Here is a 121,896-nt window from a genome sequence, read left to right on the forward strand (position 1 = left end):
AACTGTTGCCACTACGCTTTTGGGCAGTACACATTTATGTGGAATTAGGTTAAGGAAAAGAGTAATTTTTCAGCACAACCGTAGTGTCCAGTCAATGTTGTTAAGTCCGCTTTTTTTTCATCGTATTCAAAAACTGATATTTATTCAAATTGACTCAGAACAAGATAAATAAAATGTGTACTCACAGTTTATATCAGATGTTTTTGATGTTACGCTGTTGCGGATGACGATTCCAAATGATGAATTACGCAAATAAAAAAAATACACACAACAAACTGTTTGTTTTGCCCAAAATGAACACGTGGAAAGCAATGTTTTAGTTTTTTCAGCAGTTTTGTCAGTCACCGCAAGGTAGCGTATTCGAGCTCTGGAGTTGTGAATATATCGAAATTTCTATATATCAAATTTTTTTCCGACAATTTGCTACTTCGATATATGGAGGTCCGACTGTATAACTAAGAACATATAGACGCCCGAAATATCCATTTTGACGATTCCCGAGTTAATTACAACGAGTTTTCTCGTGACGTCTGTATGTACGTATGCATGTGTGTATGTACGTATGTGCGTCTGTATGTCGCATAACTCAAGAACGGTATGTCCTAGAAAGTAGAAATTTGGTACGTAGACTCCTAGTGGGGTTTAGTTGTGCACCTCATCTTTTGGTTGCATTCGGATGTTTCTAAAGGGGTCTTTTGCATATTTTTAAATGGAAATCATTATTAATTTTGATGCAAACTCAAGTGGTGTTATAATTTGGCGGAAACTTGGCGATATATCACCAGTTTTTTGGTCGCTAAGTTTTGTCGCCAACTTGGTGACAAATTTAGAGATTTTTTTTTTCTAAATCTGGTTTCAATTTGGCCATTGTTGATGATATTTAGAGAGTTAACAATTGAATCACATTAAAATTGCGAATAATGGGGAAATAATATTAAATTGGTGTGAAAGGAAGTCACGTGATGCACATATCAGCTCGTTTTTTTTTAAAATAGGCGTTCCTTGTAACGCCGAAACACGTGTCTGCAGTAATCTGCATTTTATGGTATTTGACGTTGTTATTTCTTACTTTACTTTTTATGCACAAAGGTATCTATTTAACTTAAAGGCATGTAGTTGGTGCAAACATTGAATATTGAAAATAGCATCTATGAAAGAATAAAACTAATGAAAGGTGCCGGGTGCTTTGAGGGCCAACCTCAGAACCTTTTACTCTAGCACACAGTAACAATCCTAATATGAGAGTCTACATCAATATAAGGGTTGTAAAGGGTTACGATCAAACCGTTAACTACCAGAAAGTGAATTCAGGCTCCATTAAGCGGTTAAGTTGAAAATCGTCTAACTGTTCTCACAACTGCGAAAGGTGCACGCGCATTAACGTTGGGAAAAAAACTTTTAGACATAAGGTTTTTAATTTCTATTTTTTAATGTTTAAATTTCAAGAACTTGATGGTTAATAAATTTTCTTTATCGGATACAAGACTTTATAAACACCCTGTATACTTTTTGAGCCTTATTGTTCTCATTTGACTGTTTTGATTTTTTATGATTTTATTTCCCCCCTCCTCCCTCTGCAGCACCACCGTCGACCGGCCCCTCCCGATGATGCTCCTCCAGCGAAAACCGTCTCCAGGTTGCGTCAATATCCTACACTTACACGCATACATACACACACGCATGCCTACACACACACATGCCTACACGCACACATGCCTACACACACACGAACGCCTACACACACACACACGCACGGGCATACACACACACACGCCTTCCACGCTTGTGATTGCAAAAAACATAATTTGAATTCAAGATGCCAAAAAAATTCAAATTTCCCCCCTTTTTTTTTTCAATATAAAGAATTTTCCTCTTGAGAATGGAATGACGTAGTTCTAGAACTCTTTCGTCTTTACAGATGAGGGAATACAGAAGGAAATTAAAACGGTTGACAAAACAAACGGGAAAAGAATTTTGTCGCCTTGACAAAACAAACTGATGCTCGTAATGTCCAATGACGTTTACGAAATCATTTTCAAATCTTTCAAATTAAACTGAAACAACTACTACCTTCGTTACTTTCTCGTAAAGATGTCAGTAGATTACCATTTTGCGAAACATAATAACCTCCCTTTGTTTTTAAGAAAGTAAGACAAACATTTTCTTGTAAACGCCATTTTTTAGTAATTTGTCTGTGTTTTTATGAATTCGTCGTCACGTTTTTAGTCAAACTCGTTTCGAAATTTCCAGTCCTGCTAAGTTATCTGCATAGGCCTTGCTGCAGGAAAGATCTCGCCCAATCCATTTTAATTTTATATTTATTCATTTATTTTAATTGATAGTTTTTTTTTCAACATGATTTCTTAACACTTTTGTATTGTTTGCGTCTAATTTATTGTTTTATACACTTTCGTGACAAATAGCAATAACTCAAATAAATCTATACTAATATTATAAAGAGAGAGGGTCGATTTTTGTGTGTTTATATGTTCGAGGTAATCTCCGGAACCACTGCATCTATTTGAAAATACAAAAAACAAACACAAGGCCGAATTTAGCTCCATGCCGCCCGAAGGCAAATTTGAAATCTGCCGTCCCCCCCCCCCAAAAAAAAAAGCAAAAATTCAAAAAAAAAACCCGCGCCCAAAAAAAAAAAAAAAAAAAGTGCTCCCGAAATTTTAACTGTCAAGCTTGTGAAGAAACGATGACGTTTCACATTCAGGAGTGCCCCGATGGAAGGTTACAGCAATCTCCCAAAAAACTCCTTATTCGGCAAATTTTGCTGACGATTCAGAAAATTTAGGGATTACATTGCAACACATTCTTTTTTTCTTTTTTTAAATTCTAAAAATTGTTTTTAAATGATACCTAACGTTCCTTCACATTAGATGTTATTTATACGTATGTATGATATGCGTATAAGCTCGTGTTTTATCATTCGGCACAGTTAGAATTTTCCTTCCCCCCAAAATTTTAGTTCGATGTTCCTCTGTTTATATTATTTAATTGTGTACATCGTTCACATGGCTTAAGTACTGCTCTTGGGTAGGCTATCAAGCGATTCACATAAGATCAATATAAATAATATTTACAATATGTATATTTATTTGCAATTATCAATTAATAGAGTATGTTTTTTTTTCCATGACCCTATAGTTTTATAAAACATGTTCTCTTTCATTCTTTGAGGTTTTAAAACATTTCCTTAAAGCGGCAACGCAGATGAATTACTGAAAAATGATATAGACTTGAGTTAGACCTACTATAAGTTAAAAAAAATAATGGTAGAAAATAAGGAAATAAAGAGCAACCGAGATTTTTCTCGAATGCTAAGCATGTTAATATGTTTCACATAAGACAGCATCTTTATTTTCAGAAAAAACCCCTAACTTCTTTGTTGTTTCTTTATTTGTTACCGTTTGCTCAATAAGACATTTGAATTTAGAAGAAAAAAACAGAAAAAAAACACGATTATATACATTCCGAATAAATTCTGTTACTTCTTTTAAAAAGTTACGTTAGTGCTCTTCTGATCAAAACTGTTTTGAAATCAAACCTAGCTTAATTATATCTATACCGCGGAATCTTTGATGTGTACTGAACTTTAATGTCTTGTGTGTTAACCATTTTATCAGTTGTCATCTTTATTTATAGCAGCATCTTTATCCTGTTTTTATTTTATTTTATTTTATTTTATTTATTATATCTACGAATCAAAGATTTGAATAATTTCCTCTGTTATTACGTTCACTCACTTGGGTTCGTACCACTCCTCACTGTTCAATGGTATTTCATTAATAAATTGTAGCTGTATTACTTTGCAAAGAGTCTAAAGTTTCCTCTTTTGAAAACTGACCCATTTGAAAAAAACATATCGTGTTTAAAAAAATTTTGATGACTTTTTTTTGTTCTTCGGTTTTTAATTTAGCAAGTTTCCTTTATTTAAAAGCATTCAGCCTTTTTGGCTCGTCACTCATTTTTATTTGCCTCCGAGACTTAATATTAATAGAAAACAATTTTTAAATATTAATAATGTAAAAAAGAAAATAAACGTCAATTACTTTTTGAGTAATTGTAAGTAGTATTATATTTAAGTAATCAGTACTAAATAAACTTAAGTATAGCACTAAAATCTTAGTCTAACTCCAATCTTCTTGCGACTTCTGGACAAACGCAACGACACTTTCTGAAGTTGACACCCTCTTTTCGTCTTCACTTACTTATACGCTGATCAATTATAGTGATTGAAAAACATTTGATTTTCATAAGCTGTGCGAAAGTAATCATTATTAAATGACAAGAAAAAATTGTATCTGTAAAAAATGAAAGAATGCTAATATTTTACTTTCAAGAATGAAAAATTAATTTAACAAATGTGTGGTTAAAGCAAACTTTGCCGCCCCTGAAAATTTTGCCGCCCTAGGCAGCTGCCTACTCTGCCTATTGGGAAAATTGGCCCTGAACATTAGACTGCTAAATCATAACCCTTCCTTTTGGCTTCGCCGTAGTGGGGTAAAATTAAAAAAAAAAATTCACACATTTTTTCTAATAAATTCGTGTTAAACTCAAATATGAGTATTGCCGTGGGAAGGTAAAGCGCAGTATCTGCAGAAATGAGGTTTTGAAATAGCCGAAGAAACGCGTTTTGGATTCCAAATTATTAGTAGGGAAATGTTAGAATTTGACGTTCGTGCTTAATTTTCAGCGGAAACCAAATACAGTAAAACCTGTAAAGTTGACCACCTTTGTAAGTTGACCACCTGTCTATGTTGACCGCTTTTGTCAGGAACGGAATGAGTCCTATCTTATATAATGAAGGAAAACCTCTGTAACTTGACCACCTCTCTATCTTGACCACCTGTCTATCTTGACCGCTGATGAATACCAAGTTTGGTTTGGAGTATTGCAAAAAACCCTTTGTAAGTTGACCACTTGGTTTATTTTTTTAAATTTTATGTAGCAAATTATTTTTTTATTATTATTTTTTTTTAAAGCTTTCCAAGAATATTTCTGATGCCAGACCAGCATTTTACCAACTAAATGAAACAGCACCATAACTAAACCTCCTTTTGAGTTTAACCACATGGGAAAACTACTAAGAACCCTTTTATTCTCCAAACTTGTTTTTCTTCTATTGTTAAGCGAAAAATTTGTAATTTTTGATTAGCTATAAATTTTTAGGAACTATTAATATAAAATGAGTAACTTTTCATAAACAATAAAGCTTTTTTTTTTTGATCAATTTACTGAAATTTTAAATTTGTACGACTCATTATACGTCATTCTGGGAAAATAATCTCTAAAAATATTTGAATAACATCTTAAATTATTGTTTCAAAGTAATGCTAAACAATGAAAGTGAGTTAAACAGAAAGAGTAGGTGTCAATTGCAAGAATTACAAAAGGTGTCATGGTGCAAGAATTCCAAAAAATAAAAATAAAAAATCATTACCCCCTTTATAAGTTGACCACCTGTCTAAGTTGACCACCAAAGTACTGCACCGCAAGTGGTCAACTTACACAGGTTTCACTGTAAGCAAGCTTGTACAATGAAAGCTAAAACACAATCGTCGACAAAAATAGAAAATGAAAATTTTTTCGATGCTATTCTTTACGTTCTCACTGTAGAATATTGCAACGAAGGGTTTTAAAGGGTGTTTTTTTTTTTAGAGGTATAGAACTTTAAGTCGGGAGCACTGTTTGATCTGTGGGCCATTTTGATAGTTGTCACTTGTTTTGTGTTTAGTTTGGGTTGCCATTTCATCATGAATAGACAACAGGACGGTGCAACACGCCACGCAGCGCGTGTCACAATTGATTGATTGAAAAAAACTTTCGGTGAACGAATAATTTCGCTTAATGGACCCGTGAATTGGCCTGTGAGATCATGCGATTTAACTACGCTGGACTATTTTTTGTGGAGCTGTGTGAAGTCTCAGGTCTACACCGATAAGCCACAGACGATTGACGCCTTGGACAAGAACATTCGCCACATATCACTCACATACGGCCCCCATTGCTGCAAAAAGTGATAGAAACTTGGACTTCCCGATTAGACGTTCTCCAAGCCAGCCGAAGTGGCCATATACCAGAAATCACATTTATATAAAAATGGCAAAGAATCATCTTTCGAATAAAGCCAAATTCAAAGCGATTTATATCATTTAACAGTGTATTAATTGAACCTAAAGTTCTATACCTCTAAAAAAAACACCCTTTAGAAAACAAAATCCTCAACTAAATTATGAAAACTTTCTGTCTCTAAAACTATAACTCAATAATTTATATCTATCAGTAGATCTTGGTTGTTCTTTTTTTAGAACTTCAGATCATGTCCTACGTAATAAAGTTTTTTTTTTTTTTTTTTTTGCAAATACATTACTTCTTGTACTTTGTACAAGGAAGTAAAAAGCGTTTAAAAACTCCTTTAAAAATTCCTTACAATTAAACTTAAATCTAATTTAAGCATTATTTCTCCCCTAAATTTTCACAAAATACGAGTATATTAAATTACACTAAGACAAAGTGAAATGCAATTATTCTTAAAGTTTAAAATACTCGTTACATTATAAAACAATAATATTCAAAAAACGTTTTACAAAAACTAGCAGTGCCCGCACGGCGATGCCCGTGCTAAGGATTTAAAGGAAGTTCGTTGAATTAAAAAAAATCCACACCCCCTCTCCCCCCCCCCCCTTTCTGATGTGAAATGATCATTTTTCTTCAACTAAAAAACTTTTTAACAAAAAAATTGAACCGCCGAAAAAACTGAAAAGCAAAAAATAATAAACCATTTTAATTAAACCTTAATAACTAAGTTCTTAAACTGATGTAAGTATAGATAAGTATATATTTTTGTAATAATTTAGAGTTTTTAATTAACCTTAATAACTCAGTTCTTAAATTAATGTAAGTATACCTAAGTAGTTTTGAGTCGGTGTCAAACAAGCAAATTAATTATTTTTGTAAAGCGTGAGGCGCAGCGGTGGCGTATGGCGACACGCCCCTTCGCCGGAAAATGCCGAGCGTTCACGAAGTCAAACCCGAACGTCGTCGAGTGGTCTCGAAGAAGCACGTGTCGAGTATTTGGCTGCTACTGAGCTTTTGCCTCATATACAACAGTCAAAATGTTTATATCATTGTTCATCATACTGAAGAAGGATTTCTCATCTTGTTAAAAGCTCAAATAAATGGTTTTGTGGGTCATAGTATTATTCAGCGTAAGTATGGCATAACAACTGTAGCCGTTAATTGCATACATGATCCTGAAGATTTTTCTCACTGGTTGTTTGCCTCTCTCGTGCGAGGTCCCAAAGGTTTTAAAGCTATAACAAGAGGTACTTTTCGTTGTATACGATCTACTAGTATTCATGATTTAATGATGGCGTGTGGAGGGAGCATTTTTTGAAACATTTATGTTTATCGCCGGACATTTCACATTACATTGCTAATTTTATTTGGTTATTTCTTTAAATTTAGGTAATTTAGGGATCTTTGTTTATTTATTGTTTGGCACTGACTCAAAAACTTAGGTATACTTACATTAATTTAAGAACTGAGTTATTAAGGTTAATTAAAAACTCTAAATTATTACAAAAATATATACTTAGGTATACTTACATCAGTTTAAGAACTTAGTTATTAAGGTTTAATTAAAATGGTTTATTATTTTTTGCTTTTCAGTTTTTTCGGCGGTTCAATTTTTTCGTTAAAAAGTTTTTATTTTATAATTTTTTGTGGCTATAAGCTACTAATGTGGCTAAAATCTGTATGCTTATATTTTTGATTACTTTTAAAATAGCTACCTACCTTACTTTAGCTATTAACATATATATATATATATATATATATATATATAATATTATTTTAACAATTATCTGTTGTGTTACATAAATAATTTTAAAAAAGCAGGCTTTATATACTAACATGGGTAGGCCTACAAAAAATGCTGCTCGGATGAGGAAAAGATGTTTAGAAGAATCTATTAATGAGAAAGAAAAAAGGTTGGTAGCAAACAGAAAGAGAATTACATTAACACGTTCACAGGAGAGTTTAGGTCAGCGCGAGGAAAGACTGTCGAGAATGAGAAGCTACAATAACGATAGTTTATTGCAAGAAGGTGATAAGCAGCGCGCTCGTCGTTTAGATATAAGAGAGCGACTTTCAAATGAGAGTGAAGAGCAACACGCTCATCGTTTAGATCTGATAAGAGAGCGACTTTCAAATGAGAGTGAAGAGCAACGCGCTCATCGTTTAGATCTGATAAGAGAGCGAGTTTAAAATGAAATTGAGGACGTCGTGTCTATACAATCCGTTCCATAGATGAGTGTCGTGAAATTGCTACCTATGGAAAGAAACCTCCAGATAATGTTGTCCCGAAAGATGTGAACAATTGTGGTGGACTTTTATCAGAAGTAAAACTTGCTGCCGAATCTCGTGTGATGTTGAAACGTAACATATCAGTATCTGACGGCCTCGTCAATGGTGCAATGGCTATTTTTAAAAAAATAAAATGGCCATCAATACGTAGGGATCAACTAGAGGAAGGAGAATTACCGGACTGCATATTAGTTAAGTTTGACGATGAAAGCATAGGAAGCAGACTAAAAGATAGCGATGGTTGTGTCGCCATACCTCCAGTGGTTGCAACTTTTCAAGGAACGAAAGGTTATGGTGACATTGAGCACAGGATGTTGCCAATAATTCTACGCTGGGCCGTCACGGTACACAAATTGCAAGGCACGACCCTTGATAAAGCTGTAATAGACCTCGGAAAGAAAGTGTTTGCTAAAGGACAGGCATATGTGGCACTGAGTAGAGTAAAAACACTTGAGGGTATTGCTTTATCTAATCTAGAGCCAAATAAGTTACTACACAAACCTCACGATGAACGAGCTTTAGCAGAAATGCAGAGACTGAGAGCTCTAAATCAAGAGACTGACAAATCTAAAGCTCATTCATCGTAAGTTGTTTTTTTTTTTTTTTTTTTTTTTTTTTTTTTTTTTTTTGTAATACACAACTCAGTCATAAAAAAATTGTGAGCGAACAATAAATCACTCCTAATATCTCACCTTTAGATAAGGAATTTTTCCAAATTTACATGGGACCAAATTCTAGGTATACTCTTTCCAATAAAAAAACAACTATCGAAATCAGACTATTCTGTAAAAGTCATGCGTCGTCTTACACGAAAAAAAGTAAAAAACCTTTGAGTGAACAATAACTTACCCCTGTTTTCCATCCTTTAGGATAGGAAATTTTTTTTCCAAATTTATATGGAAACAACTTCTGGGAAAATTCTTTCCAATGAAAAAAGAACTATCAAAATCGGACGAACCTGTGAAAAGTAATGCCTGGTTATACATGAAAAAAAAGAACTTATATATACGGGTCGACTTGAGAACCTCCTCCGTTTTTTCGTCGGTTAAAAAACTAATCCTAATTACAAATACCAGAGATTGAGAGGTCTACACTGCTGTGGGCAGGTCAAAGGCAGTAACTGCATTTTTTTTTTTTCATTTCTTTTTTTTTCTTTTCTTTTTTTTTTTTTTGCATTTTGTCATTTATTGTACGTTAGCTTTGTTGTACAAACTAACTTATTTGGTTTCCGCTGAAAAAAATATATAACTCCAACATTTTCTTATTGTTAATACTACTGAATCCAACACACATTTCTTCAAATATCTCGAAAACTCATTTCTGCAGATACTGCCGCTTACCTGCCCACGGCAGCACACACGAGAGACATACAGGTCTGAAGCTCATTCATTGTGAGCTTTTTTTTTTTGTAATACCCAACTCAGAATCAAAAAATCTTGGAGTGAACAACTAATCACCCCCTCTCCCCCCGCCCCCTTTGGGTAGGAATTTTTCCCTCAAACTCATAGGGGAATTACTTCAGGCTATACCCTTTCTAATAAAAAAAGAATATCAAAAATCGGACTATTCTGTAAAAAGTTATGTGTGGTCTTACATTAAAAATATATATATATATACGTGTCGACTTGAGAACCTCCTCCGTTTGTTCGTCGGATAAAAATAGTATGTCACCATCACTAAACTTCGCCCTATTTTTTCATACAAATCCTGAATATAAAAAATGTTTGACGACTGGCACTGAAAACTAACCCTAATCACATGTACCAGAGATTGAGAGGTCTACACTGCCGTGTGCAGGTAAAGGGCTATAACTGCAATTTTATCTTTTTTTTTTTTTTTGCATTTTATCATCATTGTTTGTACGTTAGCTTTGTTGTACAAACTAACTTATTTGGTTTCCGCTAAAAGAAATATAATTCCAACATTTCCCAGTTGATAGTACTGAATCCAGCGCACAATTCTTCAAATATCTCGAAAACTCATTTCTGCAGATACTGTCGTTTACCTGCTCAAGACAGTACACACGAGAGACATACAAGTCTGCATCTCATTCATCGTGAGTTTTTTTTTTTTTTTTTGTTATACCCAATTCAGCATCAAAAAATCTTAGAGTGAACTACTAATCGCCCCCCTTTCCCCACCCTTAGGGTAGGATTTTTTCCCTCAAATTTATATAGGAACAACTTCAGGCTATACCCTTTCCAATAAAAAAAAAAGAATATTTTAAATCGGACTATTCTGTAAAAAGTTATGTGTGGTCATATATAAAAAAATTTGTGAGTGAACAACAAATCTCCCCCTTTTCCCACCCTTAGGGTAGGAATTTTTTCTTCAAATTTATATGAGACCAACTTCAGGGTATAACCTTTCCAATAAAAAAAGAATTATCAAAATCGGACTATTTTGTAAAAAGTTATGTGTGGTCATACATTAAAAATCTGTGAGTGAACAACAAATCAACCCCCTTTTCCCACCCTTAGGGTAGGATTTTTTTTTCAAAATTTTTATGGGACCACCTTCGGGGTATACCCTTTCCAATAAAAAAAGAATTATCAAAATCAGACTGTTCTGTAAAAAGTTATGCGTGGTCATACATTAAAAAAAAATATATACGTGTCGAATTGAGAACCTCCTCCGTTTTTTCGTCGGTTAAAAATGCGTACACACCTTTTCAAGAAACCTATTAAAGTCTCTTTGGAGTTTAAAACTGTGCGCCAAAACACATAAACAGATTGACAATTGCTTTAAAACTCAAAATAATCCTTCAACTGTATAGTTCATCGCTTAACGCGCCAAGCAACCGCGCTATCGTAACCCTGCGCTTTAGGGAGTGAAGTGGTTTTTTTCTGCAATTTAAAATGTTTCGCCAAATAAACAGTACTATAGTAAAAATGTTATAAAGAACAATCACAGCAGAATAATACAACAAATCAAATTATTTACTTAGACTTGGATAAGTAACTATCTTCCACTATAAGAATAAAAACAAACGTTAAAGAAATAAGAAAAACAAAACTCAATAGAAAAGTCCTACAATAGTTTTACAGTTTCTACCTGAATATCGAAGAAAAAGAAAAACTTATCCCGCCATCTATTTAGAATTCATACAACTAAATTTACCCCACCATCTATTAGGAATTCATAAAAACAACAATTAATTAATTAACTAATCATTTAATTGGCAAACAATTAATTAATCATTTAATTGGCAATTATTTCGGTCAATCTCTTTTTTTTTAAATAGCCTTATAGCCTTCCTCAATAAATGGACTATTCAACACAACAAGAATTTTTCAATTCGAACCAGTAGTTCCTGAGATTAGCGCGTTCAAACAAATAAATTCTACAGCTTTATATTATTAGTATAGATGTACCAACACTAACATAAATAAATAAATAATTTAAAGAATGAGCAAACGTATTAATATGATTCTAGAAAAGCTGTAAAGTATCAGAATTCCGGATCAAACCAGTGGCATTTTCAAGGTTTTAGAAACAAGAATGTTAGTTTTACTTTCGTAGTTTGTGAATTATTTATAGCACTAGAAAATCGCTCGTCAAGATATGACAGGTGAAAATTGCTTCTACATTTGAACAAAGCAATTGCCTGTTTGGTGATATTTTGATGGGTGAAATTTTAACCCTAACTCCGGTGGATTAACACTAAACTCCAGTAGATAGCGTTCATTGCTGAACCCTTTTTCGTTTCTTCATTCCCCTGAAAGGACACAATCTTAGCAGTAAAACAGTTAAGTTACCGGATCCAGTTCAACCTTGTCACAATAAAGCCTTTCCTTTCATGTTAAACATTATCAAAACATATTATCAAATTATCATGACCTGGCACGAGTTTCTTTGTTGGTAACGTCAGGAGCGTTACTCGATCATTCGCTATTATATATATATATATATATATATATATATATATATATATATATGGGGATTATCTTGAAATGCAGTGAAACCTGTGTAAGTTGACCACTTGCGGTGCACTACTTTAATGGTCAACTTACAGAGGTTGATTTATATGATAAGGGATAATTCCGTGCCTGAAAAAAGCGGTCAACTTAGACAGGTGGTCAACTTACAAGGGTGGTCAACTTCACAGGTTTTACTGTACAGTAAAACCCGTGAAGTTGACCGCTTTTTTTCAGGCACGGAATTAGCCCTTTTCATATAAATCAACCTCATATGATGAGGGCTAATTCCGCCCTTATCATATGAGGTTGATTTATATGATAAGGGATAATTCCGTGCCTGAAAAAAGCGGTCAACTTAGACAGGTGGTCAACTTACAAGGGTGGTCAACTTCACAGGTTTTACTGTACAGTAAAACCCGTGAAGTTGACCGCTTTTTTTCAGGCACGGAATTAGCCCTTTTCATATAAATCAACCTCATATGATGAGGGCTAATTCCGCCCTTATCATATGAGGTTGATTTATATGATAAGGGCTAATTAGCTCTTATCATACAAACCAATCTCTGTAAGTTGACCACCTGATTAAGTTGACCACTAAAGTAGTGCACCGCAAGTGGTCAACTTACACAGGTTTCACTGTATTGGTTAAAAAGCGCTATTTTTGCTTTAACTTCCTAATATAACGGTTGAGATTTATGGGCCGACTTGAGTTGCATTTAAATAAAAAATTATTTATTTGGTCTTTTTTCATTATCTATTTATTTACTATTTAAAAAAAATCAAATTTTCTTTATCAAAACGTAGCGATCGCATTCTACTAACTAGATATAAGGCAATGTGACGCATGGGTAATGTCAGAAGTATCCCAGAAGTCTCTTATCTGTCAATCTCATGCAAACTGAAGCATAGAAAAGAAATTTGAACTATGTAAATGAGTAATCGTCTGCTTTTTACCGTGAAGGAATGTCATCACCTAAAGGTATGTGAAAAGATTAGTCGGGCAATCGAACGTTCGATTTAACCATTTTTCTTCAAGGAAATGTTTTCAAACGTTTTCGTGTGGAATACTTTCAGTTCAGAGTTTATGTAATAAAACTTGAAATTGTTTTAAAATAAATGCAGAAAATAAAATTTTAAAACTGAGCTAATAAATAAATAAATAAAGTTATATATTAAAAATAAATAAATAAAATTAAGAGTTGAATAAATAAATAAACAAATTACATTAAATTAACTTAAAACAATATATACACAAATAAATAAAATTTGTATTGACCTTGAAAATGAGCTGTAATAGCAAGTCAAGGTCAGTTGTGATAAAGGGAAGCGGAGGTTTAATGTTTCAACGATAGATCCATCCCTTTCTTTTGGATGAAAAGAGACATTTTTTGTAAATACATTGTGCCTAGGACTACACTCCCTAAAAGTAATTGGAAATGAAAAATTTGACTTTTTGACTGTTTGTTAGCGCATGAAATCACATTTCCTTTAACTAAGGACGGATACAAGGGAGGGGCGATGGGGGAGATCGCCCCTCCCTTGAGGGACCCTACGCCGGTAATTTTTCCGAACGAAGTCCTAAAACGAAAGTGTAGGCTGTCTTTGATGACGTAAAGGAAAGGAATGGGTTTTTAGAATCTCCCTTCTGCTGGAAACTTATCGGAATTGAAGTTTCAAAAAGTCAATCGTGTTTGTAATTTGTTTACGGTTTAAGAGATAACTGACTAATGCACTTTTCAAAATTTTTGATTCCTCCCCCTTTTGTCACTAAGTTTCACACCTTCACCATATCCCCCCCCCCCTTCCCTTTACCACATGTCACACTGTTTTCATTAACGTTCTTATCAAAAAAAAAAGGCTTGATTTCACATTCTCTCCAATGTGTGTCCCCCTTGTCATTTAAGTCCTCCCCCTTGTCACGAACGGTTACAATTTAATGCACCCCACCTTAAAGAGGGACTTCATTCGTAGTCAGCTCCTTGCAAATATACATTTCTCAATTCTTTTTTTAGGAATGCAAAATAAAAATATTTTTCTCCCTGGCATTGGTGCCAAAAATTTGACACCAATGGATAAAGTTCGCCAATTTCAGAATTATAGAAGTTTTCCTGCATGAAATGAAACCGTGTAACTCCTTCAATACGTAAAACTCCTTAAACACTGTACAAACAATATCCTTGGTAAAAGTAGGCATGACCTTTGCAGTTAAATATAAAATTTCCAACAGTCAAATGAACGAATTGTTGCGGCAACATATAATTGTTCATGCGAAAGCACTGGACGTCGTAATAATCCGCCAATTTTATCAAAAGTTTCCCCTTCAGATCTGTTTGTGGTGATAGCAAATGCAGGAATTATTGGGAGCTGTTTTCTTCCTTTTTTTTTTCCAGAAGGTGATTTTATTGAAACTGAAAGTCCTCCCTCACTTCGGAAAATGATTTATTTAAATGATAAAATAACGAAATCATAATCAAAATGAAAATATTTTAAAAGCCCGTAGTTACACAAAAAGCCTCAATAATAAAAATAAATGCAAGAATTTCATTTTTTTACGTTCAAGCGAGAAGTGGCAACACATAATATTATTCAACAATTTCTTCACGCTAACTATGCCGCGTGAAAAAGCATAAATAAAAATGAATTTTCACTAATTTTTAATTGCTTCTAGCTCCTTTTCTAGTTATCTTAGCGGATTTCCGTTTTTGAGCCGTTAAACGGAAGGGGGGGGGGGGGATAAACGTTTTTAGAAGTATTCTTTCGTGCTTTCCAACCATACCAAGCTCGAAGCACTAAAATGTATTTTTCGTGTAGAAAAAGCGGTTTAAAAAATGAATTAAAACTTAATATGTTTATGCTTCCAACAATGAAGAAGAGATAAAATTAAAAATTTTGAGTTTCGTAAACTAAAAAATGCTTATAACCTTTTTTTCTAGTGGATTTAGGTTATTGGGCCTTGGGTGCACTGACAATTTCTTCGTTAAGAGTATTTTTTAAAAACCTTTCCAACCATATCAAATTTGAAAAAAATGGACCATCCATTCGTTTAGAAAGAGCCATTTATTACGAAAATGCGTTTTTAAATAATATCTTCGTTAATAAGAGTTAGATTTCAAAAATTTTTATTGATGATACTAAAACTCGCCAATAGCTACTAAACAAAAAAAGAATGAAGGAAATCGTTTCGCAAACAGAGGAGAAATCGGTACCGAAGGAAAACGGCTTGCGTGTTAATGTATAAAGATATGCATTTTTCAACACTCAAATTTATGATTGAAAGCTAGATAATGATAAAACATTCTCTACATGACTTGATCCGCATTTTTCTTCGTTTGCGAAGTCTTTTTCTTAGAATAGTTGAAAACTACAGGAGTACTTAAATTGTCCTTTCTGACCCATAAAAGTTATTTTATCATTTTGAATACATTATGAAAAGTGTTAAGTATTTTTTAAAAAATTCTGTTATTTCAAATATTTTTCAGATGTAATAAGATATCAGTGTACGTAGCAAAAGTTTCACTTATAAAAAAAATTCAAAATCTCAAGAAAATAAAATAAAGCGATGCCTTTATTTTTAAAGCATTTCATTTCTAAAATAAATTTTCGACTCAGTTCTCTTAGTTTCTTTTTCGATTACACATTTAACCACATGGCATTTTTTTTAAATCCATTACTTTTTAAAGTAATTACGGATTGCTTTTCGTTCTCACTTGACCGTTTCAGGCGTCCGTCCGTCCAGCCTTTGATTTTTGTAGGGACTCCACCTCTGCCGTCCCCTCCCGATGCTGCTTCTCCAGCGAGCACCGTCTCCAAGTTGTGTCCATATCTTACACACACACACACACACACACACACACTCGTGATTGAATAAAACATAATTTGAATTCAGGATATCAAATTTCAATTATTTTTTTTTTTTTTACATTTTTTTTTCTTATACTAGAAAGTCGCCCGTCATGGTATGACGGGTGAAAATTTGCTTCTTCACTTGAACGTAGCAATTGCCTGTTTGGTGATATTTTGGGAGTTTAACCCCCTAACTCCAGTGGATTAATCCTTAACTCCAGTAGATAGCGGTAGTTATTGACCATATTTCTTCTTTCTCCTAAAAGGACAGTCTTACCAGTAAAGCAGTTAAGTCACCGGATCGAGTTCAGCATTGTCACAATAAAGAATTTCCCTGCATGTTAAACTCTACCAAATCATATTATCAAATTATCCAGCCGTGGTGCGAGTTTCATTGTTGAAACACGCGGTTACTCGATCATCGGCTATCTATACTAATAATATAAAGCAGTAGAGTTTGTTTGTTTGAACGCGCTAATCTCAGGAAGTACTGGTTCGAATTGAAAAATTCTTTTTGTGTTGAATAGTCGATTCATTGAGGAAGGCTATAGGCTATATAATAGTTTTAAATTCCAAAGAGCCTTTCATAGGTCTTTTGAAAAGGTGTGTACGCATTTTAGTTGAAGAAAAACGATCATCTCACATCAGAAAAGGGGGGGGGGGAGGGCGGGGGCGTGCATTTCTTTTGCTCAACTGACTCCCTTTAACATCTTTGCACGGGCATTCCCGTGCGGGTACTATTAGTTATTTATATGAGGATAGCTTATTTCATTTATTTATTTGATTTACTTAACATTTGGTTGTTTCTATAAAAGGTCTTATTCAAGCATTTACTAGCAATGAAAATGGCTTAAGTTTTATCTTTAAGCAAAGACAAAAGAAGTTTTTTGTAGTTCCGAAACATACTACAACGTGACTCTTCCGAAATGTGTCTTTTGATTGAAACCGCAATAGACACGGGAACTATCATAAACAATTTCATTTCACAATTTTTTATTCAAAGCTTTCTAACATTTACATACCCGATTAAGTCAGAACCATTTCCTGCTGATTTTTAGAATACCCTTCTGACTGAACTATTCCTCGACGCTGATGAAAAATACCTGTTGATGTGTGATTATTCAACATAAAAGCGTTGTAATCTTCTTTTGAGCTTTATGACCGGTTCAACTCTTGTCCCAATTACGTATAAAGTAGCAGCTTGTTTAGAATAATGTTTCAAAACAGGAAAAAAAGCCGACCGAATATCTGTTTATCTGTTTGATCGACAAGAGGGAATAAACAGGATTTCATTGAAGTTTTCAAAATGGTAGCTGTATATGACATCAACTGAACAGAAAAGTATTTAGTGAAACTGAACCGCTATTGTGGAAGAAAAATGGCAACGATTTCATAATTATATGAATGAGATAAGGTTCTAGACAGGGAAGAAGAGTTTTGAAATTGGTTTCATTTAGTTATTTAATGTTTTCCTTCCGCTAATTTCAAAAACTCGTTATTTTTCTCATTAAATCATCGTGCAAACCTGTTAGGGAAGAGGTACAGGCGTTTTAACGCAATAGTAAGTTTTTATTTTAACTGTCAAAGGCATTTCGTTTGCATTTTTCTTTTTAGGAAAAATGATATCCTTGACTCAAACGGTACGTTCAGGAACATTGTGGAAATGAAGACGATAAACATTTTGAAATTTTGCTATCAAATGTAACCAATCAATAATCTTCTACTGCTTTATGTACTGTATGGCAGTGTTTCTTAATCTTTTTTGACATGCGAACCCAAGAAACCTTTTGAAGAAATTTCTCAGATCGGTGAGAGTTTTTTTTTATTTATTTTTTTTTTTGCAAAAAACCCGGTTTTTCCTACTTTTAGCTGACAAGAAATTCCTCCCCCCCCCCCCCCCCCGTTTCTCAGTTTCAACCTTACCTTTGGACTTATTAAAGGGGCGGGGGAATTTCAGCCAAAAAACTGACTTTGCAGAGCGTCACAAATTTACTCAACAAAAAAAGTCGGACAGGTGAAGCGCCTCTCCCTCCCGCCACATTCCTTCTTTTTATTTTCTTATTTATTTTTTTCCGCTAAAAAATAAATACTACATTAGTGAAAAAATAAATTTCCGATTCATGCCCCACTATAGAAAAAAATAGCGGACTGGTGAGAGTTTTTTTAAACAAAATAGATGAATAAAACTTTACTTAATATTAAAGGAACTTTCACAATTTTTTTTAATGTAAAGATTGTAGATAGCTAATTATTGTACATTTGAGAAATTCGTTGACAATTTTAAAAACTAACCAAAAAATCTACTTAAAAAATATTACATAGGATAGTATTATTATTATTCAATTTCTGGAGATTTTTTTTTTTTAAATCTTGAAAGTACAAACATCTAAAGACCGGGCAAACTTTCTTCGGAGCCAGCCCGCCGGACCACCGGTCGAGAATCGTTGCTGTATGAAATCAAATCTTAAACGCAAGGGAGAACTCTCTTTTTTTAAAAATTAACACGTTCTTATTAGCTTCAGCTGTATGTATGTATGGGAGGGTGGGGCACAGTGAGACGTGGAGTGCAGTGAAACAAAGCTTTTTTTTGGATTTTTAATTATAATTTGTAAATAATGCTAGGTACCCATGGATCTGTAGCAAATTGACCTTGTGGATTCTGTAAGAATTTGGCGAACCCCTTGGTTACTAAGTAATAAGTAATAAGAAAAAAAAGAAAGAAAAAAGAAACGCGCGCGCACACACATAGACAATAAAATTTGGCAGAATTTTTTGTTTGATGCTGCTTTATAGATTATAACAAGAACGAAAACATAATTGCAAAATATAGAATTACACCATAACGCAACGAACTAAAATGATCGCTAAAAAATGAATACAAAACAAATTCACCAAAAAATAAAATTATTATTGTGTGTTGAGCCTCAAGCAACTTTGAAGAAATTTTGAAAATGGGATATTTGAAAAACAAAGAGGCTCAAAGTTTGGCTGAAATTTTTCTGACACAAGGGAACAATTATCTCTTTCACAAAATCATAAGTTAATTAAAGAATGATCTTTAAAATATCTTTTAGGAATTTTTCTCAGATTAACTAAATGAACTTTTTTCTTCCAGTAAAATGAGAAAGATCTCTAGGTTTCAGTCTTTTTGAAAAGGATTAAGAGCCTAGCTGTTTGATAAAGATATACTGCGTACATTAATCGTTTGATTGCTCAAAAATTTTCTTGTAATTATGCTATTAGCGCGGAGTAAAATGCGTATATTGAAAAATAATAGAAGTATCAATTTTTCAATGTATGCATTTACGTTAATTTTTACACAAAACGTAACTTTTTCCACTCAAATTTCATAAATTCCTTATTTACATATAGCGCAAATAGGTTGCATTGTTAAATTCCGTTGATTTTTTTTTTTTTATTGCGTAAACCTCACACTGCCAAACTTTCACCCACGAAAATTTTCTAAAGTAACCAATTTTTCACACTTCCGGTCGTATTTTTGATTTCCTAGCCATTCTTTCTCTTTTTCGACCCTAAAGTTCGAAGCAAATTTTAGTCTAAGTAGTCTGAAAATTATAGCAACAAACAACAGCGTGGTCTAAATTCTATACACTTTTGACTCAATACAAGCGATAGCTCTTCGTCCAACTCAAATGGTAAATAAACTAAATTGAGATGCTCGCATATGTGCTACATAATGTTTTCATCAAGTTAAAAAATATTTCAAACCAAAAGCTTCTGAGGAAAGGAACGCTTTCAAATTCTTTAATCTGACGACGTTGTATTCATAGTAGAGCTTTTTCAGCATGGCTTCAGGGCTCTCCTTCTCAAGAAAAGCGCTTTGGCATGTTAAAACTCCGCCATTACAACATATTTTTCGCGAACCCCATGAAAACCTCTCGCGAACCCCCAGGGGTTCGCGAACCACCGTTTGGGAACCGTGTAACGGAATCTTGCAACTCAAATTTCGCCCACTTTCTGCAATCGGATAATTTTGAAATTTGGTATGCGACCTTAGACCCGATGACAATGCGATATTCTATGATCAAATTAATTAATTAGCTATTAATTATTAGTTCATTCCAGCCTTAATCCATATTTTTGCATAAATCCATTAATATGAGGACGAAAAATGCTCTCAAAAGTTAAAATTAAACATCGAAATAAGCCCTTGGTTTTTCTGCATCATAAAAAATTTGTTCCAATGTTCCAAGGTAATTAGAATGTGAATTATAATTGTTTTTAACTAATTTCATGCCAAAATGTAGGTAAACCTTCAAACGAAAATTCATTGTTGATCACGGTCATTGTTGAACTATGATTTTATTAATGTGTATCTCAAATTTTTAAAGTAATACAAATATAATTTCCACTCACATACATATTGATGTCCTTGAAACAGAGGTATTTCCTGTTGTTATTGTTGCATATAAGTTCATAGGACAAAAATCTAGGTTTCTCTTTTAGCATTTCATCGAATAAGATTTGTCATTCTGTCGTGATCTTCATTAACACATGTTTCGTAGTGAACCAGACTATCTTTACCAATAATAAAGCTGAAAGTGTGGATGTCGGGATGTCTGGATGCCTGTTCCGCGCATAGCGCCTAGACCTTCGACCGATTTTCATGAAATTTGGCACAGAGTTAGTTCGTAGCATAGGGGAGAGCACCTCAAAGCGATTTTTCGAAAATTCGATTTTGTTCTTTTTCTATTCCAATTTTAAGAACATTTTACCGAACAAATTGTCATAACGTGGATGAATAAATTACCAAATTATCATTACATGGAACAGTAACATGGGCGAGCAAATGAACGTAGCAAATTGGCGAGAAATTTATCATCCATTATTTGGAAATATACAGGTGAACCAAATGACCTTTTAATTTTCTACTACGGGCAAAGCCGTGTGGGTACCGATAGTTGAAAATAAAGTTGAATGATTCACCAAGATAATAGTTAAATCTGGTAGGAATTTAGCTAAAACCATCACATTGATAATAAGTTTTACCAATTTTATGGTATTTTTAGAAATACATTACATTAGTGAAATGCACTAAAGTTCCATTACGATTAAAAATAATCCAACAAAGAGCTAGTTTGAGCCATTAAAAAGTAAAAACATCCACTAAATAAATATATTAACTTGTTAACGACAGTAAAAGTTCCTTTAAAATGTAAAATTAAAGCAAGAGGAGCAAAAATGGCAACAACAATTTCAGCAACGGCTGATATCTATATATATAAAAATGGACTTTGGTAAATTTGTTCCCTAAGATCTCAGAAACTACCCGGCAGATTTCGCTGAAACTTTCACCGTTTGTTCTTTTTGGTACTGGGGAGGTTTGTAGACCAGTTCGATAAAAATCCGATTGATAGTCCCTTTTTTATTCTAATTTGTCCAAATTTTCGCATAAATGCCCCAATATGACGGTTAAAAAATACGTGCACATATTAAAATTATGTGTCCATCGAAAGCGCTTATTTTTCTGCTGAAGATGGCATCTGCTAGAAAGTTCTAAGTTGGATGAAAAACGAGTTATGGGCTTTTTTTGTTCCATGTTCGAAGGCTTTCCTCAACCCAATTCATTATTTAGTGTATCATCTCAACTCCCAGTTCATAGTTAGAACTGTTGAATGTTTTTGTGTTTCGTCTGACTATTTGAGGCTTTTCTCAAGTCAAATCTTAAAGTAATGTTTTTCCCCCCAAGATTGGCTAATAATAACTATAGATTTGGTTGATTATTTTCCATTTAAACGGAACTTTAGTGTAATTAATGTGGTTTTTTAAAATTATTTGTGCTGATTGGATTTTCTAATCATTATCCAATCTAACGGCAGAAACCTCGCCAAAATTTTTGCAGGTTGATTTCAGTAGCGGATGCATTTAGCAGTTTTTTCAACTGTCACGGTTTTTGAAGTCAAAGACTACGTAATAATGTTTGTCGGCTTTCACCATGTAAACAAAATATCGTCAATCAAAAAATCTTTAAAAACTTTTTTTACTTTAAAATAATCCAGCAACTAAATTAGGCAAATCTAAACAGCACAAAAACTTCGATTAATGTGACTTTGTGCACAAATTCAAACCATCGTCAAGTTTTACTACTTATTTTGGAGACATTACGGATGAAATTGTTTAGCGCCATTTTATGGTGACCAAAAGTATCTTAGCATATCGACAATATCTCTTTAACAAAAATTAGTAACATACCGTTTTTCAAATTAAGGAGGGGGAGCATTATCCAAGGTGTCCCAAAACGATTCCCGCCAATTCGGTAATATTTTAAATCGCACCAAGAACCCACAATAATTGAAATTTTCCAAAATAACTAAAGCAAGTTTAAGGGAATCACGGGCGCGCGGCTACATTTTTTTAAACAGTTCGTTCTTCAATACAGTGGCGCAGCGACACAATTTTTCTGGGAGGGGTTTTCAAAATCGAAAATTGTTGCTTTCTTTCCCATTCATTTACAATGCGTAATTATTCAATATCAAAGAGTTTCTATAGATTAGTAATTATTCATTCAAAGTACTTGCTCAAAAACAATTAATAATTCGTATTGATATCACTATGAAGCGAAGAAAGTGAGGAAAAGCACAGAATATTAATCATTAGTTTTATTTTAATCTTATATTCATTGTTTGTGTTTTTTTTTTTAGTTTTCTGTGTGTTTTTTTTTTCTTTTTTTTTTTTCTTTTTTTTTTTTTCGCAAGATCATTTAAAACATCCTCTTCAGATACATTCATGTCTTTATGAATGTCAAATGCTAGCTAATAACGGTTTCGATCTTTTGATGAGAATTGGTAAAGAGCCTCAGAAAATCTAGTACGGTAGCTCTCTCTCTCTCTCTGTAGGCTTCCTCTCTCTAGATTTCCCTAAAAAGGATTTGTTCAGTGATGGACATGCTGAGGGACCATGAGCTTAATTGACACGATTTTAGCTATCTTATACCAGTGGGGACATAGGGTGCTCATCATGAAATATAACTTCTATATTTAAGAATTGAAAAGTAATTTCTGACTGCTTCCCAATCATTAAAAGCAGTAAGATATTTTGTTGAAACTTATTCCGCTTGGAAAAGCTCAAATACTCTGCTCTTTTCCCTTGACTTTAACGGAGGAAATGAATGTCCTTGTGTTCTGGGAGGGGTTTTAACCCCAAAACCCCTCCCGTGGCTGCGCCACTGCTTCAATATACATACAGAGAAGGTAAGACTCAATGTAAAAAAAAAAATAAGTATTAACTGATAAATCTTTTTAAAAATGTGAAGTTTAATTTCATATTTCGGAAATTCTTCAAATTTGTATACGCTTAAATTTCGTGTTTTCGTTTCTAAATAAATATTTTGCTCTTTTTACTTACTGCTATAATATATATATATATATATATATATATATATATATATATATATATATATATATATTCCGCCAATTTGGCTATTCCATCTTTGATAATTCACCGCAAAAACCCTTTTTTCTTTCTTTTTGCCTATAAAATATTATCATTTTGAAAGATACAGAATGGGGTCCTATCCGAAATTTTAAAAGTACTTTTTTCCGAAAGAGCATGCACAAACACATAGGAGCTGATTATTTTTTAAATAAGTCGACTAAGTTTAATATTTAAAATAAATTACTTTAATCGGTGCGTTTTCACTGTTTACGCTTCTACCGATGACATCACAAATGATGAAATGCCATTTACAGTGCAAAAATATTTAATTCGCATCTTTACTCAAGTGCATTGGCAACAATATGGTTGATAGCATGCGTAGAGCGCAATACTTAATTCGCTGCTTGATTATCATAACGTGGAAACGCGATAGACAGATGCGCCAAAGCATATCATTTTTGGCGTAAAGACCACGTTTTATTTTCAAAATCAGATATTTTAAAAATAATTAAAAATTAAGCGTTGGGAAAATGAAAGTTTTTCTCGCTCCATGTCATTATTATTATTATTATTATTATTAATATTTTGCACATTCTATCAATTTCAGTGACTAAAAGTAGTACTTTTGACTGAAGAAAACAACCCCATTAGGCTTGCTGAGAAAAAAAAAGTTTCATTTCACCACGCCCTCTTGCTGCAAGTGGCGCCAAAATTTAATCATCTCTATTTCCCATCGGGTTCCATTTGTATGCCGATTTTCTTTTGATTTCGTTCTTTGCTATTGAGTTACTATAATGGGTATCCCGACATACAAACACACGCACAAAGTGAAAAATACATTTTCCAAACATAGTCAAGATGCACTTCAGAACCATTAAAAATTTGTAACTTCATAAAAATTCGATAAATTTCACGAAATGAAGGATCTCTGTAAAACTTGTTTCTCCGCCAGTGCAGTATCAATGCAGGGCAGCTACGGTGATGGAGCACTGCGAAGGGTTACGCAGCCAAAACCAATTCCACTATCAGAAGGATTCCCAGTACCGAAAACAAATTTTTCAATTTAGGTAAGGGGATTTGGGGAAAAGTGAAATATTTAACATAACTTACCTTTTTTTTCAAAATGAACAAATCATAAATTTGTTTTGAAAATTATAGTACACAGCTAAAGAAAAATGTATTTTATAATAAAACTTGCATGGAAACGATTTTATTTTTTATTTTGGATGTAAATTTGTAGATTCAAAAACAGGTGGAAGTTGTTCACTTTTTTTTTCATGGGATAAAATGAAAAATAAAATATTTTTTCGAATGAAATATTTTCTATGCAATCATTGAAAATATTTTTGATTAAATGACTGGGTAACTAAAATATTGAATGAATAAATGAATATATAGTAAAATAACAAAGCGAATAGATAAGTAAATTGATTGACTGATGCATGAGAATTAATAAATGAGTGAGTAAAACAGTGAATAATTAACAAAAGAGGTGAATTAATGAATAAATGTAGGAATTTTTAAATGAAGGAATGTAAGAGAATTAATTAGTAACTGAATACATAAGTAAGTTTATACATAACTGAAAAGGTAAACGAAATGAGCTGCTTCACTTTGTCCTATCCACTTCGCCCCGCATGTATTTGGACTAATTGGACAAAGCATTTAAAAGAAAAATAAACTTAATATTAATTAAATGAACTTTATCATTTTATAATAACAGAAATAATTTTTGACTTACAACGAAATATCACAATGTGAGCTTCAACTCTTGAAAAATTGCTTGTATTATTAAATGCTTTGTTCTTCGGAGATCATACTTCCCTGACTGAAGCAGCTACATGTGTTACGATTAAAATATTGCCAGATAATAGGTGCTAAAAACAAAGTAAATGTTTCAACATCTCACTTTGCCCCGCTATTTCACTTTGCCCCACATTCCCCTACTTTCGTCTGTTCATCAAAAATGAGTCTATAAATGGTATGGTTTTTATGTAATTTCAAGTTGTTGTGCATAAAAAAAGTTCTTATTTCTTTATTGCAAAACTTGACATCCTAAAATCTCCTTTTAAGGTTAGGAATAAGAACATTACTAAACAAAAATACAAAACATGTTTGTCTTCATTTTCTCTACCAAAATTTTTTATTAAGATATTTTTTATGACTTTTTTTTTTGAATTTTAATTTGAAATTCCTTCCGTGAATAATTTATCAACTATAAATTGACCTCGTTGATGAAACAGGCGAAAATGGATCCATTACTTTTATTCAGGAAATTGTATTTTAACATTTAGCTTGAGTATTTTTTTAAGATTTTTTTTTAACAGAACCTATTTCGGTGTCGTTTTTCATCAATAGCTTTCTTTTCATGAATATACTTGAAGCAGTGAGAAAAAAGGGATGTATGTGGACATTTTCAAGTTTTGAGTAAAACGCATTTAAAGATAACATCCTGGTAGGCTTTCATTAATTTTTTTTTCTAAATCATGCTGTATAGCAGTTTCTATTAAGGCTACTAGTACCATCTCTTGCCCCAAGACAGAGGAGAGGTTCACCTACCATGTGTGCTGATTATCTTCAAGTTTTGAATTTTGCCACTTGCATTCCTTTGCTTCTCACTACCTCATTTGTTAGTTATTTTGTGGAAAACGGTGGAGATGAGGAGATGCTCCAAAACAAGAGTTGCCATAGCCATGCCTTCTTCAATGGGGTCGTTTTCAAAATTTCAAAAGTATTCTTTTCTGAAAGAGTATGCTTAAAAACATATAATCTGACCATTTTTTAAATAATTTCTTGAAGTTTAATATTTTTAAAAAAATACTTAAATCGCTGCTTTTTTATCGTTTGACGCTTCTGCCAATGACATCACAAATGATAAAACGCCATTCAATGTTGCCATTCACGGTCCAAAATATTTAATTCGCATCTTTACTCACGTGTATTGGCAACGATATGGTTGATAACAAGCGTAGAGCGCTATTATTATTCGCTTCTTGATTATCATGAAATTGCGGAAATTACCGTGGAAATGCGGTAGAAAGATGCGCCATAGTTCATCATTTGTGACATCATAAAGACCACGCCTCGCTTGAAGAATGAAACATTTAAAAAAAAAATTAAAAAATAACTGTTGGGAAAATGAACGTATTTTCTGAGTCCATGTTTTTTTTTTTTTTTTTTTGCTTATTCTATCAATTTCAGTGACAAAAAGTGCTACTTTTGACTGAAGAAAACAACCCCATTCTGAAATAGCGCAGTTAAAGGTGTTTGAAAACCTAAATAATTTATGAGTTTTCCAAATTTCAACAAAAAATATTTTAAGAAAATTGATACGCAACACGCACAAATTCTAGAACACACAATAATAGTTTGATTAAGGCATTATTTCTACCTTTACTGACAAGCAGTCAAATGATTGACTTTAAAATTGATAACTTTAATTGGTTTTACTTTAAAAAAAACATACAAAAATAGAAATAAAAAACATTTTTTGTTCTTAAAATGTATTGGTTTATTTAGAGGTACATGACATCTTGATAACATGGTTAAGATATGAAATATAAATGTAGTTGCTAAATATATTTCTATATCTTAAAAGGAATTCGGTGTTGTAAATATTTATGAATCTCAGACGTTTTCAACACAATTTAGTTCTTTTCAATTAGTTTTCACTTCTCTACATATTACAAAGAACGATTTCGTCCACGTATTCATATTTTCATTTTCTGTCGTGGGGATAACGAAAAATAAAAACTTTTCATTCAAGAAATTATTCTCAAAACTTCGAGAATAGAAGTTGTTTAGACAACCTTGGATGTCGACGTATGCTGCATGCATAATGCTGAATTCTCGAATTTTCATTTAAGTTTGCGCGGTTGAAAACAAACTAAAGAATTTTATTTTTTCTTTTAAATCACGCAGAGGTGTTTTATGTATTGTAAATAGAGCTTGGGTTATATGCAAATGTATATTAGTATATGCAATTGCTTATTTTTGATCTTTTTGGCGCTAGTCCATCTGAATACATGAAAACAGTAATTTTTTTAATCTTTAGCGTGATCATTCACTTTCATGTTCACCGACAACTCAAGTTTTATCGAAGCCAAAGAGTTGTCTATCGTATAGAATTTCCTTTTTATAAAATTACATACTCTTTAATTTTATACGAAACTTGAATACTTTTCAAGAAACAAAACTCATAAAATTCTAATATTTAAAGGTACAAAATTTTTTGAGATGGGGTCGAATTTTTTTAAAAATATATATGATTTTTATCGTATTTTAATGAACGAATTCAAAAATTGTCAAAGTGAGGCTGTGAAAGAATCTCTAAAAATGCGCAAAAAATGTTGTGTTTCATTAAATAGTGAAGCATTATTATGTTAGTTGGTAAAGCATTAGCTGACATTGGTAATTAATTTTCAATGCATTATATTCAATGATACAGCAGTTACTACATTTTCTAAACTTTACACCAGTTACTAAAGTTACTAAACATTGAAGCAGTCACGAAATTTTACAGCAATAACTGAAGTTACTAACTTTACAGCTGTTACTAAAATTACTAAACTTTACAGCAGTTACTAAAGTTACTGCGGTTTTTCAATTTTTTTTGCAATTATTGCAAAATGTGTCCTACATTATTTGTTGTAACTTATGATCGCTTTATGGTTCTGCTCTAAAATTTCGTGGATCTATTTAATACAATACATTAAAAATCATGCTTTTTTTAATTTTCAAAAAACAATGCTTCAAAGTGTTTCGAATATTTCAATTTTAATGTTTTGTGAAGTAAAAAGCTGTTTTCTTAAAAAGTTCTCAAGTTACAAACAAGTTACTAATAATAAATTGAGTACACTTCTCTTTCAAAAGGGGCTATTAAACAACTCGGTTGCCCACATGAAGGCTGAGTTATAACCGTCTGAGTCACTCTCCCTTTAAAGTCATATGTGAACAATAGGAGACATTTTTTTTTTTTTAAGTAGCATAAAGTAAAGAAATAGTGTTTTTAAAAACTTCAAATAATCACATGCAACAAAGAAAATACCAATCAATCATGGGGACATTTTTGCGGAGAAAAATTAATATTTTCTTTATATAAAAAAATAAAAAAATGTTTACATGTGCTCCCCTTTCCCCTACAGATATTTAACAGTAATCCCCCCTCCAAAAAAAGTTTTGTGATACAGTCTACACTTTTCTTTCCCTCCCCCCCCTTCCTTCCCTCCTTCAACCTTCCTCTTCGTGGTAACCCTGGTTAACTATTTCTACGACTTATAAAGCCATTTCTTCGGCATTTTTTTTTCACCAAAATTGGGATATTTAAGAAATGATTCGACAGATAGTTTAAAAGAAAAAGCAATTAGTTTAACAAAAATCAGAAAATTAAAGATGCACAAAAGTTTTCTAGCACTTTTTTTTTTTTTTAATTTCATTTTTGTAAAACAAACAACCTTTAACTCATTTCTCTCACTCATGAATAGATAACTGTAATAAGAAGATTTAGAATGTTCCAGAGCCTATTCCAAAATTTCGTAATCGAACGAAAAATAATTGATTTTCATCTCTCGGACCTCAAAACCGAACAATCTTACAAGTCTAATCCCTCAAAAATCTGTTGAAATGAGGCGAACTTTCCTGCAAAGAGCGGAAGGGATGCTGGATTATGATTCACCCCGCTTCCAAACAGAACACAAACATTCCGTGCATGGAGTTCTTAATCCTTGACTGAATTTTATATTTTTCCTGGTTTGATGGAAAAGACATTCTCGAAATGGAGGAAAAAGGAAGAGCATATTATGACTCATTGCGGTCTACGTCACTAAATGGGAAAACATTGCGGTAATTAGAGCGCAGCTCACCAGACGTCGCTTCCGTAGGAGTTGCTACAAAATATGAATTCCCCTCGCTAGTGTAGCACAGTCATCTTTGGCATCTCGCAAAGAAGTCGAATTTCTTGTGTTCTCTCTTATTTTGGATTTTTTACCAATTCATCGAAAACATGTCTCTTGAAGAAGTAAGTAACTAGAACTTTGAATGCCTTGTAGTTAACAATAATTTAATTAGTTAATCAGTTATTTAAATTGAAGCATATTTTTTTAATGATTTCGAGAAGCATGAATAATTGTTTCGCAGCGATATTACTACAAAGTACAATGTTAGTTTCTCAATTTAATTCGTTAGGAATCATTAATTTATTTAATTTAGTTCTCATGATTTTTATTATTTTTTTTTACAAGCAATGTCTTTGGTTGAAAATTACGTTACATAAGTTTATACTCTAAGATTAAAAAAAATTTTTTTTTTCTAGGAATTAACTAAAATTTCGATTGTTAGCGAAGTATGAATGAAAGTCAATCTGACGTTTATTAATAGTTTGTAATATAGCAGTTTTATGTTTAAATATTAAGCAGATTTTCAAATAAATTTTGACATTATTATCGTAATTGCGCAACTGAAGTTATCTGAAAATTTTCATGCGAACTTTTTGACGACTAAAAGAAGCAATTTGCTTAATCTAAAAGAATTCATTAAGGAAAACGTCAGAAGGAAATTGATAGCTTGTTGTTTACAAAGAAATAAACGAAGACAGATGAAAATGGTTTTTAGCCGATTTGAACTCGCGTCAAACTGAAATAGGAAAATCTTCTCACGCTATATATTTCTCTCAAAATTGTTTAAAATTTTTTACTTCAAACTATTTCACTTAGTGTTTATTCAAAACTCAAAGAGTCGTACAAAATACTAGTATTTGGTGAAACAAATGAAATATTTGATGAATCAAGATTAAAAAAAAAAATCTAATTTCTTCTAGTGTGGGTAATTTGTTCATGGCGGAAGTTCTGGAGGGATAAGCCTCAGTTAATTAATTAAATATTTTTAATAGTGCGTCTTAAAATTGAAAAATAATTCATATGCTAGTGATATGTCCAAGTTGTTTAGGTTCTGCCAAGATACATTAACGAAATTTGGAACTTTGAGGAGGAATTAAGAAAGAATGTAAAAATGAATCTGTTTAAAATTAAGTTTTTAAAGAAAAATCTGATCTATTTTTCTTAAAAATTCCTAAGTACCAGCCGTTGAAAAATATTGTTCGCTTTATTATGAAATTTAGTGGGTTTTAAGCAATGAATTTCTACCACTTTACCTACAATGTGTGATACTCTGAAAATTATCATAAGAAATTATCCTTGTTTTCCTTTTTACCTTTACCATTTAATACACATATTATGTATGTTGCCCAATCTATTATTAAAAGTGACATTTTTACCCATATATTTGCACTTAACTCCGGTAATTTTAAGCTTTGGCGTTTATTTGCCATACATTTCAATATAAAGCACAATTATGTATTTTAAAATCAAGTATAAATTACATTTAAAAATACTGCATTTGAAAAATATTGATCTATGTTCGTGGCGGGTGCATCTTTTCATGTCATGTACAAATCATTAATTTTGATACATTTTAGTTTTTTTATGATGATACATTATATTGAAATATATATGGTTCCTTACATTCCAATACGTAAAAATTAAAAACTTATACTTAAAATTCCTGGAATAAAGTGCAAATACATGCGTAAAAATGTCACTCCCGTACGAATGGATAGAACAATGTGTAAATAATTTAACTTCAATTCTTCATAATCAGTCTTTTCTCAATTACTTATATTTTTTAGTGAACAAGAGTATTTTAAAATTTAAAAAACTCAAACTTTTTTTAACTTGATAAATTGAATAAACTGGAATAAGTGTAAAATAATTCACTGGCTGAAAATAAAACGTTAATTATTAAAGAAATTCAAAATTAACAAATCAGGAAGAAGATAAGCATTGGATGGTTGCGATGTTTTAACGATTGACTGTTGTTAATGCTTAAATAGTTTCTTATTTAAAAAACTTACTTTTTTTAAATAAAATCATTTTTTATTGGTGAAGATGATCGTATTAAAGGCTTATTATTCACTATATTATGATTGTTATAAAGAAATCAGTTTGCGCTAAATTACAATTGAATATTTTCGTAACCATGAAGACTAAAAAAAAAAAAAAAAAAAAAAAAATAATAATAAAATCAGACTGTATTAGAAAAAAAAGGTTAACATTTTCTTTAGAGAGTAAAACTTAGCTGCATAACAAATTGCTATTTTTTGTCTCAAAAATCTACTTTCCTTCACGAAGCACACATTTGAAAGTTTCGTTGCAAGTGTTATCACATTTACATCCTGAAACTTAGAATTCAAGCTGACCAGGGCACATCTTGATCAGACTCGTCATTTAGGGGTCAGGGGGGTCCTCTCCCCTCCCCCCTTCATCCTGACTTTGAAAAATTAATGTTTTTGCTAAAAGTGGGAATGTTTTTCGCGACGGAAAACATTCAATGCTTTCCGTTTTCGTTTGTCAGGGCTAGGTTCAATAACTCATGCATGAAATGTTTCTGGTAGGTCCATATGCAGAAATTTCATTGCCTTTAAAAAATCGCATCTTTCCTCATTCATTGTTGGAGATGTGACATTTGCATTGATATTTGCACTTTAATCTAGGGGTTTTCAACATTTGCTTTCATATTGTTTAATATTTGAATAGAAGTAACCATTATTCTTTATTCATCTCAATATTTAGTATAATTTTTCTGAAAAATGGGTTTGTATTTAGAAAATGATTTGCACCGGTATGCTGACGATGTGATCTTTTGTGTAACACAAACAACATGTTGGTACAAATTTTCACTTTATAAATAAATTCAAATATCTAGCTCAAATTTTGTAGTAAGTTGTATCTAGCTCAAATATCTAGAAATTAAATGCCAAAGTTTAAGATTATTGTATTAAAGTTAAAGTAAACATACGTACAGGGACACGTACGTGGGGGGGGGGAGAAGGGGCACCTGTTGGCCCGAGCCTGAAGGGGCTAGAAACTTTTAAAATGAGGGGTGAAATATATGTAGGGACGTAGAGGGCTAACCAATATGGAGGAGGGGGGCGTAAAAGTCTTTTGTGGCGGGCCCCTGCGCACGCCCTTGCATACGGACAAATGTCACATACATAGTATTGGATTGAGCAATATTTTAATCTAAAAGTTCGGCCTGTTTAAACTTTGGGAGAGATGTACCACATCTACTGTGCTTGGCCCTGATTAGGATAAGAGGTGTAGAATGTAGGCATTTTATATGTTGACAATAATATAAATAATGCACTCCCCCCCCCCCCCTGAATATAGTTAAAAAGGGAAGAAACTTCCCGAAGTAAAGCTGAACAAAAAACAACAGCCGAAAATAATTAACTGAAATTTTTTTCTTCCGTCTATGATTATCGAGGAAAATCAGTCAAAATGTTTTCCTTGAAATATAAATCCTAGTAATCTCCGGCAAAAATGACATCTTTATTATCAAAAATAATCATCAAGTTATTCGTAGCTTAACATTAGTGCTGGTGTCCTGATTCCAAGCATGACTTCACACGAAAAAAAGAAAAACATAGAAATTATGTCACATGCTCCCAAAAGATTATGCTTGTTTTTACGTTTCCTTGTTATTTTGTTCAAATTCAGTTCGGTTCTTAAATGATAATGAGGAAACAAACTTTGAATTTTAAAATTTTCGGCATTTTCTTTTTTGAAACGAGTGCCAATTATTTTAACTACCGAAAATGGTCTAAAATTTTACTCTACTTCCTTTAGTCCACTGCTTGTTGCATCCTGCTCTGAGAGAGACTCACTTTTATTTGATTAATCGTTAGATTACATCGAAAATATCAGGGCCTGATTAAGATATCGGAAGCCCAAGGTCGAACGCTTTTTCGGGGCTCCGTGTAGGCAAAATTTACAATTTTAGCCATTGTCTAAAACAATTCTCGCCATTTGGTCGACTTCAAAACGGCGGGGGACCTGGGTCAAGGCCTAGTTGGCCTATTCAAATATCAGGCCCTGGAAAATACATATTGTCAAACTTTTCCACTATTTACTAAGATTGGAACGAGAGATGACAAATCTTCCAAAATGTCCCCCCCCCCCCGCCTCCCGGACCGAAATTCCCCCAAAATGAGTCAAAACTGCCTCCCCCCCCCCCGCCCTCATATTAATGCCGCAGTCTGCTCCACACTCCTCTTACTCTCGTGGGCACCCCCGATTGCAGCCTTTTTTGAAGAACAAGAGGATCAAGTAACAAATATTCTGAAAAGTTTTTTCCTCCCTTCGACTAATGGAACTTTTAGTGCCGGTTCATGATAATTAACCATAAAATCTATACATTGCGTAAAAATGATAAATTCCATTTATGTGAGGGACAAAATGCAAAATCTAATTCAATGATTTGGGATTTAAAAAAAAATTAAAAACGATATAAAACGAAAGTGCAAAAACCTCAGTCTCCATAGACAACATCGACAGTATCAGAAAATAGAAATAGAAAAGAGAATAAGTTGTAGGAAAATGACGAGGTAAAATATTTTCGAATTCCAAAAATATTCAAGGAAAACGAACAAAAAACATCTTGGAATGCCGACTTAAGCAATGTGTTAGTCTCAAACAGCGAATAGGAAAAAAAAAAAAAACAGCACACACACACACATCCTGTATTATAATGGATAGAACTTGGAATATTCTCATCACGACCTGCAGAATTAAAAATGGCTAAAGCATACCTCCGACTTCAAGGACAATATCAAAGGGCAAAAAAGAACTCTTTACCCCTTTCTAAGACGCTACACCTTTGGAATGGAATGCAGGGGAGGAGGAGTGTAGAATCACCGATCGTTGACCGCTCGTGCTCGTAAAGATTTCCCGCCACCCCATTTCCTGTCAGAGGCACTCTAGCGAGCCGTTTAATGTTGAGAAAAAAATTGGATGTATACTTTCATCTTTTTTATTTTCTAGTTTGGGTTAAGCACTTTGGGCACGCTATTATCTACCGCGTCTTCCAAATGATAGTATCCTGTTGAAAATTCCAAAGGAAGAAGTTACCGCACAGAAGTGGCCGGAGATGCAAAGCCATTTGATATAGTTGGGCTTTTAAGAATAACCAAAGAATTCGTTTTTTTTTTCCTTTTTGGCTTTGAGCAGTACATTTTTATCAAATGTCCCACGTCTTGAAAGGGTCCGAAATTTTATGCACACAAAAATAACTAGAAGTTGCATGATATTTGTCACCAAAAAGTTTTCAGCATAACATAGAGGATGTAAAGTATGTAAAACTAAGGGCTGGTATAAAATTCGTCAGACGTTCCAAAAAAAAAAAAAAAAATGAAAGAATTGTGACTCACTATTATCCTCATATATAATAGCGCATTCCCTGATCGAGTAACGCTTTGATATCAACAACAATGAAACTCGCGCCATAGCATGATAATTTGTTAATAATTTTGGTAATATTTGACATGCGGGGAAATGCTTTGTTGTAACAAGGCTGAACTGTATCCGGTAACTTAACTGTTTTACTGGTAAAACCAATTTAAGGAGAATGAAGAACCGAAAAAGTGGTCAACAATGAACGTAATCTACTAGAGTTTAGGGTTGATCCACTGGAGTTGGGAGTTAAAAGTTCAACTATCAAAATATTAACAAGCAGGTAATCGCTTCGTCCAAATGTAGACGCAATTTTCACCCGTCAAACCTTGACAGGCGATTTTCTAGTTATCATTTATTTGTTTTTATGTCCTCCCACTAACAATCAAAATATTTCTGCTCTCAAACAGCTTCAAATCTAATGAAATACCAAAGCATAACTGATCCTAAATGAACGAAATAAAATATTTTCACTTAGCTTATTGTAAACAAATGCAAAAAATGTTCAGACATTTGGTGCAATATACATGTGCGTGGGCCCCATTGACTGAAACAACCCATTGTTCCATTTTTTGCCAATGTTTTCCCATTTTTATTTCCTTAGAAATGGAGCGCGTTCGAGAAAGATATTTATCATTCTAAGTGGAAAGAAACTCATTTTACTGCAAAAGAATGAAAAACTTTTTTTTTAATGAGCAAAGAAGTTTTCGATCATAAAGATACACTTGGTAGATTTTCCGGTGAAAACATTTGGACAATTGTGTTTAAAAAAATAACAAAACACTCAAATCTAATATTTTTAGTCCTAATTGCTTTGTTATAATTATTTCATTGATTTATTTGTTTGTGTTTTAAATTTTCAACGGTTGACTAAATTTTAGACTTCTATTTCTGGTTTTCATCCGTGAAATGCGCTGGTAGAAGCGTTTAAAATATCTCTAGACACACACCTAATTATAATCTTCTATTTGTATTTCAATATGATTTTTTCATTAGAACCGTTGCGTTTTATCGAAATTGTCATGAAATTGTAATCATTACATTACTTAGAATGTTTTTAGTTACAATAACAATCCTGATATAAATAATAGCTGATGATCGAGTAACCCGCGTGTTTCAACAATGAAACTCGTGCCACGGCATGATAATTTGATAATATGTTTTGGTAATTTTTAACATGCAGGGAAAGACTTTATTGTGACGAAGCTGAACTCGATCCGGTAACTTACCAGTTTTACTGGTAAGACTGTGTCATATCGGGGGAATGAAGAAACGAAAACAATTAACACTATCTGCTGGAGTTTAGGGTTAATCCACTGGTGTTAGGATTAAAATCTCAACTATCAAAATATCACCAAACAGGCAATTACTTCGTCCAAATATAGAAGAGTAGAAGCAATTTTCACCCGTTATACCTTGACGGACGACTTTCTAGTTACTAAGAGTTGTAAAATTAATGAACTTGTGTTAGTTATTTGACTAATAATTTCTCTATTTTCAACCACGTCACTCATATTTTAATAATACACAAGTCGGAAGCCCAGTTGGAATCTGTTTCATCTGTTGAAGGCCCTGTGGTTTAATGGGAGCGCTTCGCACTTCCACGCTGCAGACCCAGGTTCGATTCACGGATTGGGCATGGTCAGGCAAGTCTTTCATCCCTTCAGTGGGTCAATAAAACGAGTACTAAGCTAATGTTAACCAAAAACTGAGGGTTTCGAATTCGATCGACTATCTAAACGGAATATCTGCATTTGCACTTTTAGAAATGCAGTACGCTTTGGATTTGTACGCTTTGTTGCGCCACTGAGTGAATATATCCATCTGTCGACATAAAACTAAAGAAAATTCCGTAAGTATTGTATAGCTGACCAAAATCAAGAAAAAAATAATAATCTTTTGAAATAAATCATTAACCTGGTTCAAAGTTAAGAGCAATTTTGAACCTTGCGCGAAACGTAGTGAAAAACAAATATTATTTTTAAAAAGTAGTGCAAGAAATACCGTCTTAGTGCAATCAACAAATCACGGTTCTACCTCAGAAAGTAATTTTTAGTTACGGAATAAAGAATGGTAATGAGTCAACCCGAGACCGTGTTAAAGAAATCATTTAGAGTCAATGACGTACGCTGAACGTCGGCGACGAACTTTTTGTCGCTGTCGCAATGGATATGAATACACCATAGACTAATAATAAGAGCAGACCGAGCTTCCCCAGACTTGCTGATGAAAAAATTGGTTCATGGATACATCATGTGACTGGTGGAAGACTTGGCGAAACCTTTGGCAGCATGGTTGCTAGATGGCAACATTATCTATAGTTTGGCACTCAACATGTATTTTAAGACGTAATGTGTTTTCATTATAATTTTTTCCAGGTGCAGAGATTGAACTGTTTTTCTTTTAGTTATGCATTATTTTGACATTATTAATTCGTTTTTCATCAGTTTTCAGTAACTTTTATTTCATTTGGAACTGCTACGTCAGCGTTGGCGTGAACGTAATGGCGTAAACGTTTTGCGTTAATGCAAAAATGTACTAATCGGTATCTTAAATTGAAATTGTAGGTGAAAATCTTACCGTTTGCCGATTCTTTTTGGGCGCTTGCATCTTTAACTGCTTAGAGAGTCATTGAAAATTGACTAAAGAAAATGCACAATACTATCTAAACGAAAATCTCACTATATTAACAAAATATTTACAACTATTTACAAATCCGACTCCATAAAAGATCATTCTTCCGTGTTCCATCAATTCTATTTATTTTATTTCTCGCGGGCGTTGATCGTCTGCTACGATCAACATACGCTGTTGCCAGGATATCCACCAGTCACATGGTTTGGTTTATGAGCAGCAAAAGGGTTGCCATAGCTCGATCTATTCTTATAATTAGTCTATGGAATACACCATTCCCTACTATTTTACCTGAACCTTTTCTCTCTCCACAGAAATTCAGCGCTGCCGCCAGCTCCGTAAAGAACATGAAGGCCCGCCCTGCAGACCCCGAGCTCCTCGAGCTGTACGCTCTCTACAAGCAGGCCACCTGCGGAGACTGCGCCACTGGTGAGTCCAATGTTTCTTCTTTTATTTTCCTTCACGTAATGTTATTAACGAGAAGGGTCATCCAAAAAGTAAGACTCCTACTACCCATAAGAAGGGGTAGAACTCATTTACCTGGGGTGACTTATTACAAAAGATACAGCAATGTTTCATATTTACAAGGGTCTTCCGAAGGGTAAGTCCCCTACTACTCATAATTAGATAATCACAGCCTTTTTTGAGCTTAAATACTAGCCAAATATAATGTTTCATTACTACAACCGTGGCCTCAGCAGGGCATTCGTGGTAAGCGCTTTTTTTCCCCAAATTAAAACGAGCCCCTAAAATAACATCTTCAAAGTAAAATAAAAACATCAGAATGTAACTTACCAAAGGTTGTGCACTCCGCTTCTATTTCCAAAGCAAAAGTCCCAGGACATAACTACCGTTAACTAATGAAGCATCACTTTGTACATACAGACATAATCTATTTCTTATTAGTGTGTACTGTGGAAGTCAGACTTCACACCAAATTACGGTGCAGTTTGAAAAATGAGGCAGCGCACCCTAAGGCCCCTATATATACCAGTCTACGCATCAGTTTAAGTTCAGCCATTTTGAATCGGAGCGCGTGTTTGAATGGTTGTCTTTTCTGGCAAGTTATCGCCGTTTGATGATTTTTCACTGCGAGCAATGGGGTCGTTTCCAAAATTTTTAAGATTTTTTTTTTTCCCTGAAATAGCATGCTTAAAAACATAGAATCTGACCATTTTTTTAATAATTTCTTTAAGTTTAATATTTTTAAAAAATTACTTAAATCGGTGCTCTTTCATCGTTTAACGCTTCTGTCGATGACATCACAAATGATGAAATGCCATTCAGTGTTGCCATTCACGGTCTAAAATATTTAATTCGCATCTTTACTCACGTGTATTGGCAACGATTAGCAAGCTTAGAGCGCAATTGTAATTCACTTCTTGATTATCATAACGTGGAAATGCGGTAGAAAGATGCGCCATAGTGCATCATTTGTGACGTCATAAAGACCACGCCTTGTTTGAAGAATCGGACATTTTAAAAAATTAATTAAAAAATAACTGAGAAAGTGAAAGTATTTTCTAAGTCCATGTTGTTATTATTATTTTTTTTTCGCTTATTCTATCAATTTCAGTGACAAAAAGTACTACTTTTGACTGAAGGAAGCAACCCCATTGTTAGCGCACGTGAATTGTTTATTAAAAAATATATATATTTTGGGCCGATTTGGCAAAACCCGAAACTTTGGTCTTGTAATCCTAGCTCCACAACAGTGAAAAATCCGATCCAAAATGGCTAAATTTAAGCTGATGCGTCGGCCTATATACATAGCGGCTTTAGAGCACCCCAAATTGCCAGCCTAGCTGGCGCACGACAACAACAACAATTTCTTGTTAACGGTATTTAAGTGCGAATGTTGAAACATAAGCGAATGAAAATTTTAATCATTAATATATATATATATTTTCTTTATAGATAAACCAAGTGCAGTCGACTTGAAAGGCAAGGCTAAATGGGAAGCATGGAATGGAAAGAAAGGTATTATACTTAACTTCTAAATCATTATTTATCATTATCATTGTAAGAATTTTTAGTAAACCGTAGAAAAATGTTTCAAATATATAGCTTTGTGATTTTAACCTTTGAATCCGTATTTGAATGTAAACTCATAAGGAAAAATTCTGGAGTGAATTTTGACGTTCTATTAATAAATCTCAATGATATTTGAATCTATATTTCATACCCATTGAATTTCATTTAGATGAAGCATTGCAACTTGTAAAATGAAGTGCATCTTGAAAAGTTTGATTTCTAAAATTCTTGGCGCATGCACATTTATTAAATGCACTTTTCTTCCATGTTTTTTTTCTTTGAGCAATCACGATTGCTTATTGTTCTTACTTGACTGTTTTGAGGTCCTATAATTTTATCCCCCCCCCCCCCCCGCCTTCCTCTGCAGTACCACCGTCGACCGTCCCTTCCCGATATTGCTCCTATAGCGAACACAGTCTCCTGGTTGCGTCCATATCCTACATACACACGCATACACACACACATACCCACACACTCATGCCAGCACACAGACACAAACACACATGCATATTCGTGATTGCGAAAAACAATTTGAATTCAAAATGTCAAAATTCAAATTAATTTTTTAATTTTTTTTTTCACTTGTTGAGTTTGTGAGTCGACGGAGCATTAAATTAATCGTCCTAGTTTAACTTGGGAATTGATGCCTTTTCATTTGTTCTTCTATACCTCAGACTTCACTTTTAGCTAAAATTGTTTTTCCTAAGTTTGAAGGTTAGATTTGAACGACAAATGAGCCATTAAGCTTTGAAACGTTTGCTATCTGTTATTTATTGTTATTAACATATAATTATTGTTCATTTTTTCATTAGTATTAACAATCAGTAATTTTACAAGCGTAGGTTTTTATTTGTTTACATCATTATTCAACCGTGGACAGGTATACGGCAGTATTTGCAGAAATAAGTTTTCGAAATATATTAGAAGAAACGCGTTTTGGATACTAACAATGGGAAATGTTGGAATTGGACGGTTTTTTTTTTTTTTTTTTTCATTCCTTTTTTCAGCAGAAACCAAATAATCAAACTTGCGCAATAAAGCTAACGTGCAATCGATGACAAAATTGCAAAAAATAAATAAATAAATAAATAAATAAATAAAATAAAATAAAATAAAAAGAAAAAAAAATTTGCAGTCACTGCCCGTTACCTGCTCATAGTAGTAATTATTATCATTAGTTTTTTTTTTTTTTTTTGGTTCTGCTTTTATTTAAAAAAGAATGCGACAGTTAAAACTTTGGAAAAACAATTGGAATATTGCAGTAACTCAGCGTTTCTTAAATTGTGTTCCGCGGAACCCCAAGGTTCCATGGAGATCACTCAAGGGTTCTACGAAATTTGTATCTTTTTTTTACAAAGCGGTCAAATTAGTCACTTAAAAATTAGGTTTGAGTTAAGTGTCTTAATGAGTTTTTCCACTGAGAAAATATCAATCGTGGGTTAAAAAGTCATTTTATTGTCAAGTATGACCTTCAATTTTGTCAATAAACGACTCTTTTATTGAAATGGTAAATTATCCTTCCTTGTACCAGAAATTCAAAATAATACCATCCAGTGAAATTCTGGTGCAATTTTAAAGATGAATGTCCTGGATTGTCACAAAATATCTTGTAGGCATTTTTACTACTTGCAATTAAATTCATGTTTTTATCTTATTTGTCAACAGACACTAAGTATCACTACAGACATAGTGCTGAATCTGATCTGAAAATGCAACTTTTTCCTAGAAAGCCTGATTTTAAGAATGTATCTCTCTCGCAGCAAAAATAGAAACTACTCATATCATTTAAATAAAAACTTGAAAAGCTTCTTTGAAATGAGTTATAGATAGTAATCGGAGAAATTCGAGGTAATTTGAAATTAGTTTTTTTAAGTCGATAAATATTTTTCAAACAAAAACAAAGCGTTTTTTTTTTGAAAATAAACCATTTCTGGAATGTTACATGCAAACTATACTATAAAGGATAACACAGGGGTTCCACAAAGAAAGTGGACATTCAAAAGGGTTCCACTTATCAAACAAAATAAGAAACGCTGCAATAGCCGAAGATTTGAAAGCTTAATTTGTTTTATGTAGTTCTTTTCCGTTACTATAGCAGCATCAACATTTCCTTTATTCCTCTTTTAAACAATTGCATAATTTATATTATGCTAGTCACCTAGGAAACAAGTGTCGGCGTCGAAGTTTCTTGAATAAACATTCGGGAGATAAAAGGTTGACGTTCGTTTTAAAGACTTAGCTATATGCACTGGATTAACCGTTTCCGGTGAAAACGCTTTGTGACTAGAATTTCAACTGAAGTTTATGTTCAAGATATGTGAAACTAGGATTGACTAATGTACGGCAGTGTGTAAATTTTTGTAATACTGCTACTTTTTTCCCGAAGTCTTGGTATTGAAACTGATACGGAGCTTTCCAGCCAGAAAATGGTTTCACACTTTAGAATGCTATGCCCCTCCCCCTCTTTTGTCACAAAATGTCACACTTCACCATATCCCCCACCCTCTCTTCCCAGATACAGATTTATTTATTGAAAACGGATATTAATATTGTCCACAGTGAAAGGTTCAGACGGTGCCATTGAAATTATTAGGGCAGTTGGTGTTTTAGTGGGTTATAATCTTCTTTGGCGGAGAGTTCTCGTTCTTCGGGGGGGGGGGGGGGGTGAGGCGCAGGAGCTATGTCGTTGCATTTATTAGGGACGTGCTAGCCTTTAACTATAGTTTATCTTTTAAAGTGGTTAAAAGAATCAGTAATGAAGACTATAACTGCTATTCATATTCTAAAATAGTTGTGTATTACGGTTAAGTACAGAGGCGTAGCTAGACCCGACTTTCGGGGGGGGGGGGGTTCTTATATATATAGATGTGTGTGTAAATTTTTTTAGTATTAAAAAAAATAAGAGGGAGGTGAATCTTACATACTTTGGAATGGGGTGCCCCAATTCCGATACTTGTGTCAAACAAAACAAAAGCAAAGAATTTTTTATTTTTTTAATGTTATGGAAAATTCAACTTTTTTTTTCTTTTAACTCCTTTTAATTTAAAGTGAAATTTTCTAGCAACGTCTTGTCAAAACCAGTCTATCTAAATCAGGGGGAAATCAAATATCTGATGAGCGTGTTCCGTTCATTTCAGTGTGACTGCTTAATTTAGAGGCTAACACATATCTACAAAAGCTGGCATCCCTGAAAGCTAATAGATACTTCCATTTCCGCCTGTAAACTGAATGTTTGACTTTCAATCTCATCGGTGGTCAGACTATAAAGATATATTTATAAAGATATATCTATAAAGATTTTTAATTTTATTAGCTGCTTTAGAATTTACATAAATATCTATTTGAGAGAGCAACAGCAATTTTCGGGTATTATAAACAGAAGTATTTTTTATTTTCTACTTTTTAATCCGAACCAAGCTAATAGAAATAATCTAGATTCATCTCGTTTTTAAACATTTTATTCATGTAATGCTAAGCAGTTTTTCTTTTGAATTAAAATAAAATTACCTTCAGAAGGGTCCGATGGGACTAACGCTGCTTTGCAGACTGTAGTTCGTTTTCTTCAGACGACGTTAACTTTCTCTTTTTAGAGCAATCCTTTTCGTCATTTTAATTTTTTTCTTTGAGTTGAAAAAAGCTTGTTATCGGTCTTGTTCGTTTCATTATGCAACAACTTTCACTTAGAATGTACTACTTTAAACAGACTGTACGTTTCCAAAAGAATACGCAGTAAATACTGGCTGAAGAATCAATGTGATTGCAATGGATACTCTGGTTAGCAAAGGTAGTTTTGACTATGACCTATGACACACACGAGACCAGACCAACAAAAACCTCTATCGTCTCGAATTCCGGTTATGCTATCATTTTCGGATTCGAAGTCCAATGATCTTCAAAGCAGCAAACAAAAACATTTTCTTCAACTCAGAAACAGAGGAATTGTCTTCAAGAGCTGAGGAGGCACAGTAAATGCGTTCTACGAATAGGCTTTCCAGGAAGATTAACCAAAGGACAGTCGTTTCGCGCACTTTCTTGGAAGAAGAGTTAAGGGGTGAAATTCACAGGTTTGGCATGTTAAGATGACATTAAAGTTCATGTTATAAACAACTGGTTTAAATCATTCCAAAAACATGTTCTAAAAGTGCTCATTTTTCTTTCAGGTATGGGCCAAGACGCAGCTAAGGATGCTTACGTCACCTATGCTAACACTCTCATTACTAAGTATTGAGGTGTTTCCTGCAATTCCTTGCTTCCAAAGGCGGAGATAAAGTCTACCCACTATTTAAATTCCAAAAAAAAAAAAAATCTATCTTCGCTTTTTTTTTTTTCTTTCAACTTTACCAGTCAAAACCTCACTGCCTAACATTCCAAAGAGAGGTGGAAAGATAAACAAAATTTTTCAGATTACAGAAAACTCAAAAAATTCTTCCATATGATCTCCATCAATCGCCTTTAATTTATTTTCCGGAATTTATAATTTAAAAGAAAATTATATTTTCTAAAAGAAAACGGTTGATTTTGTCTTTTGTTGAACTAAATTTTAAAAATGTAACTGGACCAAGAAATTTCAAATTTCTTTGCTGAAACTATTCAGCCATTTTATATATTTGACTGAATCTCCGTTTTCTTCATCTGTATAGTCTCGTCGCATTCTTTAATTTTATTTCCTTCGATTTTCATTTCCGAAAATGAATATCAAAACCTCTGTTCCTATGGATGCATGTGTATATTTTTACATAATGGAAATAAAAAATACAAAATGTTCTTCGTTGTCCGTGTCACATTTCAAGTGCTTGTGTATCTTTATGAACATTTGCAGCAATGGTTTTATTCAACTCTTCAGAACGCGCGTTAAAAATCAGTAACGTGAGAACTCGCGCATAAGTTTTCTCACACCACTTGTTTCCATTAAATTTCATCAACTACAATGTAATTTACATGAAATACACCACCAGCTCAGTTATTCCAGCCGAGGACTGCAGTTTCGTGCTTATTAGCACTCATCAGCCCGGCTTAGGAAGTGAGTGAGCTGGAGATGGAAAACCTCATAAGGAAGTCAAGAGTGCCAAACAAACTGGTAGCTAATGTAGAATAAGCTCTGACCAGGAATGACTGAGCGGGTAGTGTATTTCATGTATTTCTACTTTAGTCCTGGCTATAGGGCGGTAACTTACTACATATACCATGCCTTGCCTTCAATCTTCGAGTTGAACCGACCATTGCTTCGGTCACTCGTCTGGTCAGAGAAATTCTATATTAGTTACCAGTTTGTTTGGCACTCTTGACTTCCTTAAGAGGTTTTCCACCTCCAGCTCAGTCACTTCCTATGCCGGGCTGATGAGTGCTAATAAGCGCGAAACTGCAGTCCTCGGCTGGAATGACTGAGCTGGCGGTGTATTTCATGTATTTCTGCTTTAGTCCTGGCTATAGGGTGGTAACTTAGTAAATATACAATGTAACTTATCTTTAACCCCCGACACACAAAGGAAGGAAGAGGGTTATACATTTGACGTATTTGTGTCTGGGCACTCTAGCGTCTAAACGGATGGACCGATTTTGGAAAAAAAAAATGTTCGAAAGGAAAGTTGATCTAGAGTGTTCTTAACTAGGTTGCATCTTTGGATGACATTAGTTAACGAAGATATTAATTAAAAACCTCGAAAAGGTTTTTCGCTATTTTTTCAGTGAAAACGTAGTTAAAAATTTTAAAATTTAATACCAAAATAAAGAAAAAAATTTCCGCGTCAGATAAAATGTGTTTGGAACTTCCATGTTTCATAGAATTCGAATTATACGTTTTTTTAAAAGCTGATTTTAATAACGGCTAAGCCTTTATTCACGCGATTGATCACCGAATTCATTGTTTGCCGACAAGGAAATTCAAAAGCAATGATTTAAAATTTTTAACTTTGCCAGTTTCTATTTGATAGCAAATAAAATACTTGCCATATATTATTAAAAATAAATGTATTTTACAAGGATTTTTGTCTTTCCCTCTTAATTCTACAGTTGTGACTTAGTCGGGGTTTCTTAAAATTTTTAATTTTACCGTTGCTTGTATTTATTTCAGTCTTTAAAGGTTTAATATTTGATGTAACAAAAAAAAAAGGTTTTTAATCCCCGACACACAAAGGAAAGGGGTTTGTTTGAAGGGGGTAAGTTTGACGTATCTGTGTGTCTGTGTATTTGTCTGGCATTCAAACGCCTAAACGAATGGACCGATTTTGAAAAAAAAAATAGTTCGAAAATGCGAGTTGATCGAGGGCGTTCTTTGCTAGGTTGCGTCTTCGGAGGACATTAATCAACGAAGATATTAATTAAAAACCTCTAAAAGGTTTTTCGCGGTTTTTGCAGTGGAAACACATTTCAAAACTTAAAAATTTAATATCAAAATACATTGAATTCGAATTATATCTTAAACGGATTTTCCTCTTGGTTCTACATTTGCGACTCAGTCGGGGTTTTTTAAAAATTTTTAATTTTAGCTATTGGTAAATAACCTGAGCACTCGTGTGATGAGAGAAACAAATGTGATGATGAAACAAAATTAAAACATGTTTTCGGTTTATCACGACTGCACTCATGCAATGAGAGAAACACTTACATTAGAGAAAAAAAACAAAGTTCTACCGAAGTTCACCTCCCCTTCTCCCCCCCCCCGAGAAGAGTAAACATCTCACACTTCGTCTACTCCGATCCGAATAATAGGTAAAAACGATACTTGGTGTATAACCATAGCTAAAAAATATTTGTTACTCACACATACATTTTAATTTCTCACTAAAAACATTGCTACATTGCATCTACTGGCATTGAATATCTCCTTACTAATAATAAAGCTGAAAGTCTCTCTGTCCGGATCTCTCTCTGTCCGTCAGGATCTCCGTGACGCGCATAGCGTTTGGCCGATTTTCATGGAATTTGGCACAAAGTTAGTTTGTAGCATGGGAGTGTGCACCTCGAAGCGGTTTTTCAAAAATTCGATGTGGTTCTTTTTCTATTCCAATTTTAAGAACAAAATTATCTTAAGATGGACGAGTAAATTATGATAGTATCATAACCGTAACATGGGCACAAGCCAATTGGCGAGATACGAAATTATCATAACGTGGAACCGTAACATTGGTACAAGCCAATTGGCGAGAAAATTCACCATACATTATTTGTAAATATACAGGCGAACCAAAAGACCTTTTAATATTTCTATTACGGGCAAAGCCGTGCGAGAACCACTAGTAAAAAATATATGTAAAATCTAAAAGCGAACAATGACACAATCCTAAGTTTTAAAAAAAATTATCCGCCGTTTGGATTATCCGCAGATAATCTGGAGTTTAATGTATTTTGCTCATAGCACGAGTTCAAGAATATTAAATAAGAAACGAATAACAGAAACAATTTTTAGCAAAAAAAGAGTAAACCAAATAGTAAGCTATAAATAACAGCTCCAAGCAAAGACTAATGTAAAACAAGTACTCGCCAACAGTTTGGTTGCATTTTTCGGTGACTACAGCTTCGCCCTTGTGTTAGGCTGATCAGACGGGACTAGTAATAATCGAGCTTGCGACAGAAGTTTTCTAGTTGAAGTTGAGATTACCTTCACACTGGTAGTTAAAATAAATTTAGCAGGTCAGCTAACGCATTGTACTGCTCAACTCGTAAAGTGAAAGTGCAAAGACTGGGAAATAAGCTGTAAATTACCGCCAAAGAAGAAGACGAAAAAAAAAAAAAAAAAAGAATTCAGAAACGGAAGCTTCATAAAAATCCGGATTTAAAAAAGGACATAATATTTATACATAAATGGCTACTTCTGTATGTATGTCCGGGGTAAGCTTCAAAACTACTGGACCGATATTAACCATTTTTTCACCACAGATAGCTACATTATCAGGGAGCAACATAGGCTATAATTTATTTCTAAAAAACTCAATTTAAGAAAGTTATGATGGAAAACAGTAAATTTCATGTAATTTCTCCATTAAATGTTTAAATACAAAACCCATTGTTACAAAAATTCAGTGCCTTACAACATCAACATTAATAGCAAATATATTGAAAGTTTTGAATCAACGCTTCTTCGGAGTAAACATGAGTTTAAAGTCATTTAAACATTTGGAAACACTACTTTTTGCACAGTTAGGGAAACTTAGTAGAGAGCTTTTTTTTTCTTTCTTTTTGTGTGTGTGCGTGTGTGTGTACTATTTAATTAAATAAAGCGCACTTTTTTTTTTTTTAATGATATTTGTTTCTGTTAGTTCATATTTTGGAAATTCTTCAAATTTTTATACGCTTAAATGTTATGTTTTCGTTTCTAACTGAATACTATTTCGTTAGATTATAGGTAAGGAAGAAGCTTGTTTTTTAATCACGTCAAAGCGGTGTGTTTTGACTTCTTTCAGTTAACACAGAAAACGAATGAAAGTAGCGATTGTTTCTCACAATATTACTGACCCAGGCAACGCCGGGTATTTTTGCTAGTTTTACATAAAGTAATCATTTTTCACTCACAAAATAAGGAATTAATTTTGAATTTGTATAATAAGAATTGCGAAGACAGAACCGCAGGTGTTTTTACATTTTTTAGTTACATTTTGGCCCCATTTTTTTAATAGGTTTTTCTGTAATGCTTCACTGCGTCGATACTAGAATGACTAGAAAGCCTAATTTACAAGACAGATTTTGCCTGCATGCAATAAGAGAGATCGTGCTCAGAACGACACTGAGGGGGTCGCGGGCTTTTTAGTTGGTGAAGAGGGGGTTGCGACATGAAAAAGGTTGGGAACCACTGCAATAAGTAAAATAAATTACTTTTAAATAAGAAAAAAAACCGCCTTCAAAAAATACCCAGGAACTAAAAAGCAAAAAATAACTGATTACACTTACATTCTATTTCCTACCCAAACATAGAAATGAAATTTATTTTACAATTCCAGTACAAAAATCAATTTGACTAAACACCGAATTATAAAATAAACACTGATTTAAATTACCATACGATGAATTATTTTAAATACCTAACTAATTACATACGATCTCTTAATTTTTAATAACCTTTTGAAGTCGGGGTCTCCTGTAAACAACTACATAACGTAACTGACAACCCACCGAATTCTGAATTAAACACTAATTTAACTATACGAGAAATTAGTCTTTAAAACTAAACCTACTCAGTTACGTTAGGTAGTAGTTTATAAGAGGCCCCGACTTCAAAAGATTATTAAAAATTAAGAGATCGTATATAATTAGTTAGGTATTTAAAATAATTCATCGTATATTAATTTACAGTGTTTATTTTATAATTAGGTGTTTAGTTCAGTTGATTTTTGTACTGGAATTCTAAAATAAATTTCATTCCTATGTTTGAGTAGGAAATAGAATGTAAGTGTAATCAGTTATTTTTTGCTTTTTAGTTCCTGGGTATTTTTTGAAGGCGGTTTTTTTTTAATTTAAAAGTAATTTATTTTTTGCTTTTTAGTGGTGTAAATAACACAGCGAGCGTCTCGGAGACTTCCGACGACTGTGAAGAAAGGTTTTTTCAAATGCGTAACTATGTACAAAAAAAATTGTCTTCATCATTAGTTCAACTTTATCAAAGTTTGCTTTCCGAAAGCAAATGCACACGAGTCAATAAAAAAAATCGCTTTAAGTTTAAATTTGTAAAATTGTCAATTTTACAATTGTAATATTGTAAATTGTAATTTATGTTTCGCAATACGTGTCATGTAACTCGTGATAAAAGTCGCATGTTCTTTACATGGCCCCACTATAGATGAAGATTAAAAATTCCACTAGAAGCAAACATAAAAGATGAATTTTATGTTTGCTTCAGAGAATCCTTAATTCAAAAATTTCATTATCATTACTCTTAATGTTATATATTTTTAGTACTTTCTTTAACTATAGGTAAAGAAAGTATAAACCTTTGTTTTATGGCCTTTGTTTATCAATGGGTTTTATATTTAATCGTTTGTGAGGGAAATTGCATGAAATTTATTGTTTTACCCTTAACTTTTCCCTAAAGAACAAATAGGGTAAATCAAAGATTTGGAACCTAAGTTAGACCACCCTAAACAAAACCACCACTAAACAAAAAAAGCATAAAAACCGGTTCACTAAGTAAGACGATATACAAAGTTAATAAAGTACAAATCGATTTAAATGTGAGTATGATATTTGAAGAGTTCCTTGAATTTCATCAAACCTGAACTTGATTACCATTAGACCGCCGAGGAAGCATACCGTTTCAAACAAAAAAAGAATTTTCCTTATCGATACAGGCAGGGGCGTGCACAGAAATTTTGGAGCCCATCACAAATGACTTTTCCGGGCCCTTCTCCATATTGTTTACTCCTATATTTCACAGTTAGTTATAAAAATATTGGGCCCCCACCATGCTCGGGCTCGGGCCAACAGGTGTCCCTCCCCCCTCCCTATGCACGCCCCTGGGTACAGGTGTCTTCGAGTATTTATGGAACATTGTACAAAGGAAAGACTAAATCCGACGAGTTCAGAACCTCCTCCTTTTTTTGAAGCCTGCTAATTAATATAACCCTAATTTCAAATTGAACTGGCGGCATCGTGAAATAGTAAATCTAGAATATTGATCAAACTTCAGAAATCATACACAGTTATAATGTATATTATTAAAAAATATAAATTAAATCGTGGGGGAGGGGTGTTCTGTATTCAATTCCCCCTTAATTGAACACTAAATATATTTAAAAATTGGAATATGAAATAAAGAACTTTATATTTTAGTGCCTAAATAAAGTTATTAATTAGCAAATAAAATATTAAGGTAATTGATTCAACTATTAAAGTAGCAAAATATATTTAATTCACTGCTTTGCTACGCAGTAATAAATACATTAGTAACACCTATAATTAAAAAAATTACCATCCGGCGCAGCGTTGAGAAAATTAATCATCCATGTGCCGCGAGAATTAAATATCGTTCAAGAGAAAGCCAAAACCTTAGGTGTGAAAATACACCGATCACAGCAACACCACGTGACCATGACGTATGAAATTTAAAGTTTCTTGTATTTCTCCGAGACCCCTTATCAGATTCAGACCAAATTACAATGGGACCATCTGGGAAGTATACCCTTTCAAACGGAAAAAAAAAAAAAAAAAAATTCAAATCGGTCCAGTAGTGTTGGAATAATTTGAAAACACACATAAAAAGCCGCTATACGAAACCATAACCTCCTTTTTTGAAGTCGGTTAATAACTACAATCAACCGTTTGAGCACGTTTCACAGTTTCGAAGCAGGGTTGCCTGCAGTGACGTACATAGCAACCCTGCAACCCAGCGGCACGAGGGGGAGCGCACGAGGTGTGACGGCGCACGCTCTGGATATATAACACTATGTTAAAATTATTTTTTTTAAAAATGGGCAATCATTTTATAAAATATTTTCTTCAATATATTTTCGTAGTACGATGTGAAAAATGTTTAACCGAGAAAGAAAGTTAAGAATTTGCAAAAACAAAAGCTGAGAATTTTCATCGCCAAAATAATACGCCAACTTTACTTTATTGCTTACATTATCAGCTGAAGATTATCGCCAAACATGTGTTTAGGGTTATAGTTTTAGTATTTTGGCTAGCAAGGAACCTTGGCGAGATTTCTCTCCTCAGTTATGAGTGGAATTAAAAACGCAGAAAGGTTATAGAATTCGACAAGTTTAAAGAAATAATAGAAGATTAATTAAAAAGAAAATTACCACCATTTTTCCGGGAGAATTTTACTGATGATTTGCATAGCATGACATAACTAAATCATTTATTCAGACATAGGAAACGGAAAAAAATAAAATTAGCCGATTCATTCGGCAATTTGAGAAATAACTCAGCTACAAATATAAAACAATTGGTACTAGTCAAAGAAATATCATTTTCCCCTTTTGATAAACAGTAGTATTGTCACATAAATAATATTATCTAGCAATAAATGATATGAAAATGTAGTTCTATCAAGAATTGATAAATATTGAATTCAACATCGTGGAAATGGCTGCTTTCGAACAACAAACTACATGTTTTGTATTAATATTAAACGTTTAATAATGCTTCTTGATTTCTCATTTCTTTCTACGTGGGCCTGGAATATCAACCAAACTTAAAATATTAATTCCAAACGAATAAAAAAAAAAAAATCATTCATACAAATAAAAATTACTAGGCGTATTATCATTTTATACGTTTCGGCATGCGTTTGTTTTACCTTTTTCCTCCGCCATTAGAAGGTGGCTGCAGTGCCCCCTATAGTTTATTGAGTTGCGAATTAATGTTCGTCGTAGAATCTTCGAACAAACTTCATCTTATGCAGAAAATTCCAAGCTTTCGAATGATCTAAAACTTAAAACTACGCATAAAGCTTTCTTCCCCCATATTATCAAATTTATGTGAAAAATAAGCTTAAGATTGGAATAGAAAAAAATAAAATAAAATTGAATAAAAATAAAAAATAAAAACACTTCGATGCTGGATTTACTAGTGCCAATAAAGGTTAATTTTACAGATACGAAACGGGTTAAAAAAAAAAATCAAAGAATATGCGCATTTTATTTAACACAGAGTCAATTTCTTAGGATGTGTGAAAGGATCCTAAGTAATTACTTTAGTTTTGTAAACCTCTCCTATATTTGCCGTATTGATTGCAGCCATCAGCAATCTACTTTTACACTGGGAAACGCACAAGAAATGCATTTTGAATGCTTTTGCTTCTTTTCCTTCCGAGTATTCATAAAAACTACCTATTTCAGTTAATAAAACGTCAACATGTTTTCCTGATTCAAACTTGAAAATTTCCCGTCACGTGCTTGTTGGAGAATTTCAATCTAGAAATAATTAGAACTGTATGAGAAACAAGGGAATCAAGGGAGGATGGGGAAGGAGGGGGGGGGGGGGGAATCAGGGATCACTCTTTCAAAAAGTTGAATGCGCTATAGTTGGGGTTAGGGCAAACCTGACCGGGAAGCATCATGAAGGCTGTGTCATTAAAATTTTTAGGGGGGTTGTTTTTAGGGTATTTTTCTCATTATGGGGGGCTCTTGCTCCGAGGCGGGATTTCTTTGCGATATTTAAGGGGGTGCGCCCTTGCCGTTAGGGGGGGGTGGGCCTCCCTGCAGCATAGATTACAAATGCCCCAAAATGCTCAAATTCCCAATTCTTTGAGGACCACAATCTTTGCGGTTGAGTATGAATATTTATTTTTCATACACAAAACAAATACAGATGTTTATAACATGTATCTCAAGTATTGTGAACATTTTATTCAGCGGATTTTGAAACGAAACATTATATTACAGTTCATTCCTATTGCACGTCTATATGGTTCATTAGAGATTCAAAGCCAGAACTATTTTCAAAAACTTGAATAATTTATTATTGAATGTTATAGAAATCTTCGGATAATTAATGATGCACCATACATTTAACCTTCAATTGAAAGGTAATCCAAAATTAAAGTAGATACAGTATGAAAACTATGCTTTCAATCAATGTATTTCATTTCCGATATTTCCAAAATCAATTCACTGTATTTTTAAACAACCATTAATTTTTGTATGCTATTATTATGATTTGTATTTCTCAATAACATGAGGAAAAATATAATTTATATATATTATTTGTATTTGATAATTTATAAACAAATTTTGAATTTTGGGAGCACACACACATGGCCGGCTCTAGTAGTTCTGCCGCCTTAGGCAATATTAACAAGTGCCGCCCCCTCCCATTGAATAATAGTAATAATGTAAAATAATCTTTACTAGTAATATTATAAAGAGAGAGGGCGGATTTTTGTGTGATTATATGTTCGAGGTAATCTCCGGAACCACTGCACCTATTTGAAAAATTCTTTCACTATATGAAAGGCGCTTTCTTACTGAGTAACATAGGCTATAATTCGAAAAAAATCCGATAAATAGTTCTTTTTTTATTCAAATTTAGGCCCAAATTTCACGTAAATTGCCTATTATTGGCTATTAAAGGGGTGAAAATTACTTGCACATATTAATATTATATATCGTTAGAAAGGGTAGAATTTTCTGCGTTCTAAACAATTTACTTCGATGCTCTAACTTAATTACGGCGGGAGTAATTTGCATTTTTAGCTCGAACTTTTTTAGGCTTAGCTGAAATTTAGGCACTACTTTCTTCATTAAATCTATCAATAAAAAGTGAAGGAATTGTACTACAGTTCTCTTTTTGACAGCCTTGGAAAAAGCGAGATTTTTTTCTCCAGATCTCTCTCGACCTTTTCAGCTTCTATCAGCAAAGGGAAAAAGTTACAAGCGTTTTTAAATCAATTTCGAAATATGCCATTTTGATTCAGGTTGTCAATCATTTTATTTTCGCGTTTCCATGGTTACGCTTTTTGAATCCATTGTATATTTTCTTATTTTGCATCTGATTTCTTAAACTTATTTTATTTCATGTTTCCATGGTTACGGTTTTTAAATCCATCTTTCGCATTTTAATTTCTTAAAAGTATTTTAATATCTGTCGTCATTTTTTGGAAGGGTAATTTTGCATGGTGTTTTTTTTTCTTTCATTTAAGTTATTCTTTAAGTTATTAAGTTATTCTTTTAATTAATTGTTGAATATATGTCACTTGACACAAGTTTTGTTCTCAAGGTAGACTGGGCAACGCAGCTCCTAATATATAAAGATTTGAAAGCTACTGTTAATGTCATTTTATACCATTTTGTTTGTTTGGCGAAATATTTATTATTGCCAAAGAAAAAACATCCACTTCACTCGCAAAAGGGCTGGGTTCCGGTAGCGTGGTCGCTTGGCACGTTAGGCGCTGAGCAGTTCATCAGAGGCGGAGGGGGCGTCAATTCTTTTTATTCAACGGACTTTCATTAAATTTTTTGCACGGACATCGCTGTGCGGGTCGTCTAGTAATATATAAATAAAATAAATATAATTATTGTAAGCACTTGTAAGTAAATTGTAAAGTGCTTAAAATTAAAGTGAGTTTCTAGTTAAATTAGAAACTAGGTTTGGCATATCCAAGCACTGGTACACACTTTAAATTATCTTTTTACTTCCTTTTACAAACGAGCTGATGTGTGCATCACATGACTTCTTTTTACGCCAGTTTGAAGTTATTTCCCCATTATTGGCAATTTTAATGTGATTCAATAGTTAAAACTCTTTAAATATCACCAACAATGGCCAAATGGAGCACAGATGTTTTAAAAAAATTGCCAAATTTGTCGCCAAGTTGGCGATACATTGCCAAGTGTTTGCATAAATTATAACACCACTTGAGTTTGCATTGAAATTATCATTGATTTCCCCCAAAATGTGTAAAAGACCCCCTTTGGAACATTCGAATGCAACCAAAAAGAGAGGTGCACAACAAGACCCCACTAAGAGTCTATGTACCAAATTTCAACTTTCTAGGACTTACGGTTCTTGAGTTATGCGACATACATACGCACATACATACGTACATACAGACGTATGATTCAATAGTTTACTCTCTAAATATCACCAACAATGGCCAAATTGAAACAGATTTTTTTAAAAAATCGCCAAATTTGCAGCCAAGTTGACGACGAAACTTGGCGACCAAGAGACTGGCGATTTATCGCCAAATTATAACACCACTTGAGTTTACATCGAAATTAACAATGATTTCCCCCCAAAAAGGGGCAAAAGACCCTTTTAGAAACACCCGAATGCAACCAAAAGGGGAGGTGCACAACTAGACCCCACTAGGAGTCTACGTACCAAATTTCAACTTTCTAGGACATACCGTTCTTGAGTTATGCGACACACATACGTACATACGGACGTCACGAGAAAAGTCGTTGTAATTAACTCGGGCAATGTCAAAATGGATATTTCGGGTGCCTATACATTCTTAGGCACTTATCCGCGTGTGGTCGGCTTGAAAAAAAAACTCAACATTAATTCGGGAGTTAGCAAAATGGAAATTGAGGCCGAATTTTGAGTGAAATTTTTTTCGCGAATACAATACTTCCTTTTTTGTAAAAGGAAGTAAAAAGGAATTATTGTATTCGCGAAAAAAATTTCACTCAAAATTCGGCCTTATATATATAATTTCCATTTTGCTTACCTTCGAATTAATGTTGAGTTTTTTTTCAACCCGACCACACGCGGATAAGTGCCTAAGCACGTATAGACACCCGAAATATCCATTTTGACATTTCCCCGAGTTAATTACAACGACTTTTCTCGTGACGTTCCTATGTATGTCGCATCACTCAAGAACGGTATGTCCTAGAAAGTTAAAATTTGGTAAGTAGACTCCTAGTGGGGTCTAGTTGTGCACCTCCCTTTTTGGTTGCATTCGGATGTTCCAAAGGGAGTCTTTTACACCTTTTTGGGGGGAAATCAATGTTAACTTCAATGCAAACTCAAGTGGTGTTATAATTTATGCAAACGCTTGGCAATATATCGCCAAGCTTTTTGTCGTTAAGTTTTTTCGCCAACTTGGCGGCAAATTTGGCGTTTTTTTTGAGCAATCACGATTGCTTATTGTTCTCATTTGACTGTTTTGAATTCCTATCATCTTATTTTCCCACCAGCACCCTCTGCCAGCACCACCGTCGCGCGTCGACCGGCCTCACGATGCTGCTCCTCTTGCGAAAACAGTCTCCAGGTTGCGTCCATATCCTACACACACACGCATATACACACACTCACGCCTGCGCACAGACACAAACACACATACTCATGCCTGCACACAGACACACACGACCGCCTTCACACACACGCGCGTACACACACAGCACTGCATACACAACACGCACACATTTGCATGCACACACACACATGCACCACCACACATGCGCCCACACAAAACATACACGCGCATTCATACACACACACACTACACGCTCGTATTGCGAAAAACATAATTTGAATTCAAGATGCCAAAAATTCAAATTAATATAATTTATAATTTTTACTTGATAAGGAAATTAATTTTGATATTAATGCATTTTAATGTGCAAAGATGTTTTATAATAATTCTCGATCTTTTTAAATCTGGTTTCAATTTGGCCATTGTTGGTGATGTTTAGAGAGCATGTTAGAGAGTTAACTACTGAATCACATTAAAAGTGCCAATAATGAGGAAATAACTTTAAATTGGTGTAAAAGGAAGTCATGTGATGCACACATCAGCTCGTTTAACATTCAAGTAGTGCAATTTATGGCACTGAAACAGATATTAATATTTTTAAAAGACTTAAGTTACGCAAGTTGCCACCTCTGAAATTAAAATGAATTTCTTGTTCAACCTTGAACTATGTTTTGCATATCCAAGCACTTTAAATTATTATTATTTTTTTTTAGTTTGAAGCAGTGAATTTTATGACGCTGAAACAGATATTCATACTCTTAAAAAATATGTTTCAATTTTGAAATTTGTCGCCCCTAAAATCGGCTGCCTACCCCAAGAGCCGGACCTGCACACACATATACATGTCCTATTCCAGCCGTACTCCTTTAAAGGGATAATGTACCAGACAACATAACTAAGGCTACTAAATTGAATATTAAGTCATTTGCATTGCTAAAAATCTGGTGCAATTGCACGAATCTGTTTCTCCTGCTTTGAAAATTAAAAGTACAATTAGCATTACCAGTTTCCAATATTTTCTGCCCCCCCCCCTCTCCCATTCAAAAGCAAACGTCTCCGGTCCGTACCGTAGTACTTTAGTGGTGTTATTATTTTCGCGTCTATCGATGCGCTTCAGTGACGTCACGATTCGTTCTCGCGGGAAAGTTAACATCTCAACTCAACCAAAACTAATGACAAGACATTTCTTTGTTAAAACTGGAACAGTAGAGTTGTCCCTTCTTCCAACAATAGCTTGTACTCTGAAGTTAGAAATAATGTTTCGTGTTATATAGTAGTCCAAAATTTTATTTTCGACCTTTACCAATTTCAAATGCAAGCAGAAAAAAAAAAAAGAATGAAAGAAAGAACAATGTTTATATAAAAGAAATATATAGAGCGTGCGACAGTTTCGTTTTAGACTGTACTGTTATTGTTCGCATTCAATAATCTGAACTCCAATAGCTTTAAATATTTTAAATAAAACTTTATACAATCACTCTTAGTCTTATAATATGATCTCATAACGTTGTTGAAGGGAAGAAACGAGTTTATAACATAAAAATCAAAAGTTGATCCCACATTACCTTCTTTTATATCCAATAAATAATAATAGATGTTTTTTAGTATCTGGCTTTGAAGGGTTCTTTTTGACTATAGTAACCTCTCCAGATTTTTATTTAAAAAAATTACATTCTATTCTAGAGGTGGCGATTGGGGCTTTATAAATGGGCGGGGCAAAAAAAAAAAAAAAAAAAAAAAAAAAAAAAAAACAGGTTTTTTTAGCGGCAACTCAAAAGTGAAAAAAAGCGAAGAAATAAGTACAAAATTTTGTTAGGGCTGGTTTTGAGAGCATATAAGTGGTTATTGAAGTCGTAAATCTAACAACTTAACTAACGTTTTTCTTATGATTTTGATGAATTATGTGTGTACACAATAACTTTCTCCGAAAAAGCACTTAGTAAAATGTCACAAACAATTGGTAATAATTTCATCGAACAAGTTTGTCTTGTTTAAGTAAAACAATTGATTTACTAATATCTAAACCATGAATAGTTTCTGGTTTTGGTACCTAAATAGGAAAGTTGCAACCTATTAAATGTTCATATTTTGGCTATTGGATATTGTTAATTGACCCTCAAAACTAAAAAATTCACCATCGCCGAATTTTAAAACACCGTGGTTGATTTTTAATGAATTTTTAAAAATCCACGCGCAAAAGTGCGCTCTTCTGAAACGTCACGAGCCTACGTCACAGGGCGCGAATGGGCAGCCTTCCGCCGAAGATCCCTTGTTTTCGCTAGGGACATTTTCAGCGCGCTGATATTTTTATTTTTTAGAAATTCAATAATCCTTTTGAACACACTATGGAGGTCGGATTCGTTAAAGCACAATCTAAATAATCTTCCTCAAGTAATATCATTGATGATATTCGAATATTTACGAGAGGATGAGAGGTTTAATGTTCCAGAAACGCGAGGAGTTAAATGCGAGGAGATAAGCCTTTTACGTTTCGTCTTGCACGTTCTTCGGTTTCTCCCATGACATGGGAACCGGTTCGCTAGCGTTTCTCTCCTATCGGAAGAGCTCATGACGTTACTTCCTATGCCATTTGACGTCACAAGGGCTTGAACTTTAAAAATTAATTTAAAAAGAAACTACTTATCGTATTGCAAAAAATTTTTCGCCTATGATGTTCAAACATGTTACTCTATCATATAAAAATAAAATTGAAAAATCGAAAACTTCCCTATTGTAAAATAAAATTAATTAGTTAACTATAAAAATGAGGGGGGTGGTTCATCTCTCCCCCCCCCCTACCCTTCCCCGAATCGCGGCCACTGTTCTATACAGGGGTTGGGTTTTGGACAATCAAAAACTGTTTTTGCACAGGACAGGTGGTTTACTGTCCAAAACTGACCGAAAGCGTCTTAAACTATCCAAAAGTGGACTAAAGCTTAAAGAGTCTAATTTAATAAACTTGTATTTACTGCAACATTTGCAATATACAAATATTAATAAGTTTTAACGTTTTCTGAAATGTTTATTCAAAAAAATGTTTTACTTAAAAAAATTGCCAATAACTTTATTGCATAAAATTTGGCTGGATAAGATTTGGTAATGTTATGAAATCAAATTCACAAGGATACCAAGGAAACTAATTTCAATTTCATAGAGGCGAATTCTTAAAGGAATGAATGCTATTCAAAATGTAATATTTAGGTGTAAAAAAGAAAAACCTTAATTTTTTTATGGTTTCTGCATACAAGTTTTTCATGATGTTTTAACACAAAATAATAATAATAATAATAAATCATAAATTAAAGAAAATTTAGATGGATTAAATGTGAGCACTAAAATTTTAAAACTTGTGTACTTTTTTTAAAATAACATACTTTTAATTTTTTTTATTCAGTAACTACAGTACACAAACACTGCAGTAGCTTGCTAGTTTTAGAAAAACATTATCAGCATTTTCCTAATGTAGATTAGTAGACTAGTTTTAGCGTTCTAGAAATGGCGCAATAGTCAAGTGAAGAAAATCTTCACAAGAATTTAAAAAGCCTAAAATATATTTTTCTTTCAATTGAAAGATTGTCATTTATTGCTTTTTTTTTTTTTTTTTGAACTATATTTGAACACTTTCATTTGCACACATGCATAAATGTTTTTTTTTTTTAATACATACTTTTAATTTTTTTATTCAGTAACTACAATAAATAAACACTGCAGTAGCTTGCTAGTTTTAGAAACACATTATCAGGATTTTCCTAATATAGATTAGTAGACTAGTTTTAGAGTTCAAGAAATGGCGCAATAACCAATTGAAGAAAATCTTCACAAGAATGTAAAAAGCCTCAAATATATTTTTCCTTCAATTGAAAGATTGTCATTTATTGCTTTTTTTTTTTTTTCACCATATTTAAACATTTTCATTTGCATGCATCCATAAATATTGGAAAGTTTGGTTTCTATTTTTTTTTTAAATATTTAAACTTATGCATAAAAATTGAAATTTCTTTTCAGAGAACTTAACTTCTATGTAACTAGGATAGAATCAGACACATGATTGAATAAAAATGTTTAATATAAAATATCACTTCAATACATTTTATTCTGCTTTTTGACATTTTCTCATAAAATATAATGTTTCTAAAAATACAGTTTTGGACACTTCCGGACAGGACGTTAAAAAGAATGGTTTTCACCATTGTGTCCAAAACCTTGCCAACCCTGTTCGAAACACCAATCTTCTCCCAAATCCTGACTCATGTGGCGGATGGATGAATCACAAACGCCGCCGCCAATTTTGTTGAAACAAGGAGCGTCTAGGTACAAAGTATATGTCTTTTATGCAGTGAGAAGTAATAACCAGGGCTGTGGAGTTGGAGTCGAACTGATTTTAGGGTAAAGGAGTCGTTCGAAAACATGCTGACTCTGACTCCAGGTTTCTTTTTTTCTTTAATTTTCAGACTCTCCTTGCAATTTTTAAAAAACTGACTACCAATTAATTTGATTACATATATAAAGGCCTACTAATAAGAAAATAACTGTCATTGTGGCAACCAGCTGACTTGATTGTTTGTCGAACTTTCTGTAACAGCTACCTACGCCGTAGTCTCCCAGTATGCTTATTTTTAACTTTATTTAACTGATAGCAACTGTCAGCAAACAGTTTTGTGCCTAACATTTTCAAAGTAATCACTTTCATATAAAAATAATAATATATTTTTTACCCACATCGCAGTTATAAAAAAGTAAAAGGAATGTATTGTTTGAGCAAGTCGAGGAACTTCTGACGGTGCTTGGTAAATTCAAATAAGTGTTGTCATGAAGGCTCAAATCCAAAAGATCCGATAAAATATAAATGTTTTTTTAAATCAAAAGACCTCATCTAAGAAAGCATGGTTAACACTAAAAAGTACAAAATAAAATCAGTAAATGATTTATTGGTTACAACTCTCAATAATTGTAGTTAATCCTAAAATCTTCATATTAAGGTTAGCTCTAAAACTGCCAAAAAAAAAATTAAAATTGAGCCAAGAAATGTAGGTATGGTAAAAGCTATTTGTACAAAGCTGTATACCACCACATTTTGAATAAAATTTGCTCTAGACTTACATGCACCTGACCTCTCCCCACAATATAGTGCAATGTTTTCGTTGAAATTTTTAAGATGAAATTTAAGATTTATTATTGGGGAAATTTTTCAGAATTAAAGTATTTCAATTTTTTAGACTCTGAAATTAAGTTGAGGTGTCATCCACCAGATGGGTGTAACCCGGGAGGGGGGGGGGACCGCCTCGTCTCAAGAAAAGTTTTTGAACTTAGCAAAAAAGTGTTGGTTTTTTTTTTCTCTCATTTTACAGCCTTGAAAAATTGAAAGCACAGGGTTTGATCAACATCTATTTGTTTAACTAAAGGGGAGTAAATTAATCCTTTTCAATTTTTAGAAAAAGAATTTTTAAGTACAGTCAGACCTCAATATAGGGTCACCCGCTTATAAGGTCACCCCACATATAAGGTCACTTTTCTTAAAGTCCCGGCTCACTGAATAAGAATTCTATGTCATGTATTATCAGATATATGGTCAGGTCATAATACATTAATCGCTTATAAGGTCACTTTCGTCAGATTTCTTTGAATGATTTCAGTACCTAACAGATTCACTTCATAGAATTCACAGCCATATATGATCCTTAAAAAGTGAAAAGTCGTTTTTCCTATTAACGTAGCAAGTAGAGCACAGAATGCAGTAGCAAGTGAGCATTACGACAGTGATACTAAAATATGAAGCAGTAATGCGGGTGCTCAGCGTGTACATAATGCACTCTTTTACCAGTCATGAGAGGCTGAAGAAATTTTCAGAAGATAATTAGAAACCATTTTGTTTAAGTTAAAGAAAAAACAAATTAGTCGGGGATATTTGAATGCAGCTTTACTCTAAATGAAAGTTTTAAAAAATAATTTCAAAATTTTTTATTGATTCCAAAAACTTAAATTGGTTCAAATCAATTTAACTATAAGAACCTAATTAACTGATAGTTTTGAACGTATTAAATTTTGAAGTGATTTAATGAATTAAATGTTTTTTTATCAATGAATATATATGAATTGGTTATATTGATTATAAGGTCAACCCGCTTATAAGGTCAGTTTCGTGAAGTCCCGAGGAGTGACCTTATATCAAGGTCCGACTGTAACCTCACTTTAGAAATTGCAACTATTGGACAATTTGATTTTCAATTTGACTTCTTACGTTGTATGCATCTTAGGTTTACAATAAAATACAACGCGAAAAATTTCATAAAAAGGAATTAATATTTCAATCTCTGTTTACGAGTCCCCCCCCCTTCTCATGAGGGGGGATTTGAAAAAATGAATAAATAAATAAAAAAGCCAGAGTCAGACCGAATTTGTGATAGTCGACCGTATTGTTTCTTCTCTAAATTAAGCTCTGCTAGGTATTTTTGTGAGCCAATTCATAAAAAATAACAAGGTGTTTATGCTAATTATTTAATACGTTACAGTGTTTATACAAGCATTAATAAATGTAATCAATGTAAGTTAAAGAGTTCAGGGATGCAAAACCTAGCGAGCAAGAATGTAAGAAATTTGAAATGATTATCAAAAAGTAAACGAATAAAAATTCATCGAAATTGAATTTTGCTTGAAATAACCTAAGTAAAAAAAAATGTCCTTCACAGAATCTTTACCTGAATCATTATTCCATAATTGAGATTGAAAATTAGAAACAAAAAAGTGATAAAGAACAAGTAAAATTGTTTTAAACAAGAGTTTTAAACAAAATTTCAGTCATGAAAAATGCCAGAGGGAAAACAAAAATGATATCTATAGAAGTGATTGTGACCTGAGTTCAAAATTGATGAAACCTTCCAAAATCTAATCGCATTGCACCACTGAATATTTTTCCTCCCATATAGTAGTTCACTAAAACAATACATGTGTTCTGAATTTCAGTAAAATCATAGCCAGATCAGAAATTTATTTTTAGTAGGGAAACATCCAAATTATTACGCATTTCTCGTAAAGAACAATCATTTTCTTATGTTCTCTGCATTTTGGTCAAACACGTGTGAATTTTTTTAAATTTTATATTAAAGGAAAATAACATTGAAACAAATTCGTCTACACTTTGAAGACAGTTACTGAATGCTCTGAAGGCAAAAATTTCAACTCCTGTGGAGTATGCAAAAAGATTGTGCATTTCAGCACATAGATGCCGTAAGCAGTACAGAAAGAGAAAAAAAGGTCAAAGAAAAAAAAACCTGATGGTTGAAAGTAGCAGGGGGAAAATCAACATTGAGAATAGCAGTCAAAAGTGAAAATACAAAAGAAAGATAGAAATTAAAAGCGATCAATTTCCAAGCCATCTTAGGAAAAAGTGTCTTTCTTCACGATTTGTCTCAAATTTAATTGAGGAAAATTCTTTTTCAATATCATTTTAACTATGAGACAGAATTGGCAATCGTGCACAACACACACACAAAAAAAAAGGAAAGAAAAAAAGAAAAAAACTAAAAGTGGGAGAAAAATAGAAAAATAGCAAAAGTCAAGGGAAGGGGTATAGGAAATGCGACCCCTCCCCCCAGCAAACTGAGGAAGAATTTCATGGCTGCAAAGACAAAAGCAAGGCTATGCTCATGAGAGATGGTACATCCTGAAATTTTTGGATTGCAAATCGTAACAAATCTGGAAATCAGGATTTTCTCCAAACCACAATTACTCTTGTATCTATGAAATAAAAAGACTAAACAAGAAGTAAAACATGAAATATGATTTATTTATAAATGGATACATATCATGGCCTTGATTCATATGGCAAAAAGAAAAATTAAATGTTTACTGCACAACAGAAAAGATTGCTTTTCCACAACAGCATACTAAGTCAACAAAAACATTTTCAACAATTAAAAAAAATCACAGATTATCACTCAAACAAAAAAGGGAGAGTCTATATAACACTGAAGGAACTTCACCTGCCCAAAATTTAATGTCTGTCATAGGTATTAACAAAGTTTCATCTGATATGTGGCAAAATAGGGACAGAAATGTTTTTTGTTTAAAAAAATCATATTTTTAGTTTTTTTAAGCATAAAATAAGTTATAAGTCAACAAAACTTTTAATAATGATAATAATGATAAATGTTACAAAAAAATAAAATCATACATTTTATAAGTAGCATTAAAATCTTTCTATGTTTTGGGCAATTGCAAGCCTATTTGGTCAAGATTTAACCCTAACTCCAGTAGATATTGTTAATTGTTGACCACTTTTTCGTTTCTTCATTCTCCTAAAATTACAGTCTTACCAGTAAAACAGTTAAGTTACCCGATCAGTGAATTCACTATTACATATATGAGGATTTAAAAACCATATCACTTAACTACAGTATTGTTTCGGAAAATTAAGCACTTAAAGATGTTTCAAATGCTAACTTTTATTGGAGTCTAAGTTAAGCATTCTAAGTTTTGAATAATTCAGTGTACTAAATTTTGAACTATTGCTAGTTTAAAATAACTTTAAAAAACCATATATAGTATTGCTCTGTAAAATTTATACACTTGAGCAACATTTTTAAACATAAATGAAACCGGTAAAATTTTGGAGAGGAAAAAAGGACTGCATTTGATGACTAAAAACATTTCAATATTTTTCTAACCTAACATATGAGATGAATAACGTAACCTTACTAGAAGCTTTACTTGTGAAAGAACATATATACAGTAGAATGTCAAAAATCTGAATGCAATCAGATTTTATAAACTGCTCGACAATTGCTGAGGAACAGATACAGTTTGTGAAATAAATAGTTTTCAAACAAGGGTGAAAGAAATTAAGTACATATGCAATAGAGGTGGAATATTATATTTACCATGCAAAAAGGTATGGATTTCACCTTGTTGGAACATACAACAAATTGTTAAAAAAATATGATTACATACTGCAGCATTATGTATTACATTTTTTGTTATGTAGATATATTGTCTAAACACTTTATTTAATTAAATTATGTACTATTTTCCTAAATGGCATTTTCTTTGTTATTATCAAAAATTCAAACTACCTACAGTCCCAAGTAATTTGGATTTTTGACTTTCTACTGAATATACATACATACTATTGATTAATGGAAATATTAAAACAATAAAGCTACAAATTACCGTCTCATAGCCAGAACTAAGGCAAAATTGCAAGCAAATATGGGACAACTCCCTTACAGCATCCAGAGATTGCAGCTTTGCCCCTGTTTTTTCCTATCTGGGTCATGATATTATCTTCCTTGTGATGCTTATTTGCCTGCAGCTCAGCTATGGCTATTCCAGACTGATGAGCTCAAAATAAGGCCAAAAATGAGTATAGCAACTTACCTGTCTTGTATTTGCTATTACAATAATGGTCAATCAAAGTTACTAAAAATATGTTCTTGTTAAAAAAAATTAAAAAAAATTGAATCCAGATTATTCAAATATGAAATAAATATTTAGTTCATCTATCATGTTCTCACTTCTTGGCCAAATTTGCTTTTATCAATCAACTTTGGTACACATTTCCTTTTGGCAGCGCATCCAATTGTGCTTATTTTTTCTCCTTTATCTTTGGTAATAGTCCCCCTCCCTCACCACACACATATTCAGTCCATTAAAAGATAATATTTTAGCAACATACAGTCAACTCTTCCCATATCAAACTCCTAACTACTCTTTGCCAAAGTTTAAATATTTCCCTGCATTTACAGTATAAATTAAAGGATTCTTCACCATTTCTCTTTTCTTCAAAAATTAGTAATCAACTCATTTATGTATGATTTGATTCAAGGGCGCCCATATGCAAAATTTTAAGGTAGGGGGACTCAAAAATTTTCCTCATGGTTTAGCAGAATATTTTCCATATGGAAACCGATTTCAGTACAGATTTGAGACATTAAAATTTGACATTTTTAATAACTTACTCATTAATGGCTGGAAAAGAAATTTTTATACATTTTTGCAAAGAAAAAAGCATTAAAAGCAAAAAAAGTTCTCAATTTTAAAGGGGGGGGGAGGCTTGAGCCCCCACTTGGCCCCCTATATGGGCGCCCTTGATGTGATTACTAATATTATTAAAACTATGTTATTAATGTATACTTTATGTAATTAAAAATATGTGTAATTACAGTATATCACATATGAGTATCAATTCAGAGTAGTTTTACTCGAAAGAAAATGTCAACTCTTTGCATTTGTTTTTTATTATTCATTTTAATGATTTTATTAAAACCTTTGTATCGCAAACCTCATCTGATTTTTTTTTCTTCCGATGAATTTTGAGATAGACACGATAGACTGTATATTTTTACTCAAAAGCAACCCAAATTTTGTTTTTAACTGTCACCTTAAACTAATTTTCTAAGAATAGTTTCATTGGGCTTTCAATCAATGGTATACCTGAATAAAAGTCTCCAATCAACAGTTAAAACTTCTTAAAAATGAACAACAAAGTAACAATAAACAACTCATAAATAACCTTTAAACAACCATCATCAAGGCCATCATTTCAATCAAAAATATATTCAATGAGAGTGAAATATCTTGGAAAGCAAACATGCACAAAAAATAGTTAAAATGCTAAAAACGGTGCGATCATAATTAAAATATCAACTTATATTTTCTCTACCTAAGTATCAAGGCATTTATTTGTTCAGTGCACTCTTTGAAATAAAAACCCTAAGTAAGAATATGTCCTTCTCACTGTGATGTCCACACTACTAGAAGACTATCACAACTGAAAAAAAAGAAAGAAATTAAATACAGTTATGAGTGTACAATGTGTACATAATGTATGAAAATGTACATAAAAATCAAATTTTTCAAAAAAAAAAAAATGTGTACATTTTATTTTACAGTAAAATACAATGAGACATTCAGGGATACTTTAAAAAAGCAAATGAATGATGCAGACTATTCCTATTCCTGAGAGTATTCATAAATATTTGTTAAAATACTACTACAACAAATTTCTGATCATCCATTAGCAATCTATGAATGAAGTGACTCACTGAAGATTCTATGAAAAAATAAAAAATAATAAAACAAAACCAGCAAACTTAATTTAGAGAACAATGCTGGCTAAGCTTACCTTGCTTGGTTTGATTTATTGTTTACAAAACAAGGGAAAAATGGTTGAAAGTAAAAAAAAAAATCTTTTAATGGTTGAACAGCTGAAGTGTTCTTAAAAAATTAAAGCAAAGTTTGAAGTTCAGACAAGTCTGCAGACTATCATTTTTACAAATTAAAATAAATACCTACTAATTAAATTATGAAGCACATAATTCCAAAATCCAACTACTCCAGTACCAACGAAAAGATTAATACAGTGGAATAATGCTTTTATTTATCAAAATATTTACAATCATGCACAATGGGAAAATCCAGGGCAGCTCACCAAATAAGTTGTAAAAAATAAATAGATTATTAAAACAAAAGTATCGATGTTCGAGTTTGAAAAACAACAAAGGAAGGTATAAAACATATTTCAGTTTAATAGCACACCACATAACGCTAACATTGAAAGTTTTCCATTTTTGTTAGCTCTTAGCATAGTTTTGAGAATGATGCAGGAGTGGGTACATTTTATTGGACACTTAACATGTTTCTGAATCCAACCAATTGCAACAATTGAATCTGAATAAAACTCATAGAGAGTGATTTCTAATCTAACTTCTGCATGTGCCAGCTTTCTTCAACTCATAGAAAAATTTCCCTCATTCCCATATTCTGCATTTATGCCCAATCACAAGGAAGAGTAATAGTGGGTCGGAGGGAAGAGTCTATGTGACAAGCAACTGTGGCAGAGGGCCAGAGACTGCTGGCCCAGAAATATGAAAAAAGGAGTTAAACTGTAAAATTTGGTTAAACAGCTCCCCAACAAATCGCTACTCTCTCATTTTGCCGAGAAAGATGGTGAAAAAACATACTCCATGGGAATGTAATTATGAATTCTCCTAACAAAGTGCCATCATTTATTTATCTATCATTTATTTTTGACCAAAACTGTACACTTAACACCTTGCCTGTGGAATTTATTTTTTAAAATCCGTACTAAGAATGGAAAAATGAATTCCCTTGAATATTGTCCATTATTATCATCTAAATCTTAGAAATAGATTATTCTGTCGTAGGACTTAACATTGGGTAAGAATGGAGTTCCAAGACATGTCTTTCTTGATCAAAATATTGAGGCATCAAGTTTATGAATAATACCTTGTAAAATATGGAGCAGACAGAAATCGTTTCATTTCACTGTCATTTATAGGCTTCCACCCTTTGATCAGCTTTTGGTTTCAGATATTGCTTTTCAACGCACTGTTGTTCTCTTTTATTCTCTTTTAAAATGGTGTGAATCAAACTGTCAACAAAAAATAATTCAAAATATTGTTTTTTCTTGAGTAAAAGCAGAAGTGTCAATTGTTGTACCCACTAGTGGTTGTTGAAATAAGAATCTTGGCGAGGAAAATGGTAAATTACACATAATGCATTAAAGAAACCCTTCACGGAATTAAAACACCAAATTTTCTCTTACCCAACTCGGATCAGCGGTCCCAAAATTGGCACATTCGCATTGCCCAAACTCAGGTCGGGTATTCCGAAATTGTAGCAGTCGCATTTCACAAACTGAGTTTGAGGGTCACAGGCAAGGGGTTAATAAGCATTATAATAATATCACTTTTCAAATATTTTTAAATATGGTTTGCCAAAACACAACACTAGCAGAGGAAAAAAAAACTTTGAATAATTGAGATAGTTGATCTTACTCAGGAAAGAACATCAGATTCTTCTAATATTTCAAAATCCATCAGTTCATCGTCAAACTCACTAGAAGACGACACTTTCCGCTTTGCACTTTCACTGGGTTTTTTCGCTTTATTTACCTCATCCTCTTGCTCTGGGGTTGCTTCGTGCTCACCAGGGTTCTTGAATGACAGACCTTCTATGAAATTCTCGTTTTCAGAGTCTGAACTGTCATCTTTGAAATGTGAAGGGACAAAATGCATCTCCCCGGCAGCTGAATCCACCTTAGGAAGGATGTCATCCGAAATTTCATCCTCAAGGTCACTTTCACCTTCCTCTTCCACACTAGGGAAACCACCAAGTCCTGAGTATAGTGAAAATTCGTCAGCTGCAAAATGAGATTTTTAATGTACACATTTGTTTCTTTCAATCTTTTTAATTATAAAATAAAATTTTACGACATTACTAAAACAAATAATGGATACAATAGTACTTTTCAAACAAAACTAATTTTGCAAGTCGTTAAATATTTAGAATGTTTTCACATAAAATATGAATGCGAATCGGAGGAGTCGGGGAAATACTCACAAGAAAGTAAAGTAAATAATAATTACTATGCAATAACGTTCAAACCCTTTTGTGGTTTCACTTGAGTCAACCTAGTTGAGTACTTTTGAAGTGAAACTTTTTGTTCAAGGACTTTGAAATTCTGATCTGAAACCTTTTTGAGTGATGGAAGTAACATAACTGTTTTTTAATTGTTGCAAAAACAATGAAAAATAACAGTAATTTTAAGTTAGTTTTGTTATTAAATTTAACAAATTAATTTGATGGCTGAAATCAAGTAAGCATATAATTCAAGTGTGATCAGCACTTTAAAGCATAATTTACAATGCTAAAGCTCAACCTTCAAATTAGTTTATTAACTTTTAGCAACAAAACTAACATTATAATAAATAACTAATATTTTTCATTGTTCTGGGCAACTATTAAAAAGCAGATTTCGAACATTGCTTAGTTTTTCGTTGTTTATAATCTATTTTCATCAGTCAGGAACAAGAAGAGCAAGAGTGTAGCATGAGATAAAATATGCAAATGAAGTAACAGTTCAGACTGCAAAAAAAAAAAAAAAAAAAAGAGATAAAATTCATTTTTATCGTGTGTTTTTATGGCACTCATTTTTCTTTCAGCAAACTGATACAGCGGTTTCAGCAGAATCCAGCGGCACTCAGCCTGTCTCTCTCAGCTCAGTTATTCTATATTCGGCACTTTAAAAAGTTAAAGGCTTTTTATAAACCCATAGAAGTCTCTACAAATGTACGCTAATTTACAATAAAGTTTAAGCAATGATATCTGCAGATCAGAAAGCTTCCAACAGAAATCCTTTCATTCAGAAACTTTCAAGTAATTTTGCTGACAGGAAGGTAAATTGGAGCACTTAAGAATATAAAAACAGGTGTAAGGAAGTATTACACTTGACTTTATACAATCAACAACTTACGGAACAACTTTATATAATCCCTTAAAATAGTGACTCTCAACCGGTGGTCGGGTAGACTGGCACTAGTCTACTGAAAAACTTGATCGGTCCTCAGCAATTTTTACTCGTCCAAGGTTTTTTTAAAAACCCTAATCAAAAAAAAAAAAAGAATCCAACATTTTTTTTTTTGTTAATGTTGTGGTTAATTTTAAAATGTTTTAATAGTTGTCTTCCACATTTATTTACCTATGCATGACTGTTACAATAATTACTTATCCTTGCATTTACAGATTTTGTGCTTTTGAAACTGTTCTTTAATACCAAAATAAGTTTTATTTATTTTACATTTATTATTTTAGTTATAGTCAAGTCCCAACTTACGGGAGGGATATGTTCCAAGACTCCTGGCGTAAGTTGAAATTTCGCATTGTGGAAAAATATATGTATACAAATTTTTTAGAAGCATACCAAAATCTTTTAGACATTTATAAACACCCCTTAAACTGTTTTAAAGAATTCCTCAACTATACAATAGTTTCTTACATAAAGAACTGAACTCTTACTGCATTTAAAAAATAAAAAACTGTTTTGTTCAACATTACACACTTGAAGATGCACAAAATGAATGATCAATGGGAGGGAAAGGCATAAAATAAAACAACACGGTACGTACATTATGTAGTAATAATAAACTGCTGCTCTATAAAAGTAGCGTAAAGTAGATACAGTAACAATATTTATGAGTCAAAAATAAAGATAATGATGATTTATGCTTCATGATCAGATTATTATTTTCATCTAATACACTTTAAAATACGGTTGCTTCGCCTTTTCTTTTGTAATGCTTCCTTTTGTGGCAACAGTCCCCCTTCCTGTTCTCTTTAATCTACAATACAAGAGCAGCTTCCACTTTCATAATATTTACTTTGCTAGTCTGCTCTGCAGTCTTCAATATTGAAACTAAGTTCTGAACTTTTACGGATATCTTTTTATTTTGACTTTTAATTGTATTTATGGAAGATTCACTCATACTTATTGTCGCACTACCGTTCAATGTTTCGTAGTTATTCAAGCAAATAGAGAATCTTTTTTTTTTCATCAGCAACTTTCTTTTTCTTCCCATCTTCACAAACTTTAGATGAAGGTGTCACTAAAATGCCATCATATTTCATTAACTTTAATATTTATAATGAAAAAAAATGCTGAGTGGTTACTTGATGCACTAACAATGCGATGTGTAGACTTGTTTGGTGTGAGAACTTTCTCTGTCAGTGATGCTTAAAGGGATGTAATAGCATTCATGGAATCACTATTTAGTTGCCAATAATGAAGCCGATACTTCCTTCCAAAATAATTCGTGTTGGGGACGAAAAATTTGCGATAGCTGTAAAATTCGATACTCCTGAAAAATTCGCGCTATAGCCATTTCGCGTAAGTCGAATCGAGTTGTAGCGGGAGTCGACTGTACTTCTTTTTCAGTGAAAAGCCTCGCTGGTATAGTTTTTTCCATATTAGTGAGACTTCCTAAGTTTTTAACGGTCCCTGGATTTTTCCAATCGTATCACTAACTTTTTGTTTGACTCTATCCGCTACTTCTTGAGATGTAGCAGTCACAAATACCGAATGAAACATTCAATAGACCCCCCCCCCTCTTAGCCCAATCCCTTAGAGGAATTGTCGCCAAACTTAATGGGTATACATGGGTACATCATTTTGTTTAAGTTTCATGCAGTATGCCAGTGTATGGCCACAAAAAACCAGTCACGCATATATACACAGACAAACATTTTCCAAAAACCTTCAATACATTCATCTATATATTAGCTATAGAAAAAAGTGAAAAAGGGTCCATACAATCTCTTGAAGATGTGCTTTCTCATATACAAGTAGATTGTCTCGTTTTTTTAAAGACTGATCAAGTAATATGGTTTTTCTTTCAAGCTTTTTTATGGGGAATTTTTATCATTTAAATTGAACTCAACAATATTTATAACCTTAATTTATGCTTAGTTACTCAACATCAACCAAAAAAATAAACCAGAATAAAAATTTCCAATTCAGTAAAAAGTCTTTGCTTGAAATTTCCTGACCTGTTTCTTGACTAGCATCAAATTCTATACAAGGAGATTCAGTAAGAACCATGCCAGGACTTGGGATTTCTGGAGTATCTTCTTTAAAGGAGAGTTGCCTGAGGACTTCTGCAGAGGCTTCAGGAATAAACTCTTCAATATCGCTATCTTTATCTGACTGACCGCTCGGCCTTGAGCCATCAGACGAGACTACCGTAATGAAAGCAATATATATACACACATATACAACATGACATACATTTTAAGAACATATTTTATACATAAATTCAAAGACATTGAAAGAAAAATTATATATATATATATATATATATATATATATATATATATATATATATATATATATACATATATATATATATATATATATATATATATATATATGTGTGTGTGTATATATATAGCAAAGTTTACAAGACCACTACAGCCGATGAACAAATAAAACAAAAGAGAAAAGAACAACAAAAAACTCAGAGAACAAATACAAAAATTAGTAAACAGCTGCAGTAAAAAGTCAATGAAATCAAATAGCTCCTCGCCTTCCAGTAACGGTCTACTAGAGTTTGCTGTCAAAAGATGATATGAAGTAATTAAAAAGATTAAATTTAGTGCTACTTTACTGTAAAAATATTTTGCAAATTTAGGAGAAACGATGTACGGGCTCTGAAGTAAAAACTCGAAGATTTGTGGGGAAATTACCAAAAGTGCTAAAGTTCAACGTCCTAGGGGCATGTTTTATTATTGATCGATCGAGTTCAAATTTTGTACAAATTACTTTTATTATAGTGTCACAAAATTAGGGGGCGTCACTTGCAGAATTCCGAAAAAATATGCATTTTTAAAGATAACCATTTTTATTCGGCAGTGGGGAGGTTATAAATTTCATCACTAACATGTAAAAGGATGCCCTAAAATGAACCCAAATATGGAATTTGCCACCATTTTTGCCATACATTGTTGGCAGCCATAAAAAAAGAACAATTTCACAGCTGAGAGTTTAGGGTTAGTAAAAATGGAGTGTTATGCTACCATACAGCCAGTGAAACAATTCATAAGGCATTTCCTAGTCCTGTACTCTCTCATTTTGGTGATCAGAACTAGCACCCTAGATAGTGTGATTTAACATCATTAGATTTCTTTTTATGATTAGATTTATTTGAAGTCCAATGTCTATGTGAACAAGCCCACAACCACTCGTGTATTACCGTGCTGCAATATCGAGCGCCAATAACAGTAACTGCATGACCAGCCTCAACTTTCATTATTTTTGAAATAATTGTTCAATAATGAAAATGCATTATTGTATCACATAACACTCCATTTTTAATAACCCTAAACTCTCAGTTGTCAAATTGTTCTTTTTTTCAATATGGCAAATAATTTATTGCAAAAATGGCTGCACATTCAAATCTTTCTTAAGAAATTATAAAAGAATTTATTCAAAAAATCAGAAGAAGCCACACTGGTCCCTTCAAGTTTCTCTAGGTATACTGAAATTTTTGGTCTTTCGAATGTTAAAACAGGAATTGACCATAGTTATTATTTCCCTATCGGATAATATTTCAGTGCATTATTCCCAGGACAAATTTGTATACAAATGGGAAGAAATATGCAAACAGAAATAATTCAAATTGTTGTTTTAAAAACCCATCAAATATGAAAACCAAATTAACAAATACAATAACTAAATCATTTTGTGTATGCTTTTCAAGCAGTTATACTATAAATTTTCAACTCAAATCATTTTTTAACTACAGTCTGAGTTGCTCATCATATGCAGAGGTGCTCCCTCCTGCATATGCAAAGAGCAAGGATGCACTCCCCTAAATATTGCCAAAAGAAAGAGTGACTCCTTACCATAAATAAGGAAAATACCCGTCACCCCCCCCCCCCCCCCCCCCCAAAAAAAAAACACACACACACAGTCTGAGCTATGACCAAGGTTCGAAAATATCCGATGGGATATTTTGATATCCATCCTATATTTTCAATTAGCAAACTAAAGTGTTCAAAATAGTAAAATGCATCCTCAAATCACTCTTTATTTTCCTACATTATAATTACAATATGTAGACTTAAAATTAAGGTTATATTCATTATTTATTTCTAACATTTCATTTTACATTTCTATCAATTTTAATGGAGTTCATTAAGCATTAGCTATGTTTTACTCATTTTTCTTCTGTCAGCTACTTTTAGTTTTATGATTCAATGATAATATGCATTAAGCACTGCACAGTCATAAGACATTTTCTTTTTTCTGAGCAATAATTAATATTTAATTAAGCACTTTTAATATGAATTAAAATTGGAGCATCACCACTAATTTTATGAATATAAAAAAACAGTAAAAAAAGGAATATTATATTACTTTGTTATATTAATGATGTATTAATACATCAAAAAAATATAGTACATAACTTTTTGGTTATTTTTAATAAATGATTACTATGTAAATAATATAATTTTTATATTGAAATACTGTAGTAGAAAAAATAAATATTAAAAATATCAAAATATCATGATATTTTCAAAATAAATATCGGATGTATATCATGATAAATATCGGCGAACCCTGGCTATGACCCCCTCCCCTAGATGGGCACCTCTGTCATAATTATGTCTAAACTATTGACATTTTTTGAACTATGCATTCACATAAATAAGTGATTAGATTTAATAAATTCTAACACAAACAATTTAGTGAGGTATAGCCTTGAAAATTTTAGACAAGGCTTTGCATTGATGTTCTTTATTAAGAATTAATCTTGATGACTTTTAAAATTCCTTATTTTTATAAAAACCTTAGGTGATTTCGGGATTTTTTCATAGCTGAAATTTTCTGTAACAGTTCTAAGAATTTTAGTTTATGCAATACCATGTTTTAACGTTTCCTTCAATAAAAAATTCCATACGCAAAAAAAGAAAAGAAAAAAGCATCTCACCTTGATCATCTGATTCAGCAAAATAACCAATCATCTGATCATATAATGTAGATGGAATTAAATGCAGTGCAATTCCTGGACCAAGTGAAAGTATGAGAACTAAAAATAAATCAAGAAACAATTAAACAACTTAATTTTAGCTATCTTTACAGAATCTTACAATTAAAGATTAAAACTAAATAAAGCTGAATGTATGGATATCTGTTCAGATCTCTGCAGCACACTAGCACCTAGACCAGGGGAAGCAAATAGGGGGGCAAGAGGGGCGGTTGTACCCCCAAATTTTTCACTAAGAATAATAAAAAATGGATAAACTCAATTTAGATAACCTACATTTTCAGAACACAGGGCTCCCAACATAATTTAGCCATACAAAAGGGTAAAAGAGGACCATTTTGAATCAAAAAGGGGACCAAAGAGGACCAGTTAGGATTAAAAAGAGAACCTTGGGAGGACCATTCATAGTTAAACCCAGGGAAGCACCAAAAGACAAATTAGCTGCCTGGCACTAAATACGTGAAGATAATTCGTTAATTAACCATAATAATGATTTTTAATGACAAATCCTTATCACCTTCTGTACAACTGAACTTTTTATCCATTGAATTATATTATTTACACAAACATTTGGATGGCGGGGGTGGGGGGTGACAAGCAAGCATGTAACTGATCATCTTACAGAGTAACTTTAATTGTAAAATAAACTTTCTACTAATTAACAGGTAAAAACTGGCTACCTAAAAATAAACACCTAATTGACCTAATTTAACTGTTCGATCCGGTGATGGTGCTGCCATCTATCGGTATAAAAAATAATGGAGGCAAGACACTTAGTATGCAGTTCTCGACATAAATACAGTTGTAGTCAGTTGTGACACGGAATCGAAAAAATTGACCAACGAATCAGTGCATACCTAATAAAGACCTTTTAGATACAGTTATTACAGTAAACACCTTAGCACATAGTAGTTTACAAAATTTTTCACATAACCAATATAAAGGGAATGGGGTGATTTAATTGAGTCAAACTACTACTTTTAGTCATTGAAATGGATAGAATGAGGGGAAAAAATAACATGGACCTAAAAAATACTTTCATTTTCCCAACAGGTCTTTTTTAATTAATTTTTTTAAATGTCCTATTTTTCAAACAAGGCGTGGCCTTTATGAGGTCACAAATGATGCACTTTGGCTCATCTTTCTACTGCGTCTCCACATTATGATAATCAAGCAGCGAATTAAAATTGAGCTCTATGTTTGCTATCAACCATATCGTTGCCAATGCACGTTAGTAAAGATATGAATTAAATATTTTGTACTGTGAATGGCAACACTGAATGACATTTGATCATTTATGATTTTACACGACAGAAGTGTAAACAATGAAAGCGCACCGATTTAAGTAATTTTTTTTAAATATTAAACTTAAAGAAATTATTTAAAAAATGGTCAGGTCCTATGTTTTTAAGCATGCTCTTTCAGAAAAAAATACTTTTAAAATTTTGGAAACGACCCCATTCATTTTGACATAATGTACAGCAAAACAAGAAGATATAGTTTAGAGCCTAGGAGGTCCCCTTCCCCCGCCACAGCCCTTGGTTTTTACACATATTTCCAGTCTAAATATGGTAAGTTCATATACATATGAGAGTTTATGACCAAACACACCAAAGCAGGCGGTAATTTCTGGCTACCCTACTGACTGACTAAGTTCAAAAATATTAGAGGTTTGCAAATCATTTATTGGCATGCTAAGTATCCAAATCATATTTTCAGATGTATGTATTAGTTGTTCGGGCACCAAAAAATGTTGTAACTGTCTTCAAGTATGTATAAAAATTAGTGAGAAAGAAAATTATTTATTAAAGTCACCACACCCAAAAATATACAAATGCTACTTAACCGATAAATACACTAAATGTAAATTTGAGCTTGCTTTTACTGGATAACTTAATGTAATAAATATGTAAGTTCAGATTCATAGAGCTACATTTTCAAATTGAAAATACTCATTATGGGTATTTAAAAAAATAAGAATACAAAGTTTTAGTTTTTAAAAATAAAAATAAATAATATAGTTTGAGGTAGCACATGTCAAAACAGCTTTTACTTTTCAAAAATATCAAAATAATTACAAGATGCAAAAGGATTGAAATCTTGACACGAGAATCAAATTTTCGCGAAGTGTGTTCACTGTTCGCATAATTCCCAAAAAAAAAACATGTTCTCTAAAACTAAACATGACTAAAATTGAACATAAAATATGCTAGTATAGGATAGCATATGTGAAAATAACATTCGATTGCGCAAAATATCAAAATATGTACAAGATGCAAAAAGATTGAAATCTCAAACACAAGAAGCGATTCTTCGCGAAGTTCGAGTTCGTGCAATGCTGCTATGGTTTCAAAATGAAGAAAGTTTATTATCTATTAAAATTAAACAAAAAATAAGCTAATCTATGGTGGTGTATGTCAAAATAACTTCCGATTGCCAAAAATATCAAAATATTAACAAGATGCAAAAAGATTGAAATCTCAAACACGACAAGCAATTTTCCGTGAAGTGCGAATAAGTTCAATATTGCCATGGTTTCGAAAAATAAAGTAGTTTATAATCTATTAAAATCAAACAAAAAATAAGCTAATCTACGGCGGAGTGTGTCAAAATAACTTCTGATTGACAAAAATATCAAATTATTTACAAAATGCAAAAAGATTGAAATCTCAAACACGACAAGCACTTTCCGCGAAGTGCGAGAAAGTTTAATGTTGCTATGGTTCCAAAAATAAAAAAGTTAATTGTCTATTAAAATTAGCCAAAAAATAAGCTAATCTAAGGAGGTGTTATGTCAAAATAACTTCCGATTGTCAAAAATATCAAAATATTTTCAAGATGCAAAGAGATTGAAATCTCAAAACCCAGCAAGCCATTTTTGTGTCCAAAAAAGTTCGATGTTACCATGGTTCCGGAAAAAAAAGTAGTTTATTATCTATTGTAATTAAACATAAAATAAGCTAATCTAAGTTAATGAATGTTAAAATAACTTCTGATTGTCAAAAATATCAAAATATTAACAAGATGCAAAGAAATTGAACTTGCAGGAACAGGAAGTAATTTTTTGCGATGCTACATATCGAACACAAGTTCAGAAAATTGCACTAACACATTCTTGATTTTTTTCAAGGGCGTTATAACCCGTGAGAAATATCGGTAGCAAAATGCTTTGATTTGACATCATAACTCCTCCCCCAAACCTCTCCATTTGCTTGATTTCCATGTTACAGCGATTGAAGAAGGCGAGTAATGATGTCAATCTGAGGCGAAATAATACCAGAAAGTCAGGTTCAATAGAAAAACGGCGCCGCGGCCGTGTGTTTGGGCGTAACAAACGTCAGCACACAATATCTTATAATGTAATGAAAATTTTTAAATGCTGATTTTTGAGTAAAAACAATATAAAAGTGGACTAAACGGACCAAAATGTTAAAAAGCGGTCTAAAGCGGACTTTACCCTAAAAAACGGACTTTGGCGGGAAAAGCGGACCATTTGGGAGCCCTGAGAACAGAAAAACTGATGGAGAATAATTATCTTACTAATATTATATATGCGAAAGTTTGTCTGTATGGATGTATGGATGGATGTATGGATGTTTGTTACTCTTTCACGCAAAAACTACTGAACGGATTTTGATGAAACTTTACAATAATATAGCTTATGCATCGGAATAACACATAGGGTAGTTTTCGTCCCGTTATGGGGGGCAAAACCCCCTTAGGGGGACAATAAAACACAATTTTTGTATAAATTCTCTAATATTGGGATGAAAAAATACTTGCACATATTTACATTATATGTCCATCGAAAGCTCTGATTTTTCTGCTGAAGATGGCACCTGTTCGAAATTTCTAAGTAGAATAAAAAACGAGTTATGAGCTTTTTAGATCCATGTTCGAAGGCTTTCCTCAACTCAATACAGTATTTAGTGTATCATCTCAACTCCCTGTCGATAGCGACAATTGTTGTATTGTTGACTTTCTTTGCTTTTCGTGATTTTTCAAGGCTTTTCTCAATTCAAATCTTGAAGTAAGACTTTTGCACAAAATTGGCAAATAATACATGATTTGGCTGATGATTTTCCATTTAAACGGAACTTTAATGTAATTAATGGTTTTTATTATTATTTATGCTGATTGAACACTTACTCATTATCCAAACAACCAGCAGATCGCCAAAATTTTTGCAGAAAGATTTCCGTAGCTGATGCATTTGGCAGTTTTTTCAACGTTGCTGTTTTTGAAGCCGAAGACTACGTCATAATGTTTCTCAGCTTTCGCCATGTAAACAAAATATCGCCAATCAAAGAATTTTCAAAAGACTTTTTTTACTGTGTTAAATAATCCAGCAACTAAATTAGGCAAATCCATAAACAGCACAAAAACTTCCATTAATTTTCCTTTTTGCACAATTTCAAACAATCACCAAATTTTATTACTTATTTTGGTAACATTTCGGATGAAACTGTTTAGCGCCATTTTATGGTGACCAAAAATATCTCAGCATCTGGCGACGATATCTCTGTAACGAAAATTAATATCATATCGTTTTACAAAGTAAGGAAAGAATGGGGGAGCATCATCGAAGATACCCCGAAACGACTTTCGCAAATTCGGTAAAATCGCACCAAGAGCCACAATGATTGAAATTTCCCGAAATAACTAAAGCAAGTATAAGGGGATTACGAGCGCAGCTACTTTTTTTTAATCACTTCGTACTTCATTAGCCATACAGAGAAGGTTTTAGACTCCATGTTAAAAAAAAAGTATCAACAGATTAATCTTTTTAAACATGAGAAGATTAATTTCATGTTTTTTAAATTTGTATATGCTTAAATATAGTGCTTTCGTTTCTAAATCAATACTACTTTGTTCTTTATACTTATTGCTATTTTAGTTTTATGGGTAAGGAAGAAACTCGATTTTTAATCACGTCAAAAAGATGTGTTTTAAATTCTTTCACTGAAAGCAGAAAACAAAAGCAAGTAACTATTTTTTCTAATAATTATTACTGACCCAGGCAACGCCGGGTATTTTTGCTAGTTTGCCATAAAGAAGTAATCTCTTCATATGGGTTAAATATTTCAAGCATGTGTACTCTATGTTATGATAGTGCATATTGTATGAGATGCCCCTACCAGTATTGAGACTGCGCAATTTTTACGCGTAAATTCCACGTCATTTTATATAAATTTTATGCTCATATTATAACTTTATGTTTAGCTGGTAAGTGTTCATTGATGCCTTGTACTAGAAATACATTTTAGCAACTCAACGAATTATATGCTTTCATGGAAACTTTTTATAAAGATATGCTATTTTTGAAAAACCTCCCACATCAAAAAAATACTTTCACATCTCCAACTTGAGGCTCTTTACTTGACAATCGCTGTGTGACACAAGATGGTATTCAAGAGCTGAATCTATAAAAGCCCCCTGGAAGAATTACTGGAAAGCGACCTTTTCATTCATAGAAAGTCTAATGTCATTTAAATATGTATGACTTTCCATGAAATACACCGCCAGATCAGTCAATTCCAGACAAGGACTGCAGTTTCGTGCTTATTAGCACTCGTCAGCCCAGCATATTAAAGTGACTGAGCTGGAAGTAGAAAACCTCTTAAGGAAGTCAAGAGTGCCAAATAAACTGGTAGCTAATACAGAATTAGAACTGACCAGATGAGTGACCGAAGCAATGGTTCGGTTCAACTCGAAGATTGAAGGCAAGGCAGGTATATTCTGTATTAGCTACCAGTTTGTTTGGCACTCTTGGCTTCCTTAAGAGGTTTTCTACCTCCAGCTCAGTCACTTTACTATGCCGGGCTGATGAGTGCTAAAAAGCAAGAAACTGCAGTCCGTGGCTGGAACTGACTGAGCTGGCGGTGTATTTCATGTATTCCTGCCTTGGCCCAGGCTATTGGGCGATAACTTTGTTTGAATTTTTGTTTACTTTATTTATACTGCAGAGCGTTTTTTGAACAATGCTACACACTATCATAAAAGTTTCAATCCACTAATCTTAATTCTTGGATTGACAATTGAAACTCTTAGTAAATATTGCACTAATGTATATTTGAACCTAGTGTGGAACTTTGTAACAGAACTTCCTACAGAAGTTTTTACTGTATGCCAATGTAGAAAAGGTGACAAAACCCACATGAAGTTTGAGCCAAAATATTAAATCAATATTTTGAATAAAATGACCAATTAACTTTCTCAAGAAATTGAGACAGGATTTGATGAGATACATTTCTCTTTGGTCTTAAATAGTTAGTTCAATATTATGTAGCTCGGTTATAGAAAACGAAAGAGAAAATATTACACATGAGGGAAGACGAATTGTTTTATGAATTGCGACTATACTTTTTAATGACGCAAAATAAATGCTCGCCCAATTTAAAAAGCTTTCTTGGTTATTTTAAAGAGAGGAATCTGAAGGAAATGTGTTTTTTACATAAATTTCTTGCTTCTATCATTTTTTGACTGTTTCAATCAGGTCAGTCATTTGAAAGACTGGAAACAGTGGTGTACATTTCTTTCACGGGGTGGGGGGGGGGGTTAACCCCCCTTGAAAGAAATTTAGGTTGAATTGTGAACTTCTTATGATGATTTTTAATGATCTCTCTCTCTCTCTCTCTCTCTCTATATATATATATATATATACTAGCAAAAATACCTGGCGTTGCCTGGGTCAGTAATAGTTATGAGAAACAATCGTTACTTGCCTTTGCTTCCTGTTTTAAGCGAAAAAATTCAAAACAAACCTTTTTGACGGGATTAAAAATCGAGCTTCTTCCTTGCTCATAAAACTAAAATAGCAATAAGTATAAAGAACAAAAAAATATTCATTTAGAAACGAAAGCACAACATTTAAGCATAACACAAATTTGAAGAATTTCTGAAATATGAAATTAAACTTGACATGTTTAAAAAGATTTATCAGTTAGCACTTTTTTTTTAATATCTACAACCTTCTCTGTATGGCTATTGATGTACGAACTGTTTAAAAAAATGTAGCCGCCCGTGTTCCATTTACACTTGCTTTAGTTATTTTGGGAAATTTCAATTATTGTGGGCACTTGGTGCAGTTTAAAATGTTACCAAATTTGCGAGAATCATTTTGGAACAATTTCGATAATACTCCCCCTTCTTACTAATTTTTATTATAGAAATATTGTCGCCAGATGCTGAGATACTTTTGGTCAAAATAAAATGATGCTAAACGGTTTCATCCGAAATGTTTCCAAAATAAGTAGTAAAATTTGGCGATTGTTTGAAATTGTGCAAAACTAAAAATTTATGAAAGTTTTTTGGCTCTTTATGGATTTGCCTAATTTAGCTGCTGGATTATTACACAGTAAAAAAAGTTTTTTAAAGATTCTTTGATTGGCGATATTTTGTTTACATGGTGTATGCTGAGAAACATTATTACGTAGCCTTTGGCTTCAGAAACAGCGACAGTTGAAAAAACTACCAAATGCATCAGCTACTGAAATCTTTCCGCAAAAATTTTGGCGATATTTCTGCTGGTTGATTGGATAGTGAGTAAGTGTCCAGTCCGCATAAATAATAATAAGAAAACCATTAATTACATTCAAGTTCCATTTAAATGGAAAATGATCAGTCAACTCCATTTATTTTTAGCCAATCTTGTGGAAAAACGTTACTTTGCGATTTGACTTGAGAAAAGCCTCAAAAAGTCAGATGAAGCGCAAAAATATTCAACAATACAACAATTCTAGCTATCGACTGAGAGTTGAGATGATACACTAAATAATGAATTGGATTGATGAAAGCCTTCGAACAGGGAACAAAAAAAGCTCATAACTCATTTTTTATACAACTTAGAAACATCGAACAGATGCTATCTTCAGCAGAAAAATTAGCGCTTTCGATGAACACATAATGTTAATATATGCACGTTTTTTTTTACCCCCATATTGGGGCATTTATGCGAAATTAGGACTAAATTTGGAATAAAAAAGGAACTATCAATCGGACTTTTTTCCAACTGGTCTATAAACCTTCCCAGTACCAAAATGAACAAACAGTGAAAGATTCAGCCAAATCTGCCGGGTAGTTTCTGAGATCTTAGGGAACAAATTTACCAAACTCCATTTATATATATATATATATATATATATATATATATATATATCATTAAAAATTATCATATGATCAAACCCTCCCCTTGGAAAAATCCCGGATACGCCACTGACTGGCAATAAAGCAAAATACTGGACATATAGTTACAAAATTTTCTGTTCCTCCCCCCTGACACTAAAAACAGCAGATTAAAACTTTACTAAGAAATAAAAAACTAGCACCGAGATGTTTTGTGAGATAACTTATTACAAAATAAATTTAAAGCTTCGGTCGTAAAAATTTTAATTGTTCTTAACAAATCTAATTATTCTTAACATTAAAACCATTTTATTATCACTTCTTGTTAACCAATAAGTATTTCATACCGTAATGAGGAAATTCATGTTCAAGAAACTCGCCCCCCCCCCCCCAATCGAAATGCTGAAATGCCGCCCTTGACCTAGACCGTTCGGCTGATGGTCATGAAATTTGGCACAAAATTAGTTTGTAGCATAGGGATGTGCACCTCGAAGTGCTTTTTTAAAAATTCGATTTTGTTCTTTTTTTATTTCAACTTTATGCCTATTTTTCACATAGATTTGATAATATGGTGCAGAAATATTTGTTTTACATTTCTAAGTTTTAAGTCATTCGAAAGCTTGGAATTTTCTGCGTAAGATGAAACTTTTTTGGAGTTTTAACGAGCATTACTAGAGCTGTAAGAATTGTTTAAAGAAAACCAAAATCCAAGGTTTACTTTAAGCAAGCCAAACAATTCTAAATGATTAATCTTGAGAATAAAATTAAATAATTAAAGATAAATGGAGTTTCACTGTTGACCATGGTTACGTCTTTTACAACCTATGATTGTATCATAACTTTTTTTAGTTTCATTTTAAACATTTTAAAAATTGCACTTATTTTTGCAATCTAAATCCTTCTCTTTTATTGAAAAGGGTTTAAACTGAAAGATTTTAACTGTTAAAAAAAAAAGCAGTCTGCTTTAATTTTTTTAGTTTTTATGGAATTATGCTCAGTAAATCATTTAAATATTGCTATTACAGCGTTCTCTCTAAAGTATTTAATTTTGGAAAAATGTCTGATTTTGTCTTTTAACCAAGGAAAAGATACTTCCTTCTCTCTTAAAATATTTCTAAGGCTGGTTTCAGTTAGTTTTCAAATCTGACAAAAATATGAAGATATCTTGAAAAAAAAAAAAAACTACTAACGCATAGTAAACTGTAACTTAATATACTATACAGGCAAACCAAATGACCTCTTAATTTTCTATTACCGGCAAAGCTGTGTGGGTACTGCTAGTGTACAGTAAAGAAGAATTATAGTTACCTGTGCTATAAACAATGAGGACACCGGGAATTATCTTTCCAATCAGAGCAAGAATTGAAAAAAATCCGCACATCAAAGCACAAAACTAAAATTTATTAAAAAGCATCAGCATATTATAAAAGTACATAACAAAACCTATAAGCACACAACTAAGAATTAAGCAAATACACACATATAAAAATAAAAACATTACAATAGAACAAATAGCAATAAAGAATAGATAGAAAGACTTTGATATTATTACTACTCCTTATCAAATACATTTAGCTACAAACTTTTTGAACTTCCAAAGGTCTCACAAAAGCAGAATTAAATACACTAGAAAAAAGATACACAATGAAAAGATAAATACAGTAGAACCTCTCTTATTCAAACCTCTATTAACCGAAACTCTCCGTTAACCGAAGTCGGTTTCAATTCTCTTTTTTTTTTCCTATTATTATCTAAAATTTTCTCTAAACGAACATCCATTTTTAAATTTTTTCTCCCCACATTTCTTTTGCATGTCAGCCGTTTTTTCCAAACTACGAGTGCAGATAAATAGTTTGGAATTCCTTCTCACTAGCTCAATTCTTGGTATGAGTATACTCTCTCCTACTTTCAAGCGTTCCTGTTCTAAACAAAAACACATGTCATTTCGAAATTTGGAAGGTCATACTGCCGAGGCCCAGAACAATCAAATGTTATTGCACCGTCTGATTGTAAGCAAGTGCAAAGAATCACCTCTTTTGTAATCTCAAGAGCAGAGAAGCTTTCTTCGCAGCAGAATTTGAAAAGGGGGAGGTCACTCTGTGTCACTTATCCTTTGTGAACCTATTCCAGGAAAAGGGAAAAGAAGGAAAACCTGTTTGCTGTTCTGTCGCGTTGGGCTGGGTAGCTGGCCAGAATTCGAAATTTCCCGGAAATTTCGTGCTAATCTGTGGGTTCTCTTTTTCTGCTCCTACATTTTCGATCAGAATTTTCTTGAGTGCTATCAGTGAATTGGTAGTTTTGACCTGCCGGGGGATCTGATAGAACTAACGCGTTGTTTTTCTTATTTTTGAAACTCATGTTTTCTTCTTTATGATGGCTTCCATTAAGAGAAAAATAATCGTATTAACCATACAGGAAAAATATGATATTGTAACGAGACTAGAATCTGGTGAAGCTGTTACAAAACTTGCGAAAGAGTTTCACGTTGGTGTGTCAACCGTGAGCGAAATGAAAAGAAACTCGGAAAAAATTAAAAAGTGTTTTGCTGAGTTTGATATCACGAAAGGTGCCAAATTCCGAAAAACAATGAAATTAGCCGATCATACAGATTTAGATGCGACTTTGTACAAATGGTTTGTGCAGAAAAGATGTGAAGGAATACCCCTATCTGGACCAATGATTCAAGAAAAAGCTTTGATTCTCAACTCGAAGCTTGGTGGTTCTGATGACTTCAAAGCCAGTAGTGGCTGGTTAGAGAAATTCAAAATTCGCCACGGTATAAGGCAACTCAATATCGAGAGGGGAAAACTGTCTGGAAATGTCGCAGCAGTTGATTCATTTGTTGCAAAGATTGAAGATTTGATAAGAGATGAGAATTTATCCCCAGATCAAATTTACAACTGCGATGAAACCGGACTGTATTGGAAGGCCCTTCCTGAAAAAACTTTAGCTGCGGTAAATGAAACTTCTGCTCCCGGAAGGAAACGAATGAAAGATAGGGTCACTGTTTTAGCCTGCTCCAACGCATCGGGTTCCCACAAGCTTGAACTAGCTGTTGTTGGGAAAAGTAAGAATCCGAGATGTTTTAAGAATGCAAACAGATCTGCTCTTCCTGTACACTATTTAAATCAAAAAAATGCTTGGATGGATTCCAATTTGTTTTCCAAGTGGTTTTTTGATATTTTCGTGCCTACAGTGAAATCTTGGCAAGAAAAAAAACATTTGAATGGAGCGCTTCTGTTATTCGACAACTGTCCAGCTCATCCGGAACATAACTCTTTAAAATCTGGTAACATCCGGTGTTTATTTTTGCCCCCCAATACAACATCTCTGCTGCAGCCTATGGATCAGGGAGTCTTAGAATCTTTAAAACGACGTTACCGAAAGCAGTTTATCAGAAAATTACTTTTTGAAGGAGATTCTGAATCTGGTGCAGTTTCAATAGTTGAGTTTTGGAAAACTATCAGCATCAAAGACTGCATTTATATGATCAGTGACGCGTGGGAATCTTTGCCGCAATCGACACTAAGACGAAGTTGGAGAAAACTTTTGCCGAATTTTTCAAGTGGCACAGATGAAAATGCTACTGACATTGCGAAAGATATTGTTACTGAGTTTTCAAGCGTTTTCAGTACAATGAAAGGCTTTGAAAATTGTGGTGATAGAGAAATTACAGATTGGTTGAATTGTGACATGGAAGATGCAGGCTTCCAGTTGCTCAATGATGAGGACTTAATAGCAGAAGTCCGGAATTCTCCAAAAGAAGATGATGATGATGAAGATGAGAATGATTCTGGAACAAATAAGATATGTAACAATGATGCATTTGAGAGTTTTGCAAAAGGTCTTGCTTGGTTGGAACAACAAGAACAGTGTGATTCCTATGAACTCATGATTTTAAGAAAACTTCGGGATAGAGCTGCACGGCAAAGGACGGCGAAATTGCACCAGATGAAACTTCCATTTAAACCATTGTAAATTTTGTTCCAGAAATAAATTAATTTTCATTTATAATTTTAATTTCTTTAACAGTAAAAATAGCCATAACAGTTGAACGAAGACTCTACATATTAAACTAGATGATTATAGATGAATTCTCAATTATCCGAAGTAGGTTCGGTCCCAATTACTTCGGATAATTGAGGTTCTACTGTAATGGATAAATCAAAGGATTTCGGATTTTCTTAAATATTTTTAAAAAATCAAATAATCAGAATTTCTTTTACTTTCTAAAATTGATTTCAATAATTTCAGGTTCTAGTTATGTTACATTTTTAAAAACACTTCATATTAAATTACAACACAATCAAACTATTATAAAACAATTTAAAACACATATTTTAATTTAATGTCATGGTAGAAACTATTTTTTAAAAATAGGTTTTATGTTAAGAAAGATTAACCAATTTTTAACACCAGTGCAGATTCAAATCGCATTTAGCGTTTAAGGCACCATGAACAACAGTACACTCTACATGCATGCAGTCGATCTCACTTATAACGAGAGCAAAGGGACCATGATTTTTGCTCGTTATAACCGAGCATTCCTAAAAAACAACTTCGTTTAAAAAATAATGGAAATTCATCATAATTAATTTTTTTCTTTCAGCTATTATTATTAGAAGAAATTACTAAAATATTTACGGATCAAGACTTACAATTAGTTTTCTGCTCTGCACTCCCCCCCCCCCCCCAAAAAAAAAAAAAAACAGGATCCTCAAAAGAGGCGAAATACTTTTGAAATAACATCTCTGATTCTTTCAGTTACATAGTCTGCCTCATGATCCCCCCCCCTCCATGGGCATATAACTGCTTTAGCAATTATTATTAGGATAAACTACTTTAATATTTAGCTTTCAAAATGTCTGATGGCTTACCTTTATTGCAGATCTCAATATACAAATAATATAGTTAGGGAAGCACATCCCCCCAACTGCGACCCCCGCCCACCGAAAAAACGAGCTCTCCTAGTGAAGAGAGTCTAAAATCCTTTAAAAATAACCAGGGCTCCCAACACATTTTAGCCATAGAAAAGGGTAAAAGAGGACCACTTTGAATCAAAAAGGGGACCAAAGAGGACCAGTTAGGATTAAAAAGAGGACGTTGAGAGGACCATTCATAGTTAAACCCAGGGAAGCACCAAAAGGCAAATTAGCTGCCTGGCTCTAAATACATGAAGATAATTTGTTAATTAACCATAATAATGATTTTTAATGGTAAATCCTTATCACCTTCTGCACAACTGAATTTTTTATCCATTGAATTATATTATTTACACAAATTTTTGAATGGGGAGGGGGTGACAAGCAAGCATGTAACTGACCATCTTACAGAGTAACTTTAATTGTAAAATAAATTTTTTACCAATTAACAGGTAAAAACTGGCTAATTAAAAATAATCACCTAAGTAAGCGATGAATTAGTGCATACCTAATAAAGACTTTTTAGATATAGTTATTACAGTAAACACCTTAGCACATAGTAGTTTACAAAATTTTTCACATAACCAGTTTAAAGAGAATTTATTTTGATATAAGGTACTGCAAGACAAGAAGCTATAGTTTAGAAGACAGGAGGTCCCCTCCCCCTCCACAGCCCTTGGCTTTTGCACATATTTCCAGCCTACATATGGTACGTTTATATACATATGAGAGTTTATGATCAAACACCAAAGCAGGAGGTAATTTCTGGCTACGCTACTGATTGACTAAGTTTAAAAATATTAGAGGATTGCAAATCATTTATTAGTACGCTAAGTATCCAAATCATTTCTTCATATGTATGTATTAGTTGTTCGGGCACCAAAAAATATTGTAACTGTCTTCATGTATATATAAAAATTAGTGAGATAGGAATTTTGTTATTAAAGCTCCCACATCCAAAATATACAAATGCGCTCAAGCGATAAATACACTGAATGTAAATTTGAGGCAGCTTTTACTGGATAACTTAATGTAATAAATAAATGTGTAATTTCAGATTCATAGAGCTATATTTTCAAATTGAAAATACTCATTTTGAGTATTTAAAAAAAAAATAAGGATACAAAGTTTTAGGCATTAAAAATAAAATTAAATAATATAATTTGAGGTAGCACATGTCAAAACAGCTTCCAATTTTCAAAAATATTAAAATAATTACAAAATGCAAAAGCATTGAAATCTTGAACACGAGAATCAAATTTTCGCGAAGTATGTTCACTGTTGGCATAATTTCCAAAAAAAAAAAAAAAAAATTCTCTAAAACAAAACATGACTAAAATTGAACATAAAATATACTAGTCTAGGATAGCATATGTGAAAATAACATTCGATTGCGTAAAATATCAAAATATTTACAAGATGCAAAAAGATTGAAATCTCAAACATAAGAAGCAATTCTTCGCGAAGTTCGAGTAAGTGCAATGCTGCTATGGTTCCAAAAATAAGGAAGTTTATTATCTATTAAAATTAAACAAAAAATAAGCTAATCTATGGTGGCGTATGTCAAAATAACTTCCGATTGCCAAAAATATCAAAATATTAACAAGATGCAAAAAGATTGAAATCTCAAACACGACAAGCAATTTTCCGCGAAGTGAGAGTAAGTACAATGTTGCCATGGTTTCGAAAAAAACATAGTTTATTATCTATTAAAATTAAACAAAAAAAATAAGCTAATCTATGGTGGAGTGTGTGAAAATAACTTCTGATTGACAAAAATATCAAATTATTTACAAGATGCAAAAAGATTGAAATCTCAAACACGACAAGCACTTTCCGCGAAGTGCGAGAAAGTTCAATGTTGCTATGGTTCCAAAATAAAAAAGTAAATTATCTATTAAAATTAACCAAAAAATAAGCTAATCTAAGGAGGTGTTATGTCAAACTAACTTCCGATTGCCAAAAATATCAAAATATTTACAAAATGCAAAGAGATTGAAATATCAAAACCCAGCAAGAAATTTTCGGCGAAGTCCAAGAAAGTTTGATGTTACCATGGTTCCAAAAAAAAAAAGTAGTTCATTAGCTATCGGAATTAAACATAAAATAAGCTAATCTAAGTTAATGAATGTTAAAATAACTTTTGATTGTCAAAAATATCAAAATATTAACAAGATGCAAAAAGATTGAACTCGCAAACGCAGGAAGTAATTTTTCGCGATGCTACATATCGAACACAAGTTCAGAAAATTGCACTAATGAAACATTCTTGATTTTTTTCAAGGTTTTTCAAAGGCGTACGAACCTGTGAGAAATTTCGTTAGCAAAATGCTTTGATTTTAAGTCATAACTCCTCCCCAAAACCTCTCCATTTGCTAGATTTCCATGTTACAGCGGTTGAAGGAGGAGTAATGACGTCAATCTGAAGCGAAATAATAGCAGAAAGTTAGGTTCAATAGAAAAATGCCGCCGCGGCCGCGTGTTCGGGCGTAACAAACGTCAGCACACAGTATCTTTTAATGCAATGAAAATTTTTAAAATCTGATTTTTGAGTAAAAACAATATGACTTAATATATATAGATCATAATGTTAGGGTTGCCAATCCCCAATAAGTGCGATGGCCCCACTCATTTTTAATTTTACCGAGCCCCCCCCCCCCAAAAAAAAGTCCCTACTTAAGAGACTAAAATACTTTTAAAATAAGTTCCCTGATAATTTCAATGGCATAGTCAGCTTCAAGACCGCCCCCCCCCCCCCCCCCACAAATGGGTACCCTGTTCAGGACATTATTATTCGCTTAAATTGCTGGAACATTTGCTTATCAAGATGTTTGATGACTTTTCTGTATTGTAGGTCTTACAATGAATGAGATGTAGCTGGGGTGCCAATTTCCCTCCCTAAGTGCGGTGGCTACCCTCAATTTTATCACCTACCCCCCCCCCCCCCCAAACAAAAGCATTGTCAGAAGTAAAGAAAAAGATACTATTGTAGAAAGTGAAACTTCCTTTTTCTCATTTAAGAACAATAAAAATAAATTCCCACTGTCAAAATAGTTCAACTTTTTAAAAATCTTTAGTAAACATTCTAAAAGTCAACATTTTCACTATAAATTACTATTAACATTTTACTGAATTAGTAAATAATTTTTTTTTTAATGTTTTCCTTAAGTTACACTGACACACCGGAATGAAAACATAAAAACTTAATGATAAAAAAATATTGATATAAATTACCAATCCATGATTTTCTTTCCTCAACTTCCAGACATCTTTCCATAAAATTAACATTTTCTCACAGAAATCGTTCAAATGTTTACTGAGTTCCGGAACACTTACAGTGTTGGGGTTTAAGTCAGTCCAACTACAAATGAAAAAGAGAAAACCTGATAAATATTAAATACTAATGAAAATGGAACAAAAGGAAACTTCTAGGAAAAGGGAGATGGCAGGGCCTTATTATTGAACAGGCTAACTGGCCAAGACTGAGAGCCCAGACCTAGATAAAATTGAAAACTCTCTGTGAAACTGAAACACTTTCTTAAAAATTTTCTGCAAAAAACCACTGCACTTCTCCTGAGTCTTATATTGTGGCCAAACAGCAAAAATGTCAAGTTGAAAGTGAGTTGAGTACCACAATTATACCTAAATTATATTTGCTCCATTTTCAATATTATTAACAGGGAGAATCTCAAAATTTGCGACCAACACTTGTCGCTAACCAAAAGTGGTTTAGTAATCGAGAAATTTGTTTAAAACAAATAAAAATTGTGTACATACTTTGAAAATTTTCTATGAACTGCGTTCGCTGGATCTATATTATCTGAGTCTGGCCGAGGCCTACTGCCTCCATTTTGTAGGGTCCTCCAAATAGCTAACTGTTTCAACTAATGGCTTAAATTGTAAGATTTCACAACAGAGGGCCATTATTTACTCCATTACTAACCTCATTTATTAAAGCTTTAATTGATACTAACCTTGTCAACAGTGTAGAATTGCAAATAACAAAACCAGTAGAATAGAAAATTTTCAAAAATTATAGGATTCTTCTGTCTTTATGTAGAAGTTTAGTAAGATCTCATTTGGAGCATGCTGCCTAGTTTTGGTCTCCTTATCTCAAGATACTTCTTTACTGGAAAGGATTCAAAGAAGGGTTAGAAGCAGGGCCGGATTTGGAAGTGTGGAAGCCCTGGGGCAACGAAGGAGTGGAGGCCCCAATAATCAGGGTTCGAAAAGATCATAATATTTTTGAAAATATCCGATACTTTGATATATAAGATGTATATCTGAATATTTTGATATATATGTATATATCCAATATTTTCGATTTAAAAAACTTCCATTCAAGTCATTTCGTCAAATAATTTTTAAATTCTTGAGCTCAAGAAGCGAGAATTGTAAGGATGACCTGCAAAGTTAACCATTTTTTTGGATTTTTTTTTACTTACTTTATTTCTCTTTAACTCATAGGTACAAATTACAAATTAAATGAATTAAAAAAATATATTGCGACTGAAATGCTCGATTAAATAAAAAATTGATAGTAAATGGATATTCGATAATAATATTATTTTTGTGCAAGCATTCTTTGTAGAAGTACAAAAAAAAATAATAATGTATGGGAGAAAAAACGTAAAATTTGCTGACCGGTGAAAGTTAGGATATTTTGTAAAAATTTTACTGTGGGGCCCCTTTGCTGTGGAGGCCCCAGGGCAGTAGCCCCGCCTGCCCTCCCCTAAATCCGGCCCTGGTTAGAAGGCTAGTAAGGGGACCAGACTTAAAAGTCTTAATATGTATAGCCTGGAGCAAAGGAGAGTCAGAGGGGACATGATTCAGTTGCTTAAATTTAGCAAAATGAAAGGTGTTAAGCGGTTAAATTTTTGAGTGGAAAACAGGACGAGGGGTCATTATTTTAAGCTAGTCAAATCTCAGGCTAACCTAGACATCACGAAAGCTTACTACTTTAGTAGGATTGTAGCCACATGGAACAACTTACTAGAAAAGGCTGTAATAAGCAAGGGGGTGGATAACTTTAAGAGGGTCATTTGATCTTCATTGAGGACTAATAAACTGACTAGGACCAGCCTAGCTAGGCTGGTAGCAGCACAGCTGACAACGGGCACTGGACCTAGCTAGTTCCAGTGCTTGTTGTCATATTTATATTTGCATAAATAACAGACCGGTACGCATCATATCATAGTACACGAATATTTTAAATCTGATGTGATGATCAGTATTCTGCCGTGCTAAGCGCAAAAGTGGTATCTGCAGTGGAGCTCAAAATGAGAAATTCATGATTAAAGTTTTACAACTCGTTTCTTTGATTTGTGACTTAATTAAATGTTCAACTCGGGGTAGTTGTTCAGTAATTGACTTATCTAACCTACATAAGAGTGTATTTTTGTAAAAATCTTAATTTAAAATTAATGAATGCAGTTACAACAAATTTTTTCTTCAAAACCTTGTCATATGCTAGGTTAATTTCACCATAAGTGACTATTATCAGGCATTTTTAGGGGTATCTGCACAGATATGACAGAAATAGCTTAGTAAAACCATTGAACTCAAAAATTAAAACGCGCTTAATTTAGCATTAAATAACACTCTGCTCTATTTTGACTTAGTTGCTGCTTTATTTTGTTAACACAATTCTAACAAAATCTACCTTCCAAAAAATACCATTTTCAAAATTTCAGACAGTTAAAACTGTAAACCATAATAATTTTCTATTCTTTATCTTCAAAGAATGCCTTGATGCTATCATTTTTATAATGTTTTACTTTCTAGATTCATTTTTACCCAGCATGAAGATAATTTTGACAGCAGATGATACTTAAATAAAAATATAATTGGCTGCCAAAATAAATGCGTTTTTTTTTTTTTTTTTTGCATGAAAGAATTAGATATGAATATTTTACATGCATTTCATTCTTAAGAATTTGCACTTTAAATACAAATTTAAATAGAAAAAGCTGAATATTTACTGGAACATTTATGCAAAGTTGTATAAGTTTTTATTATCGACCTATATCAACTATTCAACGATAAACTAATTTTAGTTCTCCTCTACAATAAACTGCTTGCTACATTATTAAGTTTATTAAATATGCTGCTTTACTAAGGTATAAAAGTCGTATCTACAAAAAATACTAAGGAAAAAAGTGATAACTGTGCAGATACCACTTTAAAGGCTTAGAATTTGTGACTTACGTTCAAACTGTCTTAGCAAACTGCGCAAAATGTGCAGTTATAACTTTTTTCTTTAAACTTTTTTTAATATTTCGCATTCACAAACTGCCATAAAATTTGAGATTTAGGTAAATTTAATTACTAACGACCACCTGGTGACAATAACTCAATTTTGATAAAATGTGCAGATACCACATCTGTGCTTAGCATGGCAGTATTGTAACTATCACTAAAAATTTTAGACAACGTCTAATTTTATTTATTCCCTTAACGTTAAACAGTTTTGATAACAGAAAAAAACACAAAAAACTTCGCTAAAGTCCTGTTAAATTAATCTTTCAATAAAGAGAAAATAGGCAAACAAAATATTGAGTAATTGGTACACATCATTAAGTGTAAAATAATTACAATACCTTTCAGATTCTTGACTCTCTGGTGTGCCTGTAAAACAAGCAGAAAATTTAACCACCTCAAAAAGCTTTAAGTAAACATAAAAACTGATTATTTTTTTTAAAAAGTACCTCTGATTTCAGGCCAAACTTGATAAATCCATGTGTTGTAACAAAACAATGTAAGTGCAAATATTGAAAGTATGGAAAAAAACCTCCTGTTCCACGCTACTATGATCCTAAGGAACAAGAGCATTTAATATTATACACATTTTAACCATAGTTAATTAATTTAGTTAGTCATCATATTTAACTTTCGTACAAAGATTACAAGTTACATTTAATTCAACTGATTTTAGTTACCATGAATTACAGATATTATAGGGTGCACAAATGAATAATCTACAATCATAACAAAATAATGCTTAACACAATGAAACATTAAAAAGTACAATTCCAAAATGCAAATGCAGTCATTGCTCACTTATATATTTCTGATTTTCCAGTTCTGGATTAGGGGGAGCAAGCCGGGATTCTTGTTTTGGACACTGATTTGTTAAAAGCATTGGCAAAAGGTTTCGACAATAAATATTTTTCCCTCAATCGTCATAATCATTATTATAACTTCTGCAAGAAAAAAATGCCGAAATTGGAAGTCAATGTCTTATGCATCATTATTAAGAGCCTGATTTAACTTGAGTGTATGCTGCATGCTTGAAATATAAATGCTTTTTAAATTATTATTTAGTTTTCCCATAAAAGTTATCTAAAAAAAAAACCACCATTAACATTATTTAAAATTAAGTCTTTGGCTAAGACTTTTGAAATTTGGCTAATTTGCTTGAGCTTGCAATTTGAAATAACTAGCGTATCTACAAAAAAATACATGGCCCTACAAAAGCTTTTTGTGAGCTCATTCAGGCATTCATGTAGAGGGTTGGATCATGAGCCCTCCCTCAAAGATATGCTAGGCTCGCCAGATTTCTGAAATGTTTAATCAGGACACCATGTCCCTCCCTCCCTCACCCAAGTGTCTCAAATATACAAAAGAGGGTATACAGTACATATCCCTGGAAGGTTTTTCCGAATGTTTTAGTGGGTAGTTCGTTCTCAATGTGTCACAAATGACTAGTACAGTCCCCGCTCCATATTGTTGACCCCCCTCTGTCCCTACATATATTTCACCCTGCATTTTAAAAATCTCGGGACTCCCTCAGATTCGAGCCCACAGGTCTCCCATCTTCCCCCTCCCCCTGTGCCCGGTAATAAATAGAATAAGTAGAGAAATTTAAACTTTAGTTCCTACATGTTAATATTTGTAAGTTAGTACTTTAAGAAGAAACATTTTGAATGAGGAATAAAAATTGGAATAATACTTATGTGTAGTTTACATTGGCTAGGACTTTTTTAAAAAAGTCTTTTTTGGCTTAGATCTTGTTAAAATCCTTACAAGCTAATCCGATATTAAATTTAAAAGTCAATGGTACAAATGACAAAATTCCCGGTATTTCGTCAGAAAACCAAGATGTCTAGCAAGCTTAAGATAGGTTAGAGCGGGGTTTATGACATTTATATTTCAAACAATAGGGCCAAGATCCGCTATTAATGCCAAAAATGACTCATAACCCTCTCCAAAATCAGAAGCTGCATCCACCCATGGCTGATTAATATTACGATTTTTATACAATGTCACATATTCATTTGAATATATTTCCTTTAATTAGTTTGAGCAAAAAAACTTGCGATGCATATCAAACACTTAATGTATTTATTTGATATTCACATAAATAGCATATTTCTTGCGCTTTAGATCAACAGAAGTACTACACAACACTATGGAGCACATGCATGCAATTTTTACTGACATTGTTGCTACACATTACTAGATTTTTCAATGTTTTTAGCCAGAACAAGGGCAAACTGGGATACTACTTTCTTTCGCTTCATTACTATAATACTGCATAAAATATTTTCTCATGTTTTTGCAGTGTTGTTAATAATACATTAGGAGCAATCAATTTATTTTAAAACCATTAATCTTCAAAAATTTGAAACACATCATTCATAAATTCATGTACGATAGATTATTACGAGTTCACAAACAAAATAATATTTCGGATTAAAAAAATGATACTCAAAATGAAATTTTCATTGTTGAGAATAATTCATTCCCACATGTTTCGATCGAAATCATATGCCCCAAAAGAAATCAAAACAAACTGAAGCAAGAAGTGACTATTCATCACAGGTGAAAATAAAAAGTTATTAACTTCGATTTTTAATAAGTCAGAGGAAAAATAAAAATCAACATTCTGCCTTACCAATAGGCTATATTGACAGTGACAAAAGCTCCAGCACTTAGATACGGTCGTTCCCAAACAAGAAGACTCTGCAACGGGCCGAAATACGTCTCAAATGGACTCAAAATAGAATTGAATACTCGGGCTCTGTTGACTCTTTCATGGGGTGTCAAAACAACATGCCTTTCAGGCGGTTTCAGCGTCTTTCTCAGAACGAAGTCGTAAGCTTCTTTCAAATATCCAAGTACAGGATTCATTACGAAAAACGATAATTAACCCCTATTCTACTTCGACAGCAAGTTTGAGAATAGTTGCGAATTTCGAACTAGTAAACAAATCGCATCACAGATCACGCCGTAGACATCATGCCATACCTTCTCAATGAAGCGACGTGATTGGTCGCTTAAGGGTTACTGCATGTTTATCGCTCTTGCAGCCTATTCTCAAGATTTTTATAAACAAAACAGAAAGGATGAGACCGAAATTTAGAAAACAATGAAGGTATGACGTTGCCCTCTCTAGGATGCTTATCACACCAATTACGTGAACAAAAAAGAAAGTGATATGATGCAATCGCCTCTACGTCTTTTACGGCTGATACACACACATGCATGTGTCACGAGATTTCTACTGCGGTGCAGAGCTGGATAAATAGATGGGGAGATGCTTGAAGATACTTAAAACAAAGTTTATGAAAATTAGAAAGACATTAGTGGGGTGGGGGTGAGGGCTGAGGATAGACCCGTCATTACTAAGTCACTGAGCTTTTGAAAACAAAATTTAATTTTCGAATAAAATTCCTCTATCATCAGCTGTATGGGAATTCATTTTTATGCCCTTTAAGGTAAAGGTTGATGATAAATATAATTTAAACGGTAGCTTTGACGTATAACACGGAAAGCTTTTTTTGCTGTTATTTTAGTGAAGATTTCGTTGGAGGTACATATATACTTATTTGAAATTCATAAATGTAGTGGACAATGAATCAAATATTGGCCAACGTTGGAAAATATTGTTTTACATTTCTTGTACACCGAGTGATATTTAAATCGCTACCTACAACATTTAATTAAGGGATATTCATTTTACGTCAAATCAACAAAGGCCCTCAACCTGTTCATCTCAGATTTGCATGAAACTTTCACAAATCTTACTTTTTGACCTCTTTATTTTATGTACGAGTATTTTTTTAAACCAACCATTCATAATTGATGAGTAATTATAATTTTTGAAATTTGTTAAAAAGCACAAAAATTATTATTTTTTGATGTATTTTAATGAACACATACAAAAATTTTCAGAGTGGGGGTCACACAAGAATGGTAATTACTGCAAATAATGCAGGAACCTTTTTGCAATATTGGCTTTAAAATGTTATAACTCAAAAGTTTTATGGAAGCTAGAGTTGAAAAAAGCTGATTTTGAAGAGAACTGCATGCTTTTTAATCTGATATATAGCTTGAATAATTTTTAGGAAAAAAACTTCCTTTTTACAAAATTTTATTGTTGTTTTTTCTATCGACTATTAAACAACTTTAGCCATTTGGGGGACTTTAACAGCAGAGGCGCTAGGCCATGGTGAAGTTGGCCCTGCATCCAAACATTTTAAAGAGGACCATAAAAGGAACGGTAGTAACAGCAGTAGTGTCGGACATTAATTACAAAATTTTCCTAAGAAAACTTTTGCAGCTAATCCCTTAATGTTCCCACATCTGATTCCCCACCCCCCCTTTTTTTTTTTTTTTTGAATTTATCCTTTTTAATACGTCATAAATATCCCCCCCCCCCTAGAATTTTCAAAAAAGACTATCTCTCTCTCTCTTTTTTTTTACATTTCAAAATTTTGTGAAACCATTTCCTGAAAAATTATTGAAGTTTGAAATTAAACTAAAGTGCATGCAAAAAATCCCACTTAAAGTTTCGATCAGGGAGGGAAATCCAACCTTACTTTTTTCCCTTGTGCAAACCCTGATATTAGATATAGAAGGTGACCAAAAAATAGATTTTTTAATTAAAATATTTCTGGAATTTATTTTCTCCCAATATTAATACTGGATATCTACATGCTGAAGTGGAGTGACCCGATCGGATACTAAATATAATTAAGAGTAAGCTGGATATCCCCCCGCCCCCAGTTCATCTCTACTATAACTACTATATAATTTCAAATGGATTATATCATAAACTGATATCTGCTTCCCCATATTGTGTTAATGGAACTAATTTTTCTCAGAACATGCAGTGTCTCAACTTTTCAAAATTATGAGTTTTTGTTCTTCCGGTTAATATGTTATAATTTGTGCAATATGTCTTTTTGTGATTTTTAACTACTGTTTCTGGTAAACTGCATCATATTATCATACATTAAAACATACGGTAAGCGCATTAGCATATTATTTACTTGTGCGTAATATGCATTTTTTGTAGACAATAATTCAGATTAACTTTTAGTGCCGAAAGCTTTAATTCAGAGATATAATCAGTCACTTCCTATTCCGTGGCGCAACCGGGGGGGGGGGGGGGGTCCAGAGGACAGCCTTTGTTTGCACCGCCCCGTGCCCCCTTCCCTCCAGAATGCCTAGTTGAATGTTTTTCAAAAATATTTACTTCTGAAGGGCGGGGGAGGGGGGGGAAGCGTCCAACAAAGTGATTTTAATAAGGAAAAAATAATGATGTTGGGATAAAACTTTAATATCCACAAATTGGTCAGCTACTCTCCTCCATCCTATTTCTTTATTTCTTAATTTTTTTTAGTTCGCCTGAAAATAAGAAAGTTTTCAAAATGCTACTCTGCCGAATTGCTCTCCCCCCCCCCCCCCTCCGCTAAAAGCATTACGGAGCATCTCAAATTTCGTTTCCAGATCTTCAATTTCACAAAATTTCGAGAAAGCTCCCGAATCCGAAACAACATCGCTTGAAACTCCGTTCGAAAATCACTTAAATTGCGTTTTTAGAGCTTCAATTTCGAAAGATTGCCGGCCCTAATGTTACCAAATATGGTCTTACAATCACGTTTTTAAGACTTCATTTTCAGAAAATATTCGGGCAAAAACCTCCGAACCTCCTTCCTTAAATGTCATTAAAACTTAAATTTTTCATAAGCCTTTTGAAAAACCTAAGATAGAATAGTCTCTGAACCACTTCTCTTAATATCATAGAATACTGCTTAGGTTTCCAGGACTTTAATTTTGAAAAAAAATTCAGGGGGAGCTCCAGAATTCCCTTTTTGTAAAAATCTTCAAAGTTGTATTTAATTTTTTCAATTTGTGCCTCCTAAACCTATTTTTTAGTTGCGTCACTGCTCCTTTGTTATGTTTTGACAGACATAAAAGTTTTATTAATTATTCATCACTTAGAGATTAGAAAGATATTCAAAGTGGCTTTAACTTAGATATTAATATATTTTTTTCTTCCAAAGCGCATTAGAATATCAGAGGAGCTGCTGAACTCAAAATAATTTCGAGATATGAAGTAAAAACGTACACCATATTGCGAAATTAAATGTTCACACTTTTTTTTTTCTTGTATAAACTAAATGCCAAACGTATTCTTTTCCTTTTTATATTTGTCTACAAATCCTCCCACCAGGTGTTAACTATATTTTCCTCGAACGCCAGAGCATAAAGGCGCTCAAAAGACATTTGCACGACGGCGCCGATCAGGCTTGGAGCGGCCCTGGGCACAGCTCATATTTTATAATTTAGCACGCATTAATAGAAGCATTACTTCAGTCAATAGTAAAATTGGTTAAAAAATGACCACAAGCTCAATCTTTCTCACAACTCTTTAATATACAATACAGAAATAGGGGTATAAGATGTCTCGAAATTAATTAATTCAAACTTTGTCATCAAAAAGTTTATAAAACTTAGAAAGTAACCCAAGTCTATTTGAAGGTGCTTTCCACGCAATTACTATTCAGCTTTAAAACAAATTGGGTATTGCATTCATGACTTGATATTTTATTTAAGTTGAAAAGTTACAAAAATACCACTCGAGAAAATATCAAAAACGGTTTACAGACACAAGAAGCTAAACAATCTGAAATGAACAAAAGACATAAAGAAGGAAGAGCAAATGAAAAAAACTTCTGAAACATTTAAATCGAATAAAATGGATCTTTAATTCTATATCACTGTACACTTGATTGCTCACATGCAAAGAGTTTTCGGGAACTTAAATTCAATTATTCAAGTATTGGATTTGATGAAAGTAAGTCTTAGAGATAAATTGCATGAATATCCAAGGTTTTAGAAATGTTAAATGCCAGTGGTCTGTCCAGGATTTTTTACAGGGTCCGTTTTTTTGTGAAAAATAAAATAATTTTGTGAAAAATGAATTAATTTTGTGAAAAATCAAAAAATTTCGCAAAAAAAATTTTTTTTTTGTTCAAACGAAATTTTAGAATTTAGAGATGGCACAAACTGCATCAATTAAACTTAAAGTTGAGTGTTTTCCTCTTCTACGTCGAGAAAATCATTCTGGATTTTTTTTTCTGATATTTGGCGGGGGGGGGGGGGGAGGCATCGCTCTTTCAAGTATCAATATTTATCTACCATTCTGCATTATGTTAAATTATACTAGATATATTTCTGTACAGTACTTAAAATAATTGTATAACAAAAATATAAATAAATAAAATAAAATTCAGAATAGGGTTCAGCATTCAACTTTTTGACCCAAGACACTCTTAAATAGCACAGAATTTCGTTTAAAATTTATAAATTCCGTGATTTTAACAAAAATAAAAAGTTTTTTCAATTGTTTACCTCTTAACAAAGCGTAATAATCATTAAAAATTCGAAAAATCGGATTCCCATAGCGGATGCAAAGAGATCGCAAATCTCAAAGTGAAGACATCAAAAGTATAAAAACGGCTTGTAAAAGAAATATTTTTGATAAAATTATTTTAAAATTGCATTTTAGAGTCCTATGATAAACATATCATTAATATGTGTGGACACAGTTGATCCAAAAAATAAAATAAAATCAACCATCTATTTAGCATTTTAATTTTTGACTCATAACAGAAAATGGAATTTTGCTTTAAAAACTTGAAATGAGAGTTCTAACAGAAATAAAGAGACTTTTCATTTATTTGAATCCTAATAAAGCGAAGTTAGCTTGAAAAAAGAACAAAATATGATTCTCATATCGGATTTTAAAAGATTGCATTTTTCAAAATGTAGACATCTAAAGAAAAAAAAACTGTAATTAAAAGAGTTTATTTAAAGTTAATCATCCTTTTCAGCATCGAAAAATCAAAACCCATATAATTTTCTCCCAAAATAACAATTAAACATCGCACCGCACCGTAAAAACGCAAATATTGACAAGCTGGCAAAATGATGAGAATATTTTCTAATCAAGTCATTATAAAGGTCCAACGCCAGACGCTAAGTGGTGATAATTTTAAAGTTGGTAACACTATCTGAAGCGATCATTTTTTCCTCACCCTTACTATCCCTTTGCAGTTCTAAGTTCATTTCGCAGATATATACTATTATTGTTTATTAAATCATGAGCGGAGAAAAGTGCTTACCAATGCCTTTTCAGAAAAGTTTACAAAAACACCGCTGCTAATTAGCTGTGATAAAACAAACAACCATTATATTTATTTGGCAGTAGCAATTATTTATCGCTTGCAGGAGCATCTCAAGAGTGCCGATTTTTTTTTTTTTTTTTTTCAAAATTAGCCGATTTTGTATAAGCTGATCCCTCTAATTTGACTTAAAAAAAGGTTCCAAAAGTTATCGGTTTATACACAGAAATATGCGTTATTTTGCTTTCAGATTTGCTCTTTCAATAAACAATTTGACAGATCCGATCTTGTTTATCAGAATTTTGTGAAGGGTCCGTTTTGTTTGATCGGGATTTTGTGAAAGGTCCGTTTTGTTTGATCGGGATTTTGTGAAAGGTCCGTTTTGGTTGATCGGATTTTTGTGAAGGGTCCGTTAACGGACCCAAATATCCTCTGGCCAGACCCCTGAATGCAGAAGCAGATTGACTAGTGTACAGTCTATAAGCTAAAACTAATCGTTGCCCATAGGCTGAAACAAATTATCCCCCCTATAGCCAGGGGTGCCCAAGCCCATAAGGGCAAGGGCACACCCCCATCAATATTGCAGAGACCTCACCTACAAAAAATGAGAAAAATCCCTCAAAACCACTCTCACTAAAATTTTTTATAGTGCAGTCTGAGCCATGACCCCCCACCCCCCAGGTGGGGACCCCTCTATAGCTGAAACAAATCACTGCCTATCACTAGCACAACCAGAAGTACCTTCTCGATGGGGTTTTTCAATCAAAACAGTCCTTACAAGTGTATAAACTATTGTATTAGGATCGGAAATAATGTTAACAACCAAGGTCTCTGGGGGGGATGCTCTTTTACCTCTAAACCCCTCCTCTTTCCCTTTGCTGTGCTACTGCTGCCTATGCTATATTTCTTGCAAAAGTAAAACAAATTTGAATTGAATGGTGTATCAATTTTTGGCAAAATTGATACTCCATTTCTAGAGGCTGCTGAAGCAATTTTAGCATTCAAAAAAAATTGCCACATTCAAAAGCTTGTCGATGCAGGTTGTAGCCCATTTTGCCTTTTTAAAAATCTCCCATTCATAAATTAAATCAAATAAAATGGAAATCAAAACATATAGCAGTACATGTAATAAATCAGACAGCACAATCATCAAATTTGGAGATAGCAATTTCGTTCTTATCAGAACTCATCAGGATTAGTGAATAGCCGCAGATGTCATCTCATTGAAGCTGAAAGTGCCAGCAAACAGGTGGATAAAGTGAATTTATCTCACCTGCGAGTGTCCACAGCATGGTGCGGTTCGACTCATGAATTGAAGGTAAAGCTTGGGTATTTAAATACCCAAGCTTCACAGATCAGTTTCAACAAACTTACAAGATTATTTTTAACCCCCGATACACAAAGGAAGGGAGGTTATACGTTTGACGTGTCTGTGGCACTCTAGCACTGAAATGGATGGACCAATTTTAAAAACAACTTTTTTTTGTCCAAAAGATTTATCGTGAGTGTTCTTAGATTAGGTTGCGTCTTTGGATGACATTAGTTAACGAAGGTATAAATTAAAAACCTCTAAAAGGTTTTTCGCAATTTTTGCAGTGAAAACATAGATTTAGCACCAAAATAAAGAGTAATTTTTTCTGGGGCTGATAGAATGAGTTTAGATCTTCCATGTTACATAGAATTCAAATTAAAACGTTTTTCAAAAGCAGATTTTAAATAAGGGTAAGCCTTTATTCACGCAATCGGTAATCAAATTTATTGTTGGCCGACAAGTAAATGAAACAAAATGATTGAAAATTTTTATCTGCTGCCAGTTTCTATTTGTCAACAAATAAAATACTTGTAATTGATTTTTAATAGTACAAGGCTTTTAAAAAGATTTTCATTTTTCCCTCTTAATTTTGCATTTGCGACCCAGTTGTTGTTGTTTTTAATTTTTAATATACTATTAATTTATAAAAATATTGGTACCACCTAATATTTTTGCTACATTCTACTTGAGTTAGGGATTAAAAAATTGCTAACTTCCAAAATAAACTTTCTCTCATTTTAAACTTCAGTATGAACTATCATTCTCTTAAATAATACAGGAAAATCCTCCCTTTTTGGGTTGTAGATTTACTTATATGCTTGATTCAAAAATATGCTTTACATTTCAAATTTTTAAAAATAGTTTTCTATAAGTCAAAAAGCTGGCAATGTTAAAAAAAACTCAGAAAATATCATTATATTTTAACTTTCTGATGTTGTAATATTCTCTTTTCAAGACATTTTTCAAAGTACAATAATATATGCAATGGCTACAATTTTGTAACTATGTTTAAGGTTAGTAGTTGAATCATAAAATGGGTTGTTTAGAACAATTTTTCAAGGACTCAATTTGCTTTAAATGACCAGACAAGAAGATTACAGAAGCTTCATTGAGAAATTTTTCTCTGAATTTCCAAGTAACGCTTGGAAATTTTCTGATTGTGTGTTGAAATAGTAGTATTTAAATTGTCAAGGAAAATTTTTTTATTCAATTTTAAAATACTTAAGCATTTTGAGATTTCATAGACCAGTTTTTAAAATAGAACCAAAAACATGAGAAAAAAGAAAACAAAACACCATTGGCAAGATGATTTCTAAAATAATAATTGTGATTCTTTAAATACTTTATAATGACAAATAAACTAAAGCAACAAAATTAGTAAATTGTTTTGTAGATACATTTTTCTAATTATATGCCATAAAACAGCAAAGTCATTACAGTGATCAATAAATGGAAAATTAGGTGTAGTGGAACCTCAGATATTCCAACTAATTGGGACCGAGCCCTGTTTGGATTCTGTAAAGTTCAGATTTACTGGGTGGCCAATTTAAAGTTGTTATTAGCTCAATAGTGATCTGAAAGTCTTTTGTTTTTAGTTCATAACAAAGCTAGCAATTAACCCCTGATAAAGCATAGGAGCTTAACACGTTATCTACATTATAGTAGTAGGAATATTGTTGTAAGTATGGTTCAGGGCCAGGTTAAGGCATGAGTATGCGAGGTGCAGGACCAGGGCAACAAAATTTGGCACTAATTCTGTATCTAAAGTCTTGAAAAAAAAATGGAGTAATAGATCATACTACAGAAAGCTGCAAAAATCAAATTTAGAAATAAAATTCCCTTAAAATTGCCATCACTTCTGCAAATCTCAAAGCTAAAATATTTCATTATTCACTATATCACACCCCAGCAAAGAAACTAACACAAATCAAAAGTGCGGGATTCAAGAAAATCAAGGTTTTACACAATAATAAATTTTAGTCACTTTGTCGTAAATATTACAATATGCATAAAAATACTAGGGTTCACTGGTTAGTTTTCCTTGTCTAAATTAATGACGCGTAGTTAAAGCTCGAATTTTTTTTTTCTGAATTATGAAAATTTAATGTTTCTGTTTTTGTAATGTTGTTTTTATGCCACCATGCACCAGTTATGTAAGCTAACTTTGTGCATGTTTTGTGGCAAGAAAGAGCATTAAATTTAGATTTTAAATCGGTAGTTAGTACGTTTTTCTCAATTTTTGAGTTGTGTCACTTTTCTTGCCAGGGTGCAATATGATCTAAACAGATGAAGGGGGAGGGGGGATTAAATCAAGTTCATCCCCACTTTCTTCAAAAGTCATAGTCCGGTCGTCCTGACCAGTGGATGCTTTACTAGGGGAGCGGGGGGGGGGGGCGACCACCCCCTCCGCGAGCATCATTTTCTAAAACCAATAATATAATAGAATTGAAGGAATTGGTACTAGCAATTGCTACTAATTTCAATCAAGTACATTCCACAAATTTGCTTTTAATTAAGTTCAGACAGCGTAGTCGAGGATGGACAGCGCCACCCACTTTTTTTTAAAAACCTAAGCTCGCTCCCTTTTTTTTATTTTAATAATTTTTGTATTTCTATATGTGTCTTCCAACATTTTTATTTCATGGACTACACTTTACTGGTATGATAATACATTGCTATGACTTAGAACAGTGGTTTCCAATCCTGGGATGATAGCCCCCAAAGGGGAAATTTGACACTTCAAGCGAGCGTAGGAGGCGATTAGTATTTAAAAGACACGATAAAGGGGGAGGGGGCAATTGACTCCCTGCCCCTGACATGATGGGTTTGGGAGGAGGAATGGCTTTTACGGTTTTCAACCGCCATCCCCTTGAATAGACTGTAAACCCGACTATGTACAGTATAAAGAAGTATGAAGCGAGTCTTATATACACTAATTGGTATGATTCTGAAGAAAGTGAAGAAGAAAATGCCATAGTGGAGATCATTTCAAACACTGATGCAGCACAAGCGTTTAGAATTGGACTTCGCTACATGAAAGCCCGAGTGTAGTTCCAGTCCAGATGATGTAATGCTCAAGCATTGCTGGTGCAATATTGTCTCACTGAGCCAATTCAGTTTGTTACGTCAACCAAAGACAATCGAGTTCAGTTCTACATAATATGGTACAGAGCTGTATTATACGTTGTAGTCAAACATTTTCTAAAAGTAGCTGCTGTTAAAAAGCTGTTTTTGAATCATAGTTATTGATTTTCACTTTTTCAAATCTAATTTTAGGCCTTCACACTTCATACTTGGATTATCCTGAATTTTGAATCTCCAACATTTGGATTTGTGACTTGTGAGGTACACTATATGTAAAAATAAGATAATAAAATGATGGATATGAAAAAAATTAGCTTTAAATGCATTTTATATAAACATTTATAATATTGCAATTCCAAGCTTCTGTTTTTTGAATCTTAATTGTTGTGAAAGGTCACAATTTCAAATTTTAAAAAAACTCATTATTACATCCAAAATGGCTCTTATTGACAGCATCACACATTGTGCACTTACAATAGTCATTTTTAAACTTTTAATGTCAGTTTTCTTATAGCTTCATAATGAATTTGAGATGCATAAGACTTACCGAAACTATTAGAAACCGATGAACCTCTTATGGTGGTTGTTTGGCAAAAATATATAAAATGTAAATTTGAACACAGAGTTTCTTTAAAATTTAAGCATTTCCTTTCAGACCAACAGAGAAACATTTAAAAAACAAATTGCGTTCTTAGCACCAAAACAATACATATAAGTTTGAAATGCTATAAAAAAGGAATCGTAAGTGCAATAGTTTTAAGAGATGATATTTATAAACGAAAACCTAAGCACACATTTTTTATGAACAATGCAAGAAGAATAATCATAATCACATTTTATTTAAATAGAAGAATATGAAAGACATGTGTAACAATGAATCTGTTTTGTTAAAAATGATGTTGACTAAAATCAATTTTAATTCTTTCAACAGCAAAACTTATTGACTCTCCTTTCTTGAATACAATAAACCTCGGGTCATTGTGCTGCGCCTATACAGAGCCACACTTCTTCTAAATCATCCTTTCTTCACTTTTGGAAATGGCGCTGAAATAAACGCAAAAATTCATACAAAATACAAAAACACAGCAGGGAAGATAAAAGTCATAGCAAAATATTTTTAGTAACCTTTCACATGACAAATAAAACTACTGTATTTTCCTAAGTATTTTGTTGAAAAAAGTGCAAAATGAATAAGGTGTGGATTATACGCTGCCGCAGATCATCTGTGCTTTTTCTTTTCTCATTGTCAAGGCATTGAACCTCAATTTACAGCAGGATTCACCATTAAGACCGTTTTGCTGACTGTAGGGTTGTTTACTTTACATAATAATGTTAGGGAAGAAGCCTCCATTGGCACAAGATTAGACTGTTTATTTCCTGTGTCTTGATCCTTTGTCTTTATATAATTAGTGTACTATAATCACAATTTTTAAAAAGAAATTATTATTCTTTAGCTTAATTTTATTTACACCTTAAAAATTATTACTTCTTCACGTTTTTAATTTAGTTGTTAAAATTGTATGATAAATCAAAACAACTTATTTTTTACATTGTATTATCTGCAGATTATACACCAATGTGAAATATAAAAAGATCGTTTTTTTTTCTTCAAGCCGAGTTTAGGACCTGCAGATTGTACACCACCGTAGATAATGTGCAGGAAAATATGATAGTTGAAGTCAGTTTTTTTCCTATTTAATAATCACTAAGCACATAACTAATGCAAAGCAACTAATCAATGCATTTTATCATTTAATAACCATTTTGAATAGTGTATGGCGAAAAGGAAAATAACAAAATTACAAACAGGAGTATTTGCAGATAATATAACTGTCAACCTTCCCCCTTATTATTATTATCATCATAAAAGGCTCAGTGCCTGTTTCAGGTTGTCTCTTTATATTTGCATCAGTATTTATTTGTGTTAAGTTGAAAAGCAATTTTTACCTTCTCTTTACCAGGTGAACTCACACCATGTTTATAGACCTCATTTTGGTATACTTAATTTGAATTTAGCGGCAAATGCGAAAGTAAATCTCAGTTTCTGTGAGAGGCTTGCTACCTTTAGCACTGTTATGTTTTGTTTTTTCATTGTTACTTTTTCATGTTTTAATGCTGTTAGGAACATAATCGGAAAATATTAAATTCATGTTTTATAACTGTGAGCAATGAGGAAAGCAAAAATGAAGATTAGAAATAAAGAGTATTTGGCTGAACATAAGATTTTTTTGAAACAGAAATGTGATTTTTTCCCCTCAAGAATGAATTTGCTCAATAGAAATATTGGGAATTCAATCTCACATAATGAATTAACATCTCAACATTTGTAAACTAAAGATATACTATGAGTGTTTAAATAAGCGTTATTTTTATCATTGCTATTTTTTAAAGCAGATATATCCAGTGGCGTAGCCACAGGAGAGATTTTGGGGTTAAAACTCCTTCCAGAACTTGAACACATTCATTTCCCTTGTACAACAAATAAAGGGAAAAAAACATATTTAAACGTTTCCAAGCGAGAGAGGTTCCAACAAATATCTTATTGCTTTTAATGATCTGGAAACAGTCACAAATTACTATTAAATTTTTAAATATGAAAGTAATATTTCATGATGAACACCCCCCCCCCCCCCTCTTTAAGAGGGCTAAAATGGTCTGAATAAAGTGTAACAGGGTATCATGGGGACTCAGCACTTCCAGCACTGTACAAATCCTTTTTTGAAAACCTAGAATGAACAAGTCTACCACACCGGTTTTTTTGAGGCTCTTTCCCATTTGGACCGAAAAATTGAACCCGTTATTAGTTAGCATTTGACATTTATAAAGACATTGAGGTATTTGAAGAGGATTTTTTAATTAATCTCGCAAAAACTCCCCACAAAAAATGAATGAGATTAAAGTAAAACTAATGGTAAATGTACTGTGGTTTTTCCTACTTTCTTCGTTTTAAAATTATAGTGATATCAATAAAAAATGCTAATTGTTTTCAAGTGAGAGCTATAAATGAGACAATTACTAATCCATAGAAACTCCCAGATTAAATGAATTGAATATTTTTGCATGATATATAAATGCGAAAGAAAGCAACAATTTGCGATTTTGAAAACCCCTCCCAGAAAAGTTTTCTGGCTGTGCCACTGGATCTGTCAATACGTATCTTCCATCTCATAAACCTGCATTTCTTTCAAAACTTTCATTGTATAATATTTATATTATTTTTTTTTCTTTCTATTTTTACAATAATTTTTACTGACATTTATCTTTATGAAAACTCCTTTATGTTAGTAAAAACTTTTATCCAAAAAGTTGGCTATAACTGAAAGCAATTCAAAAGTTTTTACCATTTGGATTTTCTCCTCTATAGAAATTCTTTAATAGTTCCACTGCATCATCTGCCTTTACACCAGATGTAATCTTAAAAAAAGAAGAAACAAGATAAACTAAAACTGAGCAATGAACAAAGACAAACCAATTCTAGTAAAATAAAAATACTATTTAAATTATAGTCACAGGAATCGAACTATCGTATGCTTTCAGGGCGACTTGATAATATCCTATGTATTTATAACAGAGTGTTTTCAGAATTTTAAAAACAATTTTTTGACCTTTTTGGGGCAAGTCAAGCACATTATACAAAATAATGTGCTTTTCAGGCAATACAACAATATTGATTATGGGTTTTGGGTTGAACTCATATTTCAATATGATGAAATTAAAAAATCTCAGAACTAACTGACAGGTGAAAAATCCTTCATATCTCAGAAATGACAGAAAAATGCCTCTATTATCAACCCAGAAACACCTGTCTGCAAATTCGTGCTTTCTTAATGTTGCATGTATTTTTAGAGTATGTCTAGCTTTAAGGAGGAAATGAAATGGGGTGGGGGTATGGGGGAGGTTGCATTCATAGCAACATATATCACATCATTAAACACATTATTGACTTAAATAAATAATGAAACATCGTCATGAAGATGAAAAATATACAAAAATGTAGAAGAAAAATTTTCAAAACATATTTGAAACATATGGAGACATTTTTTATTTTCGTAACCTATTTTGAGACAGATTTTTGAATTGGTTACCTGGTGAGAAACCCATAAAATTAATGATTAACTAAACTATGTTTGTTGCAAATTAAATGGTAGAAGATGTAGAAGTGAAACAACACTTTAGTGATGTAACTTCTTTCCGTGATCTTCCATTGTATCAATAATGATAGAATATATGAGATTGAATGAGTAAACAATAATGTGTGTGATTATAATTTCAAAGTTGCCACCAATCCACCATCGACTATAGAATTACCAATTACCATCAACTACTGCAATATTGAAGTGACACAGAGTAAAAAATCGAACATTCAATGTCGTAGGTGCGTATTCAGAAAAAGTTTTCAATCAAGAAAAACAAAAAAAAAAAAAAAAAAAAAAACCTACTTGTAACTTATCACCTTTAAAGAACACAGCATCATCATGAACACTAAGGACAGTTCCACAACCACCAAATCTATCATTTGCACAGCCATACGATACTCGAAGTATATATAAATTTTGTTAAAGAACTTTATAAAACAAAATATTTTTGTAATGTATGTGGTGTCATACTAAAAGCACATTACCCAACTGTGCCCCTGAGCCCAGAGGTTCTTTTGGCTTAGAGGTAAAGCACTGGGTTACCATCACGAAGGTCTGTGGATGAAACCCCACCACAGACACATCACTGACTTTGATGCTTATTTTTACTCATTCATTTTGAAGCTGGCTAACATCATGCAACTTTTCAAGAAAGGGGCTAAAGGTAATGCAGCGAATTATAGAGCTCTAAGTCTGATTTGAGTGGTTTGTAAGATTTTTGAAACTTTAATCAAAATTAAGATTATGAATTTCTTAGACTAATAGTCTGTTGACTAATTTGCAGTATGGTTTTAGGAAAGGTAAATCGTGTGCTACTAAGTTATTGCATTTCTATGACAAGGTTACCTTGGCTTTAGATAACACAAAAGTGTGTGGTTGTTGTTTGTATTGGTTTTCAAACAGCTTTGATAAGGTACCGCATGTTGCTCTTCTCAGCAAAACAGCTGATATAGGAATAGGAGGGGAAACGTTACTTTGAGTTAAGAATTGGCTGACTGGAAGGAAGCAAAGAGTAGTTGTGAAGGGAAATCATTCTAAATGGAGTGATGTGTAAAGCGGGATTCCTCAGGGTTCAGTTTTAAAGCCTCTCTTGTTTATTAATTTTATTAATGATATGAATGAAAATATTTCTCGAAGAATGAAGTTTTGCTGATGATGTAAAATTTATGGGGATTGTAGAGAATGAGGAACAAGTAAAACAGCTTCAAGAGGATGATCCGCCCACATATTACTTAAGTGGGCGGATAAGCGGGGTATGGCAGTTAATGAAGGAAAATGTCAAGTGCTATACTTAGGTAATGGAAATAAGCTTACAAGTTATTATTTACAGGGTTCAGTCATTAGTTAGGCAGAAAACATTATTGATCAGGGTATCTTAATTAATCAGGATTTCAAGTTCAATCAACAGTGCAGCATTGCAAGAAAGCCAACAGAATGCTTGGGTTTATCGATAGATCTATTTTACAGAAATCTAAGAAGGTTCTTCTGCCTTTATATAGGAGTTTAGTAAGACCTTATTTGGAGCATGCTGTTCAGTTTTGGTCTCCTTATCTCAGGAAAACCATTTCTGAATTGGAAAGGGTTCAAAAAAAAGGCGAAATTTTAAAACCTTGGTTTTGCAGATTCAAATTTTTGGCATAATAATAACAATACAGAGAAGTAAAATTAAGTCATTTTTTTAAGAGTAAGAAAAAGGTTGTGACTTTGGGTAAAGGAATACTTATGGGGAAAAAATGCTATTAAAATAGTTTAATGATTGAAATTATTGCATAAAATGAGAGATTAATTATTTAAAGACATCCGACAAAAGTTGGATTATTTTGTCAGATGTCTTCACATTCATCAGCTCACATTTCATGCACTGAAAAAGGCGTTCCTTTTAATGCAGAAACATGTGACTGCAGTGTCCCTGCACATTTGTGCTTTTAATATTGTTTCATTTGATTTAAAAATTATTTAGGTTTATCGGACTAGAACTATAATAGATTGATACAATTTGTTTTAACTCCAACTTGGTTAATCATACCTTTTATTTATTTGTTTATTGTTCATTTTTAAAATAACTTTTTTGTAAAATTTTTGACACAAACTAAATTTTTTAAATAATGCGTAGTTAAATTTCACCTGGAATTTTGTTTTAAAATCTTTTTTTCTGGCCATGGAGGTCTATACGATTATTCCAATGAGCTCAAAATTTATTACGTTCGTGTCGGTGGTTCTTCTTGAAACATAATTGATACTGAGTACTCGGGAACTTGGCCGAATACTCGGTACTCTGTCAAATGTCTACTCGGTATGTCTCTACAGTAGGGGTGCGACATCCATATCGATGTTTTGGAAACATCAATGTTTCTGTTAAAACATCGATTTTTTTAACATTGATGTTTTACTTTTGATGTTTTTGGACCATCGATGTTTTCGTTTTGATGTTGATGTTTTTGCATTTTAATTGAAAATTATCATAAAATTTGCTTCAATTTTCTTACTAGGTAATTAAGTTTACATATGGAGTTGCCAAAAAAAAAAATCATTTTTTGCACCCATTTTAAAAGATCAATTTTTCTGCGTAGAGGATGATTTTTGGGAAGATCACTACAAAATAGTAGAAGATTAATTAGAGAGTGTGGAAGAGGTCAAAGCTATTGGAAGACTGAGGGTCACTACTGTCAGGTTTTGATCAATAATGCTATGTTATATCAATAATGCTATAGCAATTAATGCTAAAATCATGCAAAGGATACTAAGGCTTCGTAATGCAGCACAGCACATTATGCATGGCTCAACAGTCACAAAAACCTCTGTATTTCTGAACACTTCATCCAGTCTTTTATCATTGGCTGTACACCAATTTATAACTTGATCAATGCAGTTGATTTCAGCATGACGAATTGCCTAAAATTTGTAAAAAATAATATTATTAAGGCAGCAACATAAAACGAATATTTAAGAGAAAACCTTAATTTTTTTTATTGTGTTTCGACCAGGCTTTTATAAGAGGGTGATGCACTCTGCCCCTCTAAGATACTACCACACATAACAGTACAGTCCATTTAAGTTAACATTTGATGCACTCCTTGTATCTTTGAAATTTTAACATGGGATCTTCCATTCGTGTAGTCATTTAGAGGGAAAATGCATTTTTAATTAATTACTCTATTAATTAGCATCTGTTTTTAAATTTTCATTAATAAAACTAAAATTCTGCAATAGCTACTGAGCAAAAAAAGGATGAAGAAAATCCACTGACAGAGGAGGAAACAGTACCAAAAGAATTCACTCACATAATAATAAATAAGATTAGCTACATAAATTTTTCATTTCATTACATCAATTGTGTACCTCAGGGCCAGAGGAACGGAAGTCACATCATTATAATTTTACAATAGAGAGGAAAACCTTTTTTCTGGCCCATGTAATTGATGGGACAAAGCTCTTTTAACCCTGGTAAAAAAAAAAATTGAAAAGGATTTCTTTAAAGAAAAGGCTTTGGCATGGCTCAACGCAAAATAGGCTTCTACATACTAAATGCAATAATAAACAGAAAATCACATTTTTTGGACTTACGACCATCTGGCTCTGAGGTACAAAACTAAAGAGTGATTTGATTCTAAAAATAGCATAAACTTCATGTTTATATCCAACTTTAAAAGTTCTTGTGTGGAGACGAAGGCGGGTATCAAATCACAAACTAGGGGGACCCGGGGTAAAATGGGTATATTTGCATTTTTTTTATTTTATTCTACTGGACCACATTTTTGGAAAATAAAAAATTATGATGAAAATGTTTACATATCTGGCAATATTTCTACACATTTTTAAACATAGTAGCTATTGATAGTTAATATGCTGTCTTTTTAATTCCTTTTAAAACCAACTATGCCCAGAACATTAAGTACAACCTCATACACAATCACAACAGAACCCTTATGCCTCATAGCAAAGTTGTATGGATTAAATAAATTCTCCTGCTTTACCTCCTAGTCCACAGCCATTTTTTTTAGCACTGGTAAGAATGAAAAATTTACAAAAAAAAAAAAAAGAAAGAAAAAAAGAAAGAAAAAAAGTAAGCAGGTACAAACAAAGATGAAAGAAGTTTTAATTACTGAGCAGGTGGCTGCAAGATTGTACACTGAAGAACAAGCAAGAAACACAAACAAAAGCAAATAAATAAATTAACATAGATTAAAAATTTAAAAGAAACAACAACATTAAATTGATAAAATAACTAATGAAGTAGAAGTGAAAACTACTGGTTCTCTTGAACCCAGCCATTGGTGACTGGGTCATTGTTAAATTTGTGGAAGAAGTCTTTTCACGAATTCATAGGTTTAATCACTGAAATTTTAGCTGAAGGTGAATATACTGAGAATTTTGCTACAAAATCTTCAGCCAGATTATTCAGCCTTTTGTTCACAAATTTCGTTCAGTAAACATTTCTTGTGGTTGTTTTGGATTAAAGTTTTTATCCTCCAATGCAATTAAACACAATTTTTTAAAATTTTCTCCTTTAGTTGGCGTAGTTCAACTTTAAACAACATATAACCATTTTACCCTGAAGCACAGGGTAAAATGGGTATTCATAGGGGAGAATAGGTATACCCCTTTACACTAAATTTAAAGCAAAAAGTTAACAAACCATGTCCAAATTAGGCCTAAGATACAAAATGTATGGAATATTGAACAAAAACACAATTATATTTCAAGATAATTTCTGCCATGAGTCACTGAAATTAAAAAAGCGGTTTTTTATACCCATTTTACCGCGGGTGATCCTACCCCTAGTGACACCAATGCTAGTTATCAGTTTTTACAACTTAAGGACTACAGAATTTAGAGTGACTGAAACCAAATATTTAAAAATTGTTTCACATGCAAAAGAAACTTTAACTGTATGCAAATAGAGGCATTAAGCATTGTTGTGGGGTGTAATCGAAAGCTCTCCACAGAAGTTAAAACAAACCTTTAATATTTTGAACTGTGATCAAAAATTTACAGTTCAGTTTTTGCATGCTCGTGAATATTTTCAACGAAATTTAGAACACAAAGTGCTCTTACACTTTTACTTTCGTTTGTATTGTTCCTGGAAGAAGCAATGACTTTCTTCTCATAAATCATGACACAACCTACAGGAACTTCTCTAGCTTCTAAACCATCTTTTGCCTGAAAAGATAGGGAAGATTTCGATAAAGCGATATTTGAAATGACACCTTTATCGAAAGATAAGTTGAAAGTTCAATATATTTTCCCCAATTAAACTTTATGAATATAATATAATGACAGTAAAGCGTACCAACTGAAGAGCGATTTCCATTATTAAGTGAAATAAAAAGGGATATGAATTCAACTAAAATAAAAAACTCCCGTGTTTCGCAAAAGCACACATTTCATTTTTCTTTTTCATAAGTTAATGGTTAGTAAATACATGCTACAAATGTTCGCAAAAATGAAAGACGTGTTAGTCCATGTTAGTCAATTTACACCTCACACCGAAAACGTTTTTCAAAAAACTTTTGTTTTGTTTACATTTTTGTTCCGTTGTACTGCCAAACATAATTTCAAAAATGATGTAGAAACGTCGTTTAGGGTATGTTCGGAAACAGGAATGCAACCTATAGAACTCTTTGGCAGTACCCGTACCGCGATGCCCGTGCTAAAAATTTTATGGTCCGTTGAAAGAAAAAAAAAAAGTATCTGATTTGAATTCTGACACTTTGAATTCGAATTATGTTTTTCGCAATCACGATAGTTGCGACAGGACCCTACTCATTGGAGGCTATTGTTTCTAGAAAGGCTCATGTCCTCCCAAGCCTGCCCCACCTCCTGGGTGGTTGCGTGTGTGTATGTGTGTAAGGACTTGTTTGTGTGTAGACGTGTGTGTATGTAGGAGTGTGTGTATGCTGGATATGGACGCCACCACCTAGGAGGAGGGGATTCCGGCCCAGCTAGCACACGAACATTGGCCCAACGTTATCATATTACATTGGACCAGCGTCGGCATCTTACGTCGGAACGTACCTTAAAACGGTACGTCGGAAAACGGTTATCCAACAGTTGGTTATTGGTTAGTTTCAAACGTTATTCTAATGTAAAATACAACTGTAAACTGACCATTTACAAACGTAATTTCGATGTAAAATACAACGTTCAACCAATGTTGTTCCAATGTAAAATACAACACTAAACTAACCATTTAAAAACGTAATTTCGATGTAAAAAGCAACGCTTAACCAACATTTTCTAATGTTGTTCCAATGTAAAACACAACAGTAAACTAACAATTTCCAAACGTAATTTCGATGTAAAAAAACAACGCTTAACCTACATTTTCTAATGGTATTCCACTATGAATTTCAACGCTAAACCAACTATCTTCCAATGTTATCTACTTTAACCGTAGCATTTCATTAATAAAATAAGTATTACGAGGTGCTCTTAGAAGAGCGAGTGTAAAGAATAATTTTTCATTCATATTAACATAAAATGATAAAATGGCTGAATTTGACGTACAATTTATCATTTCTCTATCATGTACAAACGTTTCAATAGAATATGAACAGAAATTAAGATATTGATAATTCTTACCTTTTATTTTTCTGAATAATTTTTCGAAAATTATCTTCATAAGCGTACATTAGTTTCTTTTTTTTTCTTTTTCAGGAAATATTAATTACCAGCAAGGTTATTCTTAAGACAGAATAAAATTTTCGACTTTAAAATTCTACCATGAAAAATAACCTAGCTTGTTTGAAGGTTCAATTTTGCTTTGACCTGAAATAAGAATTAAAAAATAAATAAATAAATAAATAAATTAAAAAAAACATACGCATACACATTCAGTTAGAATCTTCATAACAATTAAAATGACGTGGGTTAAACTTGAATATCATGAAAACTATTTATTTTGTTGTTTTGGCGAACTATTATACTCTCCCATTTCATTCAAAAGTTCATGTTCATTGATTTTTTTTTTCATTTTACTATTAGGGAAGGAATTTTAATGTATTTTATCCATCAACGAGAAAAGTTCATTCAAAGACACAATTTTATTTCTATGGTAAATTGCACATGTATTGTGCGTTTAAAATTACCAAAGCTAAACAAAGGAACAACATGAAATTCTAAAACGAATTCAAAGCATTCACAAAATTCTCTAAAAAAACTGGTTAAAGAATCTATCAAAAAAAAAAAAAAGAAAGAAAGAAAGAAAAGAAAAGAAAGAAAGAAAATCAGTTCGAATGAGCAAAAATTTCAAGAATTTCGATTCATCGGAGACCCCTCCCCCCCCCCCAAAAAAAGAGAAAATTCCCCTAGAAACAACCTCTCCCTAAAACCCCCTGCCAAAATCAATTTGTAGAAAAAATTCTAGCAGTTTAAAACAAGAAAAATCTGGGCCTGCACAGCCACAATCATTTGTTGTGCTTGGAAAACGAAATAAAAGTAGAATGCATTTAATAATCAAACACACACATACGAAAAAAAAAAAAGAACAATGTTGCATTTTAGTTTTAAATTTATTGAAAGAAAGAAAAATAGTTGGAAAAATGAATTGAATTACTTTGGAAGACTTGAGTACTTGCGAGATTGAACCCTCGCCGTGAGCAAGTACGATACGTGTGAATGTGTATGTGACCCTGGAATGAAAAAGAAAATGGCTATGACCCTGGCGCATCGCTCTCCCTCACCCCTTTTTCAAGTCCTGGGTCTCAACAAGACTGCAGAGGCGGAGGGGGGGGGGCTTATGGGACGCATCACGCACGCTTCGCAGAACACGCAAATCAGCAACCAGCTTGCAATAATGGGCGTAAATGTGAAACAGGTTTGAAGGGTAGAAATAAGTTGGGAATGCGTTTAGTCGGATATAGGTTGGTTTAAACCTTCCTCCGATGCTTCGAATGATCGGATGAGTGTATGAAAAAAACCAATATCTAACCAAAACATATTTCCAACCATTACGATGCATTTTCAACCTTTCTCCAACGTAAATCCGATGGTTTGTGCTACCTGGGGGTGGACAGTGTTACTAGTGGAGGCTAGGACCAGAGGAGCAGCTCCGTTCTCCGGTGGACGGCGGTGCTGCAGAGGTCCCTGGTCCATTTTGAAAAAGGAACCGGACATCAAGGACGGTCAAATAAAAGCAATAAGCAATCGTGATTGCTCAAAAAAAAAAAAAAAAATCGACGCCCCCTCTTCTTCCGATGTGAAATGATCATTTTTCTTTGTATAAAATGCGTACACACCTTTTCAAAAAAAAAATAACAGAATTTTTTTAAAAATACCAAGCACTTTTCATAATACACACAAAAGGACAAAATAACTTTCCTGGGTCAGAAAGGAAAATTTAAAAATTCCTATAGTTTTCGAAAATTCCAAGGAAATGACGCAACAAACGAAGAAAAGTGCGGCTCAGGTCAGGAAGAGAATTTCTTATCATTATCTAGCTTTCAATCATAACTTTGAGTGTTGAGACATACATATTTTTCTTATTGGGAAAGTTTGGTTTGAAATGACTAGAACCGCACTTTTCTTCGTTTGTGGTATCATTATCTTGGAATTTTCGAAAACTACAGGAATTCTTAAATTGTCCTTTCTGACCCAGAAAAATTATTTTGTCCTCTTGAGTGCATTAGTGCTTGTTACTTTTTAAAAAATTCTGTTATTTTACTCTTTTTACTATAAATGTATTTCAGAAATACACTCCTGTTTGTGACAATTGCAACACCACGAAGGACTTACACGAATGAACTAAAATTGCAGGAAATGTAAAGTAGGGCATGATATGCAAATGATTAGAATTGCAGACCGGTAGCGCATGCGTATGCTGAACAGCGCCCTCTGAACGACGGATCGAACCGAATATAAATAGACGGCTGTAGCGAGGCGTGTATGATTATCAGTGGTTAGGGTCTGGTGAGGGAAAGTGGTCATTCGTCAAATGAATGGCTGTAGCGTGGAAATAAATGTTCGAATGAATGTGAAAATTTTATTATAGAGTAGGGCAGTTAGAAACTACATTTTGAATACAAAGTTTTGCAACTGGCAAAATTTTATTTGGTAAAAAAATATTTTGTGTGAATATGAAAAGCTTTTAAATCTAAACAACTCTTTTAACTTCCTTGGGAAATTTTGTTTGTTAGAATTATGATCAGACTATAGCTTTTGCCCGCGCGGCTTCGCTCACATTGATGTAGTTTTTTTCACAATTGATTCAAGTTAACGGTCATTACAGGCAGAGGTCAAATAGTTTCCAAAACATCGTTTGTCTCTAGTTTCGTCGACATTTCAAATTGCCCCCCTAAATGTATCAAAAGGTATGATTAAAACTGAAAATTAGGGGGAAAAGGAGTAAATGAAATGTTGGCAAAACTCAGAAGAAACCCAAAAATCACAAAAAATAAATCACGATAATGTTCAGGTGTTGTAAAGAAGTCAGTTTGGGTAATTCCCAAAAAATCTAGTTCGAGTGAGGTCAACTATTCTTAAATAAAGTGAAACAGTTCCCTTATAATCCCGATCTCCATAATATCCAGCGCTACACCGGCAATCTAAATCATTGTATAATGTGTAACTTCTTACCGTAGAAATCGTCCCAAAATAGGGTCAACAATGATGCTACCCGAAATGTTTCCAATAAATAGTAAAGATTTGGCAATTGTTTGAAATTGTGTGCAAGGACAAAGTAATGGAAGTTTTTGTGCTGTTTATGAATTTCCGAATTAGTTGGCGAATTATTTTACGTGTTAACACATTTAAAGAAAGAAATATTAAAGAAATGGCGATATTTGATTACATGGTGAAAACCGAGAAATAGTATTGCGTAGTCTTTTGCTTCAAAAACAGCGACAGTTGAAAAAAATGCCAAATGCCTTAGCTATTGAAATGATTCCACAAAAAAAATTTTTGGCTAGATTCCAGCTGATCGATTAAATACCCAGTCAATACAAATAAATAAAAAAAAAAACCATTAATTGCCTCAAAGTTGCATTAAAACGGAAAAAAATCAGCCAACTCCATGTATTCGGAACTCCAGCGCTCGAATACGCTACCTTGCGGTGATTTATAAAACTGCGTCTGCACCTAAAACATTGCCACGTTGCGCATCACGTGTGTCTGTTGACGTAAACACAGGCAGTTTGTTCTGAGTATTTATTAACGCAATCGATGTGTCTTTGTTTGCTTTCAGCTACAGAAATTAATTCGTCCCTTAGTAGTATTCTCGAGCTTCTCAAAATAATGTTAGTTTTTCTTATTTCTTTCAAAAAAGTATTAAATGGTGGAAGCGTAAACAAGAAAACTCTGGATTAACAAAATTGGATAACGTTATACCAGGTAAAATTTTTTATTGTTTTGTATGAATTTGTAAGAATATGAGTTTTTTTTAATCTTAAATTAATTTAACTAATCATATTTTACAGCAGCATTTAGTTGGAATGGACAGTAT

General features: G+C 33.0%; 3 protein-coding genes across 3 annotated transcripts; 1 reads left to right on the forward strand and 2 right to left on the reverse strand.

The window, feature by feature from the left end:
• Positions 1–29,425: 29,425 nt before the first annotated feature.
• Positions 29,426–44,252, forward strand: LOC129225863 (acyl-CoA-binding protein homolog). Its single transcript, XM_054860385.1, has 4 exons — positions 29,426–29,553; positions 37,768–37,882; positions 39,371–39,433; positions 43,648–44,252. Exons 1-4 carry the CDS (start codon positions 29,539–29,541, stop codon positions 43,713–43,715), a joined length of 261 nt encoding a protein of 86 aa, XP_054716360.1. The 5' UTR covers positions 29,426–29,538; the 3' UTR covers positions 43,716–44,252.
• A 19,659-nt stretch (positions 44,253–63,911) lies between these two features.
• Positions 63,912–97,751, reverse strand: LOC129225760 (reticulophagy regulator 3-like). Its single transcript, XM_054860259.1, has 9 exons — positions 97,406–97,751; positions 95,217–95,323; positions 95,109–95,136; positions 91,744–91,870; positions 84,896–84,980; positions 75,407–75,505; positions 72,465–72,653; positions 68,918–69,282; positions 63,912–66,888 (listed from the first exon to the last, which is right to left on the reverse strand). Exons 1-8 carry the CDS (start codon positions 97,639–97,641, stop codon positions 68,918–68,920), a joined length of 1,236 nt encoding a protein of 411 aa, XP_054716234.1. The 5' UTR covers positions 97,642–97,751; the 3' UTR covers positions 63,912–66,888.
• A 10,039-nt stretch (positions 97,752–107,790) lies between these two features.
• On the reverse strand, positions 107,791–116,968 carry LOC129226418 (tRNA-specific adenosine deaminase 2-like). Its single transcript, XM_054861018.1, has 6 exons — positions 116,749–116,968; positions 116,514–116,618; positions 114,199–114,350; positions 111,762–111,867; positions 110,664–110,736; positions 107,791–108,366 (listed from the first exon to the last, which is right to left on the reverse strand). Exons 1-6 carry the CDS (start codon positions 116,767–116,769, stop codon positions 108,338–108,340), a joined length of 486 nt encoding a protein of 161 aa, XP_054716993.1. The 5' UTR covers positions 116,770–116,968; the 3' UTR covers positions 107,791–108,337.
• Between the last annotated feature and the right edge of the window lie 4,928 nt (positions 116,969–121,896).

This window comes from Uloborus diversus, chromosome 7 (genome assembly GCF_026930045.1).
Source record: "Uloborus diversus isolate 005 chromosome 7, Udiv.v.3.1, whole genome shotgun sequence".
Taxonomy (NCBI): domain Eukaryota; kingdom Metazoa; phylum Arthropoda; class Arachnida; order Araneae; family Uloboridae; genus Uloborus; species Uloborus diversus.

What these genes read in the sequence shown, in the direction of transcription:
- LOC129225863 (XM_054860385.1), top strand. An exon ending in CTGCGGAGACTGCGCCACTG is followed by an intron (nt 37,883 to 39,370) that starts GTGAGTCCAATG and finishes TTTTCTTTATAG; the next exon opens with ATAAACCAAGTGCAGTCGAC. An exon ending in AGCATGGAATGGAAAGAAAG is followed by an intron (nt 39,434 to 43,647) that starts GTATTATACTTA and finishes TTTTTCTTTCAG; the next exon opens with GTATGGGCCAAGACGCAGCT.
- LOC129225760 (XM_054860259.1), bottom strand. Translation starts at nt 97,641, where the DNA reads ATGAATCCTGTACTTGGATATTTGAAAGAAGCTTACGACTTCGTTCTG. An exon ending in AGTTTGGCCTGAAATCAGAG is followed by an intron (nt 95,137 to 95,216) that starts GTACTTTTTAAA and finishes CTTGTTTTACAG; the next exon opens with GCACACCAGAGAGTCAAGAA. An exon ending in GGAAAGAAAATCATGGATTG is followed by an intron (nt 84,981 to 91,743) that starts GTAATTTATATC and finishes AATAAATTTTAG; the next exon opens with TTTTGTGCTTTGATGTGCGG.
- LOC129226418 (XM_054861018.1), bottom strand. Translation starts at nt 116,769, where the DNA reads ATGGAAATCGCTCTTCAGTTG. An exon ending in ATACAAACGAAAGTAAAAGT is followed by an intron (nt 114,351 to 116,513) that starts GTAAGAGCACTT and finishes TACAAATTTTAG; the next exon opens with GCAATTCGTCATGCTGAAAT. An exon ending in GCTGCATTACGAAGCCTTAG is followed by an intron (nt 111,868 to 114,198) that starts TATCCTTTGCAT and finishes ACAAAATTTATA; the next exon opens with TATACTTCGAGTATCGTATG.